General features: G+C 40.1%; 3 protein-coding genes and 1 long non-coding RNA gene across 12 annotated transcripts; 2 read left to right on the forward strand and 2 right to left on the reverse strand.

The window, feature by feature from the left end:
- The first annotated feature begins 22,527 nt into the window (after positions 1-22,527).
- LOC118931366 (uncharacterized) lies at positions 22,528-38,751 on the forward strand. Its single transcript, XR_005032347.2, has 3 exons — positions 22,528-22,677; positions 24,163-24,243; positions 31,127-38,751. It is a non-coding gene; the product is annotated as an uncharacterized LOC118931366 (long non-coding RNA).
- A 3,774-nt stretch (positions 38,752-42,525) lies between these two features.
- On the reverse strand, positions 42,526-54,579 carry OIP5 (Opa interacting protein 5). Of its 2 annotated transcripts, none has more exons than XM_036923809.2 (5): positions 54,089-54,579; positions 53,795-53,861; positions 49,729-49,827; positions 47,364-47,445; positions 42,526-43,094 (listed from the first exon to the last, which is right to left on the reverse strand). In XM_036923809.2, exons 1-5 carry the CDS (start codon positions 54,480-54,482, stop codon positions 42,999-43,001), a joined length of 738 nt encoding a protein of 245 aa, XP_036779704.2. In that variant the 5' UTR covers positions 54,483-54,579; the 3' UTR covers positions 42,526-42,998. The 2 variants fall into 2 exon arrangements, with proteins under 2 accessions (XP_036779704.2, XP_036779703.2); XM_036923808.2 differs by having other exon boundaries at positions 49,729-49,851.
- A 97-nt stretch (positions 54,580-54,676) lies between these two features.
- Positions 54,677-86,888, forward strand: NUSAP1 (nucleolar and spindle associated protein 1). The gene is made up of 11 exons (XM_036923806.2): positions 54,677-54,864; positions 61,493-61,561; positions 65,383-65,526; positions 67,051-67,171; positions 69,521-69,622; positions 73,506-73,615; positions 76,724-76,908; positions 78,915-79,072; positions 82,702-82,818; positions 84,855-84,963; positions 86,017-86,888. Exons 1-11 carry the CDS (start codon positions 54,772-54,774, stop codon positions 86,096-86,098), a joined length of 1,290 nt encoding a protein of 429 aa, XP_036779701.2. The 5' UTR covers positions 54,677-54,771; the 3' UTR covers positions 86,099-86,888.
- A 431-nt stretch (positions 86,889-87,319) lies between these two features.
- Positions 87,320-118,010, reverse strand: NDUFAF1 (NADH:ubiquinone oxidoreductase complex assembly factor 1). 8 transcript variants are annotated; one of them, XM_036923801.2, is made up of 6 exons: positions 117,879-118,010; positions 97,752-98,401; positions 93,995-94,081; positions 90,326-90,429; positions 89,721-89,823; positions 87,320-89,173 (listed from the first exon to the last, which is right to left on the reverse strand). In XM_036923801.2, exons 2-6 carry the CDS (start codon positions 98,322-98,324, stop codon positions 89,024-89,026), a joined length of 1,017 nt encoding a protein of 338 aa, XP_036779696.1. In that variant the 5' UTR covers positions 98,325-98,401; positions 117,879-118,010; the 3' UTR covers positions 87,320-89,023. The 8 variants fall into 8 exon arrangements, with proteins under 8 accessions (XP_036779696.1, XP_057344686.1, XP_036779694.2 ...); XM_057488703.1 differs by having other exon boundaries at positions 89,721-89,795; positions 93,896-94,081; XM_036923799.2 differs by having other exon boundaries at positions 93,896-94,081.
- Positions 118,011-143,805: the final 25,795 nt, after the last annotated feature.

Raw genomic sequence — 143,805 nt, forward strand, 5'->3', positions numbered from 1 at the left:
AGTGGTAACTTTCCAGTACCTGGCTAAAGGCCAGTGAGAGACCCCCACGTACCCTAGGCAAGCCAACCCCCGTGCCACTGTATAACTGTGCTCTCCCTCCCCCTGCCTTCTTTAAAAACTTGCTGCCTGCCCTGCTGAGTGTGACTTCCCCGGCCTGTGATAGCCAGACCTGGGAACATCACCAGGAATTGTGCTCAAATAAACTGCCTGGCCCTTTGTTGCCTCTCGTTGACTGCTTATTTCAGCTAGAATTTATCTTTCACGTACCACATACAAAAAATAATTCAAAATGTATAAAAGACCTAAATGTAAGAGCTAAAACTATAAAACTTAAAGGAAAAAAAAGGCATGAATTTTCATGACTTTGGATTAGGCAATGGTTTCTTAGATATGACACGAAAAGCACAAATAACAAGCTAAAAAGTAAACTGGACATCATCAAAATTTTAAATTTTCATGGTTCAAAGGACACCATCAAGAAAATGAAAAGGGAATCATGGGAAGATGGCGGCATGAGTAGTTCAGAGGAAATATCCTCCCCAAAACATATATATTTATGAAAATACAATAAATACAACTATTCCTAAAGGAGACACCAGTGGATGCACTACAACAGCCAGGATACATCTACATCTGCGAGAACTCAGCATCACACGAAGGGGGTAAGATACAAGCTACGGCCAGGCAGGACCCGAACGCTCCCCCACCCCAAAACCCGGCGGGAAGAAAGGACTCGGAACGGGGAGGGAGTGAAAGCCCAGGACTGCTAAACACCCAGCTCTAGAAATCCGCACCCGGAACGCAGACACAAGGTGCATGGGGTGCTGGATATTAAAGAAATGGAAAAGCAAAACCTGTGGGAAGGTCCCCGCAACCGGCGCCCCTGAGACAAAAAAAAAGAGAGTGCTTTCTGCAAGTCTTAAAGAGACAGGGTCCCCATAGCTGGACGAAGTTGTCGTGGCACACATAGCCAGCAGCTGGGAATCTCGGGGAAACTTAGGCGCCCTAAACCCCAGGGAGGCAGTGCAGCTCTGAAGCCCCTCATAGCACTAAGCAGCCTGCCAGTCGTTCCTCCAACTGGCGCAGACCCCGAAACACCAGCCCAGTAGCGGGAGAGTGGCAGCGCACACCGGGGACAGAGGCGCCAGAAGGGACTGAGAGCAGATCTGTATGCCAACGGCACCAGAGGAGACCAGGAGAGACTTGTGTGAGCCCACAGCGGTGCGACCGAACAGCCCGGGTGTGGCTCGTGCACCAGCAGCAGGGGAGCCATAGGAGCCCAGTAGAGGCCCATGTGCAACTGCAGCGGAGCCAGAGGGAGCAGGCGCACTCCTGCAGCTGACCAGAATCCCAGCCCAAGGCAGAGCCGCCCGGGCCAGACCCAAAGGCCACTGTTGGCACAGAGCTGCCCAGCAGGGTCGCCGCTAGCACAGAGGAGCGCATCTGGCAAGCCTGCCACTCCCTGCAGGGCTCTGCACTGCTCTGACGGACACCCCACCCACAGCAGCTTAGGGGACTAACCTGGTGGCTGCTCCAGGAGTGCGGGTAACCGTCACAGGCAGGGGAGAAGGGCAAGGCATCCAGCAAGCAGGAAAGGACTTTCTTCTCCCAGCTGACACACCTGCAACCTGCCTACAGCCACTGCTATCACCATGAAAAGGCAAAAAAATTTGGTCTAGTCCAAGATACTTCAAACAACACCTGAGAAAGGATCTGCAGAGGTAGACCCAACCAGTCTCCCTGAAAAAGAATTCAAAATAAAAATCATAAACATGCTGACAGAGCTGCAGAGAAATATGCAAGAGCTAAGGGATGAAGTCTGGAGGGAGATTACAGAAGTGAAACAAACTCTGGAAGGATTAATAAGCAGAATGGATAAGATGAAAGAGGCCATTGATGGAATAGAAACCAGAGAACAGGAACGCATAGAAGCTGATGCAGAGAGAGATAAAAGGATCTCCAGGAATGAAACAATATTAAGAGAACTGTGTGACCAATCCAAAAGGAACAATATCCACATTATAGGGGTACCAGAAGAAGAGAGAGAAAAAGGGATAGAAAGTGTCTTTGAAGATACAATTGCTGAGAACTTCCCCAAACTGGGGGAGGAAATAGTTGCTCAGACTACGGAGGCACAAAGAACTCCCGAGGGACGGGATCCAAAGAGGACAACACCAAGACACATAATAATTAAAATGGCAAAGATCAAGGACAAGGACAGAGTATTAAAGGCAGCCAGAGAGAGTAAAAAGGTCACCTACAAAAGAAAACCCATCAGACTGTCATCAGACTTCTCAACAGATACCTTACAGGACAGAAGAGAATGGCATGATATATTTAATGCAATGAAACAGAAGGGCCTTGAATCAAGGATACTGTATCCAGCACGATTATCATTTAAATATGAAGGAGGGATTAAACAATTCCCAGACAAGCAAAAGTTGAGGGAATTTGCCTCCCACAACCACCTCTACAGGGTATGTTAAAGGGACTGCTCTAGATGGGAGCACTCCTAAAAAGACCACAGAACAAAACAACCAACATATGAAGAATGGAGGAAGAGGAAAAAGAAGGGAAAGAAATAATCATCAGACTGTGTTTATAACAGCTCAATAAGTGAGTGAGGTCAGACAGTAAGGTAGCTAAACAAGCTAACCTTGAACCTTTTGGTAACCAGAAATCTAAAGCCTGCAATGGCACTAAAGTACATATCTTTCAATAATCACCCTAAATGTAAATGGACTGAATGCACCAATCAAAAGACACAGAGTAATAGAATGGATAAAAAAGCAAGACCCATCTACATGCTACTTACAAGAGACTCACCTCAAGCCCAAAGACATGCACAGATTAAAAGTCAAGGGATGGAGAAAAATATTTCATGCAAACAACAGAGAGAAAAAAGCAGGTGTTGCAATACTAGTATCAGACAAAATAGACTTCAAAATAGAGAAAGTAACAAGAGATAAAGAAGGACATTACATAATGATAAAGGGCTCAGTCCAACAAGAGGATATAACCATTATAAACATATATGCACCCAATACAGGAGCACCAATACATGAGAAATAAATACTAACAGAATTAAAGGAGGAAATAGAATGCAATGCATTCATTTTGGGAGACTTCAACACACCACTCACTCCAAAGGACAGATCCACCAGACAGAAAATAAGTAAGAACACAGAGGCACTGAACAACACACTAGAACAGATGGACCTAATAGACATCTATAGAACTCTACATTCAAAAGCAACAGGATACACATTCTTCTCAAGTGCACATGGAACATTCCCCAGAATAGACCACATACTAGGCCACAAAAAGAACCTCAGTAAATTCCAAAAGATTGAAATCCTACCAACCAACTTTTCAGACCACAAAGGTAAAAAACTAGTAAATTGTACAAAGAAAGCAAAAAGGCTCACAAACATATGGAGGCTTAAAAACATGCTCCTAAATAATCAATGGATCAATGACCAAATTAAAATGGAGATCCAGCAATATATGGAAACAAATGACAACAATAACACAAAGACCCAACTTCTGTGGGACGCAGCAAAAGCAGTCTTAAGAGGAAAGTATATAGCAATCCAGGCATATTTAAAGAAGAAAGAACAATCCCAAATGAATAGTCTAATGTCACAATTATCAAAATTGGAAAAAGAAGAAAAGAAATGAGGCCTAAGGTCAGCAGATGGAGGGACATATTAAAGATCAGAGAAAAAATAAATAAAATTGAGAAGAATAAAACAATAGAAAAAATCAATGAAACCAAGAACTGGTTCTTCGAGAAAATAAACAAAATAGATAAGCCTCTAGCCAGACTTATTAAGAGAAAAAGAGAGTCAACACACATCAACAGAATCAGAAACGAGAAAGGAAAAATCACAATGGACCCCACAGAAATACAAAGAATTATTAGAGAATACTATGAAAACCTACATGCTAACAAGCTGGAAAACCTAGGAGAAATGGACGACTTCCTAGAAAAATACAACCTTCCAAGACTGACCAAGGAAGAAACACAAAAGTTAAACAAACCAATAAGAGCAAAGAAATTGAAGCAGTAATAAAAAAAACTACCCAAGAATAAAACCCCCGGGTCAGATGGATTTACCTCGGAATTTTATCAGACATACAGAGAAGACATTCTCCTTAAAGTTTTCCAAAAAATAGAAGAGGAGGGAATACTCCCAAACTCATTCTATGAAGCCAACATCACCCTAATACAAAAACCAGGCAAAGACCCCACCAAAAAAGAACATTACAGACCAATATCCCTGATGAATGTAGATGCAAAAATACTCAATAAAATATTAGCAAACCGAATTCAAAAATATATCAAAAGGATCATACACCATGACGAAGTGGGATTCATCCCAGGGATGCAAAGATGGTACAACATTTGAAAATCCATCAACGTCATCCACCACATCAACAAAAAGAAGGACAAAAACCACACGATCATCTCCATAGATGCTGAAAAAGCATTCGACAAAATTCAACATCCATTCATGATAAAAACTCTCAACAAAATGGGTATAGAGGGCAAGTACCTCAACATAATAAAGGCCATATATGATAAACCCACAGCTAACATTATACTGAACAGCGAGAGGCTGAAACTTTTTCCTCTGAGATTGGGAACAAGACAGGGATGCCCACTCTCCCCATTGTTATTCACCGTGGTACTGGAGGTCCTAGTCACGGCAATCAGACAAAACAAAGAAATACAAGGAATCCAGATTGGTAAAGAAGAAGTCAAACTGTCACTATTTGCAGATGACATGATATTGTACATAAAAAACCCTAAAGACTCCACTGCAAAACTACTAGAACTAATATCGGAATTCAGCAAAGTTGCAGGATACAAAATTAACACACAGAAATCTGTAGCTTTCCTATACACTAACAATGACTAATAGAAAGAGAAATCAGGAAAACAATTCCATTCACAATAGCATCAAAAATAATAAAATACCTAGGAATAAACCTACCCAAGGAAGTGAAAGACCTATACCCTGGAAACTACAAGACACTCTTATGAGACATTAAAGAGGTCACTAACAAATAGAAACTCATCCCATGCTCCTGGCTAGGAAGAATTAATATCGTCAAAATGGCCATCCTGCCCAAAGCAATATACAGATTTGATGCAATTCCTATCAAACTACCAGCAACATTCTTCAGTGAACTGGAACAAATAGTTCAAAAATTCATATGCAACCATCAAAGACCCCGAATAGCCAAAGCAATCCTGAGAAGGAAGAATAAAGTGGGGGGATCTCACTCCCCAACTTCAAGCTCTACTACAAAGCCACAGTAATCAAGACAATTTGGTACTGGCACAAGAACAGAGCCACAGACCAGTGGAACAGAATAGAGACTCCAGACATTAACCCAAACATATATGGCCAATTAATATATGATAAAGGAGCCATGGACATACAATGAGGAAGGGAAATGACAGTCTCTTCAACAGATGGTGCTGGCAAAACTGGATAGCTATATGTAAGAGAATGAAACTGGATCACTGTCTAACCCCATACACAAAAGTAAATTCGAAATGGATCAAAGACCTGAATATAAGTGATGAAACCATAAAACTCTTAGAAAAAAACATAGGCAAAAATCTCATGGACATAAGCATGAGTGACTTCTTCATGAACATATCTCTCTGGGCAAGGGAAACAAAGGCAAAAATGAACAAGTGGGACTATATCAAGCTAAAAAGCTTCTGTACAGCAGAGAACACCATCAATAGAACAAAAAGGTACCCTACAGTATGGGAGAACATATTCATAAATGACAGATCCGATAAAGGATTGACATCCAAAATATATAAAGAGCTCACACACGTCAACAACAAAAAAAAGCAAATAATCCAATTAAAAAATGGGCAGAGGAGCTGAATAGACAGTTCTCTAAAGAAGAAATTCAGATGGCCAACAGGCACATGAAAAGATGCTCCACATCACTTGTCATCAGAGAAATGCAAATCACAACCACAATGAGATATCACCTCACACCAGTAAGGATCGCCATCATAGAAAAGACAAACAACAAGAAATGTTGGTGAGTTTGTGGAGAAAGGGGAACCCTCCTACACTGCTGGTGGGAATGTAAATTAGTTCAACCATTGTGTAAAGCAGTATGGAGGTTCCTCAGAATGCTCAAAATAGAAATACCATTTGACCCAGGAATTCCACTTCTAGGAATTTACCCTAAGAATGCAGCACTCCACATGCTAAGATTTATTAACAATGGATGGAAGTGATAGGCTGACAGATTCCACCATATTGAGACAGGGACTGTGGGTGTAGTCAGAGTAGGGTGAGGGCCTCTGGAAAAGCAGGGCAGAATATTTACAGTCACAGCAATGTAACAATGGGCCAAGAAGTCCCTATTGAAATTCTGTGTTAACCATTATGCAAAGTCAAGGACACCCTAGTTCTCTAGGGAAAAGAAACCAGACTAACAATATAGACATCTTTAGTGAGATCAGTTAAAGGTCAAAAGGCCAGGAGCAACTTGGCCTGGAATGTTTGAGTGTTCTGCAAGGGTATCTCAGCATAACCTGTGACTTCACTGGAAAGACCCCTAGCAAACAGACAATAGCCCAGCCCACCTTGAGGGCAGGACAGGTGGTACAAATCCACACCCCTAAGCCTCTTTATCACGTTCTCAAAAATCCTCAATTGCCTATAAAACCCCTAGACAATGCACCGACTCTCTTGTCCCCTCCAGGCATGACCTGGGAGCTCTGTCCTTTCACTTTATCTCTAAATAAAAGCCTGTACCTTGCTCTCCTACCTTGAGTGTTTGTGAAGCTCATTCTTCAGCTTCATGAACAAGAACTCCGGCATCAATATCCCAAGGAAAAATTTCCTAATAATTTAACTGGTGTAGTGCGGAACAGGATATCCCCAAAACTAGTGCACTCCCTAACCCTTTGTTACTAGAATTGCTTAAGCAAAACCTTGATTGACTATTTTTGTCAGGGATTTTTCAGAATTCCTAAATTGCAAAGAGCTTTACCTTGATGATCTAGAATACCTGCCTTTTATTTCATAACATAATTATTAGGTTCTCCAAGTAGATATAACAGTATTTTACAAAAGTCCTTTGTATTTATATTTGGCTTTTTTTAAGGAACACAGGTAAACCTGCAGAATTTTTAAACATGAAGGGGAGTGGTCATGAAGAGGAAATAAATGATAAATAATCTCTATTATCCCAGTTGACACTATTTTGTGGTTTTGTTTTTGGCTCTTTCCTAGTTTCCTGTCCCTAAGGAAGAAAAATACTTCTATTTGGGAGTGATTTTCAAAATATTTTACAATTGATACTGCACTGATAATCAGAATGTAGGACTGGAGCAGAGCCATGGAGAACCTCTATTATGCTAGGCAATAAACCCTTCAGTTGCTGGATAGAGGGAAGTCTGGGAGGGTCCTGAGTAAGAGATGGGGCAGGGGAGGACAACCTGGGTTTTGGACAATGGCTGCTCTTTAGCAAGTGTAAGGTTGGAGGCACCAGAGGAAGGAGTGAGCACCACGGACACTGATGATGTGCCGAAGTCCCCGGCTGCTACCCCCTCCCAACCTGAAAAATGTGCCTTAGGCCAGCCAATCCTCCTGCCGCTGTAAATCTAAACTCTGCCTCCCCCTACCTTCTTTAAAAACTTGCTGCCTGCCCTGCTGAGTGTGACTTCCCCAGCCTCAATTTCTGTAGACTGGGGAACATCACCCGGGAATTGCACTCAAATAAACTACCTGGCCCTTTGTTGCCTCTTGTCGCCTGCTTATTTTGGATAGAATTTGTCTTACATTTGGTGCCGAAAAGCCCAGGAAAGAACATGAGCGTGCGGCCCCAACTGGCCATCGGCGGCCCTGCCCTCTCCTTCCCCGACCCAGGACCTCAGCCTGCTCTCTTTTGCGTGGACTATTTTCCGGTGAGTCCCTCAGTTTCCCCCAGTCTGTCGCCCTTCCTAACACTGTTTCACCTGGTCCATTCAAAATCGTAGCTATGTCCAGGTTAGGGCATTCGGCCTACCCTCTGCAGGCATCCGGCCCACCCCTGGCCCTGCAGTGTGGGAGACATTCCTAAACCAGGCCCCAAGATGTCTGCGTGCATCCGGGCCACACCTGGCCCTGCGGTATGGGAGACGTCCCTCACCCAGGCTCCCAGGATATCTCCCCTGACTTGGCACGCTTGGGATCCTGGGTGCTCCTTTCAGCGGGATTAGTTGGGGAGTGGCACAGACATGGGGAACCAGCCCTCAAAAGCAGAGGCTCAGACCCCGCTGCGGTGTCTCATTTCTAATTTGGCTACTCTATATTTGTCCCGGGAAGTTGGCAAACAGAAGCTAGTCTTTCTTTGCTCTGAGGCCTGGCCTCAGTAGCCCTTGGACAATCAATCTCGCTGGCCCCCTGAGGGAACTTTCAATTTTGGCCTCCTCACCGACTTGACTAATTATTGCCGCTGGAGCGGAGAGTAGGGTGAAATCCCATATGTGCAGGCTTTTTGGACTTTGCGCTCCCACCCAGACCTTTACGTTAAGTGTTCAACGACTCAGGATCTCCTGGCCCCATCTCCAGTTAAGGATTGGCTGCCTCTTACTCTGCCTAGTCCTTCTTCCATTTTAGATCCACCGGAGGACCTTAGTCTTCCACCTCTCTCAGCTCGCTACCCCCACCCCTCTCCGCCACCATCTTTAAGTTCTTTGTCCTCCCCCGCATCGCTGCCATCTTCAAGTCCTTTGTTCCCAGCCACATCGCCTTCCTGCTCCTCTCCTCTTCCGGTGGCTGCACCACCCCCTCCCACTCTCCTTCTGCCTCCACCGCCCTCTTACCCCACCGGAACACACTCCTCCCACCCTCTGGTTCTGGAAGCCACGGACAAGAAGCTAAAAAAGAAAGAAAGCAATTAAATATCAGTAACTCAAATATTTATATCAGATTGTCTGTCTGTGTATATGTTTTTATATGAAGAGTGTTGCTAACTGTAGTCATTATGTCTCAATTTGTATGTTTGTGTGTCTAAGTGTGTAAATGAAAAATATTTTCCTACCTCTGGATGGTATTAATAAAAATTGATTTAAAAACTAGTGCTTGTAAAAATTGGGCATTCTAAAACTTCCAGAAAATCTAATAAAAATATTAAGCATTAATGCTAATTTAAGTTTAACTGAAATGGACATGTCCTTATACTTATCAGCTGTCAAAGTTTACTTAGTCATTTAAGTTGAAGTTATCTGTTAAACATTTCAAGAAGATGCTTAAAGAAAAGCTTGACCTTGTCTAATGGTTGGTAAAAGTTTTGTAAGTAATCTAGCATGGTTGCTAAATATAAGTAAACAAGTGTACCAAATAAACATCTTAATAATAATACTGTATCAATGTATAACAGTGTATATATATGCAAACAGCCTGAGAATTTTTGTGGCAACCAAAATTCTTAAAGTTTGCTAAGTTATATAGACATATTTTGTGCCTAATGAGAAATTGTGCTGTAAAGCACATTTCCAAAAATGATAATAGACGTTCATAGATGTATCAATCTGAAGAATGCTAATGTAAGTTTACAGTGGTCTATTTTTCAGTGTTTACTGAAAGTTAAAGTAATAGTCTTAAGTTCTAATGAAAACTACTTAATATAATATGGAAAATATTTGTGTATGCTAAAGATGTGTGTTTTAATAAGAGAAAGTATAAAGAATGGAAATTCGTTTTGTTGAGGGTTAAAAAAAAAGTAATTGTTCTTAAGTACAGCTATTTATTTAAAGGGGGAGAACACTGAATGGAAAGAGAAAGTTGAAGAAAGCTTGTAGAAAAATTGATATAGTCATGCTATGTGAAATTAAAGCAAGTGAGTCTTGATATCAAGGGCACAGCAAAATTAGAATTTTTTTTTCAGTTAAAAAGACAAAGTTTTCTTAAACTGTTACTCTGCTCTTACTGTTGAAAAATTTCAAAAAGGTGCTTTTACCTCTAGTTAACTCTGATGTTTTCCAGAGGACCCCTGGAACATATCAGAGGAATTTTTTTCTCATTGGAGAAAATATTTGTCTAATTTGGCTTATTTATCTGATAAATATTTACCTAGAAAGCACTGTCAAAAGGAATGATGCTAAGCTTTGTTACTGAATGTTTTGTGTTACAGAAATATCCAAATTTCCTTATGACAACTGTCTTACAGTAAGCTCTCATCAGATCTTTAACCATTGTCATTTGTAAGTCTTTTGTCATCTATACTCACTGTTTTATTACTCCTAAACTAGTAAAAAGCTAGATTTCAGCAGAACAGGTATTAGTTACATAAAATTAAGTAAACTAGGGAGGGGCGGAAGATGGCGGCGTGAGTAGAGCAGCGGAAATCTCCTCCCAAAACAACATATAGCTATGAAAATATAACAAAGACAACCCTTCCTAGAATAAAGACCAGAGGACACAGGACAATATCCAGACCACATCCGCACCTGAGAGAACCCAGCACCTCGCGAAGGGGGTAAGATACAAGCCCCGGCCCCGCGGGAGCCGAGCGCCCCTCCCCCCAGCTCCCGGCGGGAGAAGAGCAGGCAGAGCGGGAGGGAGACGGAGCCCAGGACTGCCGAGCACCCAGCCCCAGCCATCCGGGCCAGAGTGCAGGGCGCTCGATACTAGGAAAACAGGGCAGCAAAAAGAGTGAGCAGGCACTGGAGGCTGGGCAACAGAGGACATAAGAAAAGCGCGCGACCATTTTTTTTTGCTTTTTTGCTGTTTTGTTTTGGCGAGCGCTTTTTGGAAGTCTTAAAGGGATAGGGACCCCAATACTAGGGAAACAGGGCAGCAAGACCGGTGAGCAGAGGCCTGAGGCTGGCACCGGAGAATAAAGAAAAACGAACGACCACCTTTTTTTTTTTTTTTTTCTTTAATTAAAAACTTTTTTTTTTTTTAATTAAAAAATTTTTTTTCTTTTTTTTTTTGGTGGGCGTTGTTTTGTTTTGGCGGGTGCTTTTTGGAAGTCTTAAAGGGGCAGGGCGGGTCACTTAATCCAGAGGTAGGGAATCCGGGATCTCTGGGCACCCTAACCCCTGGGCTGCAGGGAGCAGGGAGGCCCCTTACGGAGATAAATAGCCTCCCAGCAGCTCCTGCTCCAACGCGACTCCACCATTTTGGAGTAGCTGCCCGAGCCAGGCCACGCCCACAGCAACAGCGGAGATTAACTCCATAGCAGCCGGGCAGGAAGCAGAAGCCCTGTCTGCGCGCAGCTGCGCAGCACAAGCCACTAGAGGTCGCTGTTCTCCCAGGAGGGGAGGGCCACAAACCAACAAGAAAGGAAGTCCTTCCAGCCGTCACTCGTCCCAGTTCTGCAGACTATTCCTATCACCATGAAAAGGCAAAGCTACAGGCAAAGATCACAGAGACAACACCAGAGAAGAAGACAGACCTAACCAGTCTCCCTGAAAAAGAATTCAAAATAAGAATCATAAACATGCTGACAGAGATGCAGAGAAATACGCAAGAGAAATGGGATGAAGTCCGGAAGGAGATCACAGATGCCAGAAAGGAGATCGCAGAAATGAAACAAACTCTGGAAGGGTTTATAAGCAGAATGGATAGAATGCAAGAGGCCATTGATGGAATTGAAACCAGAGAACAGGAACGCATAGAAGCTGACATAGAGAGAGACAAAAGGATCTCCAGGAATGAAACAATATTAAGAGAACTGTGTGACCAATCCAAAAGGAGCAATATCCGTATTATAGGGATCCCAGAAGAAGAAGAGAGAGGAAAAGAGATGGAAAGTATCTTAGAAGAAATAATTGCTGAAAACTTCCCCACACTGGGGGAGGAAGTAATCGAACAGGCCACGGAAATACACAGAACCCCCAACAGAAAGGATCCAAGAAGGGCAACACCAAGACACATAATAATTAAAATGGCAAAGATCAAGGACAAGGAAAGAGTGTTAAAGGCAGCTAGAGAGAAAAAGGTCACCTATAAAGGGAAACCCATCAGGCTAACGTCAGATTTCTCAACAGAAATCCTACAGGCCAGAAGAGAATGGCATGATATATTTAATACAATGAAACAGAAGGGCCTTGAACCAAGGATACTGTATCCAGCACGACTATCATTCAAATATGACGGTGGGATTAAACAATTCCCAGACAAACAAAAGCTGAGGGAATTTGCTTTCCACAAACCACCTCTACAGAACATCTTACAGGGACTGCTCTAGATGGGAGCACTCCTAGAAAGAGCACAGCACAAAACACCCAACATATGAAGAATCGAGGAGGAGGAACAAGAAGGGAGAGAAGAAAAGAAACTCCAGACAGTGTATATAACAGCTCAATAAGCGAGCTAAGTTAGGCAGTAAGATACTAAAGAGGCTAACCTTGAACCTTTGGTAACCACGAATTTAAAGCCTGCAATGGCAATAAGTACATATCTTTCAATAGTCACCCTAAATGTTAATGGGTTGAATGCACCGATCAAAAGACACAGAGTAACAGAATGGATAAAAAAGCAAGACCCATCTATACGCTGCTTACAAGAAACTCACCTCAAACCCAAAGACATGTACAGACTAAAAGTCAAGGGATGGAAAAACATATTTCAAGCAAACAACAGTGAGAAGAAAGCAGGGGTTGCAGTACTAATATCAGACAAAATAGACTTCAAAACAAAGAAAGTAACAAGAGATAAAGAAGGACACTACATAATGATAAAGGGCTCAGTCAAACAAGAGGATATAACCATTCTAAATATATATGCACCCAACACAGGAGCACCAGCATATGTGAAACAAATACTAACAGAACTAAAGGGGGATATAGACTGCAATGCATTCATTCTAGGAGACTTCAACACACCACTCACCCCAAAGGATAGATCCACTGGGCAGAAAATAAGTAAGGACACGGAAGCACTGAACAACACAGTAGAGCAGATGGACCTAATAGACATCTATAGAACTCTACATCCAAAAGCAGCGGGATATACATTCTTCTCAAGTGCACATGGAACATTCTCCAGAATAGACCACATACTAGGCCACAAAAAGAGCCTCAGAAAATTCCAAAAGATTGAAATCCTACCAACCAACTTTTCAGACCACAAAGGCATAAAACTAGAAATAAACTGTACAAAGAAAGCAAAGAGGCTCACAAACACATGGAGGCTTAACAACACGCTCCTAAATAATCAATGGATCAATGACCAAATCAAAATGGAGATCCAGCAATATATGGAAACAAATGACAACAACAACACTAAGCCCCAACTTCTGTGGGACACAGCAAAAGCAGTCTTAAGAGGAAAGTATATAGCAATCCAAGCATATTTAAAAAAGGAAGAGCAATCCCAAATGAATAGTCTAATGTCACAATTATCAAAATTGGAAAAAGAAGAACAGATGAGGCCTAAGGTCAGCAGAAGGAGGGACATAATAAAGATCAGAGAAGAAATAAATAAAATTGAGAAGAATTAAACAATAGCAAAAATCAATGAAACCAAGAGCTGGTTCTTCGAGAAAATAAACAAAATAGATAAGCCTCTAGCCAGACTTATTAAGAAGAAAAGAGAGTCAACACAAATCAACAGTATCAGAAACGAGAAAGGAAAAATCACGACGGACCCCACGGAAATGCAAAGAATTATTGGAGAATACTATGAAAACCTATATGCTAACAAGCTGGGAAACCTAGGAGAAATGGACAACTTCCTAGAAAAATATAACCTTCCAAGATTGACCCAGGAAGAAACAGAAAATCTAAACAGACCAATTACCAGCAACGAAATTGAAGCGGTAATCAAAAAACTACCAAAGAACAAAACCCCCGGGCCAGATGGATTTACCTCGGAATTTTATCAGACATACAGGGAAGACATAATACCCATTCTCCTTAAAGTTTTCCAAAAAATAGAGGAGGAGGGGATACTCCCAAACTCATTCTATGAAGTTAATATCACCCTAATACCAAAACCAGGCAAAGACCCCACCAAAAAAGAAAACTACAGACCAATATCCCTGATGAACGTAGATGCAAAAATACTCAACAAAATATTAGCAAACCGAATTCAAAAATACATCAAAACCATCGTACACCATGACCAAGTGGGATTCATCCCAGGGATGCAAGGATGGTACAACATTCGAAAGTCCATCAACATCATCCACCACATCAACAAAAAGAAAGACAAAAACCACATGATCATCTCCATAGATGCTGAAAAAGCATTTGACAAAGTTCAACATCCATTCATGTTAAAAACTCTCAGCAAAATGGGAATAGAGGGCAAGTACCTCAACATAATAAAGGCCATCTATGATAAACCCACAGCCAACATTATATTGAACAGCGAGAAGCTGAAAGCATTTCCTCTGAGATCGGGAACTAGACAGGGATGCCCACTCTCCCCACTGTTATTTAACATAGTACTGGAGGTCCTAGCCACGGCAATCAGACAAAATAAAGAAATACAAGGAATCCAGATTGGTAAAGAAGAAGTTAAACTGTCACTATTTGCAGATGACATGATACTGTACATAAAAAACCCTAAAGACTCCACCCCAAAACTACTAGAACTGATATCGGAATACAGCAAAGTTGCAGGATACAAAATCAACACACAGAAATCTGTGGCTTTCCTATATACTAACAATGAACCAACAGAAAGAGAAATCAGGAAAACAACTCCATTCACAATTGCATCAAAAAAAATAAAATACCTAGGAATAAACCTAACCAAAGAAGTGAAAGACTTATACTCTGAAAACTACAAGTCACTCTTAAGAGAAATTAAAGGGGACACTAACAGATGGAAACTCATCCCATGCTCGTGGCTAGGAAGAATTAATATCGTTAAAATGGCCATCCTGCCCAAAGCAATATACAGATTTGATGCAATCCCTATGAAACTACCAGCAACATTCTTCAATGAACTGGAACAAATAATTCAAAAATTCATATGGAACCACCAAAGACCCCGAATAGCCAAAGCAATCCTGAGAAAGAAGAATAAAGTAGGGGGGATCTCACTCCCCAACTTCAAGCTCTACTATAAAGCCATAGTAATCAAGACAATTTGGTACTGGCACAAGAGCAGAGTCACAGACCAATGGAACAGACTAGAGACTCCAGACATTAACCCAGACATATACGGTCAATTAATATTTGATAAAGGAGCCATGGACATACAATGGGGAAATGACAGTCTCTTCAACAGGTGGTGCTGGCAAAACTGGACAGCTACATGTAGGAGAATGAAACTGGACCATTGTCTAACCCCATATACAAAAGTAAACTCAAAATGGATCAAAGACCTGAATGTAAGCCATGAAACCATTAAACTCTTGGAAGAAAACATAGGCAAAAACCTCTTAGACATAAACATGAGTGACCTCTTCTTGAACATATCTCCCCGGGCAAGGAAAACAACAGCAAAAATGAGTAAGTGGGACTATATTAAGCTGAAAAGCTTCTGTACAGCAAAAGACACCATCAATAGAACAAGAAGGATCCCTACAGTATGGGAGAATATATTTGAAAATGACACATCCGATAAAGGCTTGACGTCCAGAATATATAAGGAGGTCACACGCCTCAACAAACAAAAAACAAATAACCCAATAAAAAAATGGGCAGAGGAACTGAACAGACAGTTCTCCAAGAAAGAAATACAGATGGCCAACAGACACATGAAAAGATGCTCCACATCGCTAATTATCAGAGAAATGCAAATTAAAACTACAATGAGGTATCACCTCACACCAGTAAGGATGGCTGCCATCCAAAAGACAAACAACAACAAATGTTGGCGAGGCTGTGGAGAAAGGGGAACCCTCCTACACTGCTGGTGGGAATGTAAGTTAGTTCAACCATTGTGGAAAGCAGTATGGAGGTACATCAAAATGCTCAAAACAGACTTACCATTTGACCCAGGAATTCCACTCCTAGGAATTTACCCTAAGAACGCAGCAATCAAGTTTGAGAAAGACAGATGCACCCCTATGTTTATTGCAGCACTATTTACAATAGCCAAGAATTGGAAGCAACCTAAATGTCCATGGATAGATGAATGGATAAAGAAGATGTGGTACATATACACAATGGAATACTACTCAGCCATAAGAAAAGGGCAAATCCAATCATTTGCAGCAACATGGATGGAGCTGGAGGGTATTATGCTCAGTGAAACAAGCCAAGCGGAGAAAGAGAAATACCAAATGATTTCACTTATCTGTGGAATATAAGAACAAAGGAAAAACTGAAGGAACAAAACAGCAGCAGAATCACAGAACTCAAGAATGGACTAACAGGTACCAAAGGGAAAGGGACTGGGGAGGATGGGTGGGTAGGGAGGGATAAGGGGGGGAGAAGTAGGGGGGTATTAAGATTAACATGCATGGGGGGGTAGGAGAAAAAGGAGGGCTGTACAACACAGAGAAGGCAAGTAGTGATTCTACAACATTTTGCTATGCTGATGGACAGTGACTGTAAAGGGGTTTATAGGGGGGACCTGGTATAGGGGAGAGCCTAGTAAACATAATATTCGTCATGTAAGTGTAGATTAGTGATACCAAAAACAAAACAAAAAAAAAAGGGCAGTTCCTGTGTGGTAACCTCCAACGAGTTCTACACAAGGGTATAAAGGGCATATAAAAGTGTAGGCAAAGGGTCTGTTTGTGTTTATACAGAGGATCAAAGCCTAATTGGGCTACCCCGAAAATGAACTAAGATACGATATGAAAAAGAACTTCCAACATCTGCACTCTCTCGAAGACTCATGCCAGAAGATGATCATCAAAAAACCCCAACAAAGATCCACGCACTGCTACAGCTGTAGATGCACTCATCCCACCAGTTCCTGGACTTGCCATGGGAATAAGGAAGGAGATATCTAAGCTGGCCTGTGCATACAGTAAAACAACAAATTTGACTGGATCTATACTGTTGGAACTCAACCAAGAATTTGTAGAAGTGCAAATTGTAGCGCTCCAAAGTCTTACAACTACAGACTATTTACTGTTCAAAGAACATATGGCATGTGAACAGTCCCCAGGAATGGGTTGTTTTAATTTGTCTGATTTCTCTCAGACTGTTCAAGTTCAGTTGGACAATATCCACCATATCATAGATAAGTTTTCACAAATGCCTAAGGTGCCTAACTGGTTTTCTTGGTTTCACTGGAGATGGCTGTTAATTACAGATATGCTTTGGTTATGTAACTATACTCATATTATGTTAATGTGTGTGCGCAATTTAAGTAGTAGCTTAAAACCTATATATGCTGAAGTTACTCTACAAGAAGATATGTCAAAGAAATAATCAATCTTCCCATGTTTTCTTCCGTCTGCTACTTCTATAGCTTTTCTTCTTCCTTCCTAATTACAACCCTTAAATAGAATTCGTGCCTCATATCAAATTTACCGAGTATCATAACTCCTCCAAGTGGTAAAGATACCTCAAGACAAATGCTGGGCATAGAAGCCACAGGGCATAAATATGCAAAGAAGTAAAAAGCTAACCTTTTCAAACAATAAGGCTTCCCTCTCACTTACCAACTTCACATTTCCCTGTATGGCCCCGGAAGATGACTGGTTAGCCAGAGACGGGTAAGATTCCTCAAGGGAGGAACAACCTAAGACAGGCACAGTCGCAGGGGGGCCGTCAGGTGAGAAATTGGGGATCAACAGAGGTGAGGCTTAGAACCTCACCCCCCCTGTTCTGAGAGAAATCTTCTGCATACGTGGATGTTTTATTGCCCTGGTCTAGCTTGGATTAACACATAGTCTACAGGCACACACCTGATCATCTACATTTGCTCTCTTACAACACTAAACTATGTTTTCTACCTTTATCTTGTATCTACCTACCACTTCAGCATTTTATTAAAAATAATAATAATAAAGAGAGAAATGTGGTAACCACATATAAATCAAGTATAAAAACCAAATGAGTATTCATATTTGAACTGACTGTTTATAGTTCATAATGCATGAGCAAAACCGAAAGTTTCTGTGATGACTGCCCTTGTACTGTTCACTATGTAACTTATTCATTATGTAAGAATTTGTTCTCCATGTAAGAACTTGTTTGTTATGCCTCAGAAGATTGGAGACTGACGAAAATTAGGCTTGGGGTGGATTAATGATTGTGCATTGAGCACTGACTCCCCTATACAGAATTTTATTGTCGTTAACAACCATTTGATCAATAAATATGAGAGATGCCCTCACAAAAAAAAAAAAAAAAAGGACAGACTTCCAATGGTAAAATAAATAAGTAACCGGGATGTAATGTATAGCATAAGGAATATAGTCAAGATATTGTAACAGCTTGGTAGGGTGATAGCTGGAACCTAGAATTATCTATATAAATGTTTTATCACTGTGTTGTACACTTGAAACTAATGTAATGTAATACTGTGCGTCAACTACCCTTCAATAAAAAATAATTATATAAAAAAAAAATTAAGTAAACTAAAGAAGGTGATTTTGTGGCTATTTATTTCAAATGTTGTTGATAAAGTGTTTTAAGCTTTTTCTCTTAAGCTGACAACAGTTTAGTAAATGACTGCCTTTATAAGCAGAATTGAAACTTTATCTTTCTCTCTATCTGATCCCTCCAGAATTTAAAAACTCTCAGTAACTATTTTTATATTTCATAGCATATGTTTATTTGCACAAGCTCAATAAGAACCTCCTTTCCTTGTAAGAGGACCAATTAAAAACACTGGTTATATTACCAAGGCTTTGACTAGAACATCATACCTGAGAGACACGTGTGTAAACTCAGATGTAAACAGACAGCTTTAAGGAACTAAGATTGACTTTATAAAGCCAACAAAGCCCCTTAGAAAAACTGGCCTGGTACCTTGCTTACAGAGTTCCCAGCAGCCTTATCAGGTGAGTAAAGAAGGTCACTTCCTGGCAAGTGCAGTAACCTCAGGAATGTCTTGAGAACCTCAAGAAGAGAGGAATTCACCCAAATGTACAGGTACTGCAGGCACAACCTGATGGCAAGTCTGGCTTGGCTGTCTGGCCTCGAGAGGCCTTTAAAAGTTCAATCTGAAATTCCTGATGAAAAGTTCCAGCAAAGCATATTAAAAAAATCCCATGTAATCAATTACTCTTCTTGCTGCACTTATGCAAATAATCAGACCAACTGTTAATTATTTTCTTAATCTAGCTACTTCTAATAAAAATGAAGTTGATTTTAGAGAAAAGTATTGTTTCAGTAATGCAGTCTTATCTATACTAAATCCTAATACTAGTCATTGAGATGTCAACTCGATTCCGAATTCTAGTTTCCCCATGATACCTGGTTATGATTCTCAATTAGACTCTTCATATTTCTAGTTCTAATATTCAGCCATACTTTCTTAATCTCATTAAGTTTGTCCTTCCAGAATAGAAGCGCCAACCTTCTGAAGCCCTCTCAACTGACCAGTGATAGAAACCTAGCTGCACCCTTTACTGCGCTCCTTCTCAGCATGAAGCAGCCAGAGCAGTCATCGCCCCTTTTCCCTAGCAGTAGCTAGAGTCTCCATCTGTAGAAGAGAAAATGAAATGGGAACTGTGGGCTTAGACAGGGTGGGGTGAGAGCCTCTAGAAAAGGCAGGGCAAGATGTTTGCAGTCAGAGCAATGTAACTATATGCTAAGAAACCTCCCCACCTCATGACGCCCCTTGTCAGTTGGAAGTAGCCAGAACGAGTCATCGCCCATTATGACCAAAAGGCTGGAATGTAAGGTTGGAGGCACCAGATGGAGGAGTGAGCACGTCAGACACTGATGATGTGCCAAAGTCCCCGGCTGCTGCCCCTTCCCAAACTGAAAAATGTGCCTTAGGCTAGCCAATCCTCATGCCGCTGCAAATCTAAGCTCTGCCTCCCCCTACCTTCTTTAGAAACTCGCTGCCTGCCCTGCTGAGTGTGACTTCCCCAGCCTCCATTTCTGTAGACTGGGGAACATCACCCGGGAATTGCGCTCAAATAAACTGCCTGGCCCTTTGTTGCCTCTCGTTGCCTGCTTCTTTAGGATAGAATTTATCTTACAGGAAGTATGTAACTAGTTTAATACTTTAATAACTAAACTAAATATCAGTTGTCCCTACTGATATCCTGGATTGAAGAGACTATCCTTTCCCCATTAAATTATTTTGGCATCTTGATTTAAAAAAAAATTGGCCATAATTGTAAAGTTTTGCTTCAGGATGCTCAATTCTGTTCCACTGATTCTATATGCCTATCCTTATGAAATGCAACACTATCTTAATATAGCTTTTTAGTCAGTGTTAAAATCAGTGTAATTCCTCCAAAGTTTTTTCTTTTTCAAAATTGTCATAGTTATTCTAGGTCTCTTTTATTTCCATATACATTTCAGCATCAGCTTGTCAGTTTCTACAGAAAAAAAAGTAGTGGGATTTTGTAACGGATTACATTGAATCAAACCAATTTGAGAATTGCCATCTTAACAATATTGAGTCTAACAATCCATGAACATGGAAAATCTCTTCAATTATTCAGTTCTTCGTTTCTCTCAACATGCTTTGTGGTTCTCAGGCAATAAATCTTGGACTTAGTTTATTGAAATTTTTCCTAAGTATTTCCTTCTTTTTGATGTTATTGTAAATGCAGTTGTTAATTTTTATTAATATACAGAAATACTGATTTTTGTATACTGAGCTTGTATCCTGCAACCTTGCTAAATAAACATATACATTCTCCTATTCCATGTGAGTTTCTATAGAGGATCATGTCACCTGTGAATAAAGGAAGTTTTATTTCTTCCAATCTGGATGCCTTTTCGCACTGACCACACCCTCTACGTGATGTTGAATAGAAGTGGAGGCAGCCTCGCGTCCTTGCCTTGTTTCTCAACTTAAAGGGAAAGTATGAAGTCTCAGTATTAAATATGCTATTAGCTATAGATTTTTCCATTGATGCCCTTTACAGTAACCTTCTGTAAAAGATCCCTTGGCCTCATCAGAAGATGCAGGAAATTGGATCTCAGGAAGGTTTAGTTTTAGGACTCTGTTCCACGATGCGGCCCAGATGACGGCCTTAGTGGCGTTTGAGGACATACCCCACCTGCCCAGGAACACCGGGAAAGACGAGCTCCCAATTACCCACTTCTGGAACAATCACTGAAGAAAGAATCTCAAGAACCCTACAGTTTGAGGTAGGAAGCAACAAAATTGTCAGATACAAGTATGACATTTGGCATAAGAGCCCTCCAAGAAAAGTGGCCAATCGGCTCTTGTATATTGAGCGGAGCAGTCCGATGCTCGGGCCCTTTAAGAGTGGAAATGAGTCAGACAAAATCAGAAACAAATTTGAGCTATTAAATTTCTTCCTAATGATGCCGGGGTTCTTGTTTGCGGAGCCGAAGAATGAGCTTCACCAACAGTCAAGGTAGGAGAGCGAGGTACAGGCTTTTATTTAGAGAGAAAGTGAAGGGACAGAGCTCCCGGCTCACGCCAGGAGGGGACAAGAGAGCCCATAGTGGTGCGTTGTCTAGGGGGTTTTATAGGCAGTTGAGGATTTTTTGAGAACATGAAAAAACTTAGGGGTGGGGACTTGTTAAGTGGTCCCTGAATATTAAAAATTAACTGTAAGGAATTTCTTGCCTTGATTTCTCTCTGGGACACCGGCACCTTGGTCTGGGAGCATATCAGCCCCCAGTAGACAATACCTCAGCCCCCAAGGTGGGCTGAGGTATTGTCTACTTGCTAAAGAATCTTGCCTCTTGAACTTCTTGGGTGTTAAAATGCAATCGTATCTTTAAGATGGAATTCTTCTTGCCTTTTACCATGCCATCTACAGCTGGGTCTGCATGCTAAGTTAGTTGCTCAGTTTGCAGAATTACCTCGTCAGATCTGAAGGAGGAAAGACAGCACATAGGCCTGGGCCTTTTAGTATGCTAAAGTGAATCTTACACATGGTTACAAATGATTAGCATAATAAAACATGTGCTACACTTCTTTATCTGGGGAACATTAACTGATTTCACTGAAGAATGATTCTAGAGCTCAATGTTTAACATAGAGTTTTAGCAGGGGGGTGGTTTCCTTGCGTGTAGTTACATTGCTCTGACTGCAAATATCCCGCCCTTCCCCTCCGGAGGCCTTCACTCTATTCTGACTACATCTATGGTCCCTGTCTCACTAATTGCTGTGTTATGCCCAGGATTAAAAACTTCTGGGTCTGAGAATGAAATTTGTGGTAGTATATTTTCACCTATACTTAAACTATACTACTACTAATCGCTTAAAATAATCGTGGGACTAGTCAGACTATTTTACCTCGAAGTGACACTGTTTCTATGCGAAAATAATTTTACATTCCCAACAAATGAATTAACAAAAGCGTATTTCCCTGTTAGGAACCCCGAGACACAATCTGACAAAAACAAGGACAGAAAGAGTGGGGCGGTGCTATTGATTGACGTACATTCCAACCAACCTATAACGATAATACAGTGCGGCTACGCACGCCGTTATCCAATCAGCACTCAGCAACAGCAGTGGTGGCGGGACTTGTGGAAACGGCCGCCGCAGGGTTGGCGGACTTGGGAAGGAGCAAAGATGGCGCCGTGAGGTACCCTGCTGCTAGCTGGCCTTTGGGGCCGGGGCCAGCTCGGCCCCCGGGCGGTCGAGTGCTCTTGATGGCTGATGCGAGGTAAGCTGAGAAAGCCAAAGACTCGGGAACAAGCGGGAGGTGGCGCCGCTAACCTGACCGGGGTATGGGAGCGCCCAGAGCCTGTCCGCCACCCGCGAGGCCTCGGCTGGGCGCGGTTTCCTTGCGAGCTGCCCCAGGGCTGCCGCCCTCGCCTTCCGGGGTGTCTGGCCTCGCCGCTCCGTCCTAGACCCGCCACTGCCCTTCTCAGTGTCTTGCCTTTGGCTGTCCTTGTGCTTTCGGCTTGTTCCCCGGTGATTGCCCCTACGCTGGTGTGTATCTGGCAGCTGCTGTATCGGCCATAGGTTTATTTTCTGAAAAATATCTTTATTGATTTATTTCTACTTCTTGTCTCACGGCTTCGTGCCCACGGTTTTGCCTGAGGTTGCTCAAATTGAAGGTTATTGCGGCCCTAAGTATTAGTGTACCTGGTCCGTTGACCTTGAGATTTGGTGTACCAGGTTCCCCCCGGGATTTTAATACGTACGTGTCTGAATGTGGTGCAGGTTCTCTTACTATCTTCGCTGTATCCATTCATTCGTTCCCATTCCCAATTTACAAACTTCTAAGATCTGAGTAAGCAGCTTTGTCCTTGTATGACCCGGTAATTGCCTAATGGCGCATTAATCTGGGCTGACTCCCGGTCTCGGTAGAATTTACTGTTGTTTTCCAGAACTAAAGGAGTCAGTGTACAATTTTTAAAAATCTTTTTGTAGAGAATGAGAAGTCTAGAACGTAATTTGTGTAATGTGGGGTTGCAAAGTATAATACTGTCAGCATTTGTATTCGGTTTTTATTTAACTTCATGGGGTATTTTTTCTGTAATGTGAATTGCTGTAACCCCTCATTTGATCTTTCAGTTAAATTCTGGGAAAGGTTCCCTTTGTGATGTTTCTGAGTTGAAGCTTATATAAAGCTGGCACCTCAGTTGGGTCCAGTTCAAATGACATGTCATAATACAAGTGAATGTTACTAGTATGTTCTCTGCTGGCCCTGGATTTAGCAGAGCTGAAAATAGCAGGTAAATAAACACTTGTACCTAAGACCTTTCTGATGCTTTTGTCGGGAGTAGTTTTTTTTTTTTTTTTCATTTTGTCCGAAAGAAGAAAGAAGATATGGTGCAAAGGAAAGGAACAGAGTATTCTTCCTCCCTACTTACAGAGGGGAGTGGTCATCTATACTAAAGCAAAGGTCTTTTGTGGGGAGAAGAGGGTCTATAACATAATGGGATTCTCAAAGGTAACAATGTTCCATAAGAACTTGAGGACCACTGCTCCAAGAGTTTTGACATCTTTATAAAACTAATACCAGTGCAGGTAGAAGGTAACTTCTTTCTGATTTTTCCTTGAAGAGTTTTTGATAATGATGTTCTTATGATTTTTTTTAGAATAGCTTGGTTCATTTGAGTAATTTTGAATACTAAAGCATATAGTACAAGTGAGGGCTCTGTGCTTACTGTAATATTCTTTTTGTTTTTCCTTATCACAGGAAGAACATTTTCCTTGCCTTTTAGGTGCTTTTATATTCATCTCGAAAAGAAAAAAAAATTCTGAACTCAGGATTCAGCAAGTGAGTAAAAGTGGTTAGTGTTTCCAAAAACTGTTGAAGTGACTCAAAAATTGCTAGATAGAAGTGGAACAATAAGCCATTAACAGAAGATAAACATCAAAAGTGACTACATTTATTTTTAACAAAAGCAATGTATAAAGTATAAAAAAAGAAAAGAAAAACTTGGTCTTCTGCCCAAACCAGTAATTTTCATTGGATAAAGAAAAAATACTGATTTAGTTGAAGGAGATCAAATGATAAAATACAAATATTACTAGGCAATTTGTAGGACATATTCACCAGTGTTAATTATAGGTAAATATTGATATTTAAATCTTATTTCTAAAGCTTTTCAGTACACCTTTAATACTCCTAGGTATGAATTTATTCTGTGCCAAATGCTGGTATCTTCTGAATTTACCACAGAAGTAAAGTAAGTTGTGTGGCCCTAAGAGCAAGCAGTGGTGTGCTTTCCTAATTGGCTGTAACCATATGTGCAAAGTTGGGTTCATACCTACTGTATTAGTTTCCTAGGGCTGCCATTAACAAAATACCACAAACTGGGAGAATTAGAACAAAATTAATTTATTATCGCAGTTTTAGAAATTAGACATCCAAAATCAATCTATTGGCAGAGCCATGCCTCCCTTTGAAAGCACTAAGGAAGGATCTGCTCCAGACCTTTCTTCTAAATTTTGGTAGTTCTTTGGCTTGTGGCAGCATAACTCCAGTCCTCACATAGCATTTTCTCTCTGTGTACAAGTTCCCTCTTTTATAAATAAGAAGACACCACTTAGTTATACTAGATTGGGGGCCCACTCTGCTCCATTATGACCTCATCTTAGCTAATTATATCTACAGAAAATGACTGTTTCCCAATAAGGTTACATTTTGAGGTATTGGGGATTAGGACTTCCACATACAGATTTGGGGAGGACACTGTTTAACCCATAACATCTACTTAGTCATATACCTTGATTGTATTATATGAAAATCAGTGCTTTGAAAACCAACTGCTTTAAAGATTGAAACTCTGTATACCAATTATATATGATACTTAGTATCAGAATCACAGAGACAGAAAGTAGAGTGGTGGTTGCCAGGGACTGCAGCGAGGGGAAATGGGGAGTTACTATTTAATGCATAAAGAGGATCAGTTTTTCAAGATGAAAGTTATGGAGATGGATGGTGGTAGTGCTTGCACAGCAATGTAAATGTGCACTATGAATGAATGAATACCACTGAATTGAGGACTTAAAAAGGGTTAGGATGATAAAGTTTACATGTATTTTACTACAATATAACAAAAACTTAAGGGATATAATAAGCTACAACTACACTGATGGTCCCTGACTTAATTATGGTTCAACCTCTGGTTTTTTTACTGTGCAGTGGTGATAAGCAGTATGCATTCAGTAGAACCTCTACTTTGAATTTTGATCTTTTCTAGGGCTAGCAAAATGTACCATACTGTCTCATGATGCTGGGTAGTGTAGCAAGCCGCAGGGCCAGTCAGCCTCACGATCACAAGGGTAAACAACCAGTAAGCTTAAAATCATTCTGTATCCATACAGCCATTCTGTTTTCCACTTTCAGTAGTCTTCACTAAGTTACATGAGATGTTCAACACTTCATTGTAAAATAGTTTTTTTGTTAGATGATTTTGCCCAACTATAGGGTAATGGTAGTGTTCTGAGCATAGTTAAGGTAGGCTAGGCTAAACTGTGATGTTCAGTAGGTTAGGTATATTAAATTCATTTCAACTTAGTGATATTTTCAAATTAAGATGAATTTATGGGGATATAACCCCATGGTAACTTGAAGAAGATCTGCGTGTATGTTTCAGTATGAAGAAAAGGAGTAAAAAAGGATGGGGTAATATGCCCCTTAGGTGACAGAGACTTTATTATATGCCTTTAGAAAGGAGGCTTTGTTGCTTGGATTTAGAATCTTATGTCCAGTTGGACAGTAATAGAAATTTGACATGAGTATAGCAATTTTGATAGCAGTCTAAAATATCCTTCTGTAGGGAGATGATGTAAATAAATGTAGGTGCTTCTGTACTTTCAAGGTAGCTTGAATTATGGTACAGAATGATCTCTAATATACATTAAAGGAAAAAGGAAGGTGCTGAATAAGGTGTATAGTGTGTTTTCATTGTGGGGAGGAAATAAAAACTACTTAGATGTTATGTAGCCAAAGAATTTCGAAAAGTTTATTCAAGAAACACTGTATACCCTATTTTATTTTTTCCTGTTATGTGCATTTGATACCTGTTCAAGTAAATAATTTAGAATTTTCAAAGAAAGGAAGCACTCAATATTTGATAAATAACCACAAAGTTAAATGTTTGCAGGCAGTGATTTTACATTTGTTTATCCCTGTCTGGGGGCAGAAACTGTTGAACAACCAGCACTTTTTTTTTTATTAAGGTATCATTGATACACAATCTTATGAAGGTTTCACATGAGCAACATTGTGGTTACTACATTCACCCATATTACCAAGTCCCCCCCACATCCCATTGCAGTGACTGTCGGTCAGCATAGTAAGATGCTATAGAGTCACTACTTGTCTTCTCTGTCCAGCACTGTTTTTTTTATTTTGGTATCATTAATCTACAATTACATGAAGAACATTATGTTTACTAGACTCCCCCCTTCACCAAGTCCCCCCCACAAACCCCACTACAGTCACTGTCCATCAGTGTAGTAAGATGCTGTAGAATCACTACTTGTCTTCTCTGTGTTGCACAGCCCTCCCCGTCCCCACCCCCACATTACACATGCTAATCGTAATGCCCCCTTTCTTTTTCCCTGCCCTTATCCCTCCCTTCCCACCCATCCTCCTCAGTCCCTATCCCTTTCGTAACTGTTAGTCCATTCTTGGGTTCTGTGATTGTGCTGCTGTTTTGCTCCTTCAGTTTTTCTTTGTTCTTACACTCCACATATAAGTGAAATCATTTGGTACTTGTCTCTCTCCGCCTGGCTTATTTCACTGAGCATAATAACCTCTAGCTCCATCCGTGTTGTTGCAAATGATAGGATCTATTTTTTTCTTATGGCTGAGTAATATTCCATTGTGTATATGTACCACATCTTCTTTATCCATTCATCTCCTGATGGACATTTAGGTTGCTTCCATATCTTGGCTATTGTAAATAGTACAGCGATAAACATAGGGGTGCATCTGTCTCTTTCAAACTGGAGTGCTGCATCTTAGGGTAAATTCCTAGAAGTGGAATTCCTGGGTCAAATGGTATTTCTATTTTGAGCTTTTTGAGGAACCTCCATACTGCTTTCCACAATGGTTGAACTAATTTACATTCCCACCAGCAGTGTAGGAGAGAGTTCCCCTTTCTCCACAACCTCACCAACATATGTTGTTGTTTGTCTTTTCTATGATGGCGATCCTTACTGGTGTGAGGTGATATCTCATTGTGGTTTTAATTTGCATTTCTCTGATGACAAGCGATGTGGAGCATCTTTTCAGGTGTCTGTTGGCCATCTGAATTTCTTCTTTAGAGAACTGTCTATTCAGCTCCTCTGCCCATTTTTTAATTGGATTATTTGCTTTTTGTTTGTTGAGGTGTGTGAGCTCTTTATATATTTTGGATGTCAACCCTTTATCGGATCTGTCATTTATGAATATATTCTCCCATACTGTAGGATACCTTTTTGTTCTATTGATGGTGTCCTCTGCTGTACAGAAGCTTTTTAGCTTGATATAGTCCCACTTGTTCATTTTTGCTTTTGTTTCCCTTGCCCGGGGAGATATGTTCATGAAGAAGTCACTCATGCTTATGTCCATGAGATTTTTGCCTGTGTTTTTTTCTAAGAGTTTTATGGTTTCATCACTTATATTCAGGTCTTTGATCCATTTCGAATTTACTTTTGTGTATGGGGTTAGACAGTGATCCAGTTTCATTCTCTTACATGTAGCTATCCAGTTTTGCCAGCACCATCTGTTGAAGAGACTGTCATTTCCCTTCCTCATTGTATGTCCATGGCTCCTTTATCATATATTAATTGGCCATATATGTTTGGGTTAATGTCTGGAGTCTCTAGTCTGTTCCACTGGTCTGTGGCTCTGTTCTTGTGCCAGTACCAAATTGTCCTGATTACTGTGGCTTTGTAGTAGAGCTTGAAGTTGGGGAGTGAGATCCCCCCCCATTTTATTCTTCCTTCTCAGGATTGCTTTGGCTGTTCGGGGTCTTTGGTGGTTCCATATGAATTTTTGAACTATTTGTTCCAGTTCATTGAAGAATGCTGTTGGTAATTTGATAGGGATTGCATTGAATCTGTATATTGCTTTGGGCAGGATGGCCATTTTGATGATATTAATTCTTCCTAGCCAGGAGCATGGGATGAGTTTCCATTTGTTAGTGTCCTCTTTAATTTCTCTTAAGAGTGTCTGTCGTTTTCAGGGTATAGGTCTTTCACTTCCTTGGTTAGGTTTAGAGGGTATTAGAAAAGAGTGTGACTATCAGAAGGCAGCAATAACTGAGGACCATCTTTGAAGCTGACTACCACACAAAGTCTTTTGACTCAGACCTCAGTAGCCCAACTACTACTTTGAATATTCCTTTTCTCCCTTTCCATCCTCCCAGTAAGTCCGTTTTTTAATACAAAGTTACTTTGTATAATCCGTAGCACTAAAGAAATGAGTTCAGAGATCCAGAAGTGCCTGGAAAGGCACCAGCTTTACAGTAAGTTATGTAGATCAAAGTATAGTTGTCGTTTCCTCATGCAACTCTAGAACCATGTCTATTTAAATTTTAACTCATGTTGACTTATTGTACTTAAGAGCCCTGCTATTTATTCAATTATTCAACAAATTTTTATTAAGTGTTTGCCATGGGTCACACACTATTCTTGGTTCTTGGGATTCATTGGTGAATGAAATAGATTCCTTCTTGGTGGAGCTTACATTTTAGACAAGACAGGAAATGAGAAACTAGTAAGTACCTTATGTAGTAGGTTAGATAGTATTACATTCTGTGAATGAAAGGAGAAGTACAGCAGGGTAGAGGTGAATGGTGGGAGTGTATCTGTTGGTTGGATGGGGACAATAAAATCATAAGTAGCAGCTTGGAGTAGGCTTCACTGAGAAAATGACATTTGAGTTAAGACTTGGAGGTGAGAGGATTAGCTATGCAGATACATGGGGTCCAAGTCTTCTAACAAAGGGACAGCCAATACAAAGGCTGTAATGTAGGAGCATGCCTGACATGCTGGGAAGAGAAAGCAGTTCAGTGTGGTTGGAGCCCAGGATGACAAGGAAGACAAGAGTTGGGGTCAAAAGAGATACCGTGGAAGGTGTGGGTGTAGATACTATGGGGGGCTGTAAGTTGTGGTCAGAACTTTGGTTTTTATACTAAACTACTCTTCATTCAGTTTTCAAAAGGATCCTACAATTTGTGATATATATACACTTGTCTGTGTTTAAAGTGTATCAAATTTGAGTAGTCATGTTTGAGATATGAAATCAGGTATTTTGAAAAGAATACAAGGTTATGATAGTCCAGCATTATTGCCCCATACTAAGATACAGATTGTTTGGGAGACGATGTTTATATATGATAAGTATATGCATTTTTATTAGTTGGTTTTGCTGAAGGAAATTGTTTTTAAAAGAATCTAGACAAGTTCCTAATTAAGAAAAGGTGCTCTTTCTAAAGGATTCTTTGGTGCTTGTTTAGTTTATATAGAATTCTTTTAGCATATTTACTTATAGGAAGAACTATCTTGTATCTTTTATCCCTCTAAACATTACCGCCAGTTATCTTGCCATTATAATTGAGCCACAGAACAGTCTAGTGGCTAATGCAAGCTTTGAATTAGCCTAGGTAAGTTTATGTACTGAAACAGCTCTGCTGCCCACAGGAACTCTGTCTTATTATCAACCAGAAGAGTTTATTCAGGTTCATTTTAGAGTTAAGGTATTAGTATATGTGCCATAACTAAAAATGGAGGGCTAGGAAGACTAGTTAGCCAATCAGTATTGGCCATTTTTGTAAGCTGAAGTAATTTATTTAAGCTTTTGATATACATCTGTGATTTTTAATTTTTTATTGTAAAACACATATAATTTATCATTTTAACCACTTTTAAGTGTACAATAAATATTAAATATATTTACATTGTTGTACAACCATTACCACAATTGATTTCCAGAATTTATTCATTATCCCAAATACAAACTCAGTACCCATTATTCAGTAACTCCCCCACTCCCTGCAGCCCCTAGTAACTTCTCTTATACTTTCTGTCTCCATGAATTCATGTTAAGTGGAATTATACACTGTTTGCCCTTTTTTTGTTTGATTTACTTCTGCAAATATTTGCAATTTAACAAGTGTTTTATGTTTAGCAGCAGTGTACTACTGAAGTTTTTACCTGTTTGCATTTGGTGATTCTGGTACAGCACACATTGTTTTACTTAGGGTTATACTTCACAAAATGTTTACTGTTCCCTGTTTGTCTTATGAGTTAAAGGTATTTGAAAGTATGATGACATATATGGTTTTGAATATTAAGTATTTAAACATAAGATTTGGAGTACATACTGCTTTTAAACATGTGTTTTATGTAGAATCATTTTATGCCTGTAAAAACTTGAAGTACATTACTCCATTTGTGTAAGAGAATGATGTATGTATTTCATGTTACATAATACGAGTTTTCATATAAATCTCATTTTTCTGTATCATGCGTATGTATTTTTTTCCTAGCTACTGCTTTGGCTTTTTGATGACTATACTGAATTTGTGTTATGGTTCCATGTTTTATTTAGACACGTGTAATTCAAAACATTTTCTTTGTGTTTTTAAGTATTTTTGTAAGTTAGCTTGCACAAGTCCTTGTCTTAATCTTTCTGTTTTTAATTTATTTTGTATTTCCAGGTATTGTATGTTGTCTCCTGGACTGGATAGTCCTGCTTCTTTTATCTGGCCACTTTCCCTATTCTTGAAATCTGGTTATCTTCTCTACACTTCACCTCCACGACTCGGAGTAGAGAAGGCCACTTTTCTTTCTGTTGCACCTCAGATTGAGCAGAGAAGCTCGTAGGGTACAGTCATGCTGCTGACTTCTCTAAGAAGAAAGAAGCAACCGACACATCTTCTGCTGTTTGCTTAAGTATAAAGAAATTATTTGGCAAGATGAATGCTGATTTCTAATTTGAAACAGATTCTTGGATGGTGGTATTTGTGAATTCTTTGCCTCTTGTTCCAAACAAGAAGAGTAAATAAATAGCAAGTATGGATGACATCAGGGTTTTTTTTTAATGTCTTCCAGTTTTAACCGCCTTCATGAGAAGCACAGTTGAGACTGCAGCAGTAAATTCCAAATATGTGTTGTAATTTGAAGTGAAAAAGATGGTAAAAAATTACATATGTATCTAAATGGTGGCTTGTCCTGTGACATAGATTTATTGGATAAGAACAAAGTTTGGATTTTGCAATAAAACCTTTGGTGTGATAAAGAAGCATAAAGACAAGATAGCACAAGATTAATTCCATGTGAATAAACCAGAGTCTCTATATAAATACACATTTTTACATGTATAAAACCACATTTTTGAATGAGAAAAGGAATTTTTCTCTTAGAGAAGAAGGATGCTGACTTTTCTCAGAAGTCTTTGGACATTTTGAGGCCCTTTTTTTTTTTAATGCTTTTTCTTTTTTCTAAGGAAGGACCACATTGTGCAGATGCTAAACCCTGTGAATGCATGCTTTGGTTTAGTGAAAGATGGGTAAAAGGAAACATAACAGTTTTGAATCCAGTGAAGGAACCCTGATCACCTCCGTATGATGAGAGACTGCTGTATTACAAATCACTTCATTCTTTTTTGTGGAGTCTTATGTAGTAATGAGACTTGGTTTTCTATGCTGCTGAAGCTGAGAGAAAGTGACATACGGGGTTTTTCTGTTCAGAAGATGGGATAGACCCTCCAGTGTGACCTACCTTCAACTTTGGACATGGAGGAATGGGGAGAAAAGTGAGAAAGGTTTCCACGTAACTCCTTTTTCTCCTGAGAAAAAGAAGTAAATATGCCTATGCAGTTCTACAGTGTTTTATATATCTATAGCTCCATTTTTTGTAAGGGCATAAATAATTCTCTCCTTTGACTCAAAGTGGGTACTTGGATGTTGGTTTATTTTTCAAAGCAATAGGTATAATATTAGGCTGAAAAGGCTGGGACTCAGGTAATTTCCCCAGTTAGGAACAGAACTTCTCATCAAAGAATGGGCCTCAGAAGCAATATTCCAAAGTTGTGGTTTGGTCAGTATAAATTTAGAAATTCAGAGTTTAAAAAAACCTCTCAAGAAAAATAGAGTAAGAAATATGAATCTTCATTTCTTTACCTTTAAACTTAACGCTATAGGATGAACAGACTATAGAGTAAAGCTGTCCTTGCTTCCAAATCAACAGAGGACTGGTATATGAATTGTCAAGTCTTTACATAAGAAGAATAAAACCCTTATTTATGAGTCTTTGTGAGTTGAGAAAGAATTGAAAACTTAGATAAAATTAAAAACAAATCATCTTCAATTTCAATGATTTAGGGAGTGCTTTCCCAGGGCCATGCATACCATGATGCCGAAAACTTAGAGCAATTTACCAAAATTTGAGAGTGACAGGAATGGCCAAAAACATGGGAAATGTTGAGCACTCTTAATGATTAAATTCAACAACCAGTTTGAATTGCCATGAGAAATTTTTTGTAAAGTATTTCACATGATATAGATAAAACATAATTTCCTTTAATTGAGAGCAAATAATTGTGTGTGGTAAAGCACAGGAGAAGTAACTTTGGATAAAGGTAACTTAAATATTTCTCTTAAGATCTTCCCAACCATTCTATGATGTTTTCAAGTATTTTGGAATTGTTAAAGATAGCGTGGTCCCTACGTACATGAGTCCCATTGGTATGTTCAGAATATCATGGAGAATTTGTATCTACAGTTCGTCATCCATCTTCCCTGTGTCCTTTTGGCAGCTTGTTAGGTAGAAGCATTTGGTGGGGGATAGACCCTCTACTGTCTGCACCAGTGAAACCATCTGTGGCCCACTTGTTTCTCTACTGTCTGCACCAGTGAAACCATCTTGTTTGAATATGTATGAGACTCAACTTCTCCAGTTGCTTTATACTTTTTCATCTCACAGCTAAGAGAACTCCTGTATAATGCACTCTTCAGGTTGTTCCTGCATCTTCCATGGTTGTCACCAGATTGCAGTTTATAAAATAGATATATTCCAATAGTGCTTGCCTAGTGTTTAATATGTTTAATTACATATTTTTTGCCTGGTCTATTTTAATCCCCTTCTTGATGGCAAAAGCTATAATTCTGGGCAGAACTAGCCTCAGTCTGTAGCTGTGCCTACTTCCTTTCTGTTGCTCATCTATGTTAGCTGGCAGTTTTCCTTTTAAGTAAAAGTTAAACAAAAATGGGATATGTGCAATAGAAATATATATATATATGTATATTTTAATACTTGTGGACAAACGTTACAAGTTGTTTAAGAACAACAAAATCACCAATGTCTTCCATTTTGAGATGTGTATAGTTTTGTAAGCATTTAGTGCTTGGTAGCATATTGTAGTGCCATGTTAGGGGCTAGTGCATGAGCCTAGTAATAATTTTAACTTCAGGATGAATTACTGATAATAACCAATAGTGTAAAAAGTGAAAAATCTAGACATTTTTTTCCCATAAATACCTGAATCCTTGATACTCTAGTCCCTGGGGAAAGGAGGTTAAGGCCAAAAAGACTCATGGATAGAAATGTGGGGTCACAATGTGAACTACTGTTTGAGGATCTTTAAGCTTTTCCATTCCTTTGTTTCTTATGAAATTTCGTATCAAAGTGCAGCCCCATTTCATTATTCTACTTTGCTTTTAATTTGAGGTGAGGTTCTTGTGCTGTTTTCACATTGTATGTCTTCTTGATTTATAATGTTCCCACTCCTTTTGCATCAAGAAATTATGATTTGCATGTTTTACTGAGATACTGTGTTAATTGCTTAAGTGAACACTTTTCTAATCTACAGACCATGTATGTTCCCTGTCTGCAGCATGCTACTTGTTAATGGAAGAACACTGGTTAGTAGTTCAGAGTGTGCTAGATTAACTGTCCTGGGCTTTTCCTGTTTCCAAACTTGCTGAATTGTGTATTGATGGGATTTCAGACCTTTTCATGAGAACTAGAAATGTAGCTTCTTGGAGCCTTCTCAGGGTGCTATGTAATAAGCAACTCTCTTGCTTGGTTACAGTAAGCCATCTCAGACAGCTGTCCCTTTTGTCTGCTTTCCTTGTGAAAATAAAGTTGTTTTGTTTGAAAGTGGAAGATAGCTTTCTGTAGAAAAGAAATTCCTACCTCTAAAAGCTGCCTTTAAGAACTTGGAAATGGCAGTTTTCTGGGGTGATTTTTAAATCTCAGTATTAGGACAGGCCAGGATTTACTGATACAGATTCTACAGTTAGCATGACAGGAAATGCAAAACTTTTAATGTGGTATGTCTCATGTGCAGAAGCAAGCAACAGACCAGGCAGCAGATACCCAAGGACCCAGGTTTAGAATCTCACAGTGTACTTAAAGTAGTCGTATTCTTGGCACAAGTAGTTCAGTGCCTGGGAGAATCCATTTCTGAAAAGCATTTAAATGTTTTTTTTAAATACCTCTGAAAAGGTAATGAATGCAAAAGAGCACACAGTATGCAGGAAGAGATATTTTCTATTGCAAAAAAAAAAAAAAAAAAAGCCATAAAATGAACCAGTAACTTTCAAGAGGTAGAATTTCAGTAGCAATAACTGGTTTGCATGTTAAAGTAAGTTGCATTCACAAGGTTGTACAGTAGAATAAGTAGTATTACTGCTTGAGTTGTAAGTCATACAAAAGGAAAGATGCTAGGTAAAGAGCAGATAAAAAGTACTTTCTTTTAAAACTATGAATGTATATGAATATATCATTGTGTGAGAAATGTCAACTTCTGTGTGAGTTAAAGGTTAAATTTAGACCTTGTTTATTTCCTAAAGCAGAGGATTAAGGCCATTGAATGAAACTTCTAGTGCTTAACTTAACCTGGGAACAAATGCACTATTGATGTGGCTCCATTAAAGCCAGCTTGTGGAGATTTTGCTTATGATATTCTTTTTAGCAACAGGCATTTGTAAAATGGGGAACCTTTTCTTTGTCACCTCATCTTTCTCCATTAGTTTCCTGGGTGCATTTTTAAAGAGGAAAAGTTTGTTGTATGTGTATATTTAGAGCTAAAAACAAACTAAGGACTTGGATAGCTGGCCTTTATGCCTGTGGTTAGTTTAGGGGAGTTAGGATTTAAAGGTGTAAAGCAAAAAGATTGAAGACAGTAGCCAAAGACAGTATGTTGGTTTTTTTAAACGTCGTCTAATGTAGATGTGCTGAGCCCTGTAGCTTGTACTGCTTATTTTAACAAGAACCCAGCAAACTAATTTGTTGATCTGAGGAGTTACACAGCTCTCATGATATAATAGTGGAATAAGGGTGACTTCTTATCCCTTTTACCTCATGTTCATCCTGGCTATTTAGCACCTTGAAGATCCCTAAAAAATTGGGTCTATTTTTTTCCCAGGGAAAAAAACTAAAAGTGAGTGAATCTAAGAAAATAGTGCCTCTTGAATATTTAATTCTTATATGGCTACTCCAAGGATAGGGAGAAGGCTATATTAAATTAATTATAGCTCCTCTTTAAATGTCCTATGCCATCAATTGGTGTTAGAGACATTGGAATAACCAAGCAATATTCAGGCATCTGCATGATAGGACACCACTGCATATTGTGGTGTCAATTAGTTTAGAACAATTAAAGGTTACCCTTAATAGCCACGTTAATAGTTCTGAATGCTAAGATGTGCTACAAGTTTTTGTAGTCTCAGAAAGTATTTCGTTAATTAATTTTCAGTGTTGTGGTCTCATGTTTACTCTTTGTGTACCTGTGATATGCAAAATATGAAGAGACCCTTGGCCTCCAGGAGTTTACATTCTCATGGTGCTGCTGGTGCAAGCAAATTACTCTAGTTTATTCAGAACATTGCTCAGCTATTAACTATACCATATTTGGAAGGATCCCTTGGCCAACAGTTTTCAAAAGCAGAGGGCTATGCTAAATTTCAGGGCATTGATTTTGAGTTTACCTAACAGGTAACAACCTGTGCTGATATTGGCTCTGCTGTTAACTCCTTTTCCCTGGGGAGCTGTGCAGGTATTGCTCATTAATGTGAATCAGGAAAGAAACCATTCTGCCTAAGAGCATCTTCACCATCCCTACACCACCTGTGCTCTTCTGTGCTGCTATAGCTAGTTGTCCATAAATGGACAAGAGAATTACTGCTCCAGAAGACCGTACATCTCTTAATTCCCTTTTTTCCCCCAGTTTTTACATCATTCTCTACCCAGAAGGACCGGGATTTGCAATTAAGCCTTTTATAACTGAATAGTGGTCCTAATTCTAACCTTTTGTGTGACTTTTGTACCTCTGTTCTCAAGCAGCATTGTGATAGATGTGGATCACTTGCCTGCATTTCTAAGCAATGACTTTGCATGTATCCTTGTTATTTCCCCAATTCCTCTGAATCAAGGGGTTTTCTCTGCATGTATATTAAACTGGGTCTGGATGTAAGTGGAAGCAATAGTGGCAGACCCATAACTGATAAAGAGTACTAATATTCTGATGCATGATTGAAAATGTTGAGTGTTATGTGGTTACTGGGAAATATATATATATATGCATTAATACTGAAGCAATAGAGACTCAAGACAATAGCTTGAATTTATTGTTTGAATTATTGGTTTTTATTTTCGAATAAAAGATTATCTTACTTCCATTGAAAATGGGAGCTAGAAGATAAACAGGGGCCACAAGACATTCAAACCGTCAGGAATAAAGCCTAACGGTGCTCACCCTCTAACTTTCCTGGTTCCAGTAGTCCCCATGCATGTATAAAAACAACAAAAGGCACAAACTAAGCATGTTGTGTAAATAAATAAGCTGCTATGGCTATAATAAAGGTGCAGAGTTTCAGAATGGGTAGGAAAGTAGAAAATACTAGTGTGGAATATGTAAAATAGGTATGAGCTTTGACAAGTTTATGTGGCTTAAGTTTGAATCTCTTAAAACTAGTATTTTTGGAAGTGAATAGAGGCAATATGTACACATTTCAGATGTCCCAGGATTTTCAGGTAACTAGGCAACTCTTCTGGATGGTACTGGTATTGACTAGCCATAAAGGATGGCTCAGCAAAGGAGGCCTTTCCATTTGGTGGAAATAGTACTGAAAACATTGACACATCTGTAGTTTGGTTTCTCTTTTGTTACTGTATTATATACTTTTGTTTTAATAGCCAGAGTTTAATACCCTTGCTGTTTTGGGCAGACTGCATATGTTGCCTAAAGCTTTTGATGCCAGGTAAACAGGAGCAAGTTTCCCCTTCCCATTTATTTTCTTACTTGATAAAGAAAACGTCAGTTTATTGTGGTAGCTTAAAACTTTTGAGATGAATGGATTTGAAATAACTGTTGTAAGTATGCGTGATAATGGCAGTACAAATGGAGCTCATTATGTCTGAAAGAGGCCTAATTAGAATACAGAATTAGACTAGATGATTTTTACTAGGCCCCTTCCAGATTTCATGTTCTATGACTGAAAAACTTTTTTTCTAAATTATTTTAACCTCCTTTTCTTTGTTGTGGCATTTCACTCCATATGTCTTGGAATGTTTAACTGGAATGGTAACTTTCCAGCAATTCAGAATTGAATTAGACTTCTAGTCATTGCAGTGTCAGGTCTCCACTCAAATACAGGAAATGAGATGTAGCATCTCATGTTTAAGTTTTCTCTTTGCTACTTACTGATAACGTGTCTGTCAACCAGTGAAACCAATGAAGATTTAAGGACAGTTTCTCTAAACTCTGTCTTGCCATTACTCCATAAAGGCATATTAAAATACTTAATATTAGAAAATCGAGCATCACAGATTTCTCCAGGAACCAATACTCCAAATCTCCTTTAGATTAGAGTAGGTATCTTAATGTTACTGATAATTTTCAAAATGTTTTGTCTCCCTTGGTGATGGTATGCAGTGCCATTAAAATACATTTTTCTCCCAGGGGTAAGAGAGATTCTGGCAATACATTATCATCAGTCCTTAAACACCCATCACTTCTAATTAAAAAGATTCCTATTTGAGTACCTTTCATATTTTATTTACTGTCCTGTAAATAACAGTTGTGGCTCAGTTTTTACTTGCTATTTTACATCTTCTCCATTGCACCACTGGTATATAAGATGTTGAAAGAATTTCATTGAATGTTTATTCCAAGAGGCAGCTTGCTTTTCAATCTATGCATCTTTGGGAGTTTAGAAGAAATTTTATCCTTTGATGTAAAAAGGAACTGCTATAATTGGAGACTCTGCACCTGTGCGTGTGTGTGTATATATAAATATATTTTGTCAATAAAGTAGCATGGGCCGAGAATGCACTGAAATTTCACTTGTTATTTGTTACTTGGAATGGGTAGTTTCGAATAATGCTATAAATCATGGAAATGGGAGCAGCTTATCTGCAGACCTGCTAAGGTAGGCTGCAGACATCAAAGAGAAAAGACAAAAGGACCCAGGTTTCTTAATATACTGAGTTTCTGGTAAAGAAATTGTGACCTAAGTGCAATAATACACTGTGCTGGAAATCCCTATTGGAAATACGGCATTTAAAATGCTTTTACACTTAATATTTAAATGTTGGCTAGGTTAAAGAGGTCCTAATACTAAATTAAGAAGGGATCCTTCTCTTGCTTCAGGGGAAAGAAAAGGAGTTCGTTCAAATTTAAAGTAAGTAGATGTTCAAACTTCCTTGGGATTTACTGTTACCAAATGGAGGGAGAGGAACAAAAGCTAGGTGGTTTCTGTGGTGTGATTACTGTCACTGTCAGAAACTTAGTTTAACACACAATTACTCTTTACTCCCAGGTACTGTGTTAGATGTTGGGGTTACAAAAATGGAGAGGGTTTCTGCTGTTAAGGAGCTCAAAAATATACAACTTGGGGAACCTTTAATTTTCAGTTTTATTCTTACAACTCTGGAATTTTGAAAATACTTTCAACATGTACAGTGCTAAATGGTATCAAACTGTAGTGAAGTAGACTTGGAATCTGTTAATAGCAGCCCAGACTATCAGTGATGTTTGTTAGACTTCCAGAAGAGCTTATACCACAGAAAGTTTGTTTAAAAAAGTCAGCCATTTGTGAGAGAATCAGTCAATATAATATTCACAGAAGGCATACTATCAAAACTGTAAATGCGCATGCCCTCTGTCACATTTTAGGAATCATTCTCACAGAAATACCAGTTGAGATATGCAAAGATACATATAAAGATCCAATACAAGAATGGTTAAATTCTGATATATTCATGTAATTGAGTCTTGCAGGTGTTCAATAATTGCATATGGGCTGGTATAGAAAATTGTCCATGACATACATTGTGTAAAAACCTGGGTGCAGAAAACCACATGCATATCCACATGAGTGCAGGTTGTAATAACTAGTATTTGAGCACTTAACATGCTAAGCACTGCTTTAATTACATTAGACATATTAATACATTTAATCCTCACTATAGTCCTAGTTTTAATCCTATTTAACAAGAAGAGTTTAAGTAAATTCTTCAAGTTCATGGAATATTTTTTTTAATTAATTTATTTATTTATTTATTTTTTAGATAATTATTTTTTATTGAAGGGTAGTTGCACAGTATTACATTACATTAGTTTCAAGTGTACAACATAGTGATAAAACATTTATATACATAATTCTAGGTTCCAGCTATCACCCTACCAAGCTGTTACAATATCTTGACTATATTCCTTATGCTATACATTACATCCCGGTTACTTATTTATTTTACCATTGGAAGTCTGTCCTTTTTTTTTTTGTGAGGGCATCTCTCACATTTATTGATCAAATGGTTGTTAACGACAATAAAATTCTGTATAGGGGAGTCAATGCTCAATGCACAATCATTAATCCACCCCAAGCCTAATTTTCGTCAGTCTCCAATCTTCTGAGGCATAACAAACAAGTTCTTACATGGAGAACAAATTCTTACATAATGAATAAGTTACATAGTGAAGTTCATGGAATATTAAATTTCCCAGCCACAATTTGAATTCAAATAGTTTGGCTCCAGAGCTTGCTCACTTCCCAGCATGGTATATTGTGTCTCTAGAAAGACAAGTGTTACCATCACCCTTTATTTTGTCATGCATATATACATACATTTTTTTCTAGAGTGAGCATATTTTATTTGGGGAAAAATCTATTTAAATCAGCTTAGTTTGATGTCAAAATCAAGCATTTAATACCCAAACAGCAAATCCAGGTTAAGGAAAAGGGCTACATAAAAACAGCTTTTTACATGGGTAGAGGACTTGAACAGACACTTCTCCAAAGAAATACAATGGCCAACAGGCACAAGAAAAGATGCTCCACATCACTAATCATCAGGGAGATGCAAATTAAAACTACAATAATGGCCACTATCCAAAAGAAAGACAAGAAAGAAATGCTGGCAAGGGTGCAGAGAAAGGGGAATTCTACACTGTTGGTGGGAATGTAAATTGGTGCAGCCATTGTGGAAAGCAACATGGAGGTTCCTCAAAAAACTAAAAAGAGAAATACCATTTGACCCAGTATTTGCACTCTAGGAATTTACCCAAAGAAAACAAAATCCCTGATTTGAAAAGACATGCACCCCTATTTTATCACTGCACTATTGGCAATAACCAAGATGTAGTAGCAACCTGTCCGTCAATAGATGAATGGATAGAGATGTGGTACACATTCACAATGGAATATTCAGCCATAAAAAGAAATCTTCCCATTTGCAACAACATGGAAGAATCTAGAGGGTATTATGCTCAGTGAAAAAAGCCAGGTGGAGAAAAACAAATGCTATATGATTTCACTTGAGTATAAAAACAAAGCAAAATGGAACAAAACAGCAGTAGACTAAATAGACACTGAGAAGGGACTAGTGGTTACCAAGAGAAGGAGGGTGGGTAAAGGGGCACAATAATTCACAATCACAATGTAAGTTGGTCATGGGGAAAGTAGTGAAAAAAATAGTCAACGATTCTGTAACATCTTAACCACATTGATAGGTAATAGTAACCGCACTAGAGGGGGTGAGGATTTAATAATATGGGTAACTGCTGAACCACAGTGTTGTGTATTTGAAACCAACATAGGATTATGTATTGATACGTTAAAATTAAAAACCAGCTTTTTAATTTGGATAAAGGAAGTATGTTGAGGCAGACATACCTACACACAATAAAAAAGCCCAGGATGATTCAATACAGTATTAATTTATTAGGTTCCATCCTATAAAAGTAGAAAGTTAAGAGTATTTCTGGTACTGTTCATTGCCAGAGGCCTCCCCTTTACTCATGGAACCAAATTTTGATTCACAAGTACGAAGCAAATCAGAACTTTCTCCAGTTTTTAAATATTTTTTAAGGAAAAGACCCTTTATGCAGTATAAAATGAAAAGAGCCTGATACCTAAAAAAAATCTAGCTATATGTGAGCCAAGTTAATGTCTCTATATATCATTTGAGTCTGCAAGTGCCAGCCCCTCCTTGGTGTTCTTGCCTGCCTGTTCTCCAAAGGACAAACATAATGAGGTTCTAAAAAAGAGAATTTGATCTTGTAGCCACCTCCTGTGAAATCCAAGGGCTTCCCATTGTTCTTGTGATAGAAACAAGGGTCCTTCAGGTCAGTAAGGCTTTGCTCACCCTGGCTTCTGGCCACCTTCACAACTCCTGCAGGGCTTCTTTTTAGGACCTCACAAGGCCTTTGTGTACAGGGTGTTCACTCCATCACCTTATTAACTCCTAGTCATATTTCAGGCCATTGCTGAAATGATTTCCTCAGACGGGCCTTCCCTGACTCCCAGATTAGGGCAGTTACCTGCTACGTGTGCTTGTAGCTCTGTCTCTTATCTTTGAAACCCCTACTATAGTCATAATTTTATACGTGTTCACATGGTTATTTGAACATCCACCTTGACTAGATTATAAATTCTAAGGAGAGTGACTGTTTCGCTTACCTTTTATCCCTAGCAGCTGGTATAACACCTTATAAATATTTATTAAATGAATAATATGATAAGCTACTGAGCCAAGTGCTACATAAAGCAAAAAGTGGGAAAACAGCATTTTGGTGAATGTTTGCTGTTTTATCATTACCATCCTGTTAAGCTCAGTTTACAACTGAAAAGAAAAAGTTCAACTGTATATTATCCAGTCAACTTATTGGATATTACCTACAAAACATGTATGTAACTATATTTTACATAAGAAAAAAATAGCTTCTCAGTATTCATATAATAACTGCTCCATGTAGGAATAATAGTAGTCAACATTAAGTGTAAAACTATTTCCAGACCAACCATGCATCTTTAGATCAGACCACTCATGGAACACTGCCTCTTAATCCCTAAATTTGCAAATAGGTTTTTAAGGCAAATAGCTATGAGACCTGGACAGAATCCTTAGTTTCTCATCTTCTAGAAACAGCTTCACAAATCATCTAGAAAATCAGCCTAGAGGTAATCACAATAAACCACATTTCCCATCCATTCTTGAAGCTGATCTTTCTCAAGAAACGGTCAAACAGCACCTGTTCAAGATACCAATAAGGCCTCATTCTGACACTCAGGCTTTGGTTCTGGATCAGTTGTCTGGCTTGGACTGGTCAGGGGTTGCTTCCTTCAGAATCTTCATCAGTGAATTTAAGCGAGTATGCATTAACATTATCTTCTCTTTCAGCTGGGAAGAGAAATACATAGGTATCAGGTCATCTTAAGCTTAACTGTCAACTTGCTAATTCTAGAAGCCACTTCACATTTAAACTAATGATTGAGAGCTGGCAATCATTATGGCAATCTCATAAATACATTTGTTCTGTTCTGAAAGAACTATACAGCAAACCTAGAGTGCAGTAAACTCCTCATATAAAGTGTCAGGTGAAAAAAGACCAGCCATTGCTGAACATCACAATTTCAGCATCTCCATATCTCCAGCCTTCCTAGCTCTTATCACCAGGTTTAAATTACAAAAATTCAGGAAACAAGAAAAGGTGAGGTAAGAGGGTTTATGGAGACAAGCATTAACTAATCCTCCCCTCCTTGTCCACTGGCAAGAATCTTTTTCTCTCTTTGTTCACAGTAATAAAATGCCTTCTTTAATATTGTGCTATCAGTCTTAAAAAGTAGCTCTGGTTATCAGATTTAGACAGCTATTCACTGTAATTAATTTTCAGTAGTTCTTTCACCTTACTATGATCTAGAACCAAACTTAGTAATGTTATTCAGCATACATACAATATGTACATATACTCTTAAATAAAATTACCATGGAATATAGAATTATGGATAACAGTCTTCTGCTAAAGTCAGTTAACCAAAACTCATTTCTCATATAATTTACACAGTAAACTAAATCTGATTTTTACGATCCAAGATACAAATATAACCAAAATTCATCAAGAAGTTTTGCTTAAAGAGGTAACTCTAGCGCCTATTAATCTTATTGGGGTGCCATTGGACATGCTGAATCATTTGTTGCTGCTTTCCAGATTTTTTTCTCTTTATCTTTCAACATTTTTACTATGCTGTATTGGGGTATCAATCTCTGCATCATACTGAGCGTGTTGATGTTTTAGATATGTAATGTTCTTTATCAAACTTGGGAAGTTTTCAACCATTATGGCCTCGAATATTACATTTCTTTCTCTCTCCTCTCCTTTTGGTGCCCCCATTACCAAAGCCTATAGAAGGGTGCTTGATGATGTCCGACAGGGCTCTCCGGCAGTCATTTTTCCTCATTCTTTTTTGTCGGATAGCATAATCTCATCCATCTATCTCCAAGATTGTTGATTCTGTGGGTAGTTCAAATCTGCTGTGGAGGCCTTCTAGTGAATTTTCATTTTAGTTACTGTATTTTTCAACTACAGGATTTTTATCTGGTTCTTTTTTATAATTTCTATATCTTTAACAATATTCTCTATTTGATGAGATATTACCATACGTTCCTTTACTTCTTTAACAATGGTTTTCCCTATTTTTTTAAAATACAGGCAGGCATACATACTTCATTTTATCATGCTTCTCTTTATCGTGTTTCACTGATACTGCATTTTTTATAAATTGAAGGTCTCTGGCAACCCTGAGTCAAGGAAGTTTATTGGCACCATTTTCACAACAGCATTTACTTGCTTTGTGTCTCTGTGTTACATTTGGTAATTCTCAAAATTTCAAACTATTTCATTGTTACTTTATTTGTTATGGTGATCTTAGATCACTGATTATGATTTGCTGAAATCTCAGGATGATTGGCATTTTTTAACAATATTTTTTAAGATACGTATTTCTAGACATAATGCTATTGCTCATTTAATAGACTATAGTATAGTGTAATTGTAACTTTTATATGAACTAGGAAGCCAAAAAACTTATTTGACTGGCTTTTTGCAGTATTTGCTTTATTGAGATGGTCTGGAACTGAATCCACAATATCTCTGAGGTATACTGCATTGAGAACAGCTGCTTTGAAGGCTTTGGTAAGTCCAACCTCTGGGCTCGTGTTGCACAGACAGCTTCTGATACCTTTTAATCCTGTGGATGGGTCACACTTTCCTGTTTGAGTGTCTCCTAACTTTTTATTGAAAACTGGACATTTTAGATAATATATTGTAGCAACTCTGGATACTAAACACTGTCCCCTCCAACAACCTTCTTGTTTTTGTTTGCTTGTTTAATGAGTTGGTTAGACTCTGATCAATCACAGTGGGCAACCTCTGATGTCACTCCTGAGGACAAAGTCTTCAGTTTGTGTGATCACCTGGAACGACTCTTCACAGGACTCTCTTTGACTCTCCCTAATCTGTGTTAATCAGTCTGCCTCCACTGGTATCACACCCAGTGTTGGCCTCCACTAATTGCTCATTGATTGTGAAGGGCCCCCACCCATAAGATGGTGAACCTCCTGCTTCTCTTCCGGGTCCTCGGTTCCCGCCAGCGCCACCTGAAGGCCAATCACCCCTCGCCCCCCTCCCAATCCCAGCACCTAGCCAATAGCCACCAGCCCCGTAGAAGTAACACCACAATCACCCCATGCCCCTTCCTATATAACCCAGCACCTTTCCCTAATAAAGCGGAATTCTCTGGTGAATTGCTGCTGTGTATCACTCCTTTCCTTTCAGATTGCACTACTGTTTTTAGTTTATGTGCCCTGGGACATTGTTTCACAGTCTAATCCAATGAAAATATGACCCCTTTGTAGGAACAGCTTTTAAGTAAGTGTTTTTTTGTTCAGACCCCAAGAGAGTTCTTCTTAGCTATCTATTTCCCTGGTACTTTGGTAGAATTCTAAGTAGTCTGTAGTTTATCTCGTTGCTCTCATGGAACTACCATCTTCCTCTTAATTGCTAACCACCAAAATCTCCATTGTTTGGGGGATCACCCTTAGACCTGAACATCTCTTCACTCCATGTCAAATAAAGTCAAGTTCACTGGGAGAGCTGGAAAGTTGTTTTTGCAATCTGCCTCTTATCCTGGGCTCCCAAGCCTGGGGTGTGGGTGGTATCTCTCAGAATGACACCCCTGCTTTATGAGCACAGTGCTGAGCAGAGACAGTGACCTCTTCTCAGCCTACCTTTGCCAGCATGAAACTTCTGCCCTAAAAGTAAGTTGGAACAAGGGTCAATGGGTTCCCAGTACTCTTAGCCGACTGTGGCTGTGACAGAATTTGCACACTACAATGGCTGTTCTTGCCTGGAACAGAGCTTCTGATGAGAAAGGATGATAGTCGGCCACTCCTGGGAAGATACCACTGCCCTCAACTGGTAGCTAAGGGGAAAAGAATTCCTATGTTCTTGGCTTGTATCTGTCCAGAGAGAGCCTGCCTCCCTCTGAGCTGGAGAAGCGTGGGAGGGAGGGAGCAGGTTGTGGCTCAAATGCCACAGGCTTTCACTGTTCTTAATGAGGTTTAATAGACTTTCTTAATAAATATCTCTTCATTTGCTTTATGCCTTGAGAAATAACAGACTTAAGATGGTTGTTTTCTTTATAATTTTCTTCAGTTATGGCTATTTCCTGGGGATGGGGGTCCATGGAGCTCCTCAGGCTGCCATTCTAGAAGTTATCTCCCATTTGAATTACAGTATTCACTGACCTCCACCCCCTCACACCAGCCCCCCATCAATTTAGCTTAGAGCAAGGATTGGCAAACTATGGACTACAGATTGTCTGCTGACTGTTTTTGTAAACTAAAGTTTTATTGTAACAAGCCACACCCATTTGTTTATACACTGCCTATGGCTATCTTTGCACTACAGTTGTAGAGTTGTGTAGAGACCAAATGATCACAAAGCTTAAAATATTTGTCATCTGGTCATTTACAGAAAGTTTGCCAACATCTGGCTTATAACATGGTTTCATAAGGTTAATTAGGTATGCAAAACAAAAAATAAAATCACTGTTACCCTGACCTAAAAGGTATTTAAACTTTGAAAAATAAATGCCATTGGTTATAAATGTGTAATTAGCAAGGAACAAACTACTATCACTACAAAAAACAAAGCCAAAAATAAAATTTAAGACTGGTCTTCTGAAGGCAGTAAAGTTATAGCCAAATGTCCACTCAGAATGAGTCATCAAACTACCACAACAAAATTGTTTTCTTCAACTCAAAACCATCAACCCCTAGTAAAACCCATTTAAAAAAGAATTTTTAATGATTTAACGAGGCATATAAGCATAAGGTGCTTGCAAAGAGGACAGATCTAAGATGATGGGGTCCATTCCCAGCACAGAGGAGAGAGTAGGAATGCAGCTGAGGCACTTTCTACCTTCTTCTGAACTAGACCTTATAATATGGCTTTAATACTTTGCTTTGTGTCACAAACTCAATAAGGAATCCAAACCAAGTATGAACGATTACTTGAGTATCATGCCATTTCATCACCCCCAAGTTCACAGTACAAATTACCAGGATTGCTTATATTAAACAAAACACACAACCATCATGAAATTTTACCTCTGCAACCTTTTCTGGTAGAGGCATGCTGTGAATATCCATCTCAGATGCATTTACTATGGCTTTTGTTTTTAAGAGATAGCTAGGTAGAAAATTAGAGAGAAAAATATTAGTACCACACCAGTTAAGATTATTAATGACCCAAACTTTCTCTCTAAACAGTATCTTTCAAACAAAGACTACCTTTTTACTGATCAACATTTCATGATTCATAATGTATTTGCAGGAGAAACAAATTCTCAACAAATCATGAGAGGGATTCTGTGCCTCATCTCACCCCTTGCCAGCCAGGAATACATGAGACAAAATTATCCCAGGACAAACTAAAGACAAAATTCAGTGTCATATGAATAATGGTGATGAGTATAAACTTCACACTCCACCATAGGTCATGCAGCACTTAGGAAAAAAGTAATCATGTTATGATAAATACTGTTGGTTGCCTATTCAGTAGTCATTCTCATTTCTTTCATGCTTAAGTAGCCATATTTAGGGCAGCAGTGTGCCTAGTTCTAGGAGATGAATCAGAACTGTTCTATGCCAACTGTGGCAATCTTATTCCCTGTTGTTACATATTTGCTTTTCCACCTTAAGAAACAACCGTGTGACATACTTCTGGCCAATAATAAGGAAATTTTTGCTGATAAAAGTAGACCATTCCCTGTGTTCCTACTTCCTGATCTTTTTCCTTACAGGGAAAAGAATGCTACTGTCTATGGATGTAATGCTTATAACTACAGCAGCCATCCTACACCCAAGAGGAAAAGATCAAGAGAATCAGAGATGCTGACCCAGAGACTTTTCATGGCTGAGCCGCTGGACTCCTGGTTTGGCCAACTGCCCCCACCCCTTACTTGTTAAAGTCACTGTTAGAATGTAATAGAAAACCTGACCATCTATAGAATGCAACCAAGTGCATTCTGATGCATAGAGACAGAGATTTATTATCTTCCTGGACTCATGCCTCTTACTTTCCTAATGTCTACCTAATCAAAAAGAACATGCTAACCTTTGAGTTCAACTCATATTAAAGATTAATTACTTAAAATCGTATAATGTTTTTCAAACTTATATTAAAAATTTTTGTTACTAAAAGCTTATTTTCCTAAGCAAAAATTCAGTTATAGCTCTGCTGGAACAATTACAACGTTTCAGAGAAAATATGAGGTTACTAATTAAACATTTAGAGAGACTATTTCCCCCTCTTCAAATGTAATTCTAAACAGAAATTATTTAAATTAGAAATTGAATGCAAAATATCAATCCATGTCAAGTATCTATTTTCTGTTGAAAATTTCCAAAGAACAAATAGTACAATGACCAATCTCATGGTAAAGGATGGGCTTTATAAGTTTTATTGTTTAGTCTTCTATAACTCAGCTAAAAATTACCTATCTAAACTAAGCACATTAAATGAGAAAAAGGAAACTTTATGCTTTATGAAAGGAAAGGAAAACAAGCTTTGGAGTTAACACATGAATTAAAATCTCAGCTCCCCCACATCTCTGAGTCCTAGTGCTTTTATATTAAGAACAAACTAGATAAACATAATGCCTGGCACAAACCAGGTCATCAGTGCTGTTTTTTTTTTTTTATGATCAAGGAAAGACTTTGATGGATGTTTCAGTTAGTTGTACTAAACAAAAAAGCCTAAGTAAAAAGTTGAATTTATTAGGAAGAGAGATAAATAAATATCCAAAGTAATTCATGAGAAGGGACAGCCAGTAGGGGACTTTGTCTGACTCTGTGAGGCCACATGGTCATTATATTTTACTTTTCTTTATGTATCTATCTGCTTTATTCTTCTTTTTCTGCAGATGAGATTTCTCTGCATCTTAGAAAATAGCTACCCCAAATCTAGAGCTTTCACTTTCCAACTTCAGCAACAGTACTATCTACAAATGACCAATGCCTCCGGGCCCTTATTTCAAATTCCTAGGGTAGAAGGCCTGATTGGCTTAGCTTAGGTCAGGTACTCACTCTTGATCCCATTACCTAGGAGCTGGTATCACAAATACAACAGGGCCACAGGGTCCTACCCTTTGGGGGAAAGATGGGGGCTGGGCACAAACCCCAAAAGTATCTACAATATTATTTTGCAGAAACCTACCTTCCAGAAGTTTCTGTAATAAAAGAATATCCTCTCAACTATTACGTGGTATGATTACTAAGACAAGATATAAGACATCTAAAATGATAATATTAAGAGACTATATTTTGGTTCCAATGTCTTTTTCTTAAGAGAAAGTACCTAGCTTTAGCATCCTCTTTCATACAAACATTCTCTTTTCTGGAAGATATTTTAAATTTTATTTAACTATATTATAGTTATTTATTTATTTGAAGAATATCTAAGTCTACTCACCATACCATTTTGTCACTGGAAAGGCAGAAGTGACCTCTCAAGGCAGCCAGGGCAGCATGGGTAGAATACAGATGAAAACCAATAGAAACACCACAGGAACTACAGAATAGAAGGTTGTAAGTGCTGGCGGGAGGGGAAACAAATATGGGTAAGACATAAAGTCAGAGAGCAAACACTAACCTGTCTCGGGAAGCATTCCTAAAAACTATGCTACAGTAGGAATGAAACTGAAAGCATGTCCATTCAAGAAAGGTTAACTCGGGTTTTAATATAATTACAACCTAGATTACAGATACTTTTGTGGATTCCGGCCACAAAAACAATCATAGATGTTCAATTGTCACTTCAATAGAGAAAGGTAAGTTACATCTGAGAAGGAGAAAAAGAGCTAATTATATTAACATTTAAACACACAAAATTACATGCGACCATATAAATTAGCTACCACTAAACCAATTTCCAGTTGAAGTAAAATAATCAAGTTGATTGGGGCTTAACAATTTACTAATTTACTGAACAATTTACTAACAAACTCAAATCAGGATATTTCTTTTGCAGATGTAACAAAAAATTAACTTAAAAAAATTACCCAGATGAAATACAAAAGAAAAGAAAAGGAGTCCTACTACCCTAGCAAGCCATCTCTTTTCTCTGTGTTTATCCTCTGGAATATTACTGGATAAGCAATCAGGAAATCTTGACTTTAGTTCTAGTTACACCACTTGAGAAAGTCACTTACAACAATAGCTGGTAATAAGACATCTCATTACAAAGAAATGTTTCAAGAAAAAATTTATGTTTCATCATGCAAGTACTGAAAGCCATGTTAAAGAAGTTTGGTAAGGGAAACAATTATTTGTATAAACATAATATACTATGTAGTAAAACTATAAATGGAGTATAAAAAAATCACATGGCTAAAAAGAAACAGATGCACATCAATGGATACTAAAAAAGATCAAGCAACATTTCCCTTCTTACAGCACTAAATTATGTTTTCTACCTTTATCTTGCATCTACCTACCACTTCAGCATTTTATTAAAAAAAAAAATAAGGGAGAAATATGGGATTCACATATAAATCAAGTATAAAAATCAAATGGACAATCATATCTGACTTGATTGTTTATAGTTCATGATGCGTAATCAAAACCGAAAGTTTCTGTGATATGACTGCCCTTGCACTGTTCACCATGTAAGAACTTGTTTGTTATGCTTCAGAAGATTGAGAATTAGGCTTGGGGTTGATTAATGATTGTTCATTGAGTCCCCTACACAGAATTTTATTGTTGTTAACGACCATTTGATCAATAAATATGAGATGCCCTCTTAAAAAAAAAAAAAAAAAGATCGAGCAGTAACATACACTAAATGTATTGGTAAATAAAGTCCCACACCACTCATGTAGTACTGTATTTTTGTGAATATGGTAACCAAAAAGCAAGCCTAGAAGTAAAATTGCATTATTTTGAATTAATTCTTATGTAGAAATCAGTTATATTAGAAAAGCACAGGTATTATAGAAAAATGTCACATAGAAACTAATGTGTGCACAGAGAAAAATTCAAAGAAATCCCCAAACTATGGTTATGCATACAATATAAACACTTCATTAGTCTGCTAATGACCTAGGTTCTTCAAGGAATGAAGGTTTGCCTCATCATACCAGGTAGAGAACTATGACCAGCCGAGTGCTTGCTGGAGGCAAAGGGAACACAGATGGGTAGTGGAAGAAGGTAGTTATATAAATATCAGCTATGTGAGCAGTTACAGAAAATGAGGACTGTATCTGTCATGGGTATTTCGTTTTGTTATGAATGTTTGTCTATATATGTGTGTTTATCTGTTTTCTTCCCTCATCCCCTTTTCATGTAACATAAGATGTGTTGACTTTATATCATAGTATTTAAGTATTATTAGTTTTACATACTAGCATTTAAGTTTCGAGATTATCAGAGATCGGGCACATTCAGGGTGGAATGGCCAGAGAGTTGTGAGGTTATCATCAAGGAGAAAGGTAAACATCACTTAAAGACTACCTCCTTTTCTGGAGAAGGGGTTAGTACATACTCAGCTGTATGCAGGATCGTTTTAACTTGTTAGGCAGAATTATGACCTTGTTATCTTTATTTGGAGATTAAATATGGTTTTAGGAGATGTATGTGGGTGCCAAGTTAGTAAGTGATGGCTAAACTTTATGTGTCAACGTGACTGGGTCATAGGGTACCCAGTTATTAGGTCAAACATTATTCTGAATGTGTTTGTGAGAGTGTTTTGGAATGAGATAACATTTGAATCAGTAGACTGAGTAAAAACAGATTGCCCTTTCTAGTGTGGGTGGACCTCATCTAATCAGCTGAAGGCATGAATAGGAAAAAAGGCTGACCTCTCATGAGTAAGGGAGAACTCCTCTTGCCTGAATGCCTTGAGCTGGAACACATGGCTTTTTTTCCTGCCTTTGGATTTGAACTGTATTCCAAACATTGTAACATTGGCTCTTCCTGGGCTTCGGAGGTGCCGGCTTTTGGACTAGAACTTACACCTTTGGCTCCTAGTTCTCAGGCCTTTGAACTTGGACAAGAACTAAACCATTGGCTCTCTTGAGTCTCCAGCTTGCAAACTACAGCTCTTGAGACTTCTCACCCTCTATAATCACATGAGCCACTTCCCAATAATAAATTTCCTCCTGCCAAGTCCAATGGCTCCCCTTATTCCAAAAATACAGAACACATGGGACTTACCCTCCAGTGTTTTATATACCATCTAGATCACTACTGTCCCAAAGGCATATAATGTGAGCCACATAATTTTTAATATTGTCTTATTAAAAACAAAATCTGAAAAAAAGGTGAGAATGTAGCTAATGATTCTGTAAAATCTTCCTATGTTGGCAAATAGAAACTACACTAGTTAGGGTGAGGATTTAATAATATGGGTAACCATTGGCACCACTGTGTTGTATACTTAAAACCAATGTAAGATTGTATATCAACAATACTTCAATTAAAGAAAAGGTGAAATTAGTTTTAACATATTTTATGCTACTGTGTCAAAAATATCATTTCAACATGTGACCAATATTTTTAATTGTTTTTGTACAAAGTGTTCAAAATCCAGTGTGTATTTTGCACTCACAGCATATCTCAATTAAGAATGGCCACATTTTAAGTGCTCAATAGCTACATGTGGACAGTGGTTACAGTATTGAACATCAAAGGACTAGATGCATTATCCTCTCTAAGAAGATACTCAGAGAGCCTCTGCCTCAGCCCCCAGTGACCCAGTTCCAAGTAGACCATCACTCCTTCCCTCTCTATTCCCTTTGGGTGGGAAGAGGACATTTCGGTAAGGATAGGGAGTGTCTCAGTTGGGAAAGAGGAGTTGCAGAACTGCTCCTTGTTACTGAGTAAAGCAACTAAGAATTTCTATACTTTATTTAACCCTAAAACTGAACCCAGCCATGGTCAGAATGAATTGTCTTGCCTTTAAAGCCAACACTCAAAATTGAGGAGCCTTATAAATACTAAATTCACCAAGTACCTTGCTGTCACTTGTAAATCATAGTACAGGCAAGATGCAAAGTCTACCAGGCAATGTTCAAGTACGTGACATTCAACTTGCGTTGTTCCTCAGGTTCCGAGGTTACAGCAGAATTACTCCTGCCATAGCTTATTACAAACTCCAGGTTAAATACAAACTTAAAAGTTCCAGTTATCTCCAAAGATTGTAGTTTATAGTAAGTGATTCTTTCTCCACCAAAAGATAACTTTCTCCTTTTTTCCTACTACATATCTTTCTTAGCCTTACTTGCACAAGCCACTAGGGGAATGTGGCTCTCAGAAAGCTGTTAAAATCTACACACAAATAGAATTTTTACATTTCATTTATACACCAAGTTCATACAAGACTCAGGTAAAAGGAGCGTCCTTCAAGTAAACTGTATGGATGGAATAAACTTTTCTCCTAGCGCAAACAGAAACAAACTATTTTCACCTCCTGCTTGTAGGTTCCACGCTCCTCGGTCTCATTAAGTTCTACAGACCGATTGGGAATTCTTAGTACCTACCTGCCTTTGAGCGACCCTTCAATGCCAAATAGCAAGGGAGCTTCCCAAACCACGTTATTTGTGACTCCTAGGAAAAGAAACACCGGTCAGAATAAGTATCTGAGAGGTCTTGAAAGTGAAAACCTCCCCCCGTCCAGACAGACTCGCCATGCCCACATGAAAAGTTGCCCCCACCCCTGGTAAAGAGTTTAATTTTCCTTCCAAATTTCCCCTTCCTTCCCGAGCTGACTCGGCCACCAGGTAAAAAAAACTTAAACACCCCCTCAGAGTCCCCCAGACTCCGCCCCCACTCACTGGAGAAGACCACGGCTGCGAGGGACCGGGAGAGGTCCCAGGCGAGGTGCACGGAGTCAGCGAGCACGGCGTGGCACTGAGCGCACTGGAACACGGCGCACCTGTCGGGCTGCAGCCACCACGGCAGCTGCAGGCCGGACGACAGCTCCTCTGCCCCCAGGCCCGCGGGGCCTAGCGGCGAGGACCCCTTCACCACCTGCGTGTCCCACTCCATAGAAGTCGCAAAGGAAGGTTCGTCAGTAGCCTTCTTAACGTCATCACCAAAGTTACCCCGCGGCAGCTTTGCATGTCTCGAGGGGTGCCGCCGCGGCCGAGACGCCATCTTCCTGTAACCGGCTTTTGAAAGAGCACCAGGTCCCGCCCCAAGCACTGTTCTTACGTTCTCATTGGACATCGTGAGCTGGTGGCTCCGCCCCGCTCTCGCGGCCTCTGGCGCTTCGGCGCCTTGTGTTAGTGAGGGATGGGAAGAAGGTGCAGCTGATTGAGAGGGAAATCATCCTTTCTATTGGTCAACGCCCGAAAAACCCCGCCTTTCGGACATTTTAACCAATGGGAGAGCAGCACTTTATTTAAACTGTGTATAAAACTCGGCTTAGTCAACGCTTTTAGAGGCGGCAGTTTTGAACGGGTCCGTCGGGCAGGAGGGCCGGTTATCTACGTGGTCGCCCGGATTGCATTTCGCGATGATCGTCCCCTCTCTGGAGGAGCTGGACTCCTTCAAGTACAGTGACCTGCAGAACTTGGCCAAGAGTCTGGGCCTCCGGGCCAACCTGAGGGTACGTTCTGTGACGGGCAGGGTGGTATGGGCAACCTCGGGAAGACGCTGCGGTGGGAAAGGACCGAGCGAGCGGGAACCCCGGCAGCTGAGGCTGCTGGCCCATCCTTTGGGCTGCAAGTTTGGTTAACGAGGGCCTTGCCATTTCCGCAAAACGGAAAGGGATCCATAGTCTTCATCTTATTTCGAGGCTGACTTTTCTGGGGGCTGACAAAGGCCTCGGCTTCAAAGGGGTTTGCGGTTTTGTGGGGGTTTTTTTTGTCTTTTTTTTAACTGAACCATAGTTCATATACAGTATTACATTAGGTTGGTTTGGTTTTATTGCATGTACTCTGTGAAATTTCCCAGGGCATCAGTTAGGAAACGCAGGCCCAGAACGCTCAGGGAATGCTGTATCTAATACCGATTGTTAGGCAGTCGCGGAAATAATTGCCTTGGCTTCTGGAAAAGTCCAAACAGCAACATTTCTGGCTTCTGGAAAAGTCCAGGCAGCCCCAAATCTCTTTAAACGTTACTGGGGAACTTGGAAGAAACGATTTATAGGAGTCCACCCCCGTGGATAAATTTTTGTTTATTCAGCCCTCATTTTCCAATGATTATTTATGTATCGCTATTGTGATAGTGTTCTGTTTCAAAACCTGTAAGGTTTTTGATTCCAAGGCTGCAAAACGCTGGGAGGGGAATTATGGGATTCAATTTGAGATTGGTGTTTACATATTCTAGTGGAATGCTAATGTACTCGGGAGATTTGTTCTGTAGGTGTAGTTATTTATACTGAGTGAATGCCTAAATCAGCCATTACAAATCCTTTTAAATGGTTTCAACAAAATAATCAGTGCTCAGGTACCCGTTGGGGCTGAATGTCTAAAGGTATGTCTTTGGAGGTATTTCTGAGCTATAGTGCTTAATGGCTCCTCAATACTTTATAAACAAAGCTTTAATTCCTCAGTTTAAATCCATAAATTTTTTGCCATCTTTGCTGGAATCTTTTATCCAAGGCACCTGTCCGTCTTTCTGCCTTTGCTAATTTTGACCTTTTGGCGTCAGATGCACGTCTCTTTCCCTATTTATATGCATGAATAATTTCCAATTATTCTTCAGAGTCCAACTAAAATATCATTGTCTTGATGCTTTGTCCCTTTCTCTTCATTCCCTTGGACATCGGTCCTCCACTCCAGTAATCCCAGGAGCCCTCTTTTAAAACAGTTTAATTTCAAGTACTCTCTTTGAGCACTCTCAGGCTTCTTCCTTGCATTCTGGTTATTTGTGTATATATATATATTCTCTACTAAAAGTTAAGCTCCTTGGACAAGCATTTCATCCATTTCACCTTGGATCTCTACAGCACTAAGTGTGGTACAGTTTATAAAAGGAGATACTGAATAATTATTCAGAACTATTTACAATTGCTTCGTGGCAGTGCTAGAATAATTCACTGGAGCGTGACAAGGGAGTTACAGTGAGGCCTCCTGAGTTCAGAGCTGCTCTGACTAACATTAAGGCCCCACAACCATTTAGATCTTTGAAGAGCTATTACAAGTAACATCTTTTTCTGAAAGTCCTACCTATTGTTGTCTCTTGAGGCACCTGACCTGGAGTAGCCCATCACCTGTTTTCACAGAGTGGTAGTACGGTATTTTTTGTCACTGTAGACCCCATTGCCTAACACACTGTCTGCCACAGAGTAGTTGTCAGTAGATATTTGTTGAAAGGTACTATTTCCCAGACAAATTTGACCATACAAGGCTTTATTATAGCCAACTATAAAAAGACACGTTTGAGATGACTGGAGAGAATTAAACTTGGACTAGATATTAAAATATTTATGGTATTAATTTTGTTGGGTGTGATAATGGTATTGTTATGTTTCTCTCCCTTCCTTTCTCTTTGTTTTATAAGTCTTTGTCTCTTGGTAATACATGCCAAGTATTTACAGGTGAAATATGGTGCCTGGGATTCACTATAACATACTCCATGAAAAAGGGGGGATGAGCTGAAGTAAGAATAGCAGAATGTTGGTAATTGTTGAAACTGGGGGATAGTAACATTGGGATTCAATAGACTATTCTCTCTACTTTTGTATCTGATAAGAATTTTCCGTAATTGAAATGTTCTAAGTTATTTTCAGTTGATGTGGCTCAGGAGCTTATGAAATCAGTTTTACTTTTAAATTTTGAGTACATAGCACAAAATGAATAGAATAAATTGCTCTAAGAAATTATCAAGATTTGGTTATTTTAAAACCCTTATTTAACAAAGTAAGACTTGTTATCATTTATGTTATCCTTACCAGTATGACAACATTCAAAATAAATTTAGAGGAGAAAATATTAGCTCTTTTTTTTTTTTGAAACAATACTCTTAGTGGTAGGGCCAAATGAAGGAGTTGGTTACTAACATTTACTGTGTGGCCACTGGTCGTTTTCTCACTCATGCCCTCCCTTTCCTTCTTGCAAGCTTAGATTACAAAGATGGGCACTATTTCCACTTTGTTGCAGCTCACCTTCCTCACCAAATCTGATTAAACCCACCTCTGTGCTTACTCCTTCTGTGTACCTCACCAGCTGATTCTAGCTGGAGAAAATCACTGAACTTTGTCAACTGAGCTTAATTTTAAATGTGTAACCAGAAGTCATAAAATGAGCATTTGATTCGATGACACTTTCATGGTGGTAAGTCATTAATTTTCCCATTTTTGAAGATAATTATTTCATATCTTTTCACCTCAGATTGATTCCCTCCCCTTACTTGATGACTTTTCCTCATAGGTCATGGAAAAATAGGTGCCATCAGCTGAGAATTACCTCATCTTTCCACCCCCAACTAGCCTTGCAGCTATCCCTGCACTCCACCTTCTGCCTGGTAGCAAAAGGCTATGCCTGAGGGCAACCTTACCATTTGTGCTGGGGGTCCTATCCCCTCCTCTAGAGCTACCTTCCTGCAATTGGATCCCTAGCCTACATCAGTTTCTCCCACTCTCCTGGCTCATTTCCATAATGCAGGCAATCAAGTCTTAATATCACCCATCTTTAAAACAAAAACAGACCCTCTCTTGACTCCATGTCCTTCATCTACTGCCCGGTTTCTCTACGCTTTTATTCCTTTCCACCAAAATTGCTCTTTTGAGGCCACCATGCCCTGCATCTTACAAAGCTTATGATGCATCTCTATCCTCATCTGCCAATTGGCAGCATTGGTAAGATTAACACTGCTCAAGTGTGAGATAAATTCTGCTTAAACCCCTTTCTTCTCTAGACTTCTTGATATTCAGTGTTCTCCTGCCTTACTGGCACTTCTTTCTAACCTCTTTTGCTGGTTCTTCCTCTGCCAAATCTCTAAATATGGAGTGCCTCAGAGTTCCTTCCCTGGCCTTCTTTTTTCTAACTAAGTATGCTTTTTTCCTTGGTGATCTTATCTCCCTACTCTCATAACTATCCATTCTTTTAAAAAGGACTAATGATCCCAAATCTGCAACTCCAGTGAGACTTCTCCCTGGAGCTGCTGACTGGTGGATTTACTTGTATCTTTAACAGCATGATCAGTTCAAAACAATTAAGATCTCTTCCCAATCTCAGTAAATGCTTCAGGCTCACTTTACATTACCCTTAAATACTTTTTTCACTAGCCCACACCCATCCATCTTTCTCCCAAGTACTCCTGAAATCTGACCTCTGGACACCATCTCCAGTGCTGCAAATCTGGGCCACAGCACCTCATCTGCTGACCGCTGCCTCAGTCCACTGGCTCTGCCCCTACTCCTGCCTTACAGCAGTTTCTCTTGGTAGCCAAGGTGACATTCAAACCTTACAACCTGTCATTTTTTTCTGCTCAGTGTGCTCCAGTGACTTCCCTCACACCTAAAATAAAGTCCAGATTCCTCCAAATGCAATGTGACGAACTTGGTTTGGTCCTGATTTGGAGGGAGACTTTTAAAAAAGAAAATGGCTAAAATTGGAGACATTTGAGGAAATTAGATTATGGCTGCATAATCAGAGGATATTAGGAAATTATTACTTTTCCTAGCTATGATAATGTGTTAGAGGTTATGTAGGAGAAAGCCCTAGTTTTTAGGAGATGTGGCTGATATATTTTTGTAAAGTATAATATCTGAAATATATTTCCAAATAGCTTGGTAAGAAATGTGTATTAATATAAAGAGAAAGCAACAGAAGACAGTATTAATGATTGTTGAATCTAGGTGGGGAGTATAATAGTGTTTGTTATACTATTTCAACTTTTCTATAGATTTATTTGTAATAGAAAGTTGGGAGGAGGATGTCCACACTCCTTGCTGTGGCCTATAACCCTCTACTCCAGGCAGCCTCCGGTCACCTCCGATCTCCCTGCCCCCTGCTCATCCCAGTGTTCACCATGCTCTGCCACACTGGCTTCTCTCAGTCCTTCAGATTCAGCCAACCCATCTCAGATTCCCTCTGCCTGGAATCTTCTTCCCCCATATCTTCACCTGTTGCCTCTTTTGCTCATTCACATCTCAGCTCAAAAGTCGCCACCTCTGAGAGGTCTTCCCTGGCCATCCTAACTCCATAGCAGCCCCACCCCACCGAAGTTCCCCATTCTGTTTTTGTTTCATAGCACCTAATATCAGTCATATATCATTAATTTGAGCTCACTTGGTTAAAAGGCTGTTTTCCCACTGGTCCATCACTAGAGGCCCTGGGGAGGAGGGGCAGTGCAGAGAGATTGGCTCTGGTTCACACCGGCTCTGCCATGCCTGGGTCAGTGAGCAAGCAGCACCAGACCTTCTGGCTGAGGGGGCGTGTGAGGCCTGGCTGAACCAGCATCTGCGCCTCCAGCTCGGCTCTGAGCGTCACCCCGTATCATTCGCCCTGCTAGACTCCCGTACTCGACTCTTCAGAGGCACCTCTTTGTTTCATCATTGTTGTATTCTTGGTGAGGTTTTCATATTTTAAGAAGGTATTCTGGAAATCTACACAACAGAGCTTATGATTAACAATACTGTATTGTATATTAAAAAATTTGGTAAGATAGATCATTAAGTGTTCTTACCACAACCCCACCCCCTCAAAAAAAAAAAAAAAAAAGAAAACCCAAAGGGGGCAACAGAAAGCTACTGGAGATGAAGTTAAAGGCAGTAGTTAGGGTTTCACCAGTGTATACTTACCTGTAAACAGATTAAGTTGTATACATTAAGTATTTACAGCTTTCTGTATGTTATTCGTACCTCAATAAAATGGTTGGGGGGAGGGGCATGTGTTAGAAGAACCGAGAAGGTCTGAATTCTGCCCTGCCAGTCACCCCCTTCACCAAGGTGACCCCAAGAGAGATTCAAGGAACAACAGCAAGTAAAAAATAAGTACCACCTTATTACCAGCTGGTGTGGTGCCTAAAAAAGCTGGGTAAACTGGGTTGGAGGATGTACTTTCCACCCTAAACACAGACTCCCCTGTGCCTGAAGGCCAAACGGAATCGGGACCTCTGCCGTTCTCTCCCGGACACCTGAGCCTGGGGACCGGGCCCCTCTTGAGAAGGAAATCTCAGAGGCTCTCAACTGCCTCCCTGGGTGGAAGAGGAAGGAAAGAGAACCCAACCAATATGCTTGGCCTTTTAAAAGCACAGGAAAATATAACCAGATTAGTATTCCTCTTTCAGGAGAGAACTGGAAGGGAAGGTTTCCTGCGCATGGGAAGAGAAGCTAAGAGTTCCTTCCTCCAGGGACCATTAACCATCTTCCTTTTAAGACTACCTGCCTTTGGTATTCCCCTTCTTGGGGACCCCCACTTGTTCCACCAGCTGCCCAAGCCAGAATCCTGGGTATGTTAAAGATTCCCTGTTCCTCAACCTCCACATTCGTACTGATTTTACTTCCTAAGAAGGTTTTGCATCCATCCATACCACCTTAACCCTGTTCTAGCTCAGGCCACAGTCATCTCTGGTTTCCTACAACCGGCTCCCAGCTGTTGCCCTGCCTTCCATCCAGATGGGGATCAGCTGCAACCTGCACATGGTACAGCCGGAGCGGCTGTTCGGAGCAATATAAAACTGATCCCCCATGTGCTGCCTCACACTCTTGAGAGACTGCCCTTTGCTCTGAGGGTAAAGTCATACTCTTAAGAGACAAAAAGGCCTGGCAGGATCGGGCCCCTGCCCACTTTCCTCACATCCTCTCTCACCAGCTGCTCTGAACTCCAGGCCCCCCTCATTCTTGCCTTCCCACGCTGTTTCTTTACCCTTTTCCCTAGGTCGAGCTCTCTCCTATTCGTATCTCAGTAGCTGGAGACATCATGTCTTTATCTTACAACTGGCATCTTCAGTGGCCTGCTGAAGTCTATCCCAGCGGTTGAGAGTTGCTGGCCAGGCCCACCTGTGTTCTCACACACAGCCTGGGCTTCCTCCCGCAGGCGCTTCCCTCCATGTTGTAGTCGCCTCTTCCCTCGTCTGACTTCCCCGATCTGCTGTGTACTCGGTGTGGGCAGGGACCACGTCTCCCTACCTTGGTGATTGTTCTGGTTCCCAGAGCCTGCCCAGAGGACATTTGATGATCAAAAGAGGAAAATAATTGTCCTCAAGAATGGGGGGCTTTAGTAACCTGTATTTCTCTTACTTATTTGATTTTGGCCCTTCTGATAAGGTCCTTTATTTTCCTGCAGGCAAACAAGTTATTAAAAGCCTTGAAAGCCCATCTTAAACACGAAGCAAGAAAGGAAAATGAGAATCAGGTAGGTACCATTTTTTATCACCCATTAGCAAAAAATCATATTTAGTTAATGAGTAAAACACAATTAGTGATGACTTTAACATGTTTATTACCAACGAGAGTGTTATTGGTAATAGTTAATCTTTTTATAATAACTACTTGTTATAAGTGGAGAAACTGCCTTGTGTAACAAACTGCCAAATGTTACCAGAGATGGCATGGTATGGGCAGGGATGAAGTCAGAAAACCGAGGTGAAGAGGCAGCTCTGTTAACCTTTTTGTGAGATCTTGAAAACTCAGCCTCCTTGATGCTTAGTTTCCTATTCTTTAAAATGAAAATAACATCTCCTCTGCTGAGCTGAGTGTTGTGAGAATCAGATGAATAGGGACTGTGGGAAGTGACTTGTGGTTAATAGTAAGTTACTGCTGATGGGAGGGGCTGTTTGAGACACAGACCAAAGGTTTTTTTTTACAAGGAATGACACCTAAGTGGACCAGTGAATGCTTCATTAGGGCCAGGATCCTTAGCATGAAATAGAGGAAAATATTCAAAGGCCTTAAGGAACTGGGCCTTGAAGAGCATCTTTGGTATCTGGAAATGAAGGCAAATATAAACATGAACTGAAAATCTAACTTCCTTCTCTCTGTCTTTATCACCTCTCTAACTATATTCTAAGTTGTTAACATTAAAAAATTTTTCTTTTTGACTCCAGGTTTTAATTAAAAGAGCAAAAAGGAGTTAATCTTGAATTCCAGCTTTAAAATATTCTGCATCAGATTCATCACTATCCATTATCTGTGTATGTGTATAAATTTAGTTTTTTAGTGGTTGAGAATGTATGATTATAGTGCCATTTGAAATCAAGATTTTACTTTGGGTAGTAATTGATTAAAAATGATCTATCGTATTTCAAAATCAGCATCTCGGGGGACTTCCCATTTTGAAAAAATTTCACAAGAACAGGATGATCATCAGAATTCAGTCAGATGCCTCCTAAGTAGTGAATCTGTCAGTAATGAGGTTCTTGGAAAGACCTGATATGGGCAGAGTTTATTTATCTAAGGCTACAGAAAGAGTCAGCACATCCAGTAGATAATTAATGTACCAAGGATAGTATAAACTTGCAGACTTCCAAATCCCCTGTGGGGTGCACATGTGTGGATCACATCTGAGTAACTGACACCAGACCCTCTGGAAGCCTTATTCCAGTGGGGCTATCCTGAACTGTACAAGTTGGACCAGCTCTGTATGTACGTTAGTCTGTGTGCCAGGGCCTCCCTTGTCCGAACCAGGTATGCCTCTTCATTCTTGGATTTAGGCAAGTCTGTTATAGGTACATCATGGTACATTCAGGAATGAGTACCTCCTCCCCGATCACTGTTAGCCTCCCAGACTAACATTCCATGGTTAAGGTGCATGGGGTTAAAACAAGACATCTCTGCAGCAGGCTTCTAAACAGGACAGTTAAGAGGACCGGTTCTGCACTCTGCTCATATGGAGGTGGGAGAAGGTGTAAATAAGTGCTTTAAAGATGTCTCTTCATATTCCAGCACTACACGTAAGCGAAGGGTACTACTTCTATGGTAGAAACAGTTTCTTCTTTTTCCCTTCCTCCCCATGACTGTCCAGGGAGTTGGGATGTGGGGTCCAGGCTGCATCTTTTAGTCTCATTAAATATTCCTGCTCCTTTGAATTTATGCTCACCTATTTTCATCTCTCATCTGCTGGCCTCCTGGTTGCTTTCCATGTTCACTGTCTCCATTGTCCTCGTCTTTGTTTCTAAACTCCTGTGGTTTTCATTTCCACTCTTTGTCAGTCATCCACCTCTTTGGGTATATCTTGGATCTTACATTACTTGGAACTATTCTGCTTCTGTAATATTTTTCCCCTGTCTAAAACCTATTATCTAAGCCTCATTATTCATTTACTTACAACACATTTATCTTTGTGGTTCTCAACACAGGATGTATGGGGCAATCATTTGGAGAGCTTTTTAAAAATACTAATATATATTCCTCACCAAATCCCAGACCAATGAAATCAGCTTTCTGAGGGTGGGGTCCAGGCAACGTGGTGAAATGGACTGAAAAGTCAGGATACAAAGCAATCTACCCACTACTTCCACATAGCACCAGGTGTCTACCACCATCAAAAATATTGAAAGGTTTCTCCTTCCTTTCATTTATATAATGAAATAAATGGTCATTAAGCAAAGCTCTCTGTCTTCTCACATTTAAGGATCCCCCACCATGGTGGCCTTCTCCTCACCTAAGGAACCTGGTAGATCTGATCCCACCAGATAAGAGCCCTCCCACACTTTCACGCTTCTAATGAGATTTTTCTTGTTTTGATCTGAAATATGAATAATCAGCAGTCACTAGACATTTGAGTAAAGTCTGCAGTCAGCTTAATTAAGAAAGATAAAAATAAAAAGATTAACCTAGAGGAAACATGATTCACAAAACAAAAGCTTTAAAAAAAAGAAAAAGGGTCTTAACAATAACTTGCTGATTTAGCAACTCAGAATTTTATGCAGAGGGGGAACAGATAATTCAGTTAAGCTACATAACAAACTATACACATTAACAAAGAGGTGACAGGTTGAGAGAGAGCAAAGGACTAGGTGAAGGAGTGTTAAGGATGCTCATATCTGCAGTTGTGGAACAAGATCTAAAAGTTAAGTATCTTTATAGCTGCAAAGGTAACTATATATAGAGTGATTAATGTGGTATAATATTTTCAGGAAGAAGATGGGGAGATGAGAATGGCATAAATGAGCTAAATTTTAGCACACGATAAGCACTAAAAATAGCTGTTGAAAAATACAAAAGCCAAGTGATACATAAATAACCACTTGACATTAAGCCCTGGAAATAGGAAGGATAGGGTAGAGAACCAGTTTTTTTTTTCATTATAGTCTCTTTGGTATTTGATTTTTTAGTCATATGTACGAGTTTATTTCAAAAATTGGAATTTATGTATCAAAAAAATACCAAGCTTCTTTATAGTCTCTAGGTAAGATAACGTGCTTAAGAAGGCTTCCTCACACTTATGATAGGTAATATATTCACCTACATTTTTCCTAGAGCTTTTAGTTTCATCTTTTACATTTAAATCTTTAATGCATCCAGATTCATTCTGGTGTGAGAGAACAATCCAGTTTCATTGTCTCCCCCCACCACCACCAAAAGTACAAGAAACGTAGTTTCCTCAGCACCATGTGCTGAATAATGAAGCCCACCGTCCCTTGCTAACACAGAGTGCAGCCATTCTCCTACAGTGACTCCGTACATAAGCAGGCCTGTTGGGAACATTCTAGCGCCTGTGCTGTGCTAACGTAACTCGTTTAGTTTATGATAGCACAAGTGCCTTTCTTACCCTATTCCATTATTCAGCCTTTGACAAGTTACTGTGTACTCTAAGCTTCAGTCTCCTCATCTGTGAATGGGATAATACTGGTACCTGTCTCATAGGCTTTGAGGAATAAATGAGACAGTCCATAAATAGCCTAGTGAAGTTGCACTCTTAGCTGCAATCATTATTAATTATAGCACACTGCCTGGCATGTAGTGTATATTCAATAAGTTAATGCACTTTTATTAATTTGCTTATTTACGTAAACTCTGAAAGCTATCCTAGCTTTAGTTTTTTGGGTTGTTGAATGTGATTGTTTCTTTTTAAATATGCCATAATTCCTGACCTTGCCTGTAATTTAGGGCTAGTGAGTTTTAAAGTTATCTTTGGCATATGTAACACGTTCTTTATTCAGTTTAAAGCCTGATTCTTCCTAAGCATTATAACTCTATACATAGGAAATGGCAGAGTAACATCTCTCTTTTCAGGATGAAAGTCAAATTTCTGCATCCTCGTGTGATAAGACTGAGACCCAGATTAGCCACCAGGAGCAAGCTGAGAGGGAGCCAGTTGGCCATGTCACCAAAATGAGGAGAAGGTACAGGACAGTCCACAGGACCCCTGACTACCAGGTGAATGGAAGTGTGCAAACTAAAAATAAGCTACCACCTGTGCCAAATTGGCATATGCTTAGGGAGCTTTCTCTTCTAATTTTGATTTTATTCTTCTCTTTTATCCTTTAATTTTTATTTTCTAGCTTCATATATATATATATATATATATATATAGTCTCTCAGTCATTAGACTACCCAGGTCTTTTAGTGTTAGTCTCACCCCTAAGAGAGCTCATCTTGCCACTTAAGCCAGCCAGTGGGCCCTAGTCTCCCCAATGACCAGATTCACATTCTGGCAAACCAAACCTGCCAGTCAAAAATCTTATTCTACTTTTCTTCCTAAGCCCCTTTTCAATTTGGTATCTATCTTTGGAAGACAGTGATTACTTCTTATCATTTACATTGTTTATTTCTTCTTAAAATCTGTAGCAGAATCATTCCAAGATAAAAGTAAGTGATCCCCATCTTACTATGATGATGGATAGTGACTGTAATGGGGTTTGTGGGGGGGACTTGGTGAAGGGGAGAGCCTAGTAAACATAATGTTCTTCATGTAATTGTAGATTAATGATAACAAACAAACAAACAAAAAGTAAGTGATCCCATTGCCACCATCCAAAAGACAAACAACAAATGTTGAGGTTGTGGAGAAAGGGGACCCCTCCTACACTGCTGGTGGGAATATAAATTAGTTCAACCATTGTGGAAAGCAGTATAGAGGTTCCTCAAAAAGCTCAAAATAGACATACCATTTGACCTAGGAATTCCACTTCTAGGAATTTACCCTAAGAATGCAGCAGCCCAGTTTGAAAAAGGCAGATGCACCCCTATGTTTATCACAGCACTATTTACAATAGCCAAGAAATGGAAGCAATCTAAGTGTCCATCAGTAGATGAATGTATAAAGAAGATGTGGTACATATACACAATGGAATATTATTCAGCCATAAGAAGAAAACAAATCCTACCATTTGCAACAACATGGATGGAGCTAGAGGGGATTATGCTCAGTGAAATAAGCCAGGTGGAGAAAGACAAGTACCAAATGATTTCACTCATATGTGGAGTATAAGAACAAAGAAAAAACTGAAGGAGCAAAACATCAGCAGAATCATAGAACCCAAGAATGGACTAACAGTTATCAAAGGGAAAGGGACTGGGAAGGATGGGTGGGAAGGGAGGGATAAGGAGGGGAAAAAAAGAAAGGGGGCATTACGATTAGCATGTATAATGTGGGGAGAGGCATGGGGAGGGCTGTGCAACACAGAGAAGACAAGTAGTGATTCTATAGCATCTTACTATGCTGATGGACAGTGACTGTAATGGGGGTTGTGGCGGGGACTTGGTGAAGGGGGGGATCCTAGTAAACATAATGTTCCTCATGTAATTGTAGATTAATGATACCAAAAAAAAAAATAGCCATCTAATAAAATTAAGCTGGATCTTATAAGAATACCACAGGCATTCCGCTGCACATTCACTTCTTTGAGCAGAAATGTAAAAAAAAAAAAAAAAAAAGTAAGTGATCCCATTGAATTCCAGGATGAAGAAAAGCAGGAAAACCAGGATCTCAGAACGGCTGTGGAAGTCCTTTCTTCACCAGAAAAGAGCCAAGGAGATGAAAATGTGGTTTCCTTAGGGAAAAGAATGAATGGTGTGCCAAGTAAGTGGAGGGGGGAATCCAAATTCCTAGGGGTTGCCCCATGCGTTAGTGCCCTAGGACTGCCCTAACAAAGTACCACAGCGTGTTAGCTTAGAACGGTAGAAATTTATTCTCTCACCATTCTGGAGACTGAAAGTCCAAACTCAAGGTGTCAGCAGGGGCCTGCTCCTTGAGACTCAGTAGAATTCCTCCTGGCCTCTTTCTGTCTTCTATGGTGGCTGTTGATCTTGGCATTTCTTGGCTGACAGCTGCATTACTCGAAATCTCTGTCTCTGTTACATAGCATTCTACCTGTGTGTCTCTAGCTTTAAACTATCATTGTAAAAGGTCATCAGTCATACTGCGTTAGGGTCTACATGAATGAACTCATTTTAATTTGATTATATCTACAAAGACCCTATTTGCAAGTAAGGTTATATATATCACAGTTACTGGAGACTAAGACTTGAACATACCTTTTTGGGGAACACAATTGAGCCCATTATACCATGTTACAAAATGTTAAGTGTTCTGTAATCAAAGCAAAAGTTAGAACCTAATAGAGTAGGCCATCGAGTCCATTTTAGTACCTTTGTAGAAAAAGTAGAAAAAGAGTTGTACCTGGACAGTTAAGGAAGTTGATCTCCACGTGGTGATGAGGAGAGCCCGTGTTTTGTCATTGCCCTTCATGCCTACTCCAGAGACAGGCACGAAGACCTGTCTGCCTGCCCAGCCAAAACAGTGAAAAGGGAGCCACGAAGTCTACCTTCCAGTAGCGTGGACATTTTTATTAAGATAAATGTACTTTTCTTAGTCTCTGACCTCCTAAAAACCTCTTCCTAGATTTTCTCACCTGAAAATTTGTTACAATAAGACCAGAAAACTTCAGTACCCTCATCCTAACAAGACTTGGTGCTTCAGGATTTCATTCCTTGGGAAGCCTGCCGGCTGCGGTGTCTCAGTGTTAGTCTTGCCCCAGCAAATCTGGGCACCTGAAGCTGGTCTGAGGGGGGACTGAGATAGAAGATGAGCTGGCCCAGTGGCCACCAGTTAAGTGCAGAAATTTGAATGCTGAGCCTTCCTCTTTTCCCCAGAATTTTGAAGGTCTTAACTAAATCTAATTCTGGAAACTTACAGGAAGTAGAGGTTCTGATTCAGTAGGTCTGAAGTAAGCCTGTGAATCTGCAGTATTTAACAAGCTACCCTGGGTAATATTACTGCATGGGCCTCATACATAAATGCATTTTGAAATCACGATTTAGAACAAGATGTAAAGAAATATAACAGTCAGAAGTGGGGGTGGAATTACAAACGTCTGCAATTGCACCAACCCTTTCACCAAGGAGACTTAGCTCTAGGACCCAGTTTCGGGGTGTGGATAAAATGAGGGTGGACCCATTAAGTCAGGTTTGCCTGCTGAAACACAGGCTGTTTAAAAGGAGAAAAATCTGATCATGTGGTTTCTGGTGAGAGGAATATTTTAAACATTATTCTGACATAATTTTGGACTTAAAGTTGCAAGAATAGTCCCAATATTTGCTGTCAGTACTGCAGAGGGCACAGGTGTTGGTTGGTCCTATGACTAGTCAGGTTAACTTGTGCCACCAGGTTATGGTGACACCTGCCAAGTTGCTCCTTTGTAAAGTTTCTGTTTTTCCATTTGTAATAAGTACCTTGTGAGGAGTGACTCTGACTCTATAAATATCCTGTTTCTCACTGAACTTTCCCTCTGGGTTGAGAGCCAAGGTCCAAGCAATATCCTTCACAGCCCCCTCCTGCTCTATTGAATCATTCTTCCACCTTCTTTTATGGAGGTATTGGGAAACCTTAATAAATGGCTTTCTAACTAATATTTCTTGAAGATCTACTTGCATATTTTTTAGTAGATTGTTTAAAGTTGACAAAGCTATCAGATTATGGAAAATGATTGTAAGCAGGGGAAGATAGCAAACCTTATGTGCACCATGATTCCAAGAACATGGATTTAAAGAACAAAACAAGTACAGAAGCAGAGGACCTGAAGAAATAATGCCACAGTTCTAATGGTGTTTCTTAGGCTGGTGGGATTGTGTGCTTTTATCATTCTAATTATAATAATGTGTTCATAGCAAAAGTTCCAGAAAAGTGTTTTTAAATTTCTAGTATATGTATATAACTTCTTTCTATACAGGAAGCATAAAATTTCTGCCTACTAGAAGCATATTAGCTAAAATTGTAGTGATTCTGTAATTAATTGTGCTTCTTATGTGCCATTTCTCCCACCACCTTGGCAGAGCCTATCATATGAAAATGTACCACATTAATTTATAGGCAATTATTAATGGCAAGAATTTGTTAAAAAAATCTTTAATACTGTATCTTTGGATTCAGGCAATGAAGATTCGAAGGTGCCTTCAGAAAGAAAGAAGTCTCTCTACACAAATGGGTTTTCCAAACCAGGAAAGAATAAAAAAACTACAAACACTACTCCAAGTAAGTTTTGTACCCAGAGAAATGGGAAGTAATGGTTTACCCCTGTAGGCATTGTTGGAGAGGCAGTGGACTGGAAGAGCTAAAAGCTCAGACACTGGAAAAGGGGCTTGCATCCTTGTTCTTTCCTTTCACTAGCTGTGAGTGAGGCCTTGGACAACTTATTCTTGTAAACCCACTTCCTCCAATTAAAGTGGGAATGACTATACTACCTATTTCATCAGATTGATAGATGCTTACATCGGATATATGGCAGGTTGGGATCCAGACCATTGTAATAAAGTGAGTCAAATGATAACAAAGAATAAATAACAAAGTGAGTCAAATGAATTTTTTGGTTTCCCAATATATATAAAAGTTATGTTTACTGTATAGTGTAGTCTGTTAAGTATGCAGTAGCATTATGTCTAAAAAAGTAATGTACATACCTTAATTTAAAAATCATCATCTGAGTTTAAGCAAGTTATAATCTTTTTGCTGGTGGAAGGTTTTGCTTCAGTGTTGACAGCAGCTGATTAATCAGGGTGGTGGCAGCTTAAGGCTAGGGTGGCTCTTGTGATTTCTCAAAATAGGTAACATTGAAGTTTGCCACACTGATTGACTCTCCCTTTTACCAGTGATTTCTATACAGCATGCTGTTTGGTAGCATTCTACCCACAGTAGAACTTCCTTCAAAATTGGGGTCAGCCTTATCAAACTCTGCCACTGCTTTGTCAACTAAGTTTATGTAAATCCTTTATTGTCATTTCAACGGTCTTCACAGCATCTTCACCAGGAATAGATTATTCCATCTCAAGAAACACTTGCTTTCCTCATTCATAAGAAGGAACTCCTCATCCATCCAAGTTTTGTCAGGAGAGGGCAGCAATTCAGTCACATCTTCAGGCTCCACTTTAATTCTAGTTCTTTTACTGTTTCCACCACATCTGCAGTGGCTTCCTCCACTGAAGTCTTGAACTTCTCAAAAAAAGTCATCCAGGAGGAAGAATCAACTTCTTCCAAACACCTGTTTATGTTTATATTTTGACCCTTTCCATGAATCCTGGAAGTTCTTAATGACATCTGGGAATGGTGAATCTTTCCCAGAAAGTCTTCAGTTGACTTTGCTCAGATCCATCAGAGGAATCACTGTCTATGGCAGCTAGACCTTATGAAATGTATTTTTAAGTAGTAAGACTTGAAAGTGAAAATGACTCCTTGATCCATGGGCTGCAAAACAGATGTTGTGTTAGCAGGCATGAAAACAACATTCATCTCGTACCTGTCTGGAGCTTCTGGGTGGCCAGGTGCATTGTCGGTGAGCAATTACGTTTTGAAAGGAATCTTTTTTTCTGAACAGTAGGTCTCAACAGTGGGCTTAAAATATTTAGTAAACCATGTTATAAACCTAATAGAGTAGGCCATCAAGTCCATTTTAGGGGGATTAGTGTGAGCACTTAGATGTGCTATAATCTAGGCTTTGTTGTTCCATTCATAGAGCACAGGCAGAATAGAGGCAGCATGACTTTAAGGGCCCTGGGATTTTCAGAATGATCAGTGAACATTGGCTTCCACCTAAAGTCACCAGCTGTATTAGCTCCTAATAAGACAGCCTCTTTTAAAGCTTTAAAGCCAGAAATGACTGCTGCTCTCTAGCTCTGAAAATCCTAGATGGCATCTTCCTCCAACAGACGGCTGTTCCATCTACACTGAAACTCTGCTGCTTAGTGCAGCCCCTGCCATTAATGATCTTAGCTTCATCTTCTGGACAACTTGCTGCAGCTTCTCCATCACTTGCTGCTTCACCTTGTGCTTTTGCATTGTGGAGAAGATTTGTATCCTTAAACCTCAGGAACCACCTCTGTTAGCCTCAGACCTATCATCTGCAGCCTCATTTTTCTCAGCCTTCATAGAATTAAAGAGTTTGCTCTGGATTAGGCTTTGGCTTAAGGGAATGTTGTGGCTGGTTTGATCTTCTATCTAAACCACTCAAACTCTCTCCATAACAGTAATAAGTCTGTTTGCTTTCTTATTATGCTTGTGTTCACTGGAGTAGAACTTAAAATTTCCTTCAAGAATCTTTCCTTTGCATTCACGACTTGGCTAACTATGTATGTGCAAGAGGCCTCGCTTTGGCCTGTCTTGGCTTTTGACATGCCTTCCTCACTAAGCTTAGTCATTTCTACCTTTTGATTTAAAATGAGAGACATGTGATGCTGCCTTTCACTTGAGCACTTAGAGGCTATTATGTGGTTATTACTGGCCTGATTTCAATATTGTTGTGTCTCAGGCAATAGAGAAGAGAGAGAGAGTGAGAGTCAGGGAAATGGCTGGTCAGTGGAGCAGTCAGAACACATGTAACATTTATCAGTTAAGTTCACCATCTTAAATAGGTGTGGTTCATGGCACCCCAAAACTATTATAATAGTAACATCAAAGACACTGATCAGAACACTATAACAAAGGTAATAATATTTAAAGTTTGAAATGTGAGAATTACCAAAATGTGTCAGAGACACAAAATGAACAAATGCAGTTGGAAACTGGTGCTGATGGACATGCCTGCTGCAGGGTGCACAGACCTTCGCTTTGTGGAGTGGCGCAGTATCTGGGAAGCACGGTGAAATGGGTACTCCTGTAATGGGGACTGAGACTATTTTTCCTCTTCTGATTACCTAGCAGAGCAACTAGCACGTAGCAAGTATTTAGTAAATACCTGAGAACGAATGTCTATATTTGTCCACCTCGTAATAATTTTTTTTTAGTAATCTAAGGGACTCCATTTCTGGATATGTAATTCTTCTTTATTGCTTGGCACATAGAGTGTTTTATATTTATAGTATTTAGAATACTTCTCAGCATATATTAAAAATTCACATAAAAGGCATACCTCGTTTACTGTGCTTCCCAGATACTACATTTTTTACAACTTGAAGTTTGTGGCAACCCTGAACTGAACAAGTCTGGCACCATTTTTCCAACAGCATTTGCTCACTTTGTGTGTCTGTGTCACACACTTTTGGTAATTCTTATAATATTTTACACTTTTTCATTACTGTTATATGTGTTGTGGTGGCCTGTGACCGGCCAGTGATTATGGCTCGCTGGAAGCTCAGAGGATCGCGAGCATTTCTTTATGAAATCTGTTTAAAGGTATGTACAATTTTTTTTGACATAATGCTGTTGTATACTTAAAAGTGTACACAACTTTCATATGCACTAAGAAACCAAAAAATTCATTTGATTCACTTTATTGCAATATTTGCTTTATTGCAGTGGGCTGTAATCATACCCATGATATCTCTAAGGTAAGCCTGTACTTAATACTTAATTACACTTAATTAGAATATTCTTATCCACTTAGACTAGCCCAAAGCAGGGGTCAGCATACTACTTGTCCACCTTGGCCTGTTTTCTAACCCTTGAGCTAAGAATGGTTTTACAGTTTTAAAGGGTTACATAAAGGAGTCTATGAGACAGAGACCATACCACATGTGGCCACAAAGCCTAAAATATTTACTATTCACCCCCTTACAGAAGAAGTTTGCAAATCCTTGGCATAGAGTTTTCTAAGCATTTTATGAGTAAAGTTTATGGGTAAGTAAAGAACAATTGGTCGGTTGGTGAGGAGAGAGGACAAATCTTTTCTTATCCTCTGGACTAAACTGTCAGCAGAGAAATAGACAATTGGAGAGATGGCGAATGTTTGATAGTTTATGAGACGATTTGCTTTACCTCTGAATTTCCAAAAACTAAATGTTTTGAAATTAAAGTTTTGGTAAAAATGCTGTTGAAGTTGAATGTCAGAGATACAGAGAAGAGAATAACTATTAACAAAAAACAAACAGAAGGTGAATAAATGGATATTGTCTTATTATTCATTTTCATATTTTGGGGAACATTCTAGACTTTAAGAAGCTTCATGAGGCTCGTTTTAAGGAAATGGAGTCCATTGATCAATATATTGAGAGAAAAAAGAAACATTTTGAAGAACACAATTCATTTAATGAACTGAAGGTATGCCGATAAAGTTATGTTCTTACTGGGACTAAATTATTTCAAAACCTTCCAAGTACAGCAAACCCTCACTATAATGAATGAAAACCCAGAGCGACAATAAGTTGTTCTGTTTTCCAAGTTCTGACATTGTGCCTATTACTTTTGTTGAGGATGGACTGATAAATGGCTGAAGCCATCTTCTTTCCCGTCTCTCACCGTAAGGAAAAAGGGGTGACTAGCAATAGCTAATTAATGTAAAGGCTTTCTGTGATGACAGCTCCCTGGGCAGCCTCGTCTAAGTCTTGTCTAATCTAGGTTAGGTCATGCCAGACTCAAGGCCCCTTTGGTGATGAAGTCCCAAGGCTGAGTTAGCAGAGAAGTTAGTTGATAGCATCCTAGGATGTTGATGTTATGTCTCGCATGGTATCTGATGCTCAGAAGTGTACCATGTAGAGGGTTGGGGAAAAATTAAATTCTTTTAGAATTACACCAACCTGTCTGTTTCTCAAAAAGAACTAGAAGCAGTTTGTGTTATTACACATGACACAGAACAGTATAAAGTCAATTTAAAAGGGACAGAGAATGAGCACTGCTAGCAGGTACAGTATCTGTTACATCACTCTGAGTTTTAAATTTTCTCATACTAAATGTCAATAGGGAAATGTACTGGGTAATCAGTTATAAATAAAACAAAAACACAAACTTCTTAACAAGAACTCAGTGTTGGGTAATAAATATTTACTTGAACAGATTTATAAAGCCACTATTACCACAACTGGAAACACTATCAGCCCTCTAGCAAATAGTGACAAAGCCGTGGATGGCATTAACCAACACTATTCCTTCATACTGATCTACCAACATGAGTGGAGAATCCAGAGAAGAGATAAGCAGTATGTCCATAATAAAACTTTATGAAATATTAGTAAAGCTAGGTATCACTACACTCACAGTTGAATACTGGGACAGGAGGCCCTTGCTGATGATTAACAGAGCAGGCATTTAAGGGCCTTTCCTGCATAGGCAAGATCTAGCTACAGATAGGCCGTGAAGCAGGACCACTGGTTTCCTTACCACTAAAGGATTTGATTGAAAGTCAAGCTTGCCATATTACATCATATGGGTGAGTTGATTTTCCAGGTAATACTTAAGGGTAGAACAACTGCCTCAAGCATAAACTTGAGTGTAGCCTTGAAGATGTGTTGGATAAATGCATAGCTTATCTTCTGTTAGTGATAGCCCCATCTGAATGAATTTAATTCTAAAATTACCCCCTCTACAGTTAAAGGAATTCACGTATCGGATGGGTTATTGGTATGGTCTATTTGTAGACTGGAGAAAAAGGGAACAATTACAGTGACTTCACCACAGCTAATAAAAAATTTTCTTTATAGTGGTCATGTTTTGGGATTGGTCGTTTCGATAATGATGAGCAATGACCGAAGAGTAGAGAGCCTAGACAGAATGGTCCTGGCCATGACCAGTGACTTGCATGATTAAAGTAGGGAGACCTATTGGATTGTATGGCAACAAAGATCAGAAATCTTGTGCCCCACAATGCCTTTTTACTTTGCCAACAGTGAAAATTGATTGAATTTTTTCATCTTTGATATATAACGTGAAAAAAATCCCAACTGAATTGTTTCTTTGATGGTTATATGTTGTTTATATGTTGTGTTTGGCTCTTTTTCTGTGAATTTGCTTTTTCTTAATGTTTGCCCATTTATTTATGAGCCATTTATCTACATTAATGGTATATGTTATAATGTTACAAATACATTCCCATAGTTTGTCTTTTAACTACATTAATGGTCTCTTTTACCTTGTGGAAAGTTTTGTTTGTTACATTTTTAGTTAACTCTATCCAGCTTTTCTTTCTTAAGGCTCCTGAGGTTTTGGTCATGACTTGTCTTTCCCAAGAGCATAAAAATACGCTTATTTTGGCTGCTTTCATTATTATTATTCCCCGTGTTTAATCCTTAACCTACATTTTTATTTTTGTGTATGATATGACTGGGCTCTTTACATTAGTAGGACAGGATTTTTATTGCTAAAAGAAAGGGAGGAATTAATTAGATACATTGCTAACACAGTGAATTAGTGCTACTAGAGTCAGTAGCATGATAGTCTACCTAGAAAAAGGTCAGAAAGATTGGTAGTGAGTGCAAGTAGAAATACTTACACATTTGTAACTTGATAATATGGGTGAATGTAGTAACCACAATGTTGCTCATGTGAAACCTTCATAAGATTGTGTATCAATGATGCCTTAATAATAAATAAATTAATAAATAAATATCTCCTGGAAATCAAAATGTCTAAATGTGGGGAGAACTGAACAGAGAGGGCCTGGGAGCTTACACACACACACACACAAAAAAAAATAATAATAATAATAAATACTTACACATTTTAAGTTGTTCAAACAAAGATCTAGAGTTGATGGTCCTGACACCAAGTGAACTTACACTTTGTAAGTAACAGTGTGGATGTTGGAATTTTAGAGAGAAGATAGAAGGAGGCCTAACAGGTGTGATTAAATGTAACAATATGTTTAATACATCTAACCTGGGTTCTTAGCTTATGGTAAAGATATATATTTACTAATATTTTGGTTTTAAATTTGTCTCACATTAGAATCTCTTCTGATTGTAAAAGAACTTTAAAAGCTGTTGGGGGCCAAGGGAAGGGATGGAATGATTTGTAGATTCCACATGCTAATTATTTAACAGGTTCTCTTTTGAGTTTGTATTTAATAAACTGCATATCAGGCTTACAAGGTACCATATGTCCAAGGGAACCTATTTATCCTCACTTTCTGGCCACAGGAGATTCTTTAGCCACATTCCCTTCCTATTTAGAAAATGCCTGGGTACGTGGCAGCTGGGAAGGTCTTTCTGTAACACATTACTCAGCACAACCAGAAGTTACCTTAAGTCAGGTAGAGGGAACTGCCAGCCTGCCAGGCAGGTAGGATAAGATGAGACAGTAAGGAAAGAATGGATAACAGGTGGGATTAAAAGTGGGATAACACAAGAGGGTAAGTGGGGGTACACTTCTGTGCTCTGTCAAGCAGACCATCCTGTCTAAGAGGCCAGGCTTTAACGTGCATTTCTCTTCCTTCAGAAGCCTGTTACGAAGAGAATGGTGACAACTCCAGTTCCTCTCCGAGGCAGACACTCTGGGGCTTGCACTCCCACCAGCCTGCGGCGCTCGCAGGGCCAGCCCCGGGGCGCTGCGGGTCGGAGCGCCTTGAGTGTGAAGGGGGCAGTCAGGCACTCCGCTCCTTCAGCAACTAAAATGAATGTCAGGTAAAGAGGAACTCCAAAATGCAACCGAGGATAAGTTCTCAAAGCTTTATTGATTTAATATACTCTAAGTGTACAGCAGCCATGTTTCAATGTCGATGAAAAAGGAGGATCAGAACAGGAAGATCAGCAAATGATTTTTATAAGTTCTGATCTTTTTTCTTTTTATTTGTGTTTGGTTTTCTTGTTTTATCCAACTTCCCTAAGCTTAATTTGATTAGCAAGACAGAAAATTGTATATATATGGATATTACCCATTTTATTAGTTTGTGTGCCTGCTGAGATATGTAAAGAGAAATTTTCCACTGAACTTAAAATTGAAGCTAAATTCCTACAGAAAATCGCACAATGCAGTGAACTAAAAAACAGACTCATCCTAAAATGTATATATTGTGACCCATTGGGTACTGCATTGTTGCGGCTGTTTGCCCTGTTGTTGCCTCTGTGTCATGTTGTGTTTCGCTCTGCCTTTCCTGACATGACAGTAGCCCTCAACTGTGACTGTCTCCACAAATGAAGATCTTCAGGCTCCTTTCTTCTAATACTGAGATTTCAATCTCTCCTTTTCTAAGGGCTCTGGCGGCATCTCAGAGAGCTGGGGTGTGGTCACCCTTCTCTAACATACAACTATCTGACATAGTTTTTAAAGCTTACAAATGCCCTTAAGTTTTGGGTTCTATGTACTGACTTAGTTTGGAAGATGAGGCACTTATATACTTGGCAGTTCTGATTGTATTTAATACAGGCAGACCTCATTTTATTGTGCTGTGCTTTATTGCACTTTACAGATACTGTACTTTTTCACAAATTGAAGGTTTGTGGCAACCCTACATCAAGCGAATCTGTAGGTGCTGTTTTTCCAGCAGCATCTGCTCACTTCCTGTTTCTCTGTTACATTTTGCTTATCCTTGAAATATTTCAAACGTTTCCATTATTATTTGTTACGGTGATCTGTGATCAGTGATTATGACTGACTGAAAGCTCAGAAGATGGTTAGCATTTTTTAGCAATGAAGTATTTTTTAAGGTATGTACTATGTTTTTTAGACATAATGCTATCATATACTTCATAGACAACAGTATAGTGTAAACATAACTTTTATATGCACTGGGAAACAAACTCGTTTGACTTGCTGTATTGCAGTGGTCTTGAAACCCAACCCACACTATCTCTGAGGTATGTCTGTGTTAGCAAGGGCGAGTCCAGCTTCGCGGCAGTGTTCAGAGCAGCATGGACTTCACAGCACTTCTTAACTCTGTTGTAGAGCCTTTGGTAATAATTTTGGGTGTTGACTCAGGATTACCATCCAATCTCACTCAAAAGTTCAGAAGTTCGCTTCTCTTAATGCCCCACTACTAACCCTATGTATGTCTGTCATTAGGAGATTTTCATTTCATTTCTACAAAATTCTCATCATTATTTCATAAACCAATAAGAAAAATCACTGCCACCTGTGATGTTTTATCAATTAGAAAACACATCCCAATTTCAGAGATGTTAAAGTGTAGAAAAACTGCATCAGAAAATCAATGCAATACATTTATGGCAATTTGCTATGAGTAGAGAATGGGCTTATGTGCCACTCAAATGAATGACATTCTCCTGGGAAGATGTAAGGTCTGGTCCCATCACTCATTTAGCATAGCAGTCTCTTGTTGCCTCTGATTTGGTATCACCAGGAGGAGGAGAAGGGGAGCTTCTTCAAGTACCTCCCAAACTGTAACTTGGGGCCCACAGGTATCTTCTGCAAGCTCTACCTATACTGTCATTGGCCAAGGCAGGGGAAGCAGAGAATACAAAAAAAAAAACAAAGTTTACAAATAAACAAAAATTGATAAATGATTTGCTCTAGCATCAGAATTTTAAAAACGTGTCTATTTTGCAAAAGAGGTTCATTTGTGTAACAAGTATTTATTGAGGTCCTTTCACTGCGTGGTGATGGGCAAGTGGTTTTGTTGAATTAGCTTGATGTAACTACTCAACGTTGTGTCCTCTACTGTCCTATTTAGGTTTTCGGCTGCTACTAAAGATAATGAGCATAAGCGCTCACTGACCAAGACTCCAGCCAGAAAGTCCCCACATGTGGCCGTACCTGGGAGCACCCCGAAAGGGCAAACTGTGCTTGGGACACACAAACAGAAGACCACAAGAGGAGATTCTGCTGCTGGTAAAAAAAAAAAAAAAAAAAAGTTTTGGTTCATTTTTTAAGCCATGTAACTTCTTAAAATTAAGAATTAATTACATCTGTTTCCTTAAAGCCTCTCTATAAAATCAAAAGCAAAAATTTTATCATTGCATATTCCATTTTATACTGGCAAGGAAAATGCCAGAGACACAAACAAAAAACGGATGTCTGCCTGATGGATCCATTCTGTCTCCAAGAGGAGTCCTAAGATGGTGCCCTTTCTGAGGAGCATTCAGCCCCTTCTCAGACTCAGGGATCAGGAGGAGGACCACAGTGTTCATTACAGCTCTGAATGGTCTTGCAAGACTCTGAAATTAATGGGATCCCAGAGATCATGGGCTAAATGCTACACCAGCGACTAGGAGATTGTGTAAACCCGAATAAGCCACATACTCTTCTACACGATGTCTACTTAATCATCACCTACCATGATCAGGTGGTTTTCAAAAGAATTCTGCAGTAGTAGTGCAAAGGTTTAAGACAATATCACGAACTGGTGAGGCCTATAGCAGAACCGAGTATGTTGAGATTGTCCTGAGAGTCCTATTGGATGTGTCAGCACAAGCCCTGATGACGCAACAAGGACGGCCAGGTTCCCTGAGACTAGAGGAATACAGCAGGAGCTTCAGACTAGAGAAAAGCATGGTTGGGAATAACCAGTGTAGAGTGTCTGAGGATTTCTACATGCCTTAAAGACTGAAATTAAAGATTCCATATTGAGACTACAACTAAATTTCAGGAGTCGAGGTAGTAATAGTTAGTTTATATTATTCCTCCTCTAAATGACCTTTTATTACCTCCCTAATCCTTAATCTTTCCTATACCAGCAAGCAAACATTCCATGTAACATTCTAAAGTCATGGGAAGCAAGGAGCTTGGGCAGGGTCAGTGGTAAAAAAAATGGGAGTGGACTTGTCTAAGATAAGACTGCCGTTTTACAGAGAGCTGGGGTCACTGAGCAGCAGCCACCTATCTTATGAGAAAAGGACTGACAAATTGTGGTTTACAGATAAGAACTTGAGGCAGGAACTAAATATTTACCATAGTCTGAACTTTCTCCTCTAAGTAATTCAGGGTGTGCCCACTTGAGATGGGATAGTTTTTTCACTATCAAATATGAATTTTATGTAAACGAAATCAAACTATGACTTTTTTCCTGTGATTTGCTTCATTCACTCAACATAATGTTTGAAGAATCATCCCTATTGATAAATGAGCTAAAGTTAATTTTCACTGTAGTTTTCAATGGTACAGATATATTTTAATCACCCCATTTTATTGCTCGTGTACTTGTGTTTCCAACTTTTGTGATTAAATATAGTATAGCTATGACTATTCTTGAACATATCTCCTGTACATGTGCAGGAATTCCTCTAGAGCTAGGAGTGGGGCTGCTGGATAGTAGGGCATGCAGACATTTACTGTACAGGTTAAATTGCACTGATTTATACTCTGTTGTGACACCCCACTGGCCCCCTCCCGACCAGCACCTGATACTGACACAATAGGATACCTTAAGCACGGGGGTTTTGTGCTTTCCTGTTTTGTTAAACTAGATAGTCCCAGATCCTGGTTGCTCATTTACAAATACAGCCAATTGCTAACATTTGACAGTGGCCTGGATGCAGCTCTGAGGGGAAAGGATTATAACATGCCAGATATATGATGCCCAGCTGTAGCAAAATTTAGCTTATTAAAGTATACTATTGTGGTACATATATATATTTTTTGGTATCATTAATCTACAATTACAGGAGCAACATTATGGTTACTAGACTTCCGCCCATTATCAAGTCCCCACCACATACCCCATTACAGTCACTGTCCATCAGCATAGTAAGATGGTATAGAGTCACTACTTGTCTTCTCTGTGTTGTACTGCCTTCCCTGTGCCCCCCACCCTACATTTTGTGTGCTGATCATAATGCCCCTTTTTCCCTTTATCCCTCCCTTCCCACCCATCCTCCCCAGTCCCTTTCCCTTTGGTAACTGTTAGTCCATTCTTGGATTCTGTGAGTCTGATGCTGTTTTGTTCCTTCAGTTTTTGCTTTGTTCTTAGACTCCACAGATGAGTGAAATCATTTGATACTTGTCTTTCTCTGCCTGGCTTATTTCACTGAGCATAATACCCTCTAGCTACATTCATGTTGTTGCAAATGGTAGGATTTGTTTTCTTCTTTGGCTGAATAATATTCCATTGTGTATATGTACCACATGTTCTTTATCCATTCATCTACTGATGGACACTTAGATTGCTTCCATTTCTTGGCTATTGTAAATAGTGCTGCGATAAACATAGGGGTGCATATGTATTTTTCAAACTGGGCTGCTGCATTCTTAGGGTAAATTCCTAGGAGTGGAATTCCTGGGTCAAATGATATTTCTATTTTGAGTTTTTTGAGGAACCTCCTTACTGCTTTCCACAATGGTTGAACTAATTTACATTCCCCCCAGCAGTGTAGGAGGGTTCCCCTTTCTCCACATCCTCGCCAACATCTGTTGTTATTTGTTTTTTGGATGATGGCGATCCTTACTGCTCTGAGGTGATATCTCATTGTGGTTTTAATTTGCATTTCTCTGATGACTAGCGATGTGGAGCATCTATTCATGTGCCTGTTGGCCATCTGAATTTCTTTGGAGAAGTGTCTGTTCAGATCCTCTGCCCATTTTTTGATTGGATTATTTGCTTTTTGTTGAGGTGTATAAGCTCTTTATATATTTTGGATGTCAACCCTTTATCAGGTATGTCATTTATGAATATATCCTCCCATACTGTAGGATGACTGTTTGTTCTATTGATTGTGTCCTTTGCTGTACAGAAGCTTTTCAGCTTGATACAGTCCCACTTGTTCATTTTTGCTTTTGTTTCCCTTGCCCGGGGAGATATGTTCATGAAGAAGTTGCTTATGTTTATGTCCAAGAGATTGTTGCCTATGTTTTTTTCTAAGAGTTTTATGGTTTCATGACTTACATTCAGGCCTTTGATCCATTTCAAATTTACTTTTGTGTACGGGGTTAGACAATGATCCAGTTTCATTCTCTTGCATGTAGCTGTCCAGTTTTGCCAACACCAGCTGTTGAAGAAGCTGTCATTTCCCCATTGTATGTCCATGGCTCCTTTATCATATATTAATTGACCATATGTGTTTATCGTGGTATATTTTTAACTTTATGGCACAAAAATTCACATTCTTAAATAACAGCCTCTATTAATAACAACCAGAGCCATGAATCTTTTTATTTGCATGGTTACATACCTTGAAGGTTTTATATTTGTTTGTGTTAATGAAAATGTTATTATTAATAATACATAACTTCCTAAAAGGCAAACAGCCTGGAAAACTACCCAGTTAATTCTTTAAACAGGATTCTAAACTCCCAGATGATCCTAGGAAATGCCATACTACTTGGAGAGCTGCTAACAGGGTTTAATAAATCTGTGATTAGCTTTCCTTAGTTACTTTTTTCTCCCGTTTCCTATTTTAACCTTACATCTGTTTTAGACTAATCATACAGATCATATTTTTAAGCTTGAGAAATGTAATTGAATTAAAACCTGTAACTGGTCTTTTTTTCTAATAGAGCCTTGGTTTTTGTTTTGGCTTTTTTAGTTATTACCCCATTCAAGCTGACAGCTGAGGCAGCACAGACTCCAGTCTCCCATAGGAAACCAGTGTTTGATCTCAAAGCAAGTCTATCTCGTCCCCTCAGCTATGAGCCACACAAAGGTATGTGGGGATATTTTGAGGGACAAGGCCTGGAAAAGGCTTTAAGCAATTCTGCATCTGATGATGTGAAAAATTCTAGTGACTCAGTGAAAGCCATAATTCACCACCTGGAATTTCTGCCTCTGTATCCATATGACCCATGATTTCAAAGACTGTTCATTAAACAAATGCTAAATAAATAATTGGTTTACTTACATATTTGATAACCAAAAATATAACTTCTAGTCAGTGTTACTACAAAACATTAATAAAATCTCAGCCAAAATCAAGGAACTTGGAAGTTAGCCTGTGTAAATGAATGTTTTCTTTATAACTTTCCAAAGATCCCAGGTTGGGAGCCACCAGTCCAACATCCTGGGATATTTACTGGCCAAATGTCTTGGGCATATATTAGAGTATCCTTATATCCATTTAAAATATCAATACTTAATGTGACTTTAAGTGCTTCTGGAATTTTAAACAAAAATACTTCCCCCAAGAATCACATTTACATAATCTTTAAATTACTAATGTTAATGAAACAAAGTGTAAACATAGATCAGCTAAACTGTGCTAAAAAATACAAAACTTCTGCTTCTCTCACCTAGCCCAAGTGAGAGGCCCATCTGTGGCAATGGCACCTCTTATCTACCAAGTTGTCAGGGCAGAAACCTATGAGTCATCTTTGGCTTCTCACTCTCAGACCCCTTTCTATTCCATCAGCTTAGTCCTTTCAACTCCACCTTTCAGACAGATCTTTTAACCTGGCCACTTTTCACCCCTCCCACAACTCCCTTTGGTCCAGGTCATCACCATCTCTTACTGGGCCTTCTAGAATAGCCTCTTTGCCCCACTATAGCCTTAAAAACAAATCTGAGCCCATTGATGCCTTGCTCAGAACCTCCTAAGGCTTTCCATCTCTCACCCAATCACATTTCATCACCTCCTCCCCTCCCTGACTTTGTGTCAACCACCCCAGTGTTCAGCGCTGATACACCAAGTTCATTCCCACCTGCAGATCTTCCAGCTCACTATCCCTCTGCTGCACGTAGAATACTCTTCCCACAGACCTTTGCACAGCTTGCTCCCTCATTTTAATGGGGCACCCACTCAGCTGTCACCAACTTAGGCCTTTCCTCCTCTCCCTGCCTCACAGTCCTTACTCCTTACCATTTTACATTTCTCAAAGCACATATTACCACCTGACGTTACATGATGATTATCTGCCGATACCACTGGAATGTAAGCCAAAAAGAACAAGGATTTTTGACTTCTCGTTTCACTGCTGTGTCCCCAGCACCTAGAACGGTCCCTGGCACATACCAGGTGCTAAGAAAATTACTCTGACCACCACTGACTTCTACTGACAGTAGAAAACCTAGATTAGAGCTTCATCTGTGCTTCGTATTATTTTTGTATCCTAGAAAAGTCCCTTCCTTCCTTTATGAAAGGAAAAATAATTACTTCAGCAGGTATTGAAAGGATCAAATGATACAATGGGTATGAAAGTCCTTTTCATAAAATGGGAAACACCACAAATGACAATCATTGCTGCTCAGAAATAGACCATGAACTATGCAAATACAGCAAAACATAAACATTGGAAATTTGATCCCAGTTCTGAAGCCAACAAAACATTCCTGCTTGTTCCATTCCAAGTATGGTTTAATAGGTAATGGTAATAACAAATTGCACAGATGAAATGAAATACTACTTTAGTATTAAACATAATTAATACCTATGCAACCTTGGGGTACACTTGGTTTTGAGGATTTCTTTTAAAGTGCTATGTAGTTGGATTTAATTTTTTTTTTCAGTACTGATTTTTTTTGTATAGGACTTTCCTAGGATTAAAAAGTAGAACACACTTTAATTTTAGAGAAAGAATGTACTTTATATCTGAAATATGAAACTGCAATAGACTTATACTGGCAGGTGTCTATAAAAACAAAGCATAAATGTTAATAGCAAGCAAGGAGCCACAGATGAAGAGAATAAAATTGGGAATATAAATATAAGAATCTTTTACATCTGTCTTTGTCTCTGTCCTAAACTAGGAAAACTGAAACCATGGGGACAATCAAAAGAAAATAGTTCTCTGAATGAGCATGTAAACAGAGTTAACTTCTACAAGAAAACTTTTAAACAACCTCATCTCCAGACCAGGTGAGTACATACTTATCCTGTTCTATAATTCTTTTCATTTTGAAAGACTATATAGAAGCAGAACCTCTTTTTAATAGCAGTATTTAAGAAGAGGGTAGAAGTAGAATCACATATAGAACTTTCTGGAAGTGTATGTGTCTAGGCCCCACCACACTGGGTTCTGAGTAGTTTTGAGGTAGAGCCCAGGCTCTGCGCTGTTTGTAAAGCACTATGGGTGACACAGAAGGCCTGGATTCAGGACACTGCTCTTACATTACCTAGCTGCCCAGTGTGCCTGGACATCCCTCCAGACCATCCAAGTGCTCAGGGCACCTAGGTATGCAGATAGATGTAAATTCCTCACTCCCAGGGAAACCAGGCTTACTAGGCTTCAAGGCCTACACAGGGGGATCCCCAAGATGATCCTTAGAGGTTTCCTTCTACATGAAAATAAAGTTCAGGCTAGGGCTACCCCTGGGCTGCAGTTTGTCCTGATTGAGTTGATTCCCTGCGTGAAACCCTCCTAATAAAGGGTAACCTATCATGTAACCCGCCTACATCCAGCTGCCACCAAGACCTTCACTAACTGTATTTGCTATTAAGATTATTAACGTGATCTGGGGCTTTTCTTTCCCTCCTAATCCCTTCCAGAAAAACATTGTGGCTTAAGTCAGTAGGCCCTAGTTCTAGTTCTAGCACTTGCCCTAGACTGATTTTTTAGCTTGACCTTTGACTTTGACTTGTGGTGGTAGAGATTTCTCATTTAGAACAAAATTAAACTACAGCTATTAGAGTGCCAAGGGGCCTTCTGGTTCCAGTTCCATGATTTCAGAATACTGCCTTAACATAAAAAGTACTCATTTCTGGCCTTGTAACACAACAGTGACTTACAGGTGTGGCATCCATCTCACAGACTACTAGAGTGCAATGTCCTGTCAGTATGTTTTTTAAACAAGTGTGTTTTACACAAGTGTGCTTGATGTCATTTGAAGGTTGGACATCAGTCTAACAAATTCTTTAAAGTGGCCTATTGTGGAGCTTCCCTGGAGCCTAATGTGTCCCTCTTGTCCTTAGGGAGGAGCAACGGAAGCAACATGAGCAAGAACGAAAGGAGAAGAGAGCAAAGGTTTTGGGAGCTCGAAGGGGCCTCCCATAAGGCTAAAGATCAATAATAACATACTATAAATATTCCTTTATTCTGAACCTCCCTTTTGTAAATATTTTATACTGTTCTTCCCACTTAAGACTTTTTCTGCTTTGTTCACAATATATGTAGTTTCAGTGGGTTCTTCACATGCTATGTCTCTGAAAAGACATTATTACCTTAAAGCTCACAAATTCTTTGAAATATTTTTTACCTAAATTCCTGCATAACTCAGTTTTCTAAAGAGATCTGTCCTATAGATTCTTGACCTAGATTTTTAATGTCAAGTTCCCTTTGCTACTCTATTAACAGAGCTGCAGTCCTCTTCAAGGCAAAAGCATTTCCCTTATGGTAGCTAGTTATGTCACAAGCTTTAATAGAAATGGAATAACAAGTTATGAATAGGTAAGCTAGGAAAGGCCACCTCTTTGTCCTCTAGAGAAGCTTGTCTTAATGAAACAGTGGGCCATATGGGTTGATCATGGCTTCAGTACTTTACCTGTGTGATGTGTGTTAAGTTTATATGCATCTTTGTTCAGATCACTTCATGTAATCACTATTTCTCATTCAATGTATTATTAAAAACTAGCTCATTCTAGCGTTGCTTATTTAAAAACACATAGGGCCATATTGACCTGTAAGGGTTGCTGCTTTAAGGACTATTGTGCTCTAATTTACATCTTACTCAATTTATGGAAAATAGTTGATTAGCATCATATCCATGTTTGTTGCACCTAAGTGGAGCTTCCAAGTGTTGTTCTGCTTATGATTGCATAAATAAAATTTTTCTCATGGTGATTCATTCTTTGTAAACATAATTGGCTTCTAAGATTTAATGGACCAGCTAAGATTAACAAGAATTAACTTGTACTCCTTCTGCATCCTTTCCTGACCACTCACTCCCACCCCAAGAAGAAAGGACCATATCCTTCTTTTGTATTTCACAGCACCTATCAGATTCTATTATACTGATTATTATACATATATGAACCCACAGAACATGGAATACTCCTGGTGTTGAATAAGTTCAGTTTGTTACCAAAAAGCAGAGATCAGATGCATCAAGAAATCTCAGAGTAACTGTCAAATATACTTCCGCTCAGAAGGTAAAATGACTCAATCACTTTAAAAGGTTATTACATACAAAAAGGAATGAAGTACTGGTAACATGCTATGTAACGTGGACAAACCTCAAAGACATTATGCTAATTTAAAAGCCAGACACAAAAGATCACATATTATATGATTCTATTTATTTGAAATATCCAGAGAAGATAAACCCATAGAGAAAGTAGAATAGTTACCTGGGTTTGGGGGTGGAATGAAGAGTGATTGTAAAGGGGTATTGAGGTATCTTTTTAGGCTTTTGGAAATTTTCTAAACTTAAAAGTAGTAAAGACTGTAAAGTTCTATAAATATACTTAAAAAACCCACTAAACTGTACTTAAATACCTGAATTTTATGTTAATTACATGAAAATATACAAAGTAGATTTTAGGCCAAGATTATGGAAAAGCTATTAGCCTTTGTCTATTCTCTTACTCATTTTAAATTTGGCTCTCTCAATGTATTCAGGCTGTATAATAGTTCCTACCTGCTAAGATGACAAGAACTGATCAATTTAAACTATATTAATCAGGGTCCCATTTTTAATATATGCAATCTTTGTAATACTTAAGATGACTGGGGAAGCTCTGGGGACATTAGTCTAGTATCTTAGTCACTAATAAAGTAAGAAACAGTAAGAATCATGTGTCTTTGGAGGACCAGCTCTCTAAGGAGGTACTATGGACTGATGTTTGTATTCTCCCCAAATTCCTATGTTGAATTCCCAGTGTGATGGTACTTGGAGGTGGGGTCTTTGGGAAATAATTAGCAAAGGAAACCAACAAAACAAAAAGGCAACCTACTATGGGTGAGTATATTTGTAAATGACATTCTCTATTACAAAATATGGAAACAACCTAAATGTCCATCAATAGACAGAAAAAAATATACATACATACGATGGAATGTTACTCAGCCATAAAAAAAGAATGAAAGCTTGTCATTTGCAACAACATAGGTAGACCTACAGGGTATTATCCTAAGTGAAGTCAGAGGAGGACAAATAGTATATGTTCTCACATGTAGAATCTAAAAAATAAATGAACACACAAAACAGACTTCAACAGAACTGTGGTTGCCACAGGGGAGGGGGTGGGGCATGGGTGAAATAGGTGAAGGGGAAAAAAGTAGAATGTTTGATGTCTTGGTCTGGGTGATACATGTGTCAGGGTTCATCAGACTGCACTAAGATTTGTGCATTATTTATGTACTTCCCTCAATATAAAAAGTTTAATAAAGCAGCTTTAATTAAATAATAAAGTAGCCAAATTCACAGAAATAAAGTAGGATGGTGGTTGCCAGGGGCTGAGGGGAGGAGGAAAAGTTGTTCAGTGGGTACAGAGTTTCAGTTTTGCAAGATGAAATCTGTTTTACAAGCTGCATTTAGTTTATATACTGTAAACCAAAAAATGGTTAAGATGATAAATATTACATAATACGTTTTACCACAATAAAAAAAAACCTGTCTCATTAAAGAACAAAAAATAAAGAAGAAAAAACAGAAGAAACCTACAAGGAATAGAATAGTAAAAGGCCATCCAACAGACATCTCGGAGACTCCTTGCTTTGGAAACTGCCTTCTCGTTTAGGAATTGTGCCTAATAGGAATCATCCTAACAAAAACAGTTGATTACATAGTACCTCTGCATCAGACATGGAATTCTTTAAATTAAGGTGCAGCTTAGAACCTGGTTTCATGCTGTTTCCCTTTAACAGCATTTTGCCTTTGGGAATACAGACCAGCCATTGGTTGGATGCCATTAATTTTATTTTGTGTCATCAGAAATATTACTACCTTTAGTTTAGTTATACAAAACTACCACATGATCTCTACTTAAAAAGTCTTGGGTTAAGCTCTGGAGAATTTTCATAGGCAAATTCTTCTGTATGGGCTGGATCAGTAAACACTCCAATAAAATCTATTTCCAAGAAGAACGGGCCATCCACTTTATCAGCCAGGGTGAATCCAATAGAAGAGATCTAAATTTAAAATAGAGAAATTGATCAAATTCTCATACACTAATGTTCCTGAAGTTTTGAAATTCCAAGAGGGGATTACTATAGCTGGGTCTTTATCCTGTCAGCCCTTAGTAAGTCTGCTATTGTCTTCATGTGCCATAGCAAATTTTCACAGAAGTACAGGGCTGCTTTTCTCCCCACACTGCACTTCCTCTCCTCTCCCTTTAAGGTAGTGCCACTGAAGCCTAGTGAGGACAACATGGATGTCTACCCAAGGTTCCTTGAAGCTTTCCTGAACTGTAATACTGTTCTCTTATTTTAAAGTTAACATTAACCATAGGCACGCTGAAAAGATGACTATACTGAAATTCCTCCAGAATGGAGCTTTGGCTCATAGGATAGATCTGAGTCAACATCTTTGTCTGGGTATGATAGCAGTGGCCTTTCATATTTGAAAGGAACTTGCATCTTTCATTTGCCAACCTTCAAAAATGGACAGAAATCATCCTCACAGTTCTATTTCACTAAAGATAACAGAGTTCTGAGTGCAAGTACAAGAAAATGTTACCCTGTCAAGCAGAAGCTGGTACTGGGCATCCCGGATTCTTCCTTGATTAGAGAAGAAAAATTTGGAGAAAGGAATCTGAAAGAAGAAACCATTTACGTTGTAGCTTACATAAATGTAAGCAACAGAGGCATCTGTATAAAATTGCAATATTAAAATAATAGTTTTAATTTAATTCTAAAATTAATATATACATTATGACAAGTGGCTAATTATCTGGATTACATACACTTTTTTTAATGAAACAACTACTAGAAGAAAACCTTTCTAGGCCAGAAATCCCAAAGGAAAAGTGATAGAGTACAATTATGACATTTTGATGGCAAAAGGCAAAGGATAAACTAGGAAATAAATATTTGTAACATTTATGGACAAAAAACTAGTATCCTAAACATAAAACTTACAAATAACTGAAAAAATACCAAAACAACCCAATAATGGGGTTGGAAATGAAACAGGCACATTTGTACAAAGCTGATAGGAGTGCAGATCAGTAAAATTCTTTTCAAGGGCAGCTGGCAATTGTGGTAGGCAGAACTCTAACACGGTCCCCAAGAGTTACACCTGCTAGTGAACAAACGTCTTCTTCCATGTGTTCAAACACTAACCTCAGTGCTGCTGTGAAGGGACTGCAGAAGTAAGGTCCCAAATCAGTTGACTTTACTATAGGGAAGATAATCCTCTGTAGGCTTGACTTAATCCATAAAAGGGACTGTTGAAACATTAGAAGTATAAGAGGGCTTCAATGCAGGGGAGATTCTCCACTGCTGGCTTTGAAGATGGAGAGCTAAATGGTAAGGAATACAGGCAGCTTCTAGAAGCTGAGAAAAGGCACCCAGCTGACAACCAGTAAAGAAAAGGATGTCAGTCCTACAATCATAGGAACTTGGCCAATAACCAGAGTGAACTTAGAAGTGAATTCTTCCCAGAGCCTCCAGAATGGAATACAGCCCAGCGGACACCTTGAGTTCAGCCTTAGAAGGCCCTGAGCATTGAACCTAGCCATACCATGTCCCAACTTAACTGTGAGCTAAGTAGTGAGTGATATGGAAGCTCTTCAGGATATAAATTTTAAAACATAAACTGGCACAGAAGATGCAAAAGTGTGTTAATTTTGAGCAAAAAAAAGGAGAACATAAAAATATTTGTATTTGCTTGTATTTGCATAAAGAAGCTGCAAATCTATAAGCAACTTGTAGATAAAAGTTGTTGCCTTATAGAAATGGGTGGGAATAAGGTGGACTGGGACATGAGTAGGAATGAGACTTTCAATGCACATCTTTTTGTATCATTTTTATTTTTGAACCAAAAAATGATTTAAAAAAATTTTTTTAATGTACTGTTCAGATTACTTATCACCAAAAACACCTGTTGACATAAAAACAAACTCAATTCAAAGCTCATATAATAAACCACCTTTGCACAAGATCAAGTTGTTCACACAGCAAATCTAAATGCAGACACATCCTCATTTCACCTGCTCCCTTCATGTCTGTCAAACAAACCCGGAAGGAAATTCTTCCTTATCAATTTCTCATTTTGCATCCTGGTTCGGCCCTTCATCTACTTCATTATTTAAAACATTTTACAAGTGGAATCAATGCTATCTGCTTGCCTTCAAGGAGCACGTGGTACCCACTCCACTGACCCTCTCAAACTAATTTCCTGTCTTTATGGCACATAATTCTCAAAGACCACTGTCCATACCAAGGGAAGTGGACTTCGTTAGCCTGGAAAAAAGTGAAGCTAAGAAGAAACATTAACTATGTGAAGCCTGCATTAAAAAGAAAGGGGTGTGAGGGAGGGATTGGGGTGGGTGGGTGGGGAGGGTGAGGGGGATAAAGGGGCACAAAAATTCTCAATCATAATGTAGGTTGGTCACAGGGATAGCAGTACAGCATGGAGAATATAATCAATGATTCTGTAACATCTTCCTATGTTGACGGAGAGTAACAGCACTAGAGGGGGTGAGAATTTAATAATATGGGTAACTGCTGAACCACTGTTACATACTTGAACCCAATATAAGACTGTATTTATCAGTAAGAAAAAAAAACTCCCAAAAATCTTAAGTAGAAACATGAAGACAAAGGATATCAACAGTTATTCGGTCCATACAAGTGACAGAAAAAACCTAACACACATAATTTTTCCATCCTTTTCCTCTAGATTTTCTCTTTATAATCAGAGTAAATATTTAAGCATTCCACTTCTATTTACTAAAGGAGAAATATTCAGGAAGAAGTGAAAATTAGTAAGATTTAATTTTTAAAAATATCTTCCAACACTTTCCCATAATTATTTAAAGAGAGTTGTTACAAACAACTACTATTTCCAACCAAAGATTAGGAGTACATATATTTTCAGGAAATAAAGTAATTGCTGATGATTAAATGGTAGTGATACTGGAGAATAATTTTGCAATATGCATCAAAGGCCTTAAAAATGTACACACCATTTATTCTAGGAATTTTATTTCTAGGAATATATCTTAAAGAAAATAAGGATGTTTACCTCAGAGTTTGGTACAATAGAGGAAAACTCTGAAAACTATCCAAATGTACAAGAGAGGATGGATTAAGTAAATAATGGTCTATATAATAAAATATGCAGATATTTAAAATGACAGAAATATATTTTAACAGAAAGTTATATATAAAGTTCAGGTAAGTGGGAACAATATTATTAAACAGTATTGGCACAGTAGCATTTTTGTAAAAAAAAAGTGATGTAAATAGAAAAGTCTGAAGGTATACACTAAATCAAAAGTAATATTTTACCTCTGTGTAGCAGTACTGCAAGATTTTTTTCCCTGCATTTTCCAAGTTCTCTATAATGAAATACTTGTTTAATAATCCTTTATATGTATTACTTGTATATCTGTTACATATGTAACAGTTTTTTGTTTATATTATACACAAATATGTGTCAAGTGCCTCTTAAACGCTGGCACTGTTCTAGGTGCAGAGGAAACAGCTATGAACAATACAGACAAGGGAAAAAGGAATCCAGGATGACCTTTAGGCTCTCAGAATTTACAGAATTTATGTTCCAGGGGAGTAGGGTAGAGGGTAGCAGTAAACAAAAGAGACAAGTGACTGAATGAAAGAATTTTACTCAGTGATAAGTTCTATGAAAAAATTAAACAATGCTCATGTAATTGTAGATTAATGATACAAAAAAAAAAAAAACAAACCCAGGGTTGTGGTTCTGAAAGTGACTGGGTAAAAGGCGTGTGTACCTTAAGCTGGAGAGGTCAGGCGAGGCCTTGCTGAGGCAACTTATGAGCTTCAGGGTGAGTGACAGCAAAGAGGAAGCAGGTGAAGATGTGAGGGAAGAGCATAGCAGCAGGTACAACACCAAGTACAAAGGCTCTCGGATGGCAGTGAGCTTACTGCGTGTGACACACAGACAAGGGCCAGTGTGGAGGAGGGAGGGACGGGGGAGAGACTGAAGATGAGGAAAGGGGTCTGATATTACAGGCCTGATAGGCCACAGTAAGAAATTTAGACTTTATTCTAATTGTAAGAGAAAAACACGGGAGGGTTTTAAGCATATAAGTGATGTAATCTAAATTATGCTTTAGAAAGATCACCCTGGCTACACGGAGAGTGGATTTTAGGGGAGAGTAGGACAAAAGGGAAATCAATAAAGATGCTACAGTAATTAATACAAAGGCCTGGACTAGGGTGAGAGTGGGAGAGATGGCTGGAAATGATCCAAGTAAACATTTTTTACCTTCTCAAAGCTTCCTCTTATTTAAAAAATAAGAGTGACTTCTCTTACCAAGAAATAAGTAAAAATTTTGATTATAAAGTATTAAGTATTTATACTTTATACTCTTAAGGGAGCTTTTCTACTAAGTTAGGGATACTTGGTTAGTAGAGTTGCCTAGAAAAGGTGATAATGGAAGAAACTTAAAAAGAAACATCTACTTAGGCACAGAAACAGATGTAGCCATGACTCAGCATGGACCGGGACATAGCATTATCAAAAATATTTCCTGATGAGGAAGCTAACATTTATATGAATGAAATAAAAAGCCAACTGGGTAAATCTTGCTTCTACGTACTCTTCCTCCTTTCCCTTTCCACACCTTCCAAGGGAAAGTAAACTACAATGTAACCACGATCTCAAAGGACCTCATTTTCATATATAATAAAGGCTTGTGCTGTTACCTGGATGTCCTGCCAGTAAGGGCCCCCGCGGGTAAACATGAAGTAACTGTGCATCTGATTCTTCCTCTGGATTATGTTCGTGTCCTCCCTGATACTCACCATCCAAGGTCGACCATCTCCACGTACACGGAGATAAAGAGTGTTGAAATGAGACCAATCATAAGACTTCTTTGTCTCAAAAGGGCCCTAAAATACATAGAGTGAATTTCACCTCATGTTTCACTATGAGCAAAATGTGAGTCACCACCTTTTGCAGCATCACAAGTTCCACTAGCCATCCTTCTGTCTTTTTTGGCTTTCTGCCACCATAAGAAGGCAGATAAATTTGATGATTCTTATTTTAGTACAAAACACTGACATAGTTATATGTTTCCAAGGTAATGTTTGAGACATTACTGGCCCAGGTCAGTGTTCACACAGGGTAGGTACTCACTCGGTACTGAACGGAAATGAATGAGTATATGTATTTCCTTTCCCTGATCCTATGTAACTATGGCTTCTGAGCAGACCAATTTATGACAAATGTCTTCCCATAAATCAGAAAACTATGAAAGAGCTCAAGTTTTAAAACTGATACTTTATAAAAGCTACCATCATTGAAAACTTACATTAAGCACTTAGCATGCACAATTCAATCCTCACAACAGCCCTGTCAGGTACTCTCACTGTATTCCATTTTATAAAGAAACTGAGCACTCAACTAGAAAGTGCTAGAGCCACTGCTGTTTAATTCCAAAATCTATGTTCTTAATGACGATCTGTATCATCTCTCTTTGAAATTGGAATTTAGTGTTAATTTCCAAAGGTGTTTTTTTATCGCAATCTCAGAGGTAATCTGATTTCGAGAATACCAGTGCTCAGATATGAACTGTCATTTACTAGCTGCACAACTTTGCATTGTACTAAATCTCCACAAGCCTCAGTTTCCCATCTGTAAAACTGGCCAGGCCAGACATAGGGCTTGTCCAGGGTAGCCTTGAAACAATACCTGGTCAGCAAATTTGCAAAAAGCCTAGGCTGGTAGTGAGACAAAGTTGCTGACCTAAGGAACTTTGGAAACTATAAGGCTAAAGACAAAAGAAACTGTGCATAGGCAAAAATCTCCTGAATATAAATATGAGCAACTTATTCCTGAATGCATCTCCTCGGCAAGGGAAACAAAAGCAAAAATGAACAAATGGGACTACATCAAGCTAAAAAGCTTCTGTACAGCAAAGGACACCATCAGCAGAACAAAAAAGGATCCTACAGTATGGGAGAATATATTTGTAAATGACATATCCGACAAGGGGTTAACATCCAAAATATATAAAAAACTCACATGCCTCAACACCCAAAAGGCAAAAAACCCTATTAAAAAATGGGCAGAGGATATGAACAGACACTTCTCCAAAGAAAAAATTCAGATGGCCAACAGGCACATGAAAAGATACTCCGTATCACTAATTATCAGGGAAATGTAAATTAAAACCACAGTGAGATATCACCTCACACCACTTAGGATGGCCAGCATAAAAAAGACTAGGAACAACAAATGCTGGCAAGGATGCAGGAAAGGGGAACCCTCCTACACTGCTGGTGGGAATGTAAGCTAGTTCAACCATTGTGGAAAGCAATATGGAGGTTCCTCAAAAAACTAAAAATACAAATACCATTTGACCTGGGAATCCCACTCCTAGGAATTTACCCAAAGCAAGCAAGCTCTCAGATTCAAAAAGACATATGCACCCCTATGTTTATTGCAGCACTATTTACAATAGCTAAGATACGGAAGCAACCTAAGTGTCCATCAGTAGATGAACAGATAAAGAAGATGTGGTGCATATACACCATGGAATACTATTCAGCCATGAGAAGAAAACAAATCCTACCATTTGCAGCAACATGGATGGAGCTAGAGGGTATATGCTCAGTGAAATAAGTCAGGCAGAGAAAGACAAGTACCAAAACAAAGCAAAACTGAAGGAACAAAATAGCAGCAGACTGACAGACCCCAAGAAGGAACTAGCACTTACCAAAGGGGAGCGGTGGGGGAAAGTGGGTGGGAGGGAGGGAAAAGGAGTGGAGTATCATGATTAGTGCACATGGTATATGTGGGGTCACAGGAAAGACAGTGTAGCACAGAGAAGACAAGTAGTGACTCTGTGGCATCTTACTACACTGATGGACAGTGACTGCAATGGGGTATGGAGGGACTCAATAATAAGGGTGAATGTAGTAAACACATTGTTTTTCTTGTGAAACCTTCATAAGAGTGTGTATCAATGATACCTTAATAAAAAAAAGATTTAAAAAAAGAAACTATACATAAACATTGTACTCTAGTTGGTAAAGTTATTTCTCACAGGGTTCTGAAACTGCTTTACATGTATACTGGGGTTGTTAATACGTAAATGGATGGTAAATGGTGGGAGGCAGGTTTCTCACTGTTATGTAGGGAAGTTACACATAAACAAGACAGGAAAGGCTAGAATGAAACACATCGAAGTGAGGAACGATCAGCGCCCAGATCTTGGTTTCTAATACCATTCTCCAAAAAATGGAATGGCTAATTCTAGGGTTGGGGCAGGGGAAATACAAGATGAGCTCAAAGCATCTTACAGTGCCAACAACTGCTCGAACAAAAATAAGGATGGGGGTATGTCAAAGGGACAGGAGCCAGTCTGAAAGAGCTCCCCAATGACCAAAGACGGAACAATTTGAGCAACAAAATAAATAACAGTATTGGATTATAACCCAAAGTGTGAGTCCATACCAAATGACTAAATAAATAAATGTGGGAGAATAAGTCTGCCTTTCTGACGAATCACAATAATTTATGCACATACTACTAGAACGTAATCCCATGTCCTACCCCACATCTTGACTGTAGTGTGCACTTAAGTGACTTGCTTCCAAAGAACAGAATATGGAAAAAAGAAGAGAAAAAAAGTAACTTAACAATGGAGTAACCTGAGAAACACTACCGTGACCAGGCAATCAAGGTTAACCTAGCAGTGCTAAGTCATGTGCTAACATTCACCTCTGACAGGATGTGATAAGAAGGGTATTTCAACTCTGTGGTATTCTTCCTAAACACCCAGAGCCCCAGTCTAACCAGGAAAAAAAAATTGGAAAATCCCAAATTGAGGTCATTCTACCAAATACCAAAGCAGTATTTCTCAAATTCTCATGAAAAATAAGGAAAGACCAAGCAACTGTCAGAGACCAGAGCACCCTAGGAAGACATGACAACTAGGTGTCCTGGATGGGATCCCAGAAACGAAAAGGTTATTAGCGGAAAAGCTAATGAAATCCAAATAAAGCCTGGAATTGGTTAATAATAATGCACCAATGTTGGCTTCTTAGATGTGACAAATGCGCTATATTAATAATGTAAGATGGTTTAACAACTGGAGAACCTGGGTGAGGGACATACAGGAACTCTCATACCATCTGTGCAATTTTTCTGTAAAACTAAAACTATTCTAAAAGTATGCCATAAGAAAATTTTTTTAAGTCATAGGCTGACCATACCTCCACTCTAAGGAACGCCCTGGCCATTACAGGCTCTGTGGTCTGTTAGAGGGGATGCAGACCTCCCCAGATCTTCATTCAATCTAGCCTCTAAGGGCTCCTCTAACATAAGAATGTCCCACTGGGGCAAAGTGATGCCTAGTAACAAGGAGCCTCTCCTCAGGAGCCACATCCCTCTTGTGCTTCTGCTTCACGCTTGTGCCCACTAGTTAGTTAACCTTACAAACATGAGATGCTGGGTGTTTTCATTTACAGAAACAAAAGCTATCTGCTATGTAGTTCATGCTGCAACGGAGTTCATCCCAGTTCACTAGAAAACAGGCTGCTGGGCCTCACCTACCCGTGGAATCCTGGAGACCATTGCACAGTATCCACTGCAGCCACTTTCCCCATCCTGCGGCACCTCTGAGCTCAGAGTTCCAGACAGCAGTGCACTTCGGTTATTCTTGCCCATTTGCAGGAACACTTCACTTCTACCTCCAATCGTCTTATCAGAAGTCACTATCCACTTATCTAAATCTTCTTTTCCACGAAACTTCCAGACAACCCTGGCTTGTTCCAGCAAGACCTCATGCAGAGGGCGACCTTCAGACCCTATCCAGTGATTCACAATATCATCCTTCAAATGCCTAAAATGGTCCTTTATTTCATCTTTAATTGCTTTATCAAAACTAACTTCAGGCTTCTCCTCAGGAGAAGTTATATCCAAAGCAACTTCTCTCTGTTGATGTTCTTGCAAACCTTCTTCAGTCTTCTGCAAGGAGGCTTTGCCTGGAGCAGCCTCTGGTTTCTGAAGACTACTGGAACAATAGTCAGCAAAGCGAGTATCCAAAAGTGGACACAAGGCAACATGTGGCTTGGGGCATTTTCTGAGAGTATAAGAACCACTCAACAATTTGTAAACTAAAGCCATGGTAAGAAAAAGTCTTCGATGTAAATTTCTCCCTGGGCTCACAGGGAAAGAATCTGCAGCAAATAGCCCAGTAACACCTATGACAGAAGAGACATTGAAGAGTTACCAGTGTAGCAATGAATGCATCACAATTTCAAATTCAACATAGGTCACTATTGTGAGATTCATGAAAATTAGAATTATTTTCTAATTCTATCAATGTTTACCCAAAGCCTACTATGAGCAGAATATTGTTTGCACAGTACATAACACATCCCACTGACTTGTGGGAAAATAACGAGACGCATAGAAACACAAGCCCCCTTCACAGAGTTAGTAACAACCCATAAATAATTCAAGCATGTGCTTCAAAAGCTTGTGTTAATTTTTTTTTTTTTAATTATTATTTTTTATTGAAGGGTAGTTGACGCAGAGTATTACATTACATTAGTTTCAAGTGTACAACACAGTGGTAGAACATTTATATACATAATTCTAGGTTCCAGCTATCACCCTACCAAGCTGTTACAATATCTTGACTATATTCCTTATGCTATACGTTACATCCCGGTTACTTATTTATTTTACCATTGGAAGTCTGTCCTTTTTTTTTCTTTTCTTTTCTTTTTTTTTTTGTGAGGGCATCTCTCATATTTATTGATCAAATGGTTGTTAACGACAATAAAATTCTGTATAGGGGAGTCAATGCTCAATGCACAATCATTAATCCACCCCAAGCCTAATTTTCGTCAGTCTCCAATCTTCTGAGGCATAACAAACAAGTTCTTACATGTAGAACAAATTCTTACATAATGAATAAGTTACATAGTGAACAGTACAAGGGCAGTCATCACAGAAACTTTCGGTTTTGCTCATGCATTATGAACTCTAAACAGTCAGTTCAAATATGAATACTCATTTGGTTTTTATACTTGATTTATATGTGGATACCACATTTCTCTCTTTATTATTATTATTTTTAATAAAATGCTGAAGTGGTAGGTAGATACAAGATAAAGGTAGAAAACATAGTTTAGTGTTGTAAGAGAGCAAATGTAGATGATCAGGTGTGTGCCTGTAGACTATGTGTTAATCCAAGCTAGACCAGGGCAATAAAACATCCACGTATGCAGAAGATTTCTCTCAGAACAGGGGGGGTGAGGTTCTAAGCCTCACCTCTGTTGATCCCCAATTTCTCACCTGATGGCCCCCCTGCGACTGTGCCTGTCTTAGGTTGTTCCTCCCTTGAGGAATCTTACCCGTCTCTGGCTAACCAGTCATCTTCCGGGGCCATACAGGGAAATGTGAAGTTGGTAAGTGAGAGGGAAGCCTTATTGTTTGAAAAGGTTAGCTTTTTACTTCTTTGCATATTTATGCCCTGTGGCTTCTATGCCCAGCATTTGTCTTGAGGTATCTTTACCACTTGGAGGAGTTATGATACTCGGTAAATTTGATATGAGGCACGAATTCTATTTAAGGGTTGTAATTAGGAAGGAAGAAGAAAAGCTATAGAAGTAGCAGACGGAAGAAAACATGGGAAGATTGATTATTTCTTTGACATATCTTCTTGTAGAGTAACTTCAGCATATATAGGTTTTAAGCTACTACTTAAATTGCGCACACACATTAACATAATAGGAGTATAGTTACATAACCAAAGCATATCTGTAATTACCAGCCATCTCCAGTGAAACCAAGAAAACCATTAAGGCACCTTAGGCATTTGTGAAAACTTATCTATGACATGGTGGATATTGTCCAACTGAACTTGAACAGTCTGAGAGAAATCAGACAAATTAAAACAACCCATTCCTGGGGACTGTTCACATGCCATATGTTCTTTGAACAGTAAATAGTCTGTAGTTGTAAGAGTTTGGAGTGCTACAATTTGCACTTCTCCAAATTCTTGGTTGAGTTCCAACAGTATAGATCCAGTCAAATTTGTTGTTTTACTGTATGCACAGGCCAGCTTAGATATCTCCTTCCTCATTCCCATGGCAAGTCCAGGAACTGGTGGGATGAGTGCATCTACAGCTGTAGCAGTGCGTGGATCTTTGTTGGGGTTTTTTGATGATCATCTTCTGGCATGAGTCTTCCTGAGAGTGCAGATGTTGGAAGTTCTTTTTCATATCGTATCTTAGTTCATTTTCGGGGTAGCCCAATTAGGCTTTGATCCTCTGTATAAACACAAACAGACCCTTTGCCTACACTTTTTTTTTTTTAATCATTAATCTACACTTACATGACGAATACTTTGTTTACTAGGCTCTCCCCTATACCAGGTCCCCCCTATATACTCCTTTACAGTCACTGTCCATCAGCGTAGCAACCTGTTGTAGAATCACTACTTGTCTTCTCTGTGTTGTACAGCCCTCCCCTTTCTCCCACCCCGCTATGGATGCTAATCTTAATACCCCCCTACTTCTCCCCCCCTTATCCCTCCCTACCCACCCATCCTCCCCAGTCCCTTTCCCTTTGGTACCTGTTAGTCCATTCTTGAGTTCTGTAATTCTGCTGCTGTTTTGTTCCTTCAGTTTTTCCTTTGTTCTTATATTCCACAGATGAGTGAGATCATTTGGTATTTCTCTTTCTCTGCTTGGCTTGTTTCACTGAGCAAAATACCCTCCAGCTCCATCCATGTTGCTGCAAATGGTTGGATTTGCCCTTTTCTTATGGCTGAGTAGTATTCCATTGTGTATATGTACCACATCTTCTTTATCCATTCATCTATCGATGGACATTTAGGTTGCTTCCAATTCTTGGCTATTGTAAATAGTGCTGCGATAAACATAGGGGTGCATCTGTCTTTCTCAAACTTGATTGCTGCGTTCTTAGGGTAAATTCCTAGGAGTGCAATTCCTGGGTCAAATGGTAAGTCTATTTTGAGCATTTTGATATACCTCCATACTGCTTTCCACAATGGTTGAACAAGTTTACATTCCCACCAGCAGTGTAGGAGGGTTCCCCTTTCTCCACAGCCTCGCCAACATTTGTTGTTCTCTGTCTTTTGGATGGCAGCCATCCTTACTGGTGTGAGGTGATACCTCATTGTAGTTTTAATTTGCATTTCTCTGATAATTAGCGATGTGGAGCATCTTTTCATGTGTCTGTTGGCCATCTGTATTTCTTTTTTGGAGAACCGTCTGTTCAGTTCCTTTGCCCATTTTTTAATTGGGTTATTTGTTTTTTGTTTGTTGAGGCGTGTGAGCTCTTTATATATTCTGGACGTCAAGCCTTTATCGGATGTGTCATTTTCAAAGATATTCTCCCATACTGTAGGGTTCCTTTTTGTTCTATTGATGGTGTCTTTTGCTGTACAGAAGCTTTTCAGCTTAATATAGTCCCACTTGTTCATTTTTGCTGTTGTTTTCCTTGCCCGGGGAGATATGTTCAAGAAGAGGTCACTCATGTTTATGTCTAAGAGGTTTTTGCCTATGTTTTCTTCCAAGAGTTTAATGGTTTCATGGCTTACATTCAGGTCTTTGATCCATTTTGAGTTTACTTTTGTATATGGGGTTAGACGATGGTCCAGTTTCATTCTCCTACATGTAGCTGTCCAGTTTTGCCAGCACCATCTGTTGAAGAGACTGTCATTTCGCCATTGTATGTCCATGGCTCCTTTATCAAATATTAATTGACCATATATGTCTGAGTTAATGTCTGGATTGTCTAGTCTGTTCCATTGGTCTGTGGCTCTGTTCTTGTGCCAGTACCAAATTGTCTTGATTACTATGGCTTTATAATAGAGCTTGAAGTTGGGGAGTGAGATCCCCCCTACTTTATTCTTCTTTCTCAGGATTGCTTTGGCTATTCGGGGTCTTTGGTGGTTCCATATGAATTTTTGAATTATTTGTTCCAGTTCATTGAAGAATGTTGCTGGTAGTTTCATAGGGATTGCATCAAATCTGTATATTGCTTTGGGCAGGATGGCCATTTTGACGATATTAATTCTTCCTAGCCATGTCCCCTTTAATTTCTTTTAAGAGTGACGTGTAGTTTTCAGAATATAACTCTTTCACTTCTTTGGTTAGGTTTATTCCTAGGTATTTTATTTTTTTTGATGCAATTGTGAATGGAGTTGTTTTCCTGTTTTCTCTTTCTGTTGGTTCATTGTTGGTATATAGGAAAGCCACAGATTTCTGTGTGTTGATTTTGTATCCTGCAACTTTGCTGTATTCCGATATCAGTTCTAGTAGTTCTGGGGTGGAGTCTTTAGGGTTTTTTATGTACAGTATCATGTCATCTGCAAATAGTGACAGTTTGACTTCTTCTTTGCCAATCTGGATTCCTTGTATTTTTTTGTTTTGTCTGATTGCCGTGGCTAGGACCTCTAGTACAATGTTAAATAACAGTGGGGAGAGTGGGCATCCCTGTCTAGTTCCCGATCTCAGCGGAAATGCTTTCAGCTTCTCGCTATTCAATATAATGTTGGCTGTGGGTTTTTCATAGATGGCCTTTATTATGTTGAGGTACTTGCCCTATATTCCCATTTTGCTGAGAGTTTTTATCATGAATGGATGTTGAACTTTGTCAAATGCTTTTTCAGCATCTATGGAGATGATCATGTGGTTTTTGTCTTTCTTTTTGTTGATGTGGTGGATGATATTGATGGACTTTCGAATGTTGTGCCATCCTTGCATCCCTGGGATGAATCCCACTTGGTCATGGTGTACGATGGTTTTGATGTATTTTTGAATTCGGTTTGCTAAAATTTTGTTGAGTATTTTTGCGTCTACGTTCATCAGGGATATTGGTCTGTAGTTTTCTTTTTTGGTGGTGTCTTTGCCTGGTTTTGGTATTAGGGTGATGTTAGCTTCATAGAATGAGTTTGGGAGTATCCCCTCCTCTTCTATTTCTTGGAAAACTTTAAGGAGAATGGGTATTATGTCTTCCCTGTATGTCTGATAAAATTCCGAGGTAAATCCATCTGGCCCGGGGGTTTTGTTCTTTGGTAGTTTTTTGATTACCGCTTCAATTTCGTTGCTGGTAATTGGTCTGTTTAGATTTTCTGTTTCTTTTTGGGTCAGTCTTGGAAGGTTGTATTTTTCTAGGAAGTTGTCCATTTCTCCTAGGTTTCCCAGCTTGTTAGCATATAGGTTTTCATAGTAGTCTCTAATAATTGTATGTATTTCTGCGGGATCTGTTGTGATTTTTCCTTTCTCATTTCTGATACTGTTGATTTGTGTTGACTCTCTTTTCTTCTTAATAAGTCTGGCTAGAGGCTTATCTATTTTGTTTATTTTCTCGAAGAACCAGCTCTTGGTTTCATTGATTTTTGCTATTGTTTTATTCTTCTCAATTTTATTTATTTCTTCTCTGATCTTTATTATGTCCCTCCTTCTGCTGACCTTAGGCCTCATTTGTTCTTCTTTTTCCAATTTTGATAGTTGTGACATTAGACCGTTCATTTGGGATTGCTCTTCCTTTTTTAAATATGCTTGGAGTGCTATATACTTTCCTCTTAATACTGCTTTTGCTGCGTCCCACAGAAGTTGGGGCTTAGTGTTGTTGTTGTCATTTGTTTCCATATATTGCTGGATCTCCATTTTGATTTGGTCATTGATCCATTGATTATTTAGGAGCATGTTGTTTAGCCTCCATGTGTTTGTGAGCCTTTTTGCTTTCTTTGAACAGTTTATTTCTAGTTTAATGCCTTTGTGGTCTGAAAAGTTGGTTGGTAGGATTTCAATCTTTTGGAATTTACTGAGGCTCTTTTTTTGTCCTAGTATGTGGTCTATTCTGGAGAATGTTCGATGTGCACTTGAGAAGAACGTGTATCCTGTTGCTTTTGGATGTAGAGTTCTGTAGATGTCTATTAGGTCCATCTGTTCTAGTGTGTTGTTCAGTGCCTCTGTGTCCTTACTTATTTTCTGTCTGGTGGATCTGTCCTTTGGAGTGAGTGGTGTGTTGAAGTCTCCTAGAATGAATGCATTGCATTCTATTTCCTCCTTTAGTTCTGTTAATATTTGTTTCAGGTATGTTGGTGCTCCTGTATTGGGTGCATATATATTTATAATGGTTATATCCTCTTGATGGACTGAGCCCTTTATCATTATGTAATGTCCTTCTTTGTCTTTTGTTACTTTCTTTATTTTGAAGTCTGTTTTGTCTGATACCAGAATTGCAACACCTGCTTTCTTCTCTCTGTTGTTTGCTTGAAATATCTTTTTCCATCCCTTGACTTTAAGTCTGTGCGCGTCTTTGGGTTTGAGGTGAGTCTCTTGTAAGCAGCATATGGATGGATCTTGCTTTTTTATCCATTCTATTACTCTGTGTCTTTTGATTGGTGCATTCAGTCCATTTACATTTAGGGTGATTATTGAAAGGTATGAATTTATTGCCATTGCAGGCTTTAAGTTTGTGGTTACCAAAGGTTTAGGGTTAGCTTCTTTACTGTCTTACTGTCTAACTTAACTCGCTTGTTGGGCTATTATAAACACAATCTGATGATTCTTTATTTCTCTCCCTTCTTATTCCTCCTCCTCCCTTCTTCATATGTTGGGTGTTTTGTTGTGTGCTCTTTTTAGGAGTGCTCCCATCTAGAGCAGTCCCTGTAGGATGCCCTGTAGAGGTGGTTTGTGGGAGGCAAATTCCCTCAACTTTTGCTTGTCTGGGAATTGTTTAATCCCTCCTTCATATTTAAATGATATTCGTGCTGGATACAGTAGTCTTGGTTCGAGGCCCTTCTGTTTCATTGCATTAAGTATATCATGCCATTCTCTTCTGGCCTGTAGGGTTTCTGTTGAGAAGTCTGATGATAGCCTGATGGGTTTTCCTTTGTAGGTAACCTTTTTTTTCTCTCTGGCTGCTTGTAATACTTTGTCCTTGTCTTTGATCTTTGCCATTTTAATTATTATGTGTCTTGGTGTTGCCCTCCTTGGATCCCTTGTCATGGGAGTTCTGTGTACCTCTGTGGTCTGAGAGGCCATTTCTTCCCCTAGTTTGGGGAAATTTTCAGCAATTATTTCTTCAAAGATATTTTCTATCCCCTTTTCTCTCTCTACTTCTTCTGGAATACCTATGATTCTTATATTGTTCCTTTTCGATTGGTCACTCAGCTCTCTTAAAATTCTTTCATTCCTGGAGATCCTTTTATCTCTCTCTGCATCAGCTTCTCTGCGTTCCTGTTCTCTGTTTTCTAGTCCATTAATGGTCTCTTGCATCTCGTCCATTCTGTTTTGAAGTCCTTCCAGAGCTTGTTTTATTTCTGAATTCTGCTTCCTTAGTTCTTGCATATTTCTCTGCAAGTCCATCAGCATGGTTATGACTTTTGTTTTGAATTCTTTTTCAGGTAGACTGGCTAAATCTATCTCCCCAGATTCCTTCTCAGGGGAAGATGTAGCAGATGCTGAAGCTGTCTGGGTTAGTCTTGTCTGGATCATATTTTTTTGCCTTTTCATGTTGACAGGTGCTATTGACTGTCAGCTGGGAGGGCCAAAATTTTCACTTGCTACTGGCCTTTCTTTACTGGGGCAACTGCGACCCCTAGTGGCTTGTGTTGGGTAATTGCGTGTAGAGTGGGTCTTTGTGTCTTGCCTGGCCGGAAGGGAGAAATTTCCCTTTCTGTGGGCGGAATTTGTCTCAGGCTGCTTCTCTGCTTTCGCAGCGCCCGGTGGGGTGATGGATGGGGGGGCTGCTTGACTGTTTGCCTCCGTGAGGGGTCTCAGAGCTGTTGCCCAGGGGGTTAGTGCACCCGGTTTTCCCTGTAATTTCCAGCTGCTGTACTGTGACCTGGGTTGTTTCTGTCAAGCTGTTAAGTCCCTGTCCCTTTAAGACTTTCAAAAAGCCCCCACTTTTCTTTGTCACAGGGGCATCAGCTTCAGCACCCGCTCAGAGGTCTTACTCCCTGTTCCCCCAGTATCCAGGGCCCCCTGGGCATGTACTGTGTCTGCGCTCTGGCCCGGATGGCTGGGGCTGGGTGTTCGGCAGTCCTGGGCTCCGTCTCCCTCCCGCTCTGCCTGCTCTTCTCCCGCCGGGAGCTGGGGGGAGGGGCGCTCGGGTCCCACCGGGCCGGGGCTTGTATCTTACCCCTTTCACCAGTCGCTGGGTTCTCGCTGGTGTAGCTGCAGTCTGGCCACTGTCCTGCGTCTTCTGGTCTCTCTTTTAGGGCTAGTTGTGTTTGTTGTATTTTCAAAAGTATATATGTTTTTGGGAGGAGATTCCCACTGTCCTACTCATGCCGCCATGTTGGCTCCGCCTCAGCTTGTGTTAATTTTAAAGCAAATTTTTATGTTGGACTTTTAAGGAAATGACTAGTTCCAAAAATAAGACATTCAACCAATTCACTCCAGGACCTAGGCTTCATTTTAGCATGCCACCTATAAAGAGAGAAACTAGAAATTCAGATGGCCAACAGGTACATGAAAAGATGCTCCACATCGCTAATCATCAGAGAAATGCAAATTAAAACCACAATGAGACATCACATCACACCAATTAGGATGGCCACCATCCAAAAGACAAACAAAAGCAAATGTTGGCAAGGATGTGGAGAAAGGGAACCCTCCTACACTGCTGGTGGGAATGTAAATTAGTTCAACCATTGTGGAAGGCAGTACAGAGGTTCCTCAAAAAACCCAAAATAGAAATACCATATGACCCAGGAATTCCACTCCTAGGCATTTACCTTAAGAATGCAGGAGCCCAGTTTGAAAAAGACATATGCACCCCTATGTTTATCGCAGCACTATTTACAATAGCTAAGAAATGGAAGCAACCTAAAAGTCCATCAGTAGATGAATGGATAAAGATGTGGTACATATACACAATGGAATACTATTCAGCCATAAGAAGAAAACAAATCCTAACATTTGCAACAACGTGGATGGAGCTAGAGGGTATTATGCTCAGTGAAATTAGCCAGGAGGAGAAAGACAAGTATCAAATGACTGCACTCATCTGTGCAGTATGAGAACAAAGCAAAAACTGAAGGAACAAAACAGCAGCAGACTCACAGAACCCAAGAATGGACTAACAGTTACCAAAGGGAAAGGGACTGGTGAGGATGGGTGGGAAGGGAGGGATTTGGGGAAAAAGGGGCATTATGATTAGCACACATAATGTAGGGGGAGGGGGGCACAGGGAAGGCAGTATAATGTGGAGAAGACAAATAGTGACTCTATAGCATCTTACTATGCTGATGGACAGTGACTATAATGGGGTATGTGGTGGGGACTTGATAATGGGGAGAATCTAGTAACCACAATGTTGCTCATGTAATTGTATATTAATGATGCCAAAATAAATAAATAAACAAACAAAAATAAAAAGAGGAACTATAGTGTGCATTTTATGTAGGGTCAGAAAACTTGGACTTGACACCTGGCTCTCCCCACTTATTAACTTGCAAGTATTGTGAATATTGGCAACTTTATACGGCTAAATCTAATAATGCTGTTTACCCTCGGGTAAGCAGCTGATCTTTTAAGACCTCCAAATCCTCGAGAGTAAGGATAAGTTAACACCTTCCCAACCTACCTAAAGGGATTCTTCTGAAGATTAGATGGACTGATGGCTATAAGAGGGTTCTCTGATCCAGTAAGTATGACAAGATCCCCAACATTCCTCATGTCTAATAAGCTCTTAGTCCACAGCCCACACTTTGAGAAATAAGGCTTTGACTATCAGTAGTATTTGAGCTCCTCAAAGATAGAACCTTGCATGGGTTTCGGCCCCAGGTAAGTTCACTGTGGATTCAGTGTGACCAAGGAAATGACAATAGAACGTTCTTGGGGTGAAAGGGTTATAACCAACTTTATTTCCATGGTGGCAGGTCAATCACTAAAATCGCATCCACTCAAAGTGAGTCTTTATGCAGCAAGCTGGTCTCTGCCTCTGGGCCTCTGTCCTCTGCTCTGCTCTCCCACAGCCTTGCAGCCATGCCACCAAGTCGCCCAGAGCACTGGGTGGAGCTCTTTATATAGAGTCAATAACAACGTATTGTCCACATGTGTGTAGTGAGCTAGCCAACCAGGGCCAGGTGAGACTCCTGGCCACAGGAACCTTCACTTTATCCACAAACCTAAACAACCTAGCACTAATACCGTTATATTTAAATACCATTCTTAATATTTGCAAATCATCCCAATATATATCATTTCATTTAATCCCTGTAACACTCCTGTTAAGACAAGTCAGGTAGATATCTCCTTTCTCTAGGAAACACACCAACAGGTGAAGTGACTTGCCTAAGCTCACAATGCTAGTCAGTATGGAAGCTAGCACTAGAACCCTGGGCTAAAGTCCTTCCATTAGAGGCTGCTGCCTCCCTATACTTAAAAGATTAGCAATATAACTTCTATACCTCTAGAAAAATAACAACTTTGCTCTTAGCAGCAACATTAAATGAGTGCTGACAGGAAATGCTGCCAGAACAAAGAGGGATAAATAGTCCCTCCTCCTACCTAGTCCAGCTACCCCTAAGAAGAAATAAAGTAAGTGATTGTGGATAAAATGAGAGTTCCTGTGACTAAGAATCTCACCTGGCCGTGGATGACTAGCTCACTGCACCCCTATGGGCAATACCTGGCTGTTGACTCTATACAAAGAGCTCCACCCAGTGTTCTGGGCGTGACACAGTGGCAGGGCTTCAAGGCTGCAGGAGAGCAGAGCAGAGGCTGGAGTGGTGGCAGCGCCGAGGACAGAGGCCCAGAGGACGGCTGTGTGGGATGACTGTGCAGAGAGGCCCAGAGGACAGCTGTGCAGGCAGAGAAGCCCAGAGGACAGATGTGCAGACAGAGGGGCCCAGAGGCAGAGACCGGCTTGCTGCATACAGACTCACTCTGAGTGAATGGGATTCTAGTGACTGACCTGCCACCTGGAAATAAAGTTGGGTATAACCCTTTCACCCCAAAGAGCGTTCTGCTGTCAATTTTCTTTGGTCACATTGAATCCATAGCGAACTTGCCCAGGGCTGAAACCCACTGGCAAGACAATTGGCAAAAGTCGGCAGGGTTCATTGTTGACCCAAGAAAAAGACAAGCTGCCCTTATGGGAGGGGTGCTTCAGCGAGCTGCCCGTATGAATGGGGAAACAGTGGATCATCCCCCAATGGATATGTGGTCCGAGGTGGCTTGCCTCCTAGAGGACTGGGCCCCACCCCAGGACTGGAGGCAAGTGAAGGTGACACCTGAGGCAGTAGGGATGGCTCTTGGTATAGTAAGCAGATCCTTTGAGAAGCAGCGTGCCCGTGAGGCAGCGGGGACTGTGGGTTGGCCACTTCTCACAGTCTTAAAAAGGTCTACAGAGAAGACCCAAGAAATGGCGGCATGAGAACCCAAGCTGCAAATTTCTGTGGATTGATTCCCTGAGGAAGGAGATGGCCTTGATGCGGGAGGAGGCAGCCCGAGAGCGCCAGCAGCAAGGTGCCATTGGTGATGAGATGGCAGCACTGCCAGGTGTTCTGAAAGAGGAAGAGGCCATCGAGGAAAAAGACGAACTCCTGAGGGAAGCACAGGCGGAGGTGGCATGAGAACATCAGCTGCGAAGCATTGAGCTGAAGGTAAGAGAGCTCCTGAAGATTGAGCTGGCATTGTTGCAAGGCACTGTAACAGAGGAGGCACTTGGGGGAGTGGAGAGAATGGTGCCATCAGCCCCAGAAATGGAGGAGCTGGGGAAGGATGAAGGGGAGGTGCCGGAGGCACTGGTCCCTCCTGTATTGAAAGCACACCCAGTGGTTGTAAAGAAAATAAAGACCCAGCAGCTGAAAGTTCCCCAGGGAGAGGAGCAGCCCCCCTCCCCAGGTCGGGGAGCACTCTGTGGTCCGCCCCTGTACTCAGGCTGAGCCGGTGTCTGTGGGACTTAGGGGTAGATGGAATTGTTCTGTCGGGATCAGAGGGGAAAGCTGTCTTCCCTGACAGTGCAGCCCGCCTTGAGGCAGCGATAACAAAATGTGAGGTGACACGTACAGTAGCTGAAGTAACGAGAACCCAGAAAGAAATAAGACCTGTTACTCACAGGAGGAATTTGAAGGGCCTCGTGAGGGTGACGAGGACCCAGATGTGGGTTGATTTGATACAGGCAGGAGTAGATCAAAAGAAATTATAGATGGGAAGCCAAATAGGATCTTACTGGAGTGTGGGGAAGTTGGGGTTCCTATGGCCAGGATCCTCACTGAACTTAAACCACCTGATGATGTAACTGGCCTGTTGCTGGGCTGCCGCTTCCACACCTTTAGGCAATAAGCTATTATTGCACTATATAGAGAGCTTGGCCCAGTGCTCTGGGCGGAGGCAGAGATGCTAGTGCTTGACCTGCCACAGGAGAACAAACTGGGTAATAAACCCTTTCACCCCAAAGAACGTTTTGCTGTCAATTTCTTTGGTCACACTGAATTCATAGCTAACTTGCCCGGGGCTGAAACCCATTGGCAAGACAGGAGCTATGGCAACAACTGAAACCAGAGCAGCAGTTCCAGCCATTAAGACCAAAGAGGCAGAGGTCAGAGACAAGCCATAAGTCTGGCCTGTGTGTCTGCAAGACTTTTTGCTGGAGAGGCTGGAGAACAATATTCGAGCTTCTTTGCACAGGGACCATTGCAGAGGACTAACGGCACATAGATTGAGAGGAGAGAATCTTGGAGGGGTGGAATGTGGATAAAATGAGAGTTCCTGTGGCTGAGATTCTCACCTGGCCATGGTTGACTAGCACACTGCACACCTGTGGGCAATACATGGCTGTTGACTCTACATAAAGAGCTCCGCCCAGTGCTCTGGGGCGACACGGTGGCAGGACTGCAAGGCTACGGGAGAGCAGAGCGGAGGCTGGAGTGGTGGCAGCGCCGAGGACAGAGGCTCAGAGGACGGCTATGTGGGACGACTGTGCAGAGAGGCCCAGAGGACAGCTGTGTGAGATGGCTGTGCGGACAGAGGGGCCCAGAGGCAGAGACTGGCTTGCTGCATACAGACTCACTCTGAGTGAATGGAATTCTAGTGACTGAACTGCCACCTGGAAATAAAGTTGGGTATAACCCTCTCACCCCAAAGAGCGGTCTGCTGTCAATTTTCTTTAGTCACACTGAATCCATAGCGAACTTGCCAGGGCTAAAACCTATTGGCAAGACAGTGATGTTAATTTTTCTTTCTCCTGCCCTGGTGCAAGAGACCAGGCGAGAGGAAGAACACAAAAACTCACCCACAAGCCAGAACATGTCACTGAATCAGAAACTAAATGGAGAACTGAAAACTTACCAAAAAAAAGCCTCAAAAATGCCAAAATCCAAAAATCCAGTTCACCTGCCTCAGCTGCCTAATAGTTTACATCAAAATGACACCCAGACAACTCTTAACTACAGCACAGAGGATTCATTATCCTTCTAGAACACCCCTCCTCCATCACTCCCCACATCAGGTGAATCACCACTGTTTTGCCAATGGTTTCAGCCACAGGCAAGTTCGCTATGGATTCAATTAGACCAAAGAAATGACAATAGAACATTTTTGGGGTGAAAGGGTTATACCCAACTTTATTAACACGGTGGCAGGTCAATCATTAGAATCCCATCCACTCAGAGCGAGTCTGCATGCAGCAGGCCGATCTCTGTCTCTGGGCCTCTCTACCCCCGCAGCCATCTCAGTCTCTGTCCTTGGAGCTGCCACCACTTGCCAGCACAGTCTTGTCTCTGCAATCCTGCAGCCCTGCCACCATGCCACCCAGAGCACTGGGCGGAGCTCTTTATATAGAGTCAATAACAATGTATTGTCCACACAATAGTGAGCTAGCCAACCAGGTTCAGGTGAGAATCTTGGCCACAGGAACCTTCACTTTATCCACAACCACCTTCTCTCTCCTAGGTCACTGAACTCTGCTCCCTACTTCTAGGTTTGAACCCCCAATTTCACTTCTTCCCATCACTCAGCACCCAAAAGGGACTAAAACAAAAAAATGATCATTTACTTTCTCTAATTAAATCCCTTCAGAGGCCCTCTTGTGGTCTTAAGAATACAGCCCAACGTTCTCCACAGCATCTCCAAGATCCTCTGTATCTGGCCTCTGCTCATTTTTCTAACCCCACTCTGTGCTCCAGTAAGCACCACCCAGGATCCCTTTCTGGGATTCAGGCCTTGGCCAATTGCTGGTCCTGGGCCAGGAATGCCCTCTACCAATTTCACCTGATTTGTCCTTTGGGGCTCAGCTTAGAGTTCTGTTACCTCCTCGAGAAATCCTTAACTAAACTCTACCAAGACCCATATCCCACTGATGTGTTCTCACTGTATCCTGAGCTCCACTTTCCCTGCTACAGTTTACTAGCCAGTTTCACTTGTCAGTCTCTCCCACCAGACTGGAAGTGTCTTGAGGGGAGAAACTATTTTCATTGTAGTTCTTCCAGCTCCCAGGATGGTGCCAGGCATGCAGGAGGCTTCTAATAATTACTGAATAAATAATTATCTCCATATTTCTCCACCTCTGCCACCAGTACCTTGGTTCAGGTCTTTATTACTTCTTACTGGGATTATGGTAATTCCCCTAACAAAGGGTCTTGCAAACTTTAAAATGACTATAAATCATCTGGGAATTTTGTTAAAAATTCAGATTCTGATATAGCAGGTATAGGATGGGTCCTCAGATTCTCTATTACTAACAAGCTCCCACGTGAACCACCCCCCAAAAAAACCTGTAAGTAGTAAAGTTCTAATTCATCTCCCTGACTCTGATCTTTCAGATGGATTTTCTCAATCCATCCTTTGCCTGGCAACAAAATGGATTTTTCTAAATATGACGGCTCTCCCCTTATAGTAATTCAGCAATTCACCCCCAGAAATTCAATTCCTAAAATGGTACACAAAGCCCTCCAAAATATTCCCAACTGCCTGGCCCAACTTCTCCTCACATCCATGGGCAATACCCTTAGCTCTTTTAAGATCAACTGTAATTATGTATGAACACAGAAGGGGAGAAAAAAAGTAAGAAAGAACAATGTTCAAACCATAAATGTGACCAAACATTCATTATCCTGGCTAATATGAGTGACTGCTGTATCTTGACCAGTCATGGCATTAGCCTCACTCTAGAGAGATAAGATATAATCATAGAATCATCTCTACTTCCTGACTTCTTTCCCCAAAATCACCTAACATAAGCTTAAAACCAATAATAAATCCCTACTAACTCCCTCTTACTGAGATGCCCCATGGTTTCCCATGGTGTGTATTCTCTCTCATTACAAGAAATAATAAACCCATTTGTTCAACAATAGGCATGTTTCTGGAGGCCTGTGACACTGCTCTTCTTCTGCATACTCACAAAAACCTGTGCATACTTCTCATATATTGCAAGACAGGCTTACATCAGGAAAGAACAATCCCATATGAACAGTCTAAACTCACAATTAATGAAACTAGAAAAAGAAGAACAAATGAGGCCTGAAGTGAGTAGGAGAGACATAATAAAGATTAGAGTAGAAATAAATAAAATTGAGAAGAATAAAACAATAGAAAGAATCAATGAAAGCAGGAGCTGGTTCTTCGAGATAAAAATAAAAACAGATAAACCCCTATCCAGAATTACCAAGAAAAAAAGAGTCTACACACAAAAACAGAATCAGAAATAAGAAAGGAAAAATCACTACAGACACCACAGAAATACCAAGAATTATTAGAGAACACTATGAAAAATTACATGCTAACAAACTGGATAACCTAAAAGAAATGGACAACTTTCTAGAAAAATACAACCTTCCAAGGCTGACCTAGGAAGAAACAGAAAATCTAAACAGACCAATTGCCAGCAATGAAATAGAATTCGTAATCAAAAAACTACCTAAGAACAAAATCCCTGGACCAGATGGCTTCACTGCTGAATTTAATCAAACATTTGGTGAAGAGCTAATGCCCATCCTCCTTAAAGTTCTCCAGAAAGCAGAAGAGGAGGGAATACTCCCAAACTCATTCTATGAGGCCAGTGTCACTTTAATACCAAAACCAGGCAAAGACACCACAAAAAAGAAAACTACAGACCAATATCTCTGATGAACATAGATGCAAAAATATGCAAGAAAATATTAGCAAATCAAATTCAAAATACATCAAAAAGATCATCCATCATGATCAAGTAGGATTTATTCCAGGGATGCAAGAATGGTAAAATATTCAAAAATCCATCAACATCATACACATCAACAAAAAGGACAAAAACAACATGATTATCTTCACAGATGCTGAAAAAGCATTCAACAAATTTCAACATCTATTCATGATAAAAATGCTCAACAAAATGGATATAGAGGGCAAGTACCTCAACATAAAATATGACAAACTCACAGCCAATATCATACTTAACAGTGAGAAGCTGAAAGCTTTTCCTTTAAGATCAGGAACAAGACAAGGATGCCCACTCTCCCCACTTTTATTCAACATAGTTCTGGAGGTCCTAGTCACAGCAATCAAACACAAAGAAATAAAAGGCATCCAGATTGGTAAGGAAGAAGTTAAACTGTCACTATTTGCAGATGATATGATATTGTACATAAAAAATCCTGAAGAATCCACCCCAAAACTACTAGAACTAATTTCTGAATTCAGCAAAGTTGCAGGATACAAAATTAATACACAGAAATCTGTTGCATTCCTATACACTAACAGTGAACTAGCAGAAAGAGAAATCAGGAAAACCATTCCATTCACAATTGCATCAAAAAGAATAAAATACCTAGGAATAAACCTAACCAAAGAAGTGAAAGACCTATACCCTGAAAACCACAAGACACTCATGAGAGAAATTAAAGAAGATACCAATAAAAGGAAAGGAAATACATCCCATGCTGAAGGATAGGAAGAATTGATATTGTCAAAACGGCCATCCTGCCTAAAGCAATCTACAGATTCAATTCTTTAACAAACTACAGCAAATCGTTCTAAAATTCATATATGGAACCACAAAAGACCCTGAATAGCCAAAGCAATCCTGAGAAGGAAGAATAAAGTGGGGGCATTATGTTCCTTGACTTCAAGCTCTACTACAAAGCCACAGTAATTAAGACAACTTGGTACTGGCACAAGAACAGACCCATAATCCAATGGAACACACTAGAGAGCCCAGATATAAACCCAAGCATATATGGTCAATTAATATATGATAAAGGAGTTATGGACATACAATGGGGAAATGACAGCCTCTTCAGCAGCTGGTGTTGGCAAAACTGGACAGCTACATGCAAGAGAATGAAACTGGATTATTGTCTAACCCCATACACAAAAGTAAACTCAAAATGGATCAAAGACCTGAATGTAAGTCATGAAACCATAAAACTCTTAGCAGAAAACATAGGCAAAAATCTCCTGAATATAAACATGAGCAACTTATTCCTAAACACATCTCCTCAAGCAAGGGAAACACAAGCAAAAATGAACACACGGGACTACGTCAAACTAAAAAGCTTCTGTACGGCAAAGGACACCATCAACAGAACAAAGAGGCATCCTACAGTATGGGAGAATATATTTGTAAATGACATATCCGACAAGGGGTTAACATCCAAAATATATAAAGAACTCACACACCTCAACACCCAAAAAGCAAAAACCCAATTAAAAAATGGGCGGAGGATATGAAGAGACAATTCTCCAAAGAAGAAATTCAGATGGCCAACAGGCACATGAAAAGATGCTCCACATCGCTAATTATCAGGGAAATGCAAATGAAAATCACAATGAGATATCACCTCACACCAGTTAGGATGGCCAACATAGAAAAGAATAGGAACAAGTGCTGGCAAGGATGCAGAGAAAGGGGAACGCATCTACACTGCTGGTGGGAATGTAAACTAGTTCAACCATTGTGGAAAGCAGTATGAAGGTTCCTCAAAAAACTCAAAATAGAAATATCATTTGACCTAGGAATTCCATTTCTAGGAATTTACCCAAAGAAAGCAAGATCTCAGATTCAAAAAGACATATGCACCCTTATGTTTATCGCAGCACTATTTACAATAGCCAAGATATGGAGGCAACCTGTGTTCATTAGTAGTTGAATGGATAAAGATGTGGTACATATACATAATGGAATACTATTCAGCCATGAGAAGAAAACAAATCCTGCCATTTGCAACAACATGGATGGAGCTAGAGGGTATTATGTTCTGTGAAATAAGCCAGGCAGAGAAAGACAAGTACCAAATGATTTCACTCATCTGTGGAGCATAAGAACAAAGCAAAAACTGAAGGAGCAAAACAGCAGCAAACTCACAGAACCCAAGAATGGACTAACAGTTGCCAAAGGGAAAGGGACAGGGGATGGTGGATGGGAAGGGAGGGAGAAGGGGAATAAGGGGCATTACGATTAGCACACATAACCTAGAGGGGAGCACAGGGAAGGTAGTACAGCACAGAGAAAACAAGTAGTGACTCTGGCATCTTACTATGCTGATGGACACTGAGGTATGCAATGGGGTATGGGGGGGACTTGATAATATGGGTGAATGTATTTACCACAATGTTTTTCATGTGAAACCTTCATAAGAGTGTATATTAATGATACCTTAATAAAAAAAACTTGATAAACAGAAAAAAACAGCAACCTGTGCCTACTTCTCACAGTGCTTTTGTAATGTGAGAATCTTGCTTTTATGTCTACCTAACTAGCCTTATCTCCTTATCTTAGGGAATAGAGCTTAAATGTAACTGATGCTCAATAATGTTTGTTGAATAAATGAAAACCATGTAAATATTGTTTTCACATGGACTGAAAACAGAAGGGAACTGGAAAAAAAAAAGTTGATCTTAAGTCCTGGTATAAAAGGTAATCTTTAAATTTCCCTCAGTGTGCATAAATGATTTTACCTCTACATGTACAGTAATTTGGGAAACAAATGATTAAGCCCTTAAAGTGCAACTTGTACAATCATAAAAATGTTTCCGATGAGCCCTATGCTTAGGCTACACTACTAAGTGGCAAATAAGGAGGAATTAATATGGCACATACGCCAACATTACAAGTATAAAAATGTACAGACATGATGGACAGTGACTGTGAAGGGGTATGTGTGGGGGACTTGGTGAAGGGGGGAGCCTAGTAAACACAATGTTCTTCATGTAATTGTAGATTAATGATACCAAAAAAAAATGTACAGACAAAAAAGGCTCTGCTGGAGGGAAAAATGGCTTCAAGTCGTATGTAGGATGACAGGATTATTAGTAATATTATTCCCCCTATTTCCCAAACCCTTAGTAGTGTTGTTACTTCTCTAACAATATAACTTTAATTATAATTTTTTTGTTTCATATCTTTATCAGTAAAGTCAAACTCATGAACTGGATGATTCTGGGCCGAAACTGGTCAGTTTTGACGGCAAGGTAACCCACGCAGCCAGAGGAGCAGTCCTAGTAAAGACTGTACATCCAGGGCTTACTATGTGCCAAAAACTGTTCTAGGTGTAATTTCATTGATTCCTCACAACAGCCCTGAGAGGTAGTTATTCCAATTACAAAGACGAGGAAACGCAGGTTCCAAGATTAAATTACCCAAGGTCATACAGCTAGGAAGTCGTTAAGACTGACTGGAGCTCCGGTTGTTTAGCTCCCGACCCAAGTCGAGGAAACACTCCGGACCCTGCAGGGGCGAGGCGGCCCCGGGAAACCTCACCCGTTACGGCTGCCTCGCTGGCTCACGTCCCGGCCGCACCAACCACAGACGTCTACCTGTTGCCTCCCGGGGCCGGCGCCGGAGAGTAGCTTCCGCTCTGGGTGCCCTGCTTTTCCCGGCCGAGTACTCAACTTTCTCCGTGTAGATCCATCCGCCTTTTCAGTCCGGCGCCAACCAGTCGTTGACACTAATGTTCCGGTTCCTGGCGGAGGCGGGGGAAGAATAACAAAGATCCCGGAACCCGGCAAACTAAGACCTTTAGTCGACTAGCTTCCCAAACGGCCTGGGTTCCATCCTTCCTGATCTTTGCTGACCTTTGTGAGAAAGTGGGGAGAATTCGGGAACTCTTTCGCCTCTCCTTCCAGCATCCAGTCTTCACGCTGCAAACTCCACCTCGCATCTTCCAAACAGGCAGGTATTGCTAAGCGCCTTTCCCCCCAGGCGTCAAGGTTCCTTCGTGCTCCACCTCCCTGCAGCCGCCTAACAGCTGTCCACGGCCCCGGGAGTCCGCTTCTGCTGGAATTGCCCCGGAGGCCTTTGGAAACCCACCACGCACCTGGACAGAAAACCTTCCTACCCTTCCTCAGCCTCGCCCGGTGGGGTCGCCTACTGCGCAGGACTTATAGTGTGCATGCCTGTTTAAGCACTTTCAACATTGTATCTTAATTATTCATACACTTCTCACTTCCTCCGCCAATCTGTGAGCTTCTTGGGTCCAGAACTGTTATTCTTCCCCTGTCTCCAGCACCTAGGATTGTATTAGCTGGATTAAGCGATCAGCGTGAATTTGAATGAATTATAACCCCTGGCAGTTAACACCATTCTTCTCCAAGGTTTGGAAGGACCTTACTTTTAAATACGATTGCCTGTTCCAAGTTTCCTGCACCACTCGTTTCCACCTCATCACCTCTTCTTGAAATTCTTGGCTTTCCTAGACTCTACACTTATCTGTTTCTCCTCCCTCCTTGAACCGTCCCTGCCTCCTTCACTGATTCGTCTTTCTCTTCCCATAAACTTAACAGCCGGTTGTCTCCAAAGCGTAGCTTGCGTCTTCCTCTTTCAAAGTTTCAGATGTGAGTTATTTACAATGTGACACTCTCTTTCCCTAAACCCCAGTATACATATCCAACCTCTTGGTAGCAGTTCCTGCTATAGGATATACCATCAGCACCTCTGCTGATATTGTGAAGAAAATTGTTTTGCATTAAGACAAAATAAAATGAAGGTGAGAGACAGTAATCAGAGAATTAAAGGAGATCCAGTCAGCATTTTATACTGCCAGTTCTAGTTCTAGTTGTTCCTGAGGCCCAGCTGCATCTATTATTTTCCCATGGCTTTAATAGTCTTTCCTTGACTTCTAAGCACCAATAATTTGCCTAAAAACTAGTTTTGAGTTGTATTTCTATCACTTGCAACCAATAGGTCCTAAGATACATTGACTCTACCTATTCAGGACACACTTAACTCCCATGCTCCCCTTAAAACTTTTTCCATAATTCACCCATCTCATAATGATTGCTGTCCTTCTGACATCCTACAATATACTTTATGCTATAACACTGGCTCTTAATTATGTTCATTTGATAACTAGATTATAAACGTGACTGAACTGCTCTTTCATTTTATGTAGTCAAGCCTTTTCTTTTCAACAGGTGGGTAAAAATCTTAAAGGTGGTGATTTTGTCATATACTTTATATGTTAGGAATGTTAGGTAGAATGATAGACATGAGCAGCTGGGGAAAGAGGGGAGAAGGTTCAAAGAAAAAAAAAACGCCCAAATTCTGTCCAGGTAGGGCGTCCCATGTCAAGTCAACAAAGGCTTTGCAGGGAAATAACATCTTTGCCTACTCGGACCAGGCCAAACCAGTCCCAACCAGATCTTCAGGAGGTTGCCCTTATCTTCATGGTCTAAGATGGAGTTCTGTTATTTCCAAGTTCTAGGCAATAATATGAAAACAAAGGGGAATGAGGGAGAACATACATGATAGCTGTCTTTTTTTTTTCTATCATTAATGTACAATTACATGAACAACATTATGGTTACTAGACTCCCCCTATTATCAAGTCCCCACCACATACCCCATTACAGTCACTGTCCATCAGCATAGTAAGATGCTATACAGTCACTACTTGTCTTCTCTATGTCATACTGCCTTCCCCGGGTCCCCACCCCTACATTATACGTGCTAATCGTGATGCCCCTTTTTCCCCCTTATCCCACCCTTCCAACCCATCCTCCCCAATCCCCGTCCCTTTGGTAACTGTTACTCCATTCTTGGGTTCTGTGAGTCTGCTGCTGTTTTGTTCCTTCAGTTTTTTCTTTGTTCTTATACTGCACAGATGAGTGAAATAATTTGATACTTGTCTTACTATGGCTTATTTCACTAAGCATAAGACCCTCTAGTTCCATCCATGTTGTTGCAAATTGTAGGATTTCTTTTCTTCTACTGGCTGGATAATATTCCATTGTGTATATGTACCACATATTCTTTATCCATTCATCTACTGATGGACACTTAGGTTGTTTCCATTTCTTGGCTATTGTAAATAGTGCTGTGATAAACATAGGGGTGCATATGTCTTTTTGAATCTGGGCTCCTGCACTCTTAGGGTAAATTCCTAGGAGTGGAATTCCTAGGTGAAATGGTATTTCTATTTTGAGTTTTTTGAGGAACTTCCATACTGCTTTCCACAATGGTTGAACTATTACTTACCCACCAGCAGTGTAGGAGGGTTCCCTTTCTCCACATTCTTGCCAACATTTGTTGTTGTTTGTCTTTTGGGTGGTGGCCATCCTAACTGCTGAGAGGTGATATCTCATTGTGGTTTTAATTTGCATTTCTCTGATGATTAGTGATGTGGAGCATCTTTTCATGTGCCTGTTGGCCATCTGAATTTCTTCTTTGAAGAAGTGTCTGTTCAGCTTCTCTGCTCATTTTTTAATTGGCTTATTTGCTTTTTGTTTGTTGAGGTGTGTGAGCTCTTTATATAATTTGGATGTCAACCCCTTATTGGATATGTCATTTACGAATATATTCTCCCATACTGTAGGATGTCTTTCTGTTCTACTGATGGTGTCCTTTGCTGTACAGAAGCTTTTCAGTTTGATATAATCCCACTTGTTCATTTTTGCTTTTGTTTCCCTTGCCCAGGGAGATATGTTTATGAAGAAGTTGCCTGTGTTTATTTTTTTTCTAAGAGTTTTATGGTTTCATGACTTACATTCATGATCCATTTTGAGTTTACTTTTGTGTATGGGGTTAGACAATAATCCAGTTTCATTGGACATGTAACTGTCCAATTTTGCCAACACCAGCTGTTGAAGAGGCTTTCATTTCCCTATTGTATATCTATGGCTCCTTTATCATATATTAACTGACCGTATGTGGTTGGGTTTATATCTGGGCTCTCTAGTCTGTTCCATTGGTCTATGGGTCTGTTCTTGTGTCAGTACCAAATTGTCTTGATTACTGTGGCTTTGTAGTAGAGCTTGAAGTCAGGGAACATAATGCCCCCATTTTATTCTTCCTTCTCAGGATTGCTTTGTGTATTTGAGATCTTTTGTGGTTCCATATGAATTTTAGAACTATTTGCTCTAGTTCATTGAAGAATGCTGTAGGTATTTTGATAGGGATTGCATTGAATCTGTAGATTGCTTTAGGCAGGATGGCCTTTTTGACAAATATTAATTCTTCCTATCTGTGAGCACGGGATGTGTTTCCATTTATTGGTATCTTCTTTAATTTCTCTCATGCGTGTCTTGTAGTTTTCAGGGTACAGGTCTTTCACTTCCTTGGTTAGGTTTATTCCTAGGTATTTTATTCTTTTTGATGCAATTGTGAATGGAATGGTTTTCCTGATTTCTCTTTCTGCTAGTTCACTGTTAGTGTATAGGAATGCAACAGATTTCTGTGTATTAATTTTGTATCCTGCAACTTTGCTGAATTCAGATATCAGGTCTAGTAGTTTGGGAGTGGATTTTTCAGGGTTTTTTATATACAGTATCATGTCATCTGCAAACAAGGACGCTTTGACTTCTTCCTTAGCAATCTGGATGCCTTTTATTTCTTTGTGTTATCTGCTTGCCATGGCTAGGACCTCCAGAACTGTGTTGAATAAAAGTGGGGAGAGTGGGCATCCTTGTCTTGTTCCTGATCTTAAAGGAAAAGCTTTCAGCTTCTCACTGTTAAGTATGATGTTGGCTGTGGGTTTATCATATATGGCCTTTATTATGTTGAGGTATTTGCCCTCTATACCCATTTTGTTGAGTTTTTATCATGAGTGGATGTTGAATTTTGTTGTATGCTTTTTCAGCATCTATGGAGATAATCATGTGGTTTTTGTCCTTCTTTTTGCTGATGTGGTGTATGATGTTGACGGATTTTCGAAGGTTGTACTATCCTTGCATCCCTGGGATGAATCCCACTTGATCATGATGGATTATCTTTTTGATGTATGTTTGAATTCAGTTTGATAATATTTTGTTGAGTATTTTTGCATCTATGTTCATCAGGGATATTGGTCTGTAATTTTCCTTTTTTGTGGTATCTTTGCCTGGTTTTGTTATTAGAGTGATGTTGGCCTCACAGAATGAGTTTGAGAGTATTCCCTCCTCTTCTACTTTTTGGAAAACTTGAAGTAGGATGGGTATTAGCTCTTCACTAAATGTTTGATAAAATTCAGCAGTGAAACCATCTGGTACAGGAATTTTGTTCTTAGGTAGTTTTTTGATTACCAATTCAATTTCCTCGCTGGTAATTGGTCTATTCCGATTTTCTGTTTCTTCTTGGGTCAGCCTCGGAAGGTTGTATTTTTCTAGAAAGTTGTCTATTTCTCCTAGGTTATCCAGTTTGTTTCCATATACTTCTTCATAGTATTCTCTCATAATTCTTTGTATTTCTGTGGCATTCATAGTCATTTTTCCTTTCTCATTTCTGATTCTGTTTATGTGTGTAGACTCTCTTTTTTTCTTGATAAGTCTGGCTAGGGGTTTATCTATTTTGTTTATTTTCTCAAAGAACCAGCTCTTGCTTTCATTGATTCTATTGTTTTATTCTTCTCGATTTTATTTATTTCTGCTCTAATCTTTATTATGTCCCTCCTTCTGCTGACTTTGGTTCTCATTTGTTCTTCCTTTTCTAGTTTCATTTATTGTGAGTTTAGACTGTTAATTTGGGATTGTTCTTCTTTCCTGATGTAGGCCTGTATTGCAATATACTTCCCTCTAAGCATGGCCTTCACTGCTTCCCACAGATTTTACAGTGTTGAATTATTGTTGTCATTTGTCTCCATGTATTGCTTGATCTCTGTTTTTATTTGGTCATTGATCCATTGATTATTTAAGAGCATGTAATTAAGCCTCCATGTGTTTGTGGACTTTTTCACTTTCTTTGTGTAATTTATTTCTAGTTTCATGCCTTTTGTGATCTGAGAAGCTGGTTTGCACAATTTCAATCTTTCTGAATTTACTGAGGCTCTTTTTGTGGCCTAGTATATGATCTATTCTTGAAAATGTTCCATGTGCACTTGAGAAGAACATATATCCTGTTGCTTTTGGATGAAGTGTTCTGTAAATGTCTGTTAGGTTCATCTGTTCTAATACATTGTTCAGTGCCTCTGTCTCTTTACTTATTTCCTATCTGGTTGATCTGTCCTTCAGAGTGAGTGGTGTGCTGAAGTCTCCTAAAATGAATACACTGCATTCTATTTCCTCCTTTAATTCTGTTAGTATTTGTTTCACATATGTAGGTGATCCTTCTACTGTCTTTGGTTCTCATTTGTTCTTCCTTTTCTAGTTTCATTAATTGTGAGGTTAGACTCACAATTAATTGGTTGCATAGATATTTATAATAGTTACATCCTCTTGTTGGACTGACCCTTTATCATAATGCAATGTCCTTCTTTGTCTCTTATAACTTTCTTTGCTTTGAAGTCTATTTTGTCTGGTACAAGTACTGTCTCCCTATTAATTGCATGAAATATCTTTTTCCATTCCTTCACTTTCAGTCTGTGTATGTCTTTGGGTTTGAAGTGAGTTGCTTGTAGGCAGCATGTAGATGGGTCTTGTTTTTTTATCCATTCAGTGACTCTATGTCTTTTGATTGGTGCATTCAGACCGTTTACATTTAGGGTGAATATCAATAGGTATGTACTTATTGCCATTGCAGGCTTTAGATTTGTGATTACCAAAAGGTTCAAGGGTAATTCCCTTACTATTTAACAGTCTAATATAACTCACTTCTTATGCTATTACAAACACAATCTAAAGGTTCTTTTTTTGTCCTCCCTTTTCTTCCTCCTCCATTCTTTTTATATTAGGTATCATATTCTGTACTCTTTGTCTATCCCTTGATTGACTTTGGGGGTTGTTGATTTTGCATCTGCTTAGTAATTAATTGTTCTACTTTGCTGTGGTTTTATTTCCCCTGGTGACATCTATTTAGCCTTAGGAATACTTCCATTTATAGCAGTCCCTCCAAAATGCACTGTAGAGGTGGTTTGTGGGAGGTAAATTCTCTCAGCTTTTCCTAATCTGAAAATTGTTGAATCCCTCCTTCAAATTTAAATGATAACCTTGCCAGATAGAGTGTTCTTGGTTTGAGGCCCTTCTGCTTCATTGCATAAAATATATCATTCCACTCCCTTCTGGCCTGTAAGGTTTCTGTTGAGAAATCTGATGATAGCCTGATGAGTTTTCTTTTGTATGTGATCTTTTTCCTCTCTCTAGCTGCTCTTAAAAGTCTGTCTTTATCCTTGATCTTTGCCATTTTAATTATTATATGTCTTGATGTTGTCTTCCTTGGGTCCCTTGTGTTGGGAGATCTGTACACCTCCATGGCTTGAGAGACTATCTCCTTCCTCAGACTGGGGAAGTTTTCAGCATTTACCTCCTCAATAACACTTTCTATCCCTTTTTCTCTCTCTTCTTCTCATGACAGCTGTCATTTAAGGAAAGCTTAAAAGACACAAACAAAACTAAGAACCACCCAAACTACACCTCATTGTGTGAAAGAACAGGCACTATATGGTATGGCTATAGATGGGCCTATAAATCCAATAACCCCACCTTGTCAATCAAAAAGGTGCCTCCTAGCCAGAATGTAATATAAATGCCTCCCACCTAACTGTTCAAGGCCTTCATCTACCTTGACTCTGGCCCACTCCTCCCTTGGAGTGTATTCAAATAAAATTTTCGCTCTGCTTCGCTATTGTGTCTCTGCCTTTCAATTCTTTGTTATGGTGAAGACAAGGACTGAGGAGACCACAGTCAGCCTGGTAACATCTACAGGAACCTGCATGAACTTAGACATAGAGTAGGTACTGCCTCAAGAGGCCAAACAAAAGACAGCTTTTCATTAAAACCTTTAGGAAAGGCTGTAGTGACACAGACCAGCAAAAAATATTGCAGTAGTTGGGGAAAGAAGCAATATGATTTGGTAATTTCATCTCTTGATGGAGTCCTGTCAGAGTTTAAGAATGATCAGGATATGATCCAGCAAAGGAAATAAATGATTCCAGAAAAAATATTACCTTTTGAAGTTTGGGGTTGTGGTGGTCACTACAGATCTGATGGCTAGTATTATGCTTTGCTGATCCTAGAACTTCATTTTATCTGTTTATTGAGATCATTTTATGCCAAGCAACTTCACAGGAACAGAAATGACAACACAGAGTGTCCATTATTTATCTATAATAGAAAATAGACCTGATTTGAGATCCAAAGCCATCTATCCAAGACAGTCCCTCCTAGTGAAAAAGCCCATCCTTCAGGCCAAACACAGACTACTGTGTGAGAAGAGTCACATAATTAGAAAGAACTAGCAGTAATTAAGAGGATTTTCCATTCAACAAAATGGATTGTTGTTCTTTTGTGGATGTTTCTATCTGTAGGCATTTTGTGATGGCATGTTAATAAATATCTAAACACAGGTGTATTCTTTTCCTATGGCTCTTGTGTTAGTTGACTCTAGGCAGGTAAACCCCAATCCATCCCCCACCAATATGTGAGCCCAACAATCACTTCAGATTGAGGGGATTTTAGCCTCCTTTTCAATTATAATCATAACCCAGAGGGTCTGTCTTAGGCCCTTCCTGACTTAGATTTGGGAAAGACTGGCCGCATCTGCCACACCATACAAATCTCTTCAACCCGAACTGCTTCTGGCTAAACCTCACTTGCCAGAGTGGAAGAATTGGACAGACTTAGTAGCTTCAGTTTCTGATCAGCACTTCCTCTTATTCAGGAGGTGAGCCCTGAGGGAAAACTCCTCATATTTGTTCTTCCCTCATTTCATTGCAGTAGAATATTTAGTTAGGCACATGAATGAAGTTTACATTTCCTAGCCTCCTTTGCAACTACCAATGGAAGTTGAAATGTCACATGAAAGCTGCTGGGAGCTTTCCTTAAAAGACAGCTATCAAAAAGATGGAACGAAGATGGCGGCATGAATAGAGCAGTGGAAATCTCCTCCCAAAACCATATATATATTTGAAAATGCAACAAATACAACTATTCCTAAAAGACCAGAAGACACAGGACAACAGCCAAACTACATCTACACCTGCAAGAACCCAGTGCCTCACGAAGGGGGTAAGATACAAGCCATGGCCTGGAGGGACCCGAGCGCCCCTCACCCCAGCTCCCGGCGGGAGGAGAGGAGTCGGAGCCGGGAGGGAGAGGGAGCCTAGGACTGCTAAATACCCAGCCCTAGCCATCCGCACCAGAGCACAGACACAGTGCATGCGTGGGGTGCTGGAAACTAGGGAAACAGAACAGTAAGACCTGTGAGCGGGTTCCTGCAGCCGGTCCACCTGGGACAAAGAAAAGCAAGTGCTTTTTGAAAGTCTTAAAGGGACAGGGACCGCACTGCTGGATGGAAGCATCCTGGGACACTTATCCCAGCAGCTGGGATCCCAGGGAACTCAGGGCGCTCTAACCCCATGGGCGGCAGTGCAGCTTAGAGGCCCCTCACAGCGATAAACAGCCTCCCATCCATTACCCCTCTATGTAGCTCCACCATATTGGAGAAGCAGCCTGAGGCTGGCCATGCCCACAGCACCCGCTGAGCTCCACAGCAGCAGGGCAAGAATCAGAGGCCCCGTCTGCACGCAGCTGCCCAGCAAAAGCTGCTAGAGGTCTCCGTTCTCCCAGGAGAGGAAGGCCACAAACCAGCAAGAAGGGACTTTCTCTTAGCCAACACACACGCCAGCTCCCCACAAATACCTCTATCACCATGAAAAGGCAGAAGAATTTGAAACAGACCAAGATCACAGAGGCAAACCCTGAGAAGGAGATAGACCTAACCAATCTCCCTGAAAAAGAATTAAAAATAAAGCTCATAACCATGCTGATGGAGCTGCAGAGAAATATGCAAGAGCTAAGGGATGACATCCGGAAGGAGATTACAGAAATGAAACAATCTCTGGAAGGATTTATAAGCAGAATGGATAAGATGCAAGAGGCCATTGATGGAATAGAAACCAGAGAACAGGAACGCATAGAAGCTGACGCAGAGAGAGAGAAAAGGATCTCCAGGAATGAAACAATAGTAAGAGAACTGTGTGACCAATCCAAAAGGAACAATATCCGCATTATAGGGGTTCCAGAAGAAGAGAGAGAAAAAGGGATAGAAAGTATATTTGAAGAAATAATTGCTGAAAACTTCCCCAAACTGGGGAAGGAAATAATCGATCAGACCACGGAAGTACACAGAACCCCCAACAGCAGGGACCCAAGGAGGACAACACCAAGACACATAATAATTAAAATGGCAAAGATCAAGGACAAGGACAGAGTTTTAAAGGCAGCTAGAGAGAAGAAAAAGGTCACCTACAAAGGAAAACCCATCAGGCTATCATCAGACTTCTCAACAGAAACATTACAGGCCAGAAGAGAATGGCATGATATATTTAATGCAATGAAAGAGAAGGGCCATGAACCAAGAATACTGTATCCAGCACAATTATCATTTAAATATGAAGGAGGGATTAAACAATTGCCAGACAAGGAAAAGTTGAGGGAATTTGCCTCCCACAAACCACCTCTGCAGGGTGTTTTAGAGGGACTGTTCTAGATGGGAGCACTCCCAAGAATAAATAGATGACACCAGAGAAAATAAAATCACAGCAAAGAAAGCAGACCAACCAAATACTAACTAAAGGCAAAAAATAAAATCAACTACTCACAAAAGCAGTTAAAGGAAACACAAAAGAGCACAAAATAAAACAACCAACATATAAAAAACAGAGGAGGAGAAATAAGAAGGGAGAAAAATAAAGAATCACCAGACAGTGTTTAAAATAGCTCAATAAGTGAGTTAAGTTAGACAGTAAGATACTAAAGAAGATAACCTTGAACCTTTGGTAACCACGAATTTAAAGCCTGCAATGGCAATAAGTACATATCTTTCAATAGTCACCCTAAATGTTAATGGGTTGAATGCACCAATCAAAAGACACAGAGTAACAGAATGGATAAAAAAGCAAGACCCATCTATACGCTGCTTACAAGAAACTCACCTCAAACCCAAAGACATGCACAGACTAAAAGCCAAGGGATGGAAAAAGATATTTCATGCAAACAACAGGGAGAAAAAAAGCAGGTGTTGCAGTAGTATCAGACAAAATAGACCTCAAAACAAAGAAAGTAACAAAAGACAAAGAAGGACATTACATAATGAAAAAAGGGCTCAGTCCAACAGGAGGATATAACTATTATAAATATATATGCACCCAACACAGGAGCACCAGCATATGTGAAACAAATACTAACAGAACTAAAGGAGGAAAGAGAATGCAATACATTCATTTTAGGAGACTTCAACACGCCACTCACTCCAAAGGATAGATCCACCGGACAGAAAATAAGTAAGGACACAGAGGCACTGAACAACACACGAGAACAGATGGACCTAATAGACATCTATAGAACTCTACATCCAAAAGCCACTATTTACAATAGCCAAGAAACGGAAGCAACCTAAGTGTCCATCAGTAGATGAATGGATAAAGAAGATGTGGTACATATACACAATGGAATATTATTCAGCCATAAGAAGAAAACAAATCCTACCATTTGCAACAACATGGATGGAGCTAGAGGGTATAAATAAGCCAGGTGGAGAAAGACAAACACTAAATGATTTCACTCATATGTGGAGTATAGGAACAAAGAAAGACTGAAGGAACAAAACAGCAGCAGAATCACAGAACCTAAGAGTGGACTGACTAAGTTACCAAAGGGAAAGGGGCTGGGGAGAATGGGAGGGAAGGAAGGCATAAGGGTGGGGAAAAAGGAAGGGGGTATTACAATTAGCATGTATAATGTTGGGGGGGACATGGGGAGGGCTGTGCAACACAGAGAAGACAAGTAGTGATTCTACAGCATCTTACTAGGCTGATGGACAGTGACTGTAATGGGGTTTGTGGGGGGGACTTGGTGAAGGGGGGACCCTAGTAAACATAATGTTCTTCATGTAATTGTAGATTAATCACAACAACAAAATAATAATAATAATAGTAATAATAATAAAAAAGACAGGTATCATGTATCTTCTCCCTCCTTGCCCTTTGTTTTCATATTATTGCCTTGAACTTGGAAATAACAGAACTCCATCTTAGACCATGAGGATGAGCTCAACCTCCTGCAGAAGGATCAGAAAGCAGGAAGTAGCAGTAACATTCAATTGTATGTATGTACATTATTTCCTATTGATGGACATTTAGGTTGAATCCATATTTTGACTACTGTAAATACTACTGTGATAAACATAGGAGTGCATACATCTTTTCAGATTGGTGATTTTGTTTTAACTAAATTCCCAGAAGTGGCATTGGTCATATGGTATTTCTATTTCTAGTTTCTTGTGAAATATCCATACTACTTTCCATAATGATAGCACCAATTTACAATTCCACCAGCAGTGTGCAAGGGCTCCCTTTTCTCCATATTTTCTCCAGTATTTATTCCTTGTCTTTTGAATAGTGGCTGATCAAGTGGTGTGAGGTGATATCTCATTGTGGTTTTGATTTGCATTTCCCTGATGATTAGTAGTGTGGAGCATCTTTTCATGTGTCTGTTGGCCACCTTTGTCTTCTTTGGGAAAATTTCTATTCAGGTCCTCCACCTGTTTTTTAATCAGATTTTTTTTTATGTTGAGTTCTTTATATATTTTAGGTATTATCCCCTTATCAGAATGTCAATTACAAATATACTCTCCCATAGTAGATTGCCTTTTTGTTTTGTTGGTTTCCTTTGCTGTACAGAAGCTTTTTAGTTTGATATAGTCCCACTTGTTTATTTTTGTTTTTGTTTACCTTGCCCAGGGAGACATATCGAGAAAGTTACTAATCTGATGTTCAACAGTTTACTGCCTGTTTTCTTCTAGGAGTTTTATGGTTTCAGGCCTTATATTTAGTTCTTTAGTTTTATTTTGGTGTGTGGTTTAAGACAGTGGTCCAGTTTTATTCTTTTGCATGTAGCTTGTCCAGTTTTCCCAGCACCATATAGTGAAGAGACTGTCTTTTCCCATTGTGTATTCTTGCCTCCTTTGTCATATATTAATTGATCATATAGGTGTGGGTTTATTTCTGGGCTCTCTATTCTGCTGCACTGATCTACATGCATCTGTTCTTGTGCCAGTACCATACTGGTTTGATTACTGTCACTTTGTAGTATTGTTTGGACCCAGGCAGTGAGAAACCCAGTGGTTTCTTCTATTTTGAAATCCATCTGTGAGGAAAGGAAAGTGCTAAAGAATATTAACATAAAGATGCTTTAGAAGTTACTGGGAGAAGAGAGACCTACTGTTTTAGTCTGCCTGGGCTGCTTTAACACATTACAGTAGACTAGGTGGCTTAAATAATCCACTTTCTCAGTTCTGAAGGCTGGGAAGTCCAAGTTCAAGGTACCAGCACATCTGGTGTCTTGTGATTGTCCGCTTCTTGGCCTGTGGACAGTTGCCTTCTTGCTGCATCCTCAGTGGTTGAGAGAGAACAAGTATTAGTCTCTTTTTCTCCTTAGGTACTAATCCCCATGATGGCTCTACCCTCAAGATCTAATTATTTCCCAAAGATCCCACCCTCAAGTACCATCACACTGGGAATTAGGGCTTCAACATGGGAATTTGGGGGGAATACAAACATCAGTCCATAGTACCTCCTTAGAGAACTGGTCCTCCAAAAATATATGATTCTTACTATTTCTTACTTTATTAGTGACTTTTAGTGTAACTACTGGAAAAACTAAATCAGATACTGGACTAATGTCCCCAAAGCTTCCCCAGTCATCTTAAGTATTACAAAGATTGCATATATTAAAAATAGGACCCTGATTAACACAGTTTAAATTGATCAGTTCTTGTCATCTTAGCAGGTAGGAACTATAATACAGCCTGAATATGCTGAGAGAACCAAATTTAAAATGAATAAGAGAATAGACAAAGGCTAATAGCTTTTCCATAATCTTGGCCTAAAATCTACTTTGTGTATTTTCATGTAATTAACATAAAATTCACCTATTTTAAATATAGAGTTTAGTATATAGAGTTTAAATATAGAGTTTAGTATAGTCATAGAACTTTACAGTCTTTACTACCATAATTTTAGAAAATTTCCATCAGCCTAAAAAGAAACATCAATACCCCTTTGCAATCACTCGTCATTTCCACCCCCAAACCCAGGTAACTATTATTCTACTTTCTCTATGAGTTTATCTTCTCTGGATATTTCAAATAAATAGAATCATATAATATGTGATCTTTTGTGTCTGGCTTTTCACTTAGCATAATGTCTTTGAGGTTCATCCATGTTATATAGCATGTTACCAGTACTTCATTACTTTTTGTACATAATATCCTTTTAAAGTGATTGTATCATTTACCTTCCGAGTGACAGTATATTTGAAGGTTACTCTGAGATGTCTTGATTCCTTTGATCTCTGCCTTTTGGTAGCAAACTGAATTTATTCAGCACCAGGAGTATTCCATGTTCTGTGGTTTCATGTATGTATGATAATAAGTGTAATAGAATTTGATAGGTGCTGTGAAACACAAGAGAAGGATATGGTCCTTTCTTCTTGGGGTGGGAGTGAGTGGTCAGGAAAGGATGCAGAAGAGGGGGATGGGAATATGTTCCCAGACCGGGCAAATTACCTTTGAAATTGAAATCAGTCAATGGGAAAAATCCATTTATTGCTTACAAGCAGTTGTCCACTTCTGCTCACCCATGCCTCTTGCCTGGCTGAAAAAAGAGACCCCACCCAACCTCTCAGGTCCAGATATGCCCTCAATCTGCCTCCTAATCACCTATTGATATGGAGATGGGCTACTTCTCTCCACCCCTTGGAAACACCTGTTGATATGGAGATGCACTAAGGCCAGGAGAGAGATTCTGGAAATATTACAATTTTACCCACACTATAAAATCCATAGAATAGATGTAGCTTCTTGCAGCACCATTAACTTACCACACACAACATATATACATCCAGGATGCAAAAAAAAGTAACATTCTTCAATTTTACCCACAGTAGCCTAGGACCTCAAGGACTCTGTGAATCAGAGCAGCCAAAACAGCCCTAGATTGTCTACATCTGGACTTTAATATGAAAAATAAACTTTTTTTCCTATTTAAGCCATTCTTAATTCAGGTTTATCACCCACAGGTGACTCTAATCTTAAATAATATATCCCAGTTTGTGCCACTGTCTGAAAGTGTATAGCTTTGGGTCAAGTAGATCTTTGGGTACCAATTTGGGTCAATTTCGTCTTTTAATTAAAATAGTGCACCCATGTAGACCCAAAGGGAAACAGGCAAATAGGCAGAGACCTCTTAGACCATAATGTAAGACCGGAGGTACCGGAGGAAGGGATGGGTCTCAGTGGAGGAACCCTACTCAAGCCAAATAAGGAATAGAATGGCGAATGTCACGCAAATGATTCAACAGGAGGTCCCTAGCAACAGGTCCCACCTAAAACATGCGTCACAGTACTGTCTTCCAAGCAACCCAGCATGACCAATCATCGGTGATCACGACATCCACACTGGCCAATTAGTTATGTCCACAATACCCTCAGAGCTCTCCTAGCACCCTTGATAAGCCTGTCACCCCTCCTACTGGGCACAACTTCTCTGGCCTGTGGATACGCGGACCAGTGAACCTCGCCCAGGATTGCACTAATAAATTTTTATTTGGCTCCTTTGCCACTTGACTGGTCTGGTTTCATTTACCTTACACATAGAACTTTCTGTGATGATAGAAATATTCTTTATCAGTGCTGTCCAATATTGTAGCTACTAGCCACATGGGATATTAAGCACTTGAAAGGTGACTAGTATAATTGAGGAATTTAATTTTAACCTTATTTAATTAAAGTTTAAATAACCACATGTGGCATGCAGCTAGTGGCTACCATATTGGACAGTGTAGTCCTAGATAATGGAGAGAAAACTCTGAATTGCTCTGGAATCAGTCAGATGTGAAAGCCAAAGATTAGTAAACGTGATATGGGGAGTAGGATTAAGTCAGGTATAAATTTTCCAACAGATTAAACCTTCAGAAGAGTCAGGTAATATTGCCTCAGATGGTTTTGACCAGTTGGGCATTATTCTTCATTTTCTCTCCCCCATCCCCTAAATGTGGGCTTTCCCAAGATTTAGTCCTCAAGCCTTTGTCCTTCTTCGAGGTTTCACCTATTTCTTCCACTTCACTGTACCCTCATTTAGCATTCAATTTGCTTTATATCCCACAGAGGATTACTACTTCCATTTTGAAATGAAGCCACCTATTTTCACTCCACTTGCCTTTTAATTGTATGTAAGAGGTGACTTTCTGGGTGCAAATGCCTATGTGGAAGTGCCTGGAGGGGATAATGCCTGAGCAGCTCAAGTGTGCTGAGGATCAGCTGGTATGATGGAGGTCACCCAGTCTTCAAGACTTGGAGTCACATGACAGATTTCCCTCTTCAGAATAGGAGCACCTATTAGAACATGAGAATGTATTCCATACCATGGGGCAGACCCCTGAGGCATGGAGAGGGTTGACTGAGGAAGTTGCTGGGGCAGAACAGCAGTTCCCAGGCAAGGAGAAGAACACTGAAGGTCTGCACCAAGGCCATGGGGGCTGGACAGAGAAAGGCCTCCATGAAAGGCTAGTGTTTCCTAAAGCACCTCCACCCCGCTACATATTTATTAGCCCATCATGCACCTAATGAATAAGAGTGCATGCAGTTCAAGATAAAATAAAGCATAGCTCTTTCCAAGGATCATAATGTTAAAAAGGCTAAATGTGGTTATACATTATGTTGGTCATAGTCTCTGTGCGCTTCCACAGAATCTTGATTTTAGAGGAGTTAGGAGCAAATAGGAGAATTAGAAATGCAAATTTAGAACAGTGAATCTTTTATTAGAGAGGTGTTAGTATCAGTTAGCATTTATTGAGTATGTACTATGTGTCAGGCACTTTCCTAAGCATTTTACATGTGTTAACATGTTTAATATTCAAAGCAACCTCATTAGGCAGCTGCCGTTATCATTTTACAGTGAGGAAACTGAGCCCAGAAAGCTCCAGAAATAACAAAGTGACAAACTGGAAGGGAAGAAGTGACAGTCATCAAATCATAAAACTATACTTTTCAAATGGAGATTGGTGATCAGTTACACCAAAGTTTATTTGTATGTTTTATTGTGGTAAAACACACAAAACATAAAATTGACCATTTTAACCATTCTTAGATACACAATTCAGTGGCACTAAGTACAATCATATTGGTGTGTATAGTTCACCACCATCCATCTCCAGAATGTCCTCATCTTCCCAGAATGAACCTCTGTACCTACTCAATACCAACTCCCCATTCTCTACTGCCTCCAGCCCCTGGAAACCACCAGTTTGCTTTCTGTCTCTCTGAATTTGACTACTCTAAGTACCTCATAAGTAGAACTATACATTTGTTCTTTTGTGTCTGACTTATTTCACTCAGCATAATATCTTCAAGGTTCATCCATGTTGTAGCTTGTGTCAGAATTGCCTTCATTTTTACAGCTGAATAATATTCCATTGCATGTATATGCCACATTTTGTTTACCTAAATATTATGGGTGGACACTTGGGTTGTTTCCCATCTTTTGCCTATTGTGAATAATGCTACTATGAACATGGTGTACAAATATCTGCACAGTCTTTGCTTTCACTTCTTTTGGGTATTCACTTCTTTTGGCTGGGTCATATGATAATTCTATGTTTAATATTTTGAGGACTTTATTATAAGGAACAGATTCTAGAAACAAGTGTAGCACTTGGTTCCAAAAAGCATTTGCGGAAAGAATATAGAAAGACCCTAGAGAAGACATTAAAAGAAATCTTGGATTTAAACTCTCATCTCAATACAGCAGGTGTTCCCCTTCTTCCTTTCCTTTTGATTTCATCTTTGCCTCTTTTGCTTCTTCTCCTTATTCTTTCTCTCCAAAAAAATAATAATAATAGAATAAGCACAGTACTGCAAAGGAGTTTTACATGCCACCTTCTAGTAGTAATACTAGTAATCATGGAAGTACATGAAAGCAATGGTTCCATTCACACAATGGGGCACTAGGGGATGACTTTAGGCTGAAAAAAAGCCATCCAGTCCAAGGCAGAGAAGTAAGAAAGAGAGGAGAAAGAGGAGTGAACTGTGCAAGGAAAGCACGGTATTATGCTGAGGAGAACCCTGCACTCCAAATTCCTATGCTGCAATCTCTCTGCTCTCCTCAAATCCTGGCTGCTCAATTCATTATTGAAAAGTGATCAGACTCTGGTGAATCAGTTCTTACTAACCAAAGACAGAATGATTTATAAGATTGACCAATGGTGTGGATAAAGTGAAGGTTCCTATGGCCAGGATTCTCACCTGACCCTGGTTGGCTGGTTCACTACACACATGAGAGCAATATGTCATTATTGACTCTACATAAAGAGCTCCGTCCAGTGTTCTGGGTGATACTGTGGCATGGCTGCAAGGCTGCAGGAGAGCAGGGACAAGAATGGAGTTGTGGCAGAACTGAGGACAGAAAATGAGACAGCTGTGGAGGCAGAGAGGCCCAGAGGCAGAGTCTGGCTTCCTGCATACAGACTTGCTCCGATGGGATCCTAGTGATTGACCTGTCACCATGGGAGTAAAGTTGGGTATAAACCCTTTCACCCCAAGAATGTTCAGCTGTCATTTCTTTGGTCACATTGAATCCATAGTGAACTTGTCTGAGGCTGAAACCCATTGGCAAGACAAATGATTTACCATGAGACATATGTTTTTCAGGAATATTTGTGTCAGCTAGGCAGTACAGCCTTTTCCCAGAGGGAAAGCCTTCTTGGATTAGAAGACTGTTTGGAGAACAGGGGCTTCAGAGCAGATGGATTTGGAAGCTGTGAAATGGTATTTTCTCCAAACTGCAGAAGTCTGGAATGCCATCCACTCCTGAGCTTCCAGGAGACTACATCCAGGGTGATGAAAAGGGCATGCCAACCGCTCAAGGACCCTGTCTCCTGCAGCCCTGAAGACACATTAGAAACCTCTTCCTTCCCTAGCCCTCTTCTAGCTACTGGGTTTCCACCTCTCTGCCCCCACTATAACCACCTTTACAACCTTGCCCCCAATTTGTTTCACTGCTGGTACCTGACTGCCTTGGGTAAACAGGCTGTAGTTCCTTGTCTACCAGACTGCAGAGAGGCACCAAATTGCTGCAAGTGGTTAAGAGCACCACTCTGGAGTCATACTGGCTTCATTACTTATCAACTGTGTGACTTGGGAACTTCTCTGTGCTTTAGTTTCTGGATGGAAACAGAAATGTGTTATCCAGAAAGGAGGACTTGCTGGTTCAGCTGATGGCCTTTAGTTCTCAGATACTTCATTGTTTGGCTAAGCTGCAGCACAACCCCATGCCCAAGGTCACAGCCTTCCCAGGTGGCCCGCATCTAATGAATGACTAAGGCTGGGTTACAAAGGTCTGGCTATTTCAGCCCAATATGGGACAATTCTGAACATCTCTTTTAGCTTCAGAGTGCCCTGTGATGAGTTCACACTGTCACCAGGTACTCACTGCAGTTCAACTTCTCCCACTTTTCTTCTGCAGGGAAAATGGAAGTTCCTATGGCCAAGATCTTCACCTGGTCCTAAACTACTGGATAATGTAGTTGGCCTACCACTAAGCGAATGCTTCCACACCTGTAGGCAATGAGCTATTATTGACTGAGTCACTATAAAGAGCTCCACCCAGGGCAGTATTCTCCCTGGAAGCAGAGACAGAGATCAGCTTACTGCATGCGGACTACCTCAGAGGCAGATCTGATCCCAGCACTGGATCTGGCATTCTGAGAATAAAGCTTGGTATAAACCCTCTTATACTTAATTTTATTATTATTCAGTCAGTCCAGAGTGAACTTGTCTGGAGGCAATCCCCCTCAGGTGAGACACCTCTTTTCCAAGGCCTTCAATCCTAGGGACACTCCCTAATTAACATCCCAGACACTAAACTCCATCTCAGAGTCTGCTTCTTGGAGACTCCAACCTGCAGTAGTTGGTACTAGGAGTGGTCCAAGAAAGCAGGCAATAAAATGATCACTCACCACACAGTTGGTGGTCCAATTGTTAAATATGTCATTGCTGATGAATAGGGATAGTATGTTGATGGCAAGGGCTGTACTAATTGGTGGGATGTATCAGATCTTTAAAAAATATAGGGGAGGCAAAAAAATGTGGGGGATACAGTAACTATAAGAATAGTGAAATTGGGTCATTGTTATTGAAAGCCAAGTGTGAAAGCCAGGGAGCCTCCATAGCAGATGAAGAGGGCATCAACACCTGCCATGGGAGGGCAGGGAAAACCCAGGATAACCATCACAGCAGATGAAGCTCCAGTAAGGTTAAACTCCCGAACAAGGCCGGTCAGCTAAGGGCCCTAGTTTGGAAACAATGGGACTGTGACATAGGGAATGGGGATATCTGATTGATGCCCTTGGAGATCTTGTATTCTAGATTCTTCTGAACCTTTCGAACCTGCAGAAATGGCCTACCATCCAGCACTCCCCTTTTGCTTGTAGACAGTGCAGAAGCCTGTGCCCTGTATGACTGCAAGTACCCTCTTCAACATCTGCCCTTACCTCCCTCTTGGACACTATGCCCATGTTAGGGTTAAAACTCTACCTAACCCAGTGGGGGACATATTGGGCCTGATAAGGGAGGAAAGGGACTATACCCCACAGGAGCTGCAAGAGCTAGCTTAGCATGTAATGGCAGGAGCACAGAGACTAGCAAGGGACTGGATTCTGAGGGCACTTTATTAAAGGGACCAGATTATAAAATTATATTAGGGAGAGTTTATTGATTTGGGAGGACTTTTCTGAGAAACAGAAGTTATCACTCTGCTTAGAACCCCGGGAAATGGTGCAAATTTGCTACTAGTATGGCTTGTAGAAGATGGAAAATGCTACAGTCCACATGAGGTAAAAAAAAAACAGAATTGCAAAAATGGGCAGTGTAGGAAGGGGTTAAAAAGCTCAGAGAAGGGAACAGTGAAGTGGATGTACTACATAAAGTTGGTGTGGGTAAAACTGCAATATTTCCAGAATCTCTTGCCTGGCCTTAGTGTATCTCCATATCAATAGGTAATTACAAGGGGGACTGAGAGCATATCTGGACCAGAGAGGTTTGGTGGGGCCCCTTTTTGCAGCTGGCGTGAAAGACACGGGTGAGCAGAAGTGGACTACTGCTTGTAAGAAATAAATGGGTTTCTCTCACTTTATTTCTCCCTTCAGCTGGTTTCGGTTTCAAAGGTATTTTGCCCCAAGCTGGGAAAATATTTTCCCCCTGGGGTTACATCTGGCAGGACCTCTGAACCCCCTTGGGCAGGCTTCCCCTAGAGATGGTGGGAAGATACCTGGAACCCCTCCTGTCCTGTGGACAGTGGGGAGGCCCCAGTGGCTGCAGCGGTGGAGGGTGCGGCTTCATCTGGGAGCCTCCTATCTGTGCGGCTTCCAATTGGGGAGCCCCTAGTGGGGAATTGGTCTAGGGTAAATCACCTCCTAGAGGGGTGGGGCCTTCCCCAAAAGTGGGGAAGGGTGGAGACACCAGAAGCTGTGGAATTAGCCCTCCATGAGACAGAAGACTGATAAGAGGCCCTGAGTGGCTGGGTAGCAGCTGGGATTGTGGGATATCAGTTTCTTGAGATAATGTAAAGTGTTACCGAGGAGAGAGAGAGAGGGTTATCGAGGAGAGAGGGAGAGACTGGCAGGACAGAGACATACTTCAGCATCACTTGGAGGAGCTGGGCGATGACCTACAGGATGCCCATAAGAAAGAGAGACAGTTATTGAGAAGACAGGTCATGCCCCTGGAAGATATGTTAGTGGCAAGGGAGGAGGCAGCAGGAGATTCTGTGTTGCAGGAGACTGTGGGGGAGGGGGAGGAAAGAGCGGTGCCTTCAGCCCCAGAAATGGTAGAGGAGATCTCAGGGGAGGATGAAGTGGGGGAGCCAAGGGCCCATGGGACCCTGATGAGGAGTTGTTCACTGTAGGAATTAAAAATCTGGTGCTCCATACAGCTTCCGCATCTCTTTGGGTCCCTAGTGACTATTCTTGCCCCATATAGGGCAACGTATAAGTGAGGCTACTCATATTTTGGCAGATCTGGGGGAGGTTGAAACAATAAGAACGTGGAAGGAAGTACAGGTTACAACTGAAAGGAGAGGTGCAAAGGGCCCCGTGAAGGTCTTGAGGACCCAGGTGTGGGTTGATGTGGTAAAGGCCGGGGTAGTGAAAGAAGAAGTTGATGGGCAACCCAATAGGATCTTGTTAGAACTGTGGAACCAATTAAAACCAGAGTAGCAGTTCCAGCTGCTGAGGTCCAGGACATGGAAGACGGAGGCAAAGCCCAATGTCCGGCCTGTGTCCTTGCAAGAATTCCTAGTGGATAGTACTCAGGCTCCGCCTGGGCCCTCACCTCCACAGGAGGACAACTGGGTGTGGCAGTGACTGAGGGAGAGTCAAGGTCCTCACCTGGGGAATGTGGTGGGGACCAGAGGCCACATGTAGAATTAGCAATTCATTGGTCTCCCATGAATGTACAATGTGTTTTGGCACTGGTGGACACAGGAACTGAATGTGTTCTGATTTATGTCAACCCTGAGCATTTTCCTGGGACCCCTGCTGTGCTAGATGGCTATGGCGGTAAAGCAGTTAGAGTGAAGAAAGCCCAAATCCCATTGGGGATGGGGCATTTATCCCAAAAGGAGAGCATACTGTGTACATTTCTCCCATCCCTGAATATATTTTGGGGGTAAATAACCTGCAGGGCCTGTGGTTACAGACCACTGTAGGTGAGTTCAGACTGAGAGTACATGTGGTAAAGGCAGTTCTGAGGAGACATGCTGAGCACCTACCTGTAGTTCTGCCTGTATCTCAGCAGGTGACAAATACTAAGTAGTATAGATTGCCTTGAGGGCACAAGGAAAATGGAGAAACTCTACAGGAGTTGGAGAAGATGGACATCATAAAGCCCACTCATAGTCCTTTTAATTCCCTGGTGTGGCCAGTGAAAAACCAGGACAGCTCTTGGCTTATGACCATGGATTAAAGGGAATTGAATAAAGCCACACCCCCTTTGTGTGCTGTCCCCTCTATAGCAGCCCTTATGGAGTAGGGTCTTATCAGTCATGAAGTAGGGACTTATCATTATGTAGTAGACCTTGCTAATGCTTTCTCCTCTATTGACATAGCACAGGAAAGTCAGGAACAGTTTGCCTTCATGTGGGAAGGCTGGCAGTGGACATTTACTGTCCTTCCACAGGAACACCTCCACAGTCCCACCATCTGTCATAGACTTGTAGCCCAGGACTTGGCCACATGGAAGAAACCGCAAACAGTGCGGTTGTATCAGTACATTGATGACATTATACTCATATCTGATTCTCTTTCAGATTTAGAAGGGGCAGTTCCTAGACTGTTGCAACATCTATAGGAAAAAGGGTGGGCTGTGAACAGCACCAAGGTTCAGGGACCTGGTTTGTCTGTGAAATTCTTGGGGGTTGTCTGGTCGGGTAAAACTAAAGTTGTTCCTGAAGCAGTCATAGACAAGGTCCAGGCTTTCCCCACCCCTACCACTGTGGCAGTATTACAAGAGTTTTTGGGTCTTTTGGGCTAATGAAGAGTGTTTATTCCGCACTTGGCACAAATTCTGAAGCCTTTATACTGGTTGGTACAAAAGGTCATCAGGTGGGATTGGGATGAAACATGCAGCTGCTTTTACTGATGCTAAGTGAGCAGTCAAGGCCGTACAGGCCTTAAGTGTAATGGACTCATCAAGGCCCTGTGAGCTAGATGTTACTGTAACTGAAGATGGTTATAGATGGGGCCTTTGGCAGCAGCTTGAACAGATATGTCAACCTATTGGATTCTGGTCACAACTACAGAAATGAGCAGAGGTCCAGTATACCTTGATAGAAAAGCAACAGGCTGCTGTGTAGCACACCTTGCTGGCTATAGAGCCCATTGCTGGAACAGCTCCAACCAAGACAATAACCACCTATCCCACTGTAGGATGGGTGCGAGATTGGACCCAAAGGCCATGGAGTGGCGTGGCACAGATGCCTACACTGGCCAAATGGGTTGCATACTTACAGCAGCAGAATGCCCTCTCTAATAGTCCCTTAAGTGAAGAACTCCAATGCTTATTGGGGCCAGTGACATATACCAGTGGAAAGCAGGAAGAACTTGCTTTTGAGCCAATGGTAGCTCAAAAGAGTCCTTATCAGAAGGGAAAATCCCCTGTACCTGAAAATGCTTGTATACAGACAGCTCCAGTTGTGGGTAGCCCCTTATGTGGAGGGCTGTGGCTTTCCATCCTAAGACAATATGGATGGAGGATGGAGAGGAGAAGAGCAGTCAATGGGCTGAACATACTGTGCGCATGGCTCATGATCAGCCAGAAGCTTTCCCCTATAGTTATCTGCACTGACAGCTGAGCTGTCTATTGGGGCTTGAACCTGTGGCTACTGACATGGTACCATGCCAACTGGCTGGTTGGTCATCAGCCCCTGTGGGGGCAAGAGTTGTGGCAAGACCTATGGGCCTCTGGTCAGACTAAGACAGTTGCCATATATCATGTGACTGGCCATTTGCCTTTGGCATCCCCAGGGAATGATGAAGCAGACACATTGGCCCAGGTGTGTTGGCTAGAAGGAAAGCCTGCCTCTGATGTAGCTCAATGGCTACATCAGAGTTTGTTGCACATGGGGCAAAAGACAATGTGGGCTGTAACCCATCAGTAGGGCTTGCAGTTGACCTTTGAGGAAATCAGCAGAGCTCGGAAGGAGTGCCTTGTGTGCTCTAAGACGGACTTATATGCTGAGTCCCGCAGCAACATGGGACAATAGTAAAGAGGCTGATATCCTTGTCAGGTGGCAGATAGACTATATTGGGCCTCTGCCTGTATCAGAAACATATCAGTATGCCATGACTTGTGTGGACACAGCTACTGGACTGTTGGTTGCTTTTCCTGCTTGTCATACAGATCAGCAAACCACCAAAAGGGGCCTAGAGTGTCTCTTTGCAGCCTTTGGCTGTCCACAGGTGATTGAGAGAGATCAAGGCACCCACTTTCCTGGACATGTGTTACAAGAATGGGTGCAGCAATTAGGAATAAAGTGGAAGTTTCATGTACCATATAACCCTACTGGGGCAGGCATGATAGAGACGTACAACGGTTTGTTGAAATCTGGCCTGAAGTTGGACACCAATAGTCTGCAGGGCTGTTCAGTTCATTTATGGACAGTGCTATGTCATTTGAATGAGAAGCCCCAAAAAGGAGCCTTGAGCCCTATGGATATGCTAACACATAATGCTGCCTCTCCTATACATCTGTATGTGCAAATCAAAGAGGAGTTATTGAAGCCAGGATATGACCAGCAGAGCAACTTCCTGCTGCCAGCCCCAACTGCATTAAACCTTGAAGACTGTCGAACAGAATACTAGTTCATTTAGAGTGGACGTGGCCCTGGACATTTCGACATGTGGACCAGTGATGGCTGGCCCTTCTGGCACCTTGGGGAGAAGGCCTGGAAGCTGGCCTCCTGTGTGTTCCTGGAGTAACAGCAGAGTGGCACCCAAAGATCACAGTAGTGTACCCAAAATGTCTGGGAAGTAAGAGCATCTTACAGGGAAGTTTTGTTTTATCTCTATGGCCAGTGCATGTACCTCCCATAGCCCTATATATTGACCCATCTATAATTCCCATGGGAAGGGGTGTGAAAGTCTGGTATACTAGATCAGGACTAGATCCCATTCCTGCCACTGTCCTCTCCTAGGACCACTCTCTTGCATGCATCCTCCCTGATGGACAAGATTTGCCTATGCCTGTGTCATTAAAACATATATCTTATAGCCCTTAAGGTTATTTTCTTCTATAGTCCTTGTGGCCTGGACCCACCCCCTGGCTGCAGCTGCTGCATGATGATTGCTCTGAACTTCCTACCTGTTCAGCTACTGACCACCTGTGGAATGGGTGAGCTATGGACTAAATCTGCATAGGACTTTGAACTCAGCTGAATCCTCCAGCTTAAGGATCACCATGATTTTATTGCTGTTGTTATTGTATGTTATTAGTCTGGTTGTAACAGTTATGTCAACCTATTGGATTCTGGTCACAACTATGGAAAGGAGCAGAGGTCTGGTACACCTTGCTCCAGTTTTCTTGCACAGGGTCCATTGCAGAAGATGGGAAGTGAGTAGATTGGAAGGCAAGATTTCTGGAGGGGTGGGATGTGGGTAAATTGCAATATTTCCAGAATCTCTCCCCTGACATTATTGCATATCCATATCAATAGGTGTTTCCAAGGGGTGGAGAGAAGTAGTCTATCTCCATATCAATAGGTAATTACAAGGGGGAGTGAGAGCATATCTGG

Source organism: Manis pentadactyla, chromosome 11 (assembly GCF_030020395.1).
Source record: "Manis pentadactyla isolate mManPen7 chromosome 11, mManPen7.hap1, whole genome shotgun sequence".
In the NCBI taxonomy this organism is placed as follows: domain Eukaryota; kingdom Metazoa; phylum Chordata; class Mammalia; order Pholidota; family Manidae; genus Manis; species Manis pentadactyla.

Bases quoted from the DNA above. Each gene is read 5' to 3' on its own strand.
- NUSAP1 (XM_036923806.2), top strand. From the start codon at position 54,772: ATGATCGTCCCCTCTCTGGAGGAGCTGGACTCCTTCAAGTACAGTGAC. The intron at 67,172-69,520 runs GTAAGTGGAGGG...CTTTGGATTCAG, and splicing joins AAGAATGAATGGTGTGCCAA to GCAATGAAGATTCGAAGGTG. The intron at 84,964-86,016 runs GTGAGTACATAC...TCTTGTCCTTAG, and splicing joins CAACCTCATCTCCAGACCAG to GGAGGAGCAACGGAAGCAAC.
- NDUFAF1 (XM_036923799.2), bottom strand. From the start codon at position 98,324: ATGGCTTTAGTTTACAAATTGTTGAGTGGTTCTTATACTCTCAGAAAA. The intron at 94,082-97,751 runs GTAGGTGAGGCC...TATGTATTTTAG, and splicing joins TGGTCTCCAGGATTCCACGG to GGCCCTTTTGAGACAAAGAA. The intron at 89,174-89,720 runs GTAACATTTTCT...TTTTAAATTTAG, and splicing joins ACCAGCTTCTGCTTGACAGG to ATCTCTTCTATTGGATTCAC.
- OIP5 (XM_036923808.2), bottom strand. From the start codon at position 54,482: ATGTCCAATGAGAACGTAAGAACAGTGCTTGGGGCGGGACCTGGTGCT. The intron at 47,446-49,728 runs GTGAGTAGACTT...TTTTCTACCTAG, and splicing joins TCCAGTGACAAAATGGTATG to CTATCTCTTAAAAACAAAAG. The intron at 43,095-47,363 runs GTAAAATTTCAT...TTCTCTTCCCAG, and splicing joins TACCAGAAAAGGTTGCAGAG to CTGAAAGAGAAGATAATGTT.